Source organism: Hyperolius riggenbachi, chromosome 2 (genome assembly GCF_040937935.1).
Source record: "Hyperolius riggenbachi isolate aHypRig1 chromosome 2, aHypRig1.pri, whole genome shotgun sequence".
NCBI lineage: Eukaryota > Metazoa > Chordata > Amphibia > Anura > Hyperoliidae > Hyperolius > Hyperolius riggenbachi.
This window is the reverse complement of record NC_090647.1, coordinates 168,349,447-168,493,625: the sequence shown is the minus strand read 5'-3', so window position 1 is coordinate 168,493,625 and position 144,179 is coordinate 168,349,447. Positions and strand designations below refer to the sequence as shown.

The following is a 144,179-nucleotide window of genomic DNA, read 5'->3' as shown; positions in this document are numbered from 1 at the left end:
TTGTAGCCCTATGCCATATAAAATATGAATGTGTTTCTAATTTTACTTCAAATAAAAACTGCCCTCATGTTGAAATTTTCTTTTACTCCAGGTGTTTTTGAAGAGGAGCTGTTAGTCATACTATCTAAAAAAAACACATATATTAGTAGATAAATACTTGCTTTACTTACATAACATATGTATTGCACTGTCCACATTTTGATTTCAGTGAGCTTTATATAGTATATAAAGATAATTCTGTTTCTGTCAGTTTCCATCTTAGAATCCGTGTGTCTGAAGCCAATCCTGATATCATTTCCTCCCTTACTCAGTTTCCTCTCCTCTGCCTGATTGTGTATGTATGTCTGTATGCCCCCCTCTCAGTCTTCAGGCACTCTCACACAGCTCTGCAGCTATGTGCATCCTCACAAATCATTGTGTGACTTTGCATGTTTATCTGTACGGATCGGATTTCAGTCACTTTCTCAGCTTCTCAGCACAAGAAATATTTGCCAATCAGAGAGGAACAGAGGTGTGATAGGGGAAACCGGAAGTGAAAGAAACTTCAGCCAATCAGGCTGCATTAATAATGTATGAGGAGAACGGGGGAGAGGGAAAACAACCAGCATGCACTGCAACTTCTCTTTTGCGGCAGATGTACCAAATAAGAGCCAGGGGACCTGGTAAATGATATTCGTTGAGAAGAAAATTAAGAGGGGACATCAAACTTGGAGAAGGACTTAGGAGTACTCATCAACAACAAGTTAAATAATCGTACTCAATGCCAAGCCGCTGCAGATAAAGCTTACAAAATTTTGTGATGCATTAAAAGGGAAATAAAAACTCGAGATGCTAGCATAATATTGCCCCTGTTTAACTCTCTAGTAAGGCCACATCTGGAATATGGAATTCAGTTCTGGGCACCACATTACAAAAAAGATATTGCAGTTTTAGAGCAGGTGCAGAGACGAGCAACAAAATTGATACGTGGGATGGAAGGTCTCACTTACCAAGAAAGGTTAGATAAACTGTGTTTATTTAGTCTAGAGAAAAGACGCCTTAGAGGGGATCTAATTAACATGTATAAATACATCAGAGGGCAATATAAAAGCTTGGCGGATGAGCTTTTTGTCCCTAGGACTTCACAAAGGACTAGAGGACATGGAGCCATATGCAATTCTCTTTTTCACCTGAGTTTTCTCCTAGGAGATATTTTTTTCATCTTTGATTTTAAGTAACTTTCCAGTACTTTTCAACAAAAAAAGCACCAAAACGTTGGTGAAAAAGTACTATCAAAATTATTTTGAGCATTTTCTTGCCTTCTGGGGGCATTAAAATGCATTTTATTGACAAGTTTAAAAATATCACCTAGGTGAAAAAGTGAATTGCATATGGGCCATGATCTGCGCATGGAGGAAAAACGTTTTAGCCATTTATTTAGGAAAGGGTTCTTTACAGTAAGAGTGATTAAGATGTGGAATGCATTGCCACAGGAAGTCGTTATGGCAAACTCTATACCTGCATTTAAAGGGGGCTTAGATGCTTTCCTTGCGTTGAAAGACATCCATGGCTACAATTACTAGGTAATGCCTAATGATGTTGATCCAGGGATTTTATCTGATTGCCATCTGGAGTCTTTTGGGGCTAATTGGACCATGCCTTGTAAGGGTTTTTTCACCTTCCTCTGGATCAACAGGGATATGTGAGGGAGCAGGCTGGAGTTGTACTTTGTACTGGTTGAACTCGATGGACGTATGTCTTTTTTCAACCAATATAACTATGTAACTTTTTGATTGCCTGGTTAGCGTCCTTATTATTTGTTTACCATATAAAAATAGAGAATTGATTTTTTTATTTTATCCTTAGCAGTTATTCTTTAAGAATACCTATTGAAGCCGTTTAAGTAAATAGTTGATCATTAAAACGAACCAGAGATGAAATTAACTAAAGATTTGATACTTACCTGGAGCTTCCTCCAGCCCCATAAGCTCGTCTGAGTCCCACACCATCCTCACGCAGTCTGCCATTCAGACGCTATCAGCCCCAGTAACAGCTCAGTTGCGTCCAGTCTGGGTCTTCTGTGCACGCGCGGGAGGTTGACGCATGCGCAGAAGACCCAGACTGGACATGACTGAGCTGGTACTGGGGATGATTGTGGCTGAATGGCAGACCGCGGGAGGATGGCGTGGAACACAGATGAGCTTATGGTGCTGGAGGGAGCCCAGGGAAAGCATCAAATCTTCAGTTAATTTTATCTCTGGTACACTTTAAACAATAAATCTGTTGATGTCATGTTTCCATATAATCTTATATTATATTGTATACACATTGAGGGGTGACCGAAAAGTCCATAGCCTAACCCAACAAGAACTGAAGAATCATTCATAAATATTATTTTTTCAGCATAATCTCCATTAAAAGGAAGCTGAGGAAGGAGACATATGGAGGGAGACATATTTATTTCCATTTAAACAATACCAGTTGCCTGTAGTCTTGCTGATGTTTCTGGTCAGTAGTGTCTAAAGCAAGTGCCTGAAAAAAGCATGCGACTAGTCTTGTCAGAAACACCTGATCTGCATGCCTGTTCATGGCCTATGGCTAAAAGTTTTAGAGGCAGTGTATCAGCATGACAGCCAGGTAACATGCATTGTTTAAATGGAAATCTTTTCTTGTAAGTGCTCCTAAAATTTTAGGTAATAGCACCTAGAGGTGACTGCAAAACTCACATTGCTATTTGGCTCAATGTTTATAGATTTTAAATTTGCCTAACACATCCAAATTTGTGGAACTTGGAATGTGGTTCTTAACCCAGCATTATTTTCAAGATCTTGAATGCTAAAAAATGCCCCAAACCACTAGGTTAAAAGGAGCCTACGTTTTTGGGGGTGGGACAGTATAGTACTGGGGAAGTCATATAATGAGATAAATAGCATTGTCACCAGAATATTTATCCAGCATTTTGCTGAGTTACACACACACCTCACTATATAGTACATGTGGTCTGCAAAATAAATGATTTACTTTTAGACAGCGGTGGATGTAGACATAGTAGACTTGTGGTATAAAGACTGTTTTAATAGTTGTTTTTAATATGCTCTAATGTGCTTTAAATTACTTTACTTCCAACAGTTTATACCATTTTAGGAAACAAATAATTCATTAAAAATGCATAAATGTATGCAGTCTTCTTCATCTACAAATGACAAACAACAATAGACTTGGCATGGGGTTTTTAGGACATATAATGTAAACATCTGCAGTTAAAACTTACCTTTTATTTTACCTTTAAAAGTATGGTATAACATAGTTCTGTAGAACACAATTCATGATGCCAATATCATCATTTTCACAGAATAAACACTGATATGCACAGTGTATATGTTATGGCCAGAACCCAAAGTCTGTCCACTTTGGGTTCTGTCCAGCCAAAATGGGAAGTGGTCGTGCTACTGTGACCAATGTGAGAAATGAATGGCTCCTCCCCTGCCCCCCATGGCTCTAGCTCCTCCCCTGCTCCCTCCTATAGCCTCTGATGGTCATTCCATTATCCATACCCACCGTCTATCTGCCCTCACACAGCAGAGTTGTTTGTCACTGCAGGGAAGTACTTGGAGGAGCAGGCAGCGAGAAGAACACTGCAGACATTGCTTCCGCCAGCACCCGCTCTGCAGTGCCCACCTATAGGAATATAATAGGTGGCATGAATCCCTGCTTCTCACTGTGCTTCCCTGCAGCTATGAATAGTCACTTGTTGTAGGGGAAGTGGGTGAGGGGAAAATACAGGGTGGGCAGGGATACTGGACCACCTGCCCTTGATGGGAGGAGGGACAGGGGGAGAAGACAGAGCCGTCAGACTCCATTCATTTCTCACATTGGCCGCAGTAGCACGCATTTTGGCCGGCCAGAACCTGAAGTGGCCAGACTTCATGTTCTGGCCCTAACATATACATTAATATAATAAAAACCATAACATCAGATATTAGACCAGATTGTGTCAGTTTGGGTCACCAGATTATTCATCCACCTTTTTATGTTTGGCCATTCTATTACTACAGAAAGGCTTACACCTGAGGAAGCTAGCTGTGTCTTGCAATATATGCTGTGTTTAAACAATTGTATTTTTATTATCTCTTTGTGTTTATATGAGGGTAAACACACTTTAACTACCCAAAAGGTAGTCTTCCCTGTTCTCCAAGGCTTCCCATCTCTACTCCAAAATGGGGGTCTTTTGGGGAGACCTATACTTAACCTATTTTGGTTCCTGGACGTAATAACTATGTCCAGGAACCATGTGCGCTACCGCGCGCCCCCGCGGCCAATCGCGCGCGCGCACGCACACTCCCGGCTGCGGATTCGGTAGCCAGGGAATCAATGTATCGGGCTATGGTGCCCGATCACTGATTCCTCTCCCCGCTGAAAAAGCGACAGCTTCTCTCAGAAGCTGCGCCTTTTCTGGCCGTTCCCTCCCCGATGCGCCACTCTAAGCATGTGTTCCGCTTAGAGTGACGTCATGTAAACAAACTCATGGCCGCCATCTTGTGGCCAAAAAGTAATACTACAACTGAAAATAAAAATAAATTAAAATGAACACACATTTACATTATAAATCTATTGTTTACCCCCCACCCTCCCAAAACTACCCAAATAAAATGTTTACTATAAAAAAAAAAACATTACAATAAAAAAAAAAAAACATGTAAATATTTTCCTAAGGGTCTAAACTTTTTAAATATCAATGTAAAGATGAAATATTTCTATATTTGTTTTATTTAAAACTTGTTAATAGTGATAGATGCAAAATGGAAAAAATGCACCTTTATTTCCAAATAAAATATTGTCGCCATACATTGTGATAGGGACATAATTTTAACGGTGTAGTAACCGGGACATATGGGCATATACAATACGTGAGTTTTAATTAAGGAGGCATGTATTATTTTAAAACTATAATGGCTGAAAACTGAGAAATAATGAATTTTTCCATTTTTTTCTTATTCTTCCTGTTAAAATGCGTTTACAATAAAGTGGCTCTTAGCAAAATGTACCCCCCAAAGAAAGCCTAATTGGTGGCGGAAAAAACAAAATATAGATCAGTTCATTGTGATAAGTAGTGATAAAGTTATAGGCTAATGAATGGGAGGTGAACATTTCTCTCGTGAAAACCACGGAACCTGAATGGGTTAATGGGGGGGGGGGGCAGTAAAATAAAATATTTAAAATATTAAAATTAACACTGACATTTTACATTTGAAAAAATAAAACATTCAATTATGTTAGTGTAACGATTGTGGAATTCTCTCCGTGGTCAGCGCACAGGACGCGCGCCGACACTGCGGAAATCCTCCACAAGCGTATAATTTGAGAGAACCCAGCAAAAGGTTCAACGCACCTGTAGAGGGAAATTCCTGTCGGCAGATGGAGCTGTGGAGTGCAGAGGAACAGATCCTCTGCCCTGCCACAGAAGCCAGATAGGAACTGTACGAAGGGAAGAACGCAGTGCAAGATAGCCCTTAAAGAGAGAGAGTAAAGCGACAGAGTGTATGTGTGTCCACCAATCTAGTTGCCACCCAGCGACGATGAACACACAACCATGAAGATCAGGTGAGAAGGCAATCGCAAGAGATGGCGATTGCTATCAGTGACACAAGACAGAATAAGCACAGAGGAGGAATGTATGTGTGTGCACCAATCTAGTAGCCAACCTGCGATGGTGGACACACAACAGAGGAAACCAAGTGAGAAAGCAATCGCAAGAGAAGCGATTGTGAATGAGAATGAGCACAGGGACAGAATGTATGTGTGTGCACCAATCTAGTCGCCAACCCGCGACGGTGCACACACAACAGCAGATACGAAGTAGGAATGCAATTGCGAGAGAGGCGATTGCCAGAGGTGATACAAGGCTAAAGCAAGACAGGGCACGAGAGTAGCAAAGGCACAGCAAATCATACAATGAGAAGATAAGGAAAATAAGAAACGCTAACTAAACGCGAACACTGCACTCATTCGCAACAGCGAACGCGTTTACAGCGCGATCTCTGCACGTTAAGCGCAACAGAGACAAGCACGCCTAACTAACCCCCGCCACCCAAACACGAAACAGAGAACGCAAGCGCTTGCTTAACGGTTACCTCACCGAGCCTACAGCAAGCGTTCGTATCAGACAAGACAGACAGACGAACGGGAAACAGGATAGGAAAGATTCACTGCTCTTTCCGTCAGAGCGAGTGCGATCCAAGTAAAGCAACAGAGCTTAGCAGGATCCACTGCTCTTTCCGCCAGAGCAAGTGCGATCCAAGTTCATGGACAGGATAGGAAAGATCCACTGCTCTTACCGCCAGAGCGAGTGCGATCCGGGTTCAGGGACAGGATCACAGATCAGAAGGATCCACAGCCGCTACCGCTAGGGGCTAGTGCAATCCAAGCAAGACAGGCAGATGAGATAGCCGGTTGCAACCGCTGCTCCAGCTATACTCCAAGAAAGCAGATCAGAAGTATCCACAGCCGCTACCGCTAGAGGCTGGTGCGATCCAAGTAAGACAGATGAAACAGAAGGGGCTACCAGTAGCAACCGCTGCACTGGTTAGCACCCACAGACAGGACGATTTCCTATCGACCACCGTTGGCGACAGGACAATCACAGCAGAGAGGCAACAGACAAAACAGATATGCAGGCTAACTTCACTAGAGGAGCTGCCTAGTGCAGTCCCCAGAATCACTCTAAGATACCTATAACAATACAACAGGGAAGGCTGACACTCCAGGAGTGTATTTAACAAACCGTTATGACCAGCAAAGCCTTCTGGTCATCAGAAGGCTTTTATACTGCCAGCCCTCAAAAGGAGACAGCTGGGCAATTTGCATGTATGCAAATCCCTCAGCAAAGCAACTCTGAAAGTTGCAAGATGAAGCCAGGTCTCTTTTCCAGAGACCTGCATCTCTCGGACATAAGGAATGGTCAAACAGCTGTCTGCCTGTGCAGCCAGATGAGCAGATCATTACAGTTAGACATTATTACTTATCCTACTTGTTCTGTAATAGTGCTGTTTGTTGATAGAAAAAAAGGAACTTAGTAGTAATTTTATTTAAATTTAGTTTGGGCAGTAAGAAAATACAAATATTATATGAAATGCTAAATAAATTAAGATACACTGGACCTGATATACTTAATTGCCAGGCAGAGACAGTGCACAGCAATATTACTTGTGCTACCCATATTTAATCCAAGTTAGCAACTCAAACATGTCTTGTGTCTTGATGACATAGTTTCTAAGGAATAGAAGTTTGTTGCACCCCTGTAAAAAAAACAACAACAAAAATGCAACATCAAAAATAAATACTTCAACAATAACAATATAATGATAAATAAAATATTTTTGAGGTTCAGTGGGAAATTTGGGGGTTTTTAACAATATATCAGATCAATGTTAAACAAACAGGGCCTATTGCTGCTTGCTTGTGTACCCATCCGGTAGAAAAAAAAAAATCACAACATTTATATACATTCTGAAACGTGAACAGGATTACATTAAATAGAGGGTAACCAGTCCTTTTGGAAAGATGGGTCAGAGAAGAAGGTCCTGCCATATATCAATGGGATATCTTAGGTTCTGGATAGTGTACTTGATAAGTATAATGAGTTTTGGCAGGAGGACCACTTGTTGAAAATGGCAGCACACATAGGGCTTGATTCACAAAAGGGTGCTAACACAATTAGCACGCCTAAAAGCTTTGGACATGCAAACTAGGGTGCTAAGTAGTTTGCACATCCAATGCTGTTACTGATCACGCATTATGTTGGTAACTCAGGGCCAGAGCTACCATAGGAAAAAATGGGCAATTGCCCTAGGGCCCCTGAGCCTGTAGGGGCCCCCAAGGTGTCCCTCCCTATCTTAGCTGTTGCTCCCCAGGGACTCTGCAGAGTCTGTTAAGTTGGGAGGTGATTGGGGGGGGGGGGGTCAGCAGCCAGCTCAGGGGCCCAGGAGGGAAATTTGGCTGCAACAAAGGGCCTCTAATGATGCTTTTTGGTCGGGGGTGTCTGTTGGGGGGCCCCCAGGCTAATTTTTCTCAAGGGCCAATTGTTACTTGAACCGGCCCTGGGTGCACCCAAAACATCGCACCGGTGCATGAAACATCACACCGGTGCATGAAACATCACACCGTTTGCGTGTAAAATAGCTTTTCAGGCTATTTTGCATGCGAACAGTGCGACTTTTTGCGCTCACCATGCAGCGCTAACCTTTGCGCGCAAATGCTTGCACGCATATTAGCGCGTGAAGCGGACGTTTTCGCATCCTAAGTGCTTTTTCACTGGCGTGCTAACACTTAGCACCCTTTAGTGAATCAAGGCCATAGGCTGAATGATATCTTCTACTGCAACTGGGCAGATTGCGTTTGTAAGGTGAAGAGGGAGCAACATTTTAGGGGTTGAACAGCCTAATATCAAATTGACTATGTACCAGTGCCATGGAGATCGATAGGTATCATGCATACAGATATCATAGACACTCAGGATGGCCAATTGTGACTCAGATCATTATTTAGCAAATGTAGAGATGAGACAATGAATTGCTAAGTTGCAGCATCCAATGGGAGATAAATCCAAAAGCTAAGAAAGAAAAATATCAGTAATCACTATAATGGAGTCATATAAAAAATCTTACTCTTAATCTGAACTATAAAAATCAGAAAATCAGAAACAAAATGTAGGTGAATGTATTAAAGATGCATGTGGCAGAGAACACAACATTATGTAAGGAGAGATTTAACAATTAGGCTTGGTATGAAAAAGAATCTACCGTATATACTCGCAAGCAAGCCGACCCGCATGTAAGCCGACCCCCCCACTTTTACCCCAAAAAACAGGAAAAAATGATTGACCCTCATGTAAGCCGGGGGTAGGAAACGCTGGCCGCGTGATCCCCCCAGTATGTCCCAGTATAGCTAGTATAGTGCCCAGTATAGGTAGGTAGTGCTCAGTATAGCAAGTAAAATGCCCCAGTATAGCTAGTATAGTGCTCAGTATAGCTAGTATAGTGCTCATTATAGCTAGTATAGTGCTCATTATAGCTAGTATAGTGCTCAGTATAGCTAGTATAGTGCTCATTATAGCTAGTGAAGTGCCCCAGTTTAGCTAGTATAGTGCTCAGTATAGGTAGGTAGTGCTCAGTATAGCTAGTAAAATGCCCCAGTATAGCTAGTATAGTGCTCAGTATAGCTAGTATAGTGCTCAGTATAGTGCTCAGTATAGCTAGTATAGTGCTTAGTATAGCTAGTATAGTGCTCAGTATAGCTAGTATAGTGCTCAGTATAGTGCTCAGTATAGCTAGTATAGTGCTCAGTATAGCTAGTATAGTGCTCAGTATAGCTAGTGAAGTGCCCCAGTTTAGCTAGTATAGTGCTCAGTATAGTGCCCCATTATAGCTAGTATAGTGCCCCATTATAGCTAGTATAGTGCCCACAGTATAGCTAGTATAGTTGCCCCCAGTATAGCTAGTATAGTGCCCCATTATAGCTAGTATAGTGCCCCCAGTATAGCTAGTATAGTGCCCCATTATAGCTAGTATAGTGCCCCATTATAGCTAGCATAGTGCCCCAGTATGGGTGGGTAGGTGCTGTCCCTCCCCGCTCCCCCTGCGGCCGCCGCTGCTGCTATTACCTTAGGCTGCGCCGCTTCCTCTATCCCCGTCCTCCTCCGGTAGTAACTCATTCACAGCAGTGCGCCTCTCGCTGCTGTGATGACGAGGAAACCATAGAGAGCGGCTTCCTGTAGCGCGATGCCGTTACTATGGGAACCGCTCTCTATGGTTTCCTGCGTCATCACAGCAGCGGGGGGCGCGCTGCTGTGAATGAGTTACCGGAGGAGGACGGGGATAGAGGCAGCGGCGCCGCCTAAGGTAATAGCAGCGGTGGCCGCGGGGGGAGCGGGGAGGGACAGCACCTATCCACCCACCCACCCACACATGACTCGCAAGCAAGCCGACCCCCCAACTTTTGGCCCACTTTTGGGGGGTCAAAAATTCGGCTTGCTTGCGAGTATATACGGTGAACAGAGGAAGTAAAGAATGAGGCAAGACAAAAATGCTTTCAAAGATCAGCAAGAACAAATGTGAACAAATTTAGGAAAAGGAAAAATGAATGTTATAGGCTCAATAGTAGAAAAAACAAAAAACAAATAAGAAAACATTTGATAGCTAGAATAAATAAATGTAGCTGGATGCATGTACTGCTGTGTTCTATTGCTTGTGTGTGTTGAATTTAGCATTCAGTATGGAGGCAGTGTTGGTGGGTTTTTTGGATGTGAGAGGTCCAGAGCCTGGGTGTGAGAGGTCCAGGCCCACCTGTCCTGCACTCCCCTCCAGGTATCGCATATTGGCCTTGGGGCCCCGGCCAGTGAGAGAGGTCCGGGGCCCCTGGCCATCGTGTGAACCAATCGTGTGTTTTTAAACGTTTTCTTTTAGCTCTAGGACATGGCGGACAGGTGAGCGGTTAGGGAGGGACCCCTGTGGGAGGGATGCCTGCACGGGGCGGTCCTGCTAGCGACGCAATCTTGCGATGGCGTCCAACTGAAGCCTCCCACCTGAATGCTAATGGCTGCTAGATGTGGTATGGCAGGTAAAGGGTGTATGACAGTGCATCCTGATTGGCTGACGAGCACCTGCTGACCACTTAAATGTAGCTGGATGCATGTACTGCTGTGTTCTATTGCTTGTGTGTGTTGAATTTAGCATTCAGTATGGAGGCAGTGTTGGTGGGTTTTCTGGATGTGAGAGGTCCAGAGCCTGGGTGTGAGAGGTCCAGGCCCACCTGCACTCCCCTCCAGGTATCGCATATTGGCCTTGGGGCCCGGCCAGTGAGAGAGGTCCGGGGCCCCTGGCCATCGTGCGAACCAATCGTGTGTTTTTAAACGTTTTCTTTCAGCTCTAGGACATGGCGGACAGGTGAGCGGTTAGGGAGGGACCCCTGTGGGAGGGATGCCTGCACGGGGCGGTCCTGCTAGCGACGCAATCTTGCGATGGCGTCCAACTGAAGCCTCCCACCTGAATGCTAATGGCTGCTAGATGTGGTATGGCAGGTAAAGGGTGTATGACAGTGCATCCTGATTGGCTGACGAGCACCTGCTGACCACTTAAATGTAGCTGGATGCATGTACTGCTGTGTTCTATTGCTTGTGTGTGTTGAATTTAGCATTCAGTATGGAGGCAGTGTTGGTGGGTTTTCTGGATGTGAGAGGTCCAGAGCCTGGGTGTGAGAGGTCCAGGCCCACCTGCACTCCCCTCCAGGTATCGCATATTGGCCTTGGGGCCCCGGCCAGTGAGAGAGGTCCGGGGCCCCTGGCCATCATGCGAACCAATCGTGTGTTTTTAAACATTTTCTTTCAGCTCTAGGACATGGCGGACAGGTGAGCGGTTAGGGAGGGACCCCTGTGGGAGGGATGCCTGCACGGGGCGGTCCTGCTAGCGACGCAATCTTGCGATGGCGTCCAACTGAAGCCTCCCACCTGAATACTAATGGCTGCTAGATGTGGTATGGCAGGTAAAGGGTGTATGACAGTGCATCCTGATTGGCTGACGAGCACCTGCTGACCACTTAAATGTAGCTGGATGCATGTACTGCTGTGTTCTATTGCTTGTGTGTGTTGAACTTAGCATTCAGTATGGAGGCAGTGTTGGTGGGTTTTCTGGATGTGAGAGGTCCAGAGCCTGGGTGTGAGAGGTCCAGGCCCACCTGCACTCCCCTCCAGGTATCGCATATTGGCCTTGGGGCCCCGGCCAGTGAGAGAGGTCCGGGGCCCCTGGCCATCGTGCGACCCAATCGTGTGTTTTTAAACATTTTCTTTCAGCTCTAGGACATGGCGGACAGGTGAGCGGTTAGGGAGGGACCCCTGTGGGAGGGATGCCTGCACGGGGCGGTCCTGCTAGCGACGCAATCTTGCGATGGCGTCCAACTGAAGCCTCCCACCTGAATACTAATGGCTGCTAGATGTGGTATGGCAGGTAAAGGGTGTATGACAGTGCATCCTGATTGGCTGACGAGCACCTGCTGACCACTTAAATGTAGCTGGATGCATGTACTGCTGTGTTCTATTGCTTGTGTGTGTTGAATTTAGCATTCAGTATGGAGGCAGTGTTGGTGGGTTTTCTGGATGTGAGAGGTCCAGAGCCTGGGTGTGAGAGGTCCAGGCCCACCTGCACTGCCCTCCAGATATCGCATATTGGCCTTGGGGCCCCGGCCAGTGAGAGAGGTCCGGGGCCCCTGGCCATCGTGCGAACCAATCGTGTGTTTTCTATGAAGTTCAATCGTTAGGCCAATAGCCTTAAAGTGGTCTGGAACTCTGACATAACATTCAATAAAAACTTTTTATTACTCATACAGTTATCATACTTGCTTTTGTGCATAAGTAAGTATAGTTATAAGTGTAGTTTAGCATAGCCTGAAAGCTGGCATTGCATTTTATTCAAACTGCTTTTTATTATATACTAGCCGACCCGCGGCGTAGCATACGCCGCATAAGAGGGTAGAGGGCAGGAAGGGGGTATTGGGCACAGCGGCTGGGAGGGGTGTTGGATCCCCCTCAACTGGGTCCCCCATGTGTGCTCTACCTCTAGCTTAAGCTCAGCAGGAACTCCCCCCCTCACCTGGGTCCCCCATGTGCACTCCCCCTCCAGCTTAAGCTCAGCAGGAAACCCCCCCCCTCACCTGGCTCCCCCATGTGCGCTCCCCCCCTAGCTTAAGCTCAGCAGGAACCCCCCCCCACCTGGGTCCCCCATGATCACTCCCCCTCCAGCTTAAGCTCAGCAGGAAACACCCCCCCCCCCTCACCTGGGTCCCCCATGTGCGCTCCCCCTCCAGCTTAAGCTCAGCAGGAACCTCCCCCTCCTGCTTAAGCACAGAAGCAGCCGCCAATATTAGTCCTTTTTAAAACAGAAGGAAATCTGCAATAATTCAGCTATAAGTGAACATTTGTGATTACCCACAATGCACCGCTACTAAATATGCAAATTATTCCTTTTCACCCTTGGTAAGCCAAGCAAGCCTATAGCTTTAAGTTTTACACAATCATATCAAACCCACGTGTGATAGCCTATTTCAGACATTTGGTCCTCATCAGTGCATAGCAGGGATTGATAAGACTGTATGAGATAGGGCTTGGACCAGTACAACATAATAACCAAGCAGCTCAGGGTGACCCAAACTACTAAGAATGTATAGGAGGATAAAAGAGACCAAAAAGCCCTCCTACTATAAAAAGCAAAGCTTGGTGTAATTTTCCTTCTTAAAACAGAAGCAAATCTGCAATAATTCAGCTATAAGTGAACCTTTGCGGTTACCCACAATGCACTGCTACTAAATATGCAAATAATTCCTTTTCACTATTAGTAAGTCAAGCAAGCATCCAGAACCACTGGTGTATAGCCAGCCTATAGCTTTACATTTTACACAGCCATATCAAACCCACATGTGACAGCCTGTTTCAGACTTTTGGTCCTCATCTGTACATGGCAAGGATTGATATGGCTGTATGAGATAGGACTTGGACCAGTACAACAGAGTACCCAAGCAGCTCAGGGTGACACAAACCACTCGGAATGTAGAGGTGGATAAAAGGGACCAAAAAGTCCTTCTACTAAAAAAATCAAAGCTTGGTGTAATTTGCCTTCTTAAAACAGAAGAAAACCTGCAATAATTCAGCTATAAGCGAACATTTGTGATTACCCACAATGCACCACTACTAAATATGCAAATTATTCCTTTTCACCCTTGTTAAGTCAAGCAAGCCTATAGCTTTAAGTTGTACACAGTCATATCAAAATCACATGTGACAGCCTACTTCAGACATGTGGTCCTCATCAGTACATAGAAGGTATTAATAAGGCCGTATGAGATAGGGCTTGGACCAGTACAACAGAGTAACCAAGCAGCTCAGGCTGACCCAAACTACTAAGGATGTATAGGAGGAAAAAAGAGACCAAAAAGCCCTCCTACTATAAAAAGCAAAGCTTGGTGTAATTTTCCTTCTTAAAACAGAAGCAAATCTGCAATAATTCAGCTATAAGTGAAGATTTGTGGTTACCCATAATGCACTGCTACTGAATATGCAAATTATCCCTCTTTACCCTTGGTTTGATATGACACTACTTCTCCTTCTTGCTTGGACCAGCCCCTTCTTCTTGCTTGGACCGGCCCTGGGGGCAGGGCGCTACTTGTCTTCTTCTTGCTTGAAGGTTGAGGAACTTACTCTATTACTAGCCGACCCGCGGCGTAGCATACGCCGCATAAGAGGGTAGAGGGCAGGAAGGGGTTATTGGGCACAGCGGCGGGGAGGGGGGTTGGACCCCCCTCAACTGCGTCCCCCATGTGTGCTCTACCTCCAGCTTAAGCTCAGCAGGAACCCCCACCCACGCCCACCTGGGTCCCCCATGCGCACTCCCCCTCCTCCTTAAGCTCAGTAGGAATCCCCCCCCCGCCTCACCTGGGTCCCCCATGTGCACTCCCCCTCCTGCTTAAGCTCAGCAGGAAGCCCCCCCCCTTTACCTGGGTCCCCATGTGCGCTCCCCCTCCTGCTTAAGCACAGTAGCAGCCGCCACTATTAGTAATAGGCAGCGGGCGGGGATGACTCACCTCTTCCGTGTTCCATCATGCGTTCCACTATCGTCACTTCCTGCAATGCCGCACACTGTATTGGTGTAATTTGCCTTTTTAAAACAGAAGGAAATCTGCAATAATTCAGCTATAAGTGAACATTTGTGGTTACCCACAATGCGCTAGTGTTGTCCGGATCATGAACGATTCGGATCTTTGATCCAAATCTATTTTGTGAGTCGAATCATCCGAAACATCAAAATGAGTGATTCGGATCGCAAAGGGGGCGGGCCAGGAGTGACACGCCCCCTCTCAACAGTCAGCGGGGTCCTGGAAGCAGAGCAGAGATGGATCGCTGTGTTGAAGGGGAGGCAGCCTTGCACAGCCACAGGTAGATGAGAGAGAGAGGGGACATCGGTGCCACTGCCAGATATGTGTAGAGCACACATACTGGCTATAATGTGCTGCTCATTATAGGCTGTTCCGTAGTTGTGCACAGTGAACACATTGGAAACTTTTGGCACTGCTCAGTAACGTTACAGGCAGCATGCTGGGCTAGGACAGGGCAGGCACTGTAATTGCTGTGCAATATGATCCTCATGCACTTCTCTATACAGCTGCACTTTACTTCTGGGAATGCTTTGGGAGTTGGGAGTGTACTGATGAACATATAGGTGAAATACATCTAAAGCATATGATTGCAGCATGTGGGTATTAGGTGCAAACAAACATTTCTGCTCTCTGCTCGTCCCTCCTCCCTTCTCTGTCCACTCCCTGCCCTCTGTCCATCTTCTCCCCTTCTCTGTGTGTCCACCCCCCTCCCCTTCTTCTGTCCTGCTAGTCATTTCACCCCCGAATGCTTCCATAGTAAAATGATCCGAGATTCAGATCAAAGATCCGGATCTTTTCAATGATCCAATTCGAATCTTCCGGATTATTGAAAAGATCCAAACTCTACAATGCGCTGCTAAATATGCAAATTACCCCTTTTCCCCCTTGGTAGGCTAAGCAAGCATCCAGAGCCACTGGTGTCTAGCAAGCATATAGCTTTAAATTTTACACAGTCATATCAAACCCACATGTGACAGCCTGTTTCAGACTTTTCGTCCTCATCAGTACATGGCAGGGATTGATATGGCTGTATGAGATAGGGCTTGGACCAGTACAACAGAGTAACCAAGCAGCTCAGGGTGACCCAAACCACTCGGAATGTATAGTGGGGTAAAAAGGACCAAAAAGACCTTCTACTAAAAAATAGTGTTGTCCGGATCATGAACGATTCAGATCTTTAATCCAAATCTCTTTTGTGAGTCGAATCATCCGAATTATCAAAATGAGTGATTCAGATCGCAAAGGGGGCGTGACCAGGAGCGGCACGCCCCCCTCTCAGCGGGCAGCGGGGTCCTGGAAGCAGAGCAGAGATGGATCGCTCTGTTGGAGGGGAGCCAGCCTTGCAGGGACAGGTAAATGAGAGAGAGGGGACATGGGTGCCACTGCCAGATATGTGTAGAGCACACATACTGGCTACAATGTGCTGCTTATTTTATGCTGTCTGTTCCGTAATTGTGCACAGTGAACCAATTGGAAACTTTTGGCTCAGAAGCACAGCTCAGTAACTTGGTAGACAGCGTGCTGGGCTAAAAGGGCAGGCACTGTGATTGCAGGGCAATGTGATCCTCCTGCACTGCTCTAAACAGCTGCACTTCACTTCTGGGAATGCTTTGGGGATTTCTTTCTTTCACTGTGCGACGTTTGCATACAGATGAACATATAGTTGAAATATATGAAATATATGTAAAGCATATGATTGCAGCATGTGGGTATTGTGTGCAAACAAACATTTCTGCTCTCTGCTCGTCCCTCCTCCCTTCTCTGTCCACTCCCTGCCCGTCTAAGTTCACCATCTTCCCTTCTCTGTCCAAGGTAGGTAAAGTCCTGTCCTGCTAGTCATTTCACCCCCGAATGCTTCCCTAGTAAAATGATCCGCGATCATATCATCCGCATCATTGAAAAGATCCTAACTTCCCATCTCTACTAAAAAAAACAAAGCTTCGTGTAATTTGTCTTCCTAACACAGAAGGAAATATGCAATAATTCTGCTATAAGTGAACATTTGTGATTTTCCACAATGCACTGCTACTAAATATACAAATTATTCATTTTCACCCTTTGTAAGTCAAGCAAGCCTATAGCTTTACATTTTACACAACCATATCAAACCCACATATTACAGCCTGTTTTAGACATTTGGTCCTCATCAGTACATAGCAGGGATTGATATGGCTGTATGAGATAGGGCTTTGACCAGTACAACAGAGTAACCAAGCAGCTCAGGGTGACCCAAACTACTATGAATGTATAGGAGGATAAAAAAGACTAAAAAGCACTCCTACTAAAAAAAGCAAAGCTTGGTGTAATTTTCCTTCTTAAAACAGAAGCAAATCTGCAATAATTCAGCTATAAGTGAACATTTGTGGTTACCCACAATGCACTGCTACTGAATATGCAAATTATCCCTCTTTGCCCTTGGTTTGATATGACGCTACTTCTTCTTCTTGCTTGGACCAGCCCCTTCTTCTTGCTTGGACCGGCCCTGGGGGTGGGGCGCTACTTCTTCTTCTTGCTCGAAGGTTGAGGCACTTACTCTATTATATATGTAGATATATATAGATAGATGAACATCTTCTAATGAGCTTTTCTGAACTGTTTGTGTGTGTATGAAGCACAGAGAGCTCCTTTCCACTTGTTAGACTGTGTTTACACTCATTGTTACAAGATTGGAATGTAAACAAAGATACTGTTCTCTACAGTTTGGACGTGGACTGAAGCTGAATAGCAGGACAAAATGCTTTTGTTTAACCATTTCAGTGATGTTGTGCTGAGAAAAAAAAATGGTCTGGGATAGTAGCTTTCAAGCTGTGATGAATCTTTTAGAGCTAAGCAGAAATGCTTGCTTTCAGACCACTTTATTCACCCTGGCATTCAATTTCCCCAGGATTTCTGTGCAAAAAGTGTTTCAATTAATTTCCAATAATTTTCAACCTTTTTTTTGCAATTAATTATTTTTTTTGTAAATTGAATTCAATACAGGTTATTGTATTGAATTTAATTTAAAAAAAGTGTTTTCTGCAAGATGTTGATGACGCTGTTGTCATCAACGCCGATGACCTTGGTGTCATCAACGCCGATCAACGGGGGACATGTGATCGATGAGGAAGAAGCAAAATCTGCCAAGGGACATGAAAGAAGACACTGGGGAAGCTATCAGAGGTACGCAACGAGGGATCAGCACGCCAATGGTGAGTATAAGACCCAGATGTATAGGTAGCCAGATGTGCAGCCACGTATAATTAGCCAGATGTATTGCCAGATGTATAGGTAGCCAGATGTGCAGCCAGGTATAATTAGCCAGATGTATAGGTAGCCAGATGTGCAGCCAGGTATATAGTGAGCCAGGTGTTTAGCCAGATTTATAGGTTGCCAGATGTCCCCCCCCCATCCTAGCACGCTGTGGGTAGTGATCTGTGCTACCCACCGCGTGTAGAACAAGCATCCAGCCACCCTAGGGAATCCCTGGGCAGCCAGCGGGGCAGAGAATGTGCAGGGGTTCCCCCTTGTATGCGGAGGCTATGTGGAGGGGGATCCCCCTCTGTGCGGATGGGGGGATCCCCCTTCTATGGTGGCTATGTGGGGGGTATCCCCTTCTGTGTGGGTGGGGGGATCCCCTTCAATGATGGCTATGTGGGGGGATCCCCCTCTGTGCGGGTGGGGGGATCCCCTTCAATGATGGCTATGTGGGGGGGTCCCCCTCTGTGCGGGTGGGGGGATCCCCTTCAATGATGGCTATGTTGGGGGGATTCCCCTCTGTGCGGGTGGGGGGATCCCCCTTCAATGGTGGCTATTTGGGGGGCCTATCCCCCTCCAAACCCCCTCCCGATCCCCCCCCTCTGACATCACCAAGTCTCGTAATGTAACTGTACGGAGAACGAGACTTCGGAGATGGAGGAGGGAGTGCACTGCAGCCGTCGCTGGAGAAAGCCCTTGGGTGTGTACACCCATTTACTCAACGGGCTGAGACAGGGGAGGGGGGGATCGGGAGGGAGGGGGTTTGGAGGGGGATAGGTCACCCAAATAGCCACCATTGAAGGGGGATCCCCCCACCTGCACAGAGGGGGATCCCCCCCCCCACATAGCCATCATTGAAGGGGATCCCCCCACCCGCACAGAGGGGGATCCCCCCCTGCCCACATAGCCATCGAAGGGGATCCCCCACCCGCACAGAGGGGGATCCCCCCACCCACATAGCCATCATTGAAGGGGATCCCCCACCCGCACAGAGGGGGATCCCCCTCCACATAGCCTCCGCATACAAGGGAGAACCCCCGCACATTCTCTGCCCTGCTGGCTGCCCAGGTATTCCCTAGGATGGCTGGATGCTTGTTCTGCACGCGGTGGGTAGCACAGATCGCTACCTTCAGCGTGCAGTCAGGCATCCAACAATCCTGGGGAATCCCTCTGATGAGAAAAAAATGCAGCCGGCGGGGCAGAGAAACAGGAAATCTCCCTGTCAGCATGGACGAGCTCAGCTCGTCATTACTACTTTTTGCAAGTTTTTGCTGGACGAACTCAGCTCGTCCATACCGCCAGGGAGGCTACAAGAGAACATTTGTTCCCGACTTCAGATGGCAATCAGATAAATTATTGGATCAACTCTCCCAGGAATGACCTAATAATTATAGCCATGTATTTCTCCATACGCAGATCACATCCCCTTGTCCATTGCACAAGCCGGACAAAATGCTCACTTGCCTCTGCATATATATAATCTGTCTTCATTAAGTTTGAATTCTACTCTATAAAAGTGATCAGATTATGGAATTATGGACAAAACATTTGAGGGGTCTCTATGGGAATGAGGACCAAGAGTACCAAGTAAGATGAAAGAAGTGATACTATACTTCTGTCCTGAAACTTTGGTAAATGAGTCAAAAGAAGTTGAAGACACTGAGACAAAAAGTGCTGGGATCTTAAAAACATGTGAAATCAGTCTTTAGAAATAAAAGTACATGCCTTGCTCTTAAAGGCGGAGAAGAGCATCAGAATAAACTCATAATGAAGTTCTCTGCATTACATGATTAAGAACCACTTATGAAACAGTGCTGTTTGCACCTTAATGTAGCCGTCTAGATGCCTGGGGCCATATACAATTATTTTTTTTCTCCTGAGTTTTCTCAGGAGGAGGAGGAGATATTTTTTCATCTTCGATTTAAACAACCTTTTAGCATTTTGCAATGTAAAAAGTACCAAAAAGTAGGTGAAAAAGTACTGTCAAAATGATTTTGAGCATTTTTTTGCTTGTTGGTGGTTAACCTCCTTAGCGGTATGCCCCCCACTGGGGGGTGGGCATCAGACGTAATCTAAGGATGCCGACCACCACTGTTAGCTAGCCTAGTGCTAGCTCAAGATATTAGAACTATCCGATCGCTCAAAATTATAATGGGGAACTCCGGGCTGCAAACCCTCCGCCGTGCGTAACGCCTAGGAGGTTAAAAGGGCATTTTATTTTCAAGTTGTGAACATTTCAACTAGGAGAAATCTCAGGTGAAAAAGTGAATTGCATATGGGCCCTGGGGGCCCACTTTTTCACCTGAGTTTTCTCCTAGGAGATAATGTTTCATCTTTGATTTAAAATAACTTTTTAGCAATTTGCAATGCAAAGAGTACGAAAATGTAGATGAAAAAGTACTATCAAAATTATTTTGAATATGTTCTTGCTATCTGGAGGTTTAAAATGCATTTTATTGACAAATTTGAAAATATCACATATGAGAAAACTTAGGAGATAAAGTTTATTGCATACGGGCCCTGGAGTGTACATATTTCAACATCACAGGTGAGTTGGGCGCAGGATGAGCCAAATGGCGGCTCACCCTGCTACTGCTTAAATTCCCAGTGGTAGCACCTCTGGGGAAGATGTAACCCTGAATTACCCTTGTGCGGGTGCCCATATCAGGTGCTCAGCGTCTGGCACAGAGCGCCAAAATAACCTGCTTCATGGAGCCATCCACTGCATCCATCTTTCTTGGAGAGCTCCATCTTCTTTTTGCACAGCTCAAAGACTGACATAGGTTTTACTCGAGCAGAACCAATAGTGATACCAATCATTTTCTCTGTGAAGTTACAAAAGCAGTTCCACAGTTTCCCTGTGAATTGGAAACAATGGGTATGTGCACATAAGTGCACTAATGTATTGCCTGTGTATGACTAGAATATACTGTAATTGTTCACATCAGTGACTGGTACTGTACAGGTGAATGCAAGGATATAAAAGTATGTGGAGATAGATAAATAAGGATTTCAGTGATGCTGTCAGAAAGGATGCCTGGACACCTGTCGTCATCCCTTTTCATTTAAAATGGGAACTCCCCGGGATATTGGCTTATTGATCAATTCAGTGACTACAGGAATACATGTTTTTTCACAAGATAAAGACCTGTGAAGTGACAACTGACAGAAATGGCAAGCAATTGTTACATGGCAACATCCACAAGTACGAAACACTTCAGCATTATTTGAAATATCAAACTGCATTGTACAAAACAAGCAGCGCTTCTTCCACATCCAATACAGAGGTGGATGAACCATCTTTCACAGGGCATCTACAGTACGCATAGCACTCATTAAAACTAATAAACAGCTCACCCACTAATAACAACACTTTGCTCAACAAGTCATATGAAGTGATTACAAAGAACAGTGTTGCATAAAGCGGTTCCTGTACCTTTCTTTCTGAAATGCCAAGCCAATTGACAAAGACACTAAGGAAAGAAGAAAGCAAAATTGCAGCTAATGAAGTGTACAAGGACATCTAATGTAATGTTATGATATTTATTTTTCACAGCTTTCCATGTACTGGATAAGAAGAAGAGTTGTGAATTAAAAATAATTACAGTGAACTGCTTCCATTTGTAAGAATGCTCTTACAAGGCACACAAAACAAAGGGTGCTTTATAATGCTTTCTGCTGAAAGAAGAGGAAACTGAGTGCATCTGAACACATATTTTTTACCTTTCATCAGCTCAACTAGAAATAGGACTTCTGGTTTAATATTTTATATATCAATACAACAATCATCTCTGTCATAAAACAACAATCATATCTCTGGTATTGCAATACTGAATGCAGAAATGAGTGCTGGCACTGCTTGGAGTTTTTTTGCTATTTGGTGCATGGTTGTTGTGTGTCTAGACCGTCTTATATATGTGTTATGGTTTTTATCTGAATAGTAATCAATATTGTCGATACACAATTAACTTTTTCTCCTTAGTTTTCTCCTAGGCGTTATTTTCACAATCTGCCCGTAAAATGCTATTAACCCTCCTGGCGGTCTATTAAAAATCTCCAGGGGGCAGCGCAGCCGTTTTTTTTTTTTAAATCATGTAGCGAGCCTAGGGCTCGCTGCATGATAGCCGCTGTGCAGTGGCATCCCCTACCCTCTTCGATCGCCTCCGGCGATCAGGAAATCCCGTTCAAAGAATGGCGATGGGGTGGGATGACGTCACCGATGTCATGGATGTCGTGACGTGTAAGGGAGTCCCGATCCACCCCTCAGTGCTGCCTGGCGCTGATAGGCCAGGCAGCGCACAGGGTCTAGGGGGGGCTCTGCGGCACGGTGGATAGCGGCAAATCAGCGTGGGGCGGCGGCGATCGATGTGCTCAGGCAGCTAGCAAAGTGCTAGCTGCGTGCAGCAAAAAAAAAATTGCGCAAATCGGCCCAGCAGGGCCTGAGAAAACCTCCTGCGCGGCTCACCCCGAACTACTTTCTGGGTTACCGCCAGGAAGGTTAAACCACCAGCAAGCAAGAAACTAGTCAAAATAATTTTTACAGTACATTTAAATGTACTTGTTGGTACATTTTTATTTACAGAGTGGTGAAAAGTTATTTAAAACAGATGACAACAATATATTTCCTAAGAGAAAACTTTAAATAAGTGAGATGAACAAGTATCTCTGTGTCTTCAAGAAGGTTTAGGCAGGAATTGACGAAAAACCTCATACCCACGTGACAATATTTGCGGCGATGTTACCCGACATCGGGGGACAATGTTTAACATAAGCGATTGCGTATCTTTAAGCGATGTACATTGCGGATTGGATGGTTAACATCCCCGATGACTCAGCACAAACTACTAAGATCACTTACTTCCTGTTAGCGCCTGTCGTGTAGTCGCGTGATGTCATTGTGAGAATCGGCTCAGCTGCCTGCGCAGGCAGGCAGCCTTTTGACCATTGTTTAGGTTTGCATGCTGCAGGACTCTGGAACAGAGACCTGTCTTTCCATTGCAAGTTCTGGTCTGTTCTCTTGCTGGGGAATTTGCATACATTCGTTATGCAAATCCCCTACCTGCCTTCTTGGATGACTGGCACTATAAGAGCTTTATGTTTCCCAGAAGGCTTTGCTGGTCATTTCCCTTCCATGGTCTGTTCCTGATGGACACTGCTGGAGTGTCAGCCATTGCTATCTAGTATAGTTAATTCCTGGGGGTTGCTTTAGGCTCCCCTTCTAGCCCAGTCAGGTTGTATTATCTGTTTTGTTTGTTCTGTTGCCATTGTCCTGTCCCAACGGTGGTCAACAGGAAATGGTTCTGATCTCTGTTCTTGGAGTATAGCTGGTGCAGCGGTTGCTACCAGCTATCTCTTCTGTTCTGTCTTCTGGGATCGCGCTAGCTACTTTTTGCTAGCACTGGGGATCCTTCTGTTCTGTCTTCTGGGATTGCGCTAGCCACTTTTCGCTAGCGCTGGGGATCCTTCTGTTCTGCTACTCTGTACCTGGATCGCACTCGCTTCTCGCTAGTGCTGTGGATCCTATCTCTCGCTTGTCCCTGTTTTCGTGTGTCTGCTACGCTTGCTGGAGGCTCGGTGAGGTGGCCGTTAAGCAGGCGCTCGCGTCCTCTGTTTCATGTTTGTCTGTTAATGGTTAGGTAGGTGTGCTTGTCTCTGTTGTGCTTGTCACGTGGAGACCGTGCATAACCGCGTGCACTGTTGCGAATGAGTGCGGTGTTCGCGGTTAGCTGGCGTTTGTTATTTTCCGTATCTCCTCATTGTATTATTTGCTGTGCCTTTGCTACCCTCGTGCCCTGTTTTGCTCAGTCTTGTGTCTCTGTCGGCAATCGCCATTCTTGCGATTGCATTCCCACTTCGTTTCCGCCGTTGTGTGTTCACCGTCGCTGGGTGGCGACTAGTTTGGTGGACACACATTGGTTCTGTACCTTTGCTCTGTTTCTTGTGGGCTATCCAGCCCTGCCTGATCGTACCTTGTCCTGGATCTGTACAATTCCCGTCTGGCATCTGTGGCTGTGCAGCGACTGTGTTCGCCTGCACTCCACAGCGCCATCTGCCGGAGGGAATTGCCCTCTGCGGGTGCATAGCACCTAGCCTGGATGTCCTCAAATATACGCTTGTGGAGGAAATCCGCCGCGTCAGCGCACGTCTGGTGCGCTGACCACGAATACGATTCCACAATCGTTACAGAATGACCAGCCAAACCAAAATTCCCAGGGCAGAGGGAACCTTTGATTTGATTCAGATGTCATTGCCTGAGACAAAAGCGTATGTGGATCCTATTATAGGTAGGATCGCACACTATATAAAAGCAGTTAAAAAATCGGTGCTCGTCCCTGATCCCCACCCATATGGGGATTATCTGGATACCGGGCTATTTGAACCGCCATTTGCCTCATGGGAAATTGGGGCCTTGGTGGAGGAATTTGATTTGGATTGGAAGGGCAGGCCTTTTGCGATTTTTATATTGCAAAAAGCGCGGATGTCCTGAACGATTGTCTTTACTCTGTGTGCCTTTTAAATGATTCTGATGAATGTGACGAGTGTGTTGTGGATCTGGTGATGTATGTGTGGCAGATCATTTTGGATGAATTACACACACACCAATCAATTGATCCCGATAAAGAGGTAAAAGATTCCCGTTCTGTTCCTGCTCCAGTTCCATCTGCAGATTGTGCTCACTATGATTGTTCATCCTTTGTTAAGTGTGCATGGGAGCCCCCTTTTGAGAAATGGGAGATCGAGCTCCTGGTCTATGAATTGAAATGTGATTGGAGATCGTTTTGCAATCATTACCTTTCTAAAAACGAAGCAGTTTTGTATGCGTGCATTGAGTCTGCGTGCACTTTAATCAAGACTGGTGAATGTATCTCTGACTTTGTGACTCCGCTGTTTGACGTGTGGAGAATGATTTTGGATGAACTACATGCGCTTCAATCTGCTAAAAACACATTGTCAGCGGACGATTGTTCCAATCCTCTGGATTTAAAGAAAGTGAGTTTTGAATGCATTTCCTTTCCCAAAGCAGCTGAGTGTTTGAAGTCTGAGTGCAAGTCGTTCAGAGCAGTTGCTTGTGTGGAAGTTGAACCAGTGCGGTCTGATGTTGCCACCACACGTATGGCTGCAAAAGGTCTGTGTGGTCCTGTGTCTAAGGAAGTCAGATTTTTTTTCCCTCAGGTTCTCTAAGATCGTCCGTTTGTGAGCCTGCCATGGGGGAAATTCCTAAGTTATGCCACTTTAAGAAAATTATTGATGTGTCTAATAAAGTTTCTCCTGTTGTTGTCACAACTTCTTTTGCAAATGAATCTATGTCTTATTCTGTTCGCACCTGTGCAGGCCTGTTGCCTGATGACAGTTGCTCCAGTGTTTCTGTCCTAGATGCCTTGCAGTCTGCTCCGCAGATCGTGGAGGTTTGCGATATGGAAGCGTCAGTTTCGCAACCTAAAGCGATCTTGGATCCGCAAATTTTGCGTTCTGACTCCACGGATTTGACATTGTTAGCCGAATCTAAGAGTGAGACAGCGCTTCGATTTTGCGAATCTGATGCTGAAGCTTCTTTGCCTTGTCCAGAGAAGCTTTCTCTGAACCTGCCCTGTACCATAATTGAAGGCATGATGTCCACTTGCATTGACATTTGCGAGTCTGATTCTGAAGAAAGTATTGACTCTCCACCCAGTACTCTGGATGAGTCAATATTACCTTGTTTAAAATCTCCTGCAGTGACCCTAGAGGCTCGTCTAGGTATTGCAACCATTGTTACCTGTTTCTCTGCTATTTTGGAATTGCAGTCTGGTTTGACTGCTATGGAGGAATCTGCCTGTAGTGAGGCAAAACTCAGAAAGTCAGAGCTAGTTTTACTAGATATTCCTGTGTATCCCTGTCCTGATGATAAAATTCAGTCTCAGTTTATGGTGGAACCTTCCCTGGGACATCTGCCCTGCACACAAAATAAAGTTCAAGTTTTGCCCTGTAACATGGATAGTTCAGAATCCTTCTTAGAAAACTTGGGAAATGGTGTTCCTGAGGTCTTGTCTGATGTCCTGGAGATCTCCGAGTTCCTCCCAAAGGGTGCAGAACTTGTAGGAGATGTCTCCTGCCCCCCAGGTCCTTCTGAGGTGTTGGCCACTTCAGTAGGCATTGCTGCCTTGCTGACTACTTTTGCAGCTCTTGTGGAGCTTCATTCATGTGTAGTCAATGATGATATTACAGTTACAGAAAATTCTGAATTTGAGTCCGAGTCTTCTTTTGAAAGACCAGTACCTGTGACCTTTACTCGTGATGATTTTCTGCCCGGTACTGGTTTTGGTCTTGTCGTGTCGGACTCTGAGGTTGGCAGTTCCCCGACATGTCCTGAGGTTTCTCCTGTACTAGTGTACCCCGATGTGCTCTGTGACCCAGAAAGCCCAAGTGTGCCTCGGTTACCAGCGTACTCAGATGCTTCCTCAGTGGAGACATGTTCCGATATAGCCTGCCTGCTTGCATGCCCAGAAGTGGTCCCTGAAAGTCCTGATCTTGATGGGTGTCCTGCTAGTTTTGAGTCTGGAATGATCATAGGTTCCATAGGGGTTCTTGGTGGTTCTCCATGTGAGCCTGGTGAGCGTTCTGGCTTCTTGGGATCTCTGCGGAGCATCAAGACGTTCTGGGAGATTCCGGGAAAGGTTTTTGCTTGGTGCCCTGAATACGATCAGCAATGGCTTTGGTGTTGTAAGGGACACTTCGAACAGGTATTGCGGCAGGTTTGGTATTCTTGGACACTACTTGGAAGGTGGTGGGTATTGTCTGGAGGGTGTCGATGGCTTCTTCTCTGGTGTCCACAGTCCTGATGGGTGTTACGCTGAGACTTGTAGTGCTGATGGGCATGTTTCGGTGGCTTCTGCTTCCGATGAGGTCGGTTTCGGATGGACTGACTCTGGAATTGGGCCTTGTCGGGCTGCCCCGACCTTCATGAGTCTTCAGTTAGAGTTTTGTGATGATACCAGTTTTGAGGGATGTCTGTAATCCATCCCTAGGGGGGGGGGGTACTGCCTTTTGACCATTGTTTAGGTTTGCATGCTGCAGGACTCTGGAACAGAGACCTGTCTTTCCATTGCAAGTTCTGGTCTGTTGGACTGTGGACCGGTCTGTGGACTCAATATTATGCAGGAGAACAGAGGCGCCAAAAGGATAAAAGGAAGCTAAATGAGCTTAAAAAACACATTCTTGGTAAATAGAGGAGGTAGTGGTGAACTTACCTCCTCCAAGTAGACATACAATGACTATAGTAAAGACAGTCAATATATTTTATTTATGAACTCCAAATATGCAACGCGTTTCACAGGTTTGATCCCGCTTCATCAGGCAATAACAACGGAGCAATAGCATATGTGGTCAGTAGAAGAGCCAGGCACCTCTGTGCCTGGCTCTTCTACTGACCACATATGCTATTGCTCGGTTAGCTTCCTTTTATCCTTTTGATGCCTCTGTTCTCCTGCATAACTTTTCCATCATGTTTGTGGCCAGAAACATTCCCTATATGTTTTAAAATTTGCCTTCCCCTTGAAGTCTATGACGGTTTGCCAGATTCGCCTGTTTGCAAACTTTTGCGGAAATTTGCATTTAAAGTTCGCAAACCGAAAATTTGATGTTCGGGCCATCACTACTTTAAGATAGGCGTTGTGCAAGAATTAGGTAACAAAGTGTAAAGAAAAACCTTGTCACTAGATTGTTCCATTCCAAATACCAACAATTCGTTTCGGGGCCCCGTGGGGTCCCCTTTGTCAAAGCAACACAAACAGAATGGTTCTGTTTGTGTTGCCTTGACAAAGGGGACCCCACGGGGCCCCGAAACAAATCGTTGGTATTTGGAATGGAACATTGTCATATGGTTTGAATAAAACTTGGAAGTTTATTTCTTGAGTGTGCGGACCTTCCAGATTTGATTACTTGTCACTGGATTGGGTATTAACTAAATACAACGTAGTATTTTCCGATAGTGGCCCTTTAACTGATTCCTTGGATATAATTCAACAGTGAAATTTAACTGAAACAGTTCTTTAAAAAATGAATTGTAATTTAATTAATTTAGATATTAATGTACATGTACATCATAATAATGTACATACAGATATTGAAATTTGTAAACACAGGGATGTGTTCTTAACCAGGTCTATGCATGAAGCTTCACATACTTAAATCATGGTAAAACATCCTTGCTGTTTGAGATTGACGGCCTGCCGAATAAGCTTATGACCTTAGTAAATCAGGCTTCAAGGGGAATTGTCAAAGATTATTATGTGCTCTTCTTTTAAAACAGCAGGTAGTGAATAATCCAGATATCTGCCAGTCACCTTCATGTTCTCAGTCTGCTAATAGCTGTAGCTAGTGATACTTTGCTTTATTAACTGGCTAAATAAAGATTTGTAAAGGTGCAGCATATCATGTGCTAGCAAATGCAAGATGTCTGCATATACGTCTATCTACATCTATCTATCTACATCTATCTATCTATCTATCTATCTATCTACATCTATCTATCTATCTACATCTATCTATCTACATCCATCTATCTATCTATCTATCTATCTATCTATCTATCTATCTATCTATATACAGTGGGATGCGAAAGTTTAGGCAACCTTGTTAATAGTCATGATTTCTCTGTATAAATCATTGGTTGTTACGATAGAAATTGTCAGTTAAATAAATCCTATTGGAGACACACCGTGATGTTTGAGAAGTTAAATAAAGTTTATAGTATTTGCAGAAAGTGTGCAATAACTGTTTAAACAATATTAGGCAGGTGCATAAATCTGGGCACCAAAAAAAGAAATGAAATCAATATTTAGTAGATTCTCCTTTTGCAGAAAATACAGCCTCTATACGCTTCCTGTAGGTGTCAATAAGAGTCTAGATTCTGGTTGAAGGTATTTAAGACCATTCCTCTTTATAAAACATCTCTAGTTCATTCACGTTTGTTGGCTTCCAAGCATGGACAGCTCTCTTTAACTCACACCACAGATTTTCAAGTATATTCAGGTCTGAGAACTGAGATGGCCATTCCAGGATGTTGTACTTGTTCCTCTGCATGAATGCCTTAGTGGATTTTGAGCAGTGTTTAGGGTCATTGTCTTGTTGAAATATCCAGCCCCAACGCAGCTTAAGCTTTGTCACTGATTCCTGGACATTGGTCTCCAGAATCTGCTGATACTGAGGGGAATCCATGTGTCCATGCGGCCATCCTAGCATTTCAGCTGTGTTATAACGGGCGCAGTGGTTTACGCGAACAAATGCGAATTTTTCGTGTTTGTGCGCGTAAACCGGTGTGTGCGTTATAACGCGCGCAAAACACTAGTGCAGTCGTGCTATGCATTAGCTTGGTTTAGGGCCCTTTTCCATTTGCAAATGGGAGCTGAAGGAATGCGATGCAGCTACACATTACTAGAGATGGCCCGAACAGTTTACCAGAGATCTTGTTCACGCGAACTTAGCTGGATGGAGTTCGCAGTGAACCGCAAACACTTAGCGAGTTCGACCCACCCCCTATACTACATCATTGAGCTAAACTTTTACCCTCTACATCACAGTCAGCAGACACATGGCAGCCAATCAGGCTGCACACCCTCCTGGAGCCCCCCCCCCTTATAAAAGGCAGCAGCGTCGGCCATGTTCTCACTCTGTGTGCTGCTGTATTAGTGAGAGAAGGGAGAGACATTGGGGAGATGGGGAAAGCGATAGTTAGGAAGTCTGTTAGCTTGCTCCTTGCTGATATTTGTTGATGAAAAGCACCCCAAAACAGCTCTTTTGAGAGCTAATGTTCTTCTGATGTGTTTTTTTTTGTGTGTGTGTGCCACTTACACTGCATATACAGCCATGTCGGTCGCAGCTAGCCCTTGCTAATTGCTGTACTGTGTCAGGCCCAGCACATTCAGTGCATACCTTTCACTGCCTCTGTGTGACTGCACTTTGTATTATACAATGCCACCACTAGAGATGGCCCGAACCTCCGATTTTCGGTTCGCGAACCACGACCGCGAAGTTCCGCAAAAGTTTGGTTTGTGCGAACTTCTGCGAACAGCAATAGACTTCAATGGGGATGCGAACTTTGAAAACTAGAAACACTTATGCTGGCCAGAAAAGTGGTGGAAAATATGTTTCAAGGGGTCTAACATCTGAGTTTTTGCATGGATGAGTGGGATACACGCCAAAAGTCCTGGGGAAAAATCTGGATTTGACACAAATCAGCGTTTTAAGGGCAGAAATCACATTGAATGCTAAATTGCAGGCCTAAAGTGCTTTAAAACATCTTGCATGTGTATACATCAATCAGGGAGTGTAATTAGAGTTCTGCTTCACACTGACACACCAAACTATCTGTGTAATGCACCGCAAACAGCTGTTTGTGTAGTGACGGCCGTGCTGGACTGGTGTGCACCGTGGAGAGAGTGCAGGCCATGGCAGTTTTAAAGCCCATAGGCATGTACACGCACCAGAAAAAATTATAATAGCGGCCACTGCTAGCAACGGCCTTAACAATTCAGGAATCCACCTGGAGTCCTGGACCCTGTAGGTGGTGGCGGAGAAGGCAGTCAACCGGCCTGTGGGCAGAGATTCTGTGTGGGGAGCAACTTATTCTGGCAGTCACACGGCGTGCAGGCAGATATGCTGTGTGTGGGGACTGACTTAGTCTTCGGGCAGGCCTGAGCATACTTTGTAGACCAGGCATCCATGGTCAGATGGACCCTTGACCTAACGCTGTGTGCCAGAGATGTCACCACTTGCCTTTCAACATCACGGTACAGTTTAGGTATGGCATTTTTTGAGAAAAAAATTGCGGCTTGGTATCTTCCACTTCCGCTTGGTCTCTTCCACTGTGGTCTGTGGCTTTGCTTTTGTGTGCTGCTTTTCCTCAGGTGGTCATCCCATTGCAGTTTGTGTTTTGTAATCATGTGCCTTCGTAAGGTAGTTGTCCCCGACGCGGGTCTTGGTCTTTCCACGGCTCAATTTTCGGTGGCAGAGAGTACAGATGGCATTGCTCTCATCTGAGACAGACACACAAACACATTTCCACACCGCTGAACCCTGGGGTGATGGCACTTTGGTGATGGCTGCCTACTGAGTGTTAAGTGGGGTGCCAGAATCAGAGCAGGAGGAGGAAGATATGTCACGCTTCCGTGCGGAAGCTGAGAAAGATGAGGTGTTTTGTGTTAAATAGTCAACTACGTCCTGACAATATTGGTGGTTGATGGCACGTGCCTTCCTCTGAACACTGTACTTTGGTCAAGGGCCGCACAAACTCATGACAGTGTAACCTCGAACAGACCTGCCAGGTGGCCTGCCTCTGTCTTTTGTTTTGTCCATATTGGGGGGGAATGAAGTGAAAGGTATGCACTGACTTGACTAATACAATGTGCAGTCACACAGGTGCAGTTGACATGTATGCACTGAGTGGTATATCACACTGCGTGCACTCACATAGGTAGGTGGGTGCACTGAACACAACAGGTAGGTATATGCAGTGAAGGGTATTACAAATGTGCACCTGTCACACACACCTACCGTGAACAGGTACAGTGACTGGTGGTATTGAATATCACACTGTGTGCGCTCATGTAGGTAGGTGAGTGCACAGAAGTGAACAACAGGTAGGTATATGCAGTGATGGGTATTACAATGTGCACCTGTCACACACAGACAAGTACTGGACAGGCACAGTGACACTGCGTGCACTCACGTAGGTAGGTGGGTGCACTGAAGTGAACAACAGGTAGGTATATGCAGTGATGGGTATTACAATGTGCACCTGTCACACGCACAGGTAGTCACTGAATGTGCTGGGCCTGGCAGTGGCACACACAGTAGGAATTACCAAGGTTGTCTATGCAAAACAAATGTCTGTGGAACACACACACACACACACACACACACAAAATAGATCACAAGAACAAGATTAGCTCTCAAAAGAGCTGTTGAGGGGTGCTTTTTTAGCAATAAGAATCAGCAAGGAGCAAGCTAACAAGCCTACAAGAGCCTAACTAAGCTTTCCCTATAGCTCTCCCTTCTCTAATTACTGCAGCCACACAAGTGAGTGAAAAGCCTGATGCTGCCTGCCTTTTATAAGGGGGGGGGCTCTAGGAGGGAGTGTAGCCTGATTGGCTACAATGTGCCTGCTGACTGTGATGTAGAGGGTCAAAGTTGAACCTCATGATGCACTATGGGGGCGAATCGAACTTCTGGAAACATTTGTGGTTCTCCGCAATCGCGAACCATGGAAGTTTGCCGGGAACCGTTTGCCGGCGAACCGTCCATGCCATCTCTAACCACCACCAGTCAGTGCATATCTTTTCCCTGCACCTGTGTGACTGCACAATTGTATTATAGCAGCAGTCACTGCATGCCTTTTCCCTGCACCTGTGTGACTGCACAATTGTATTATACCACCAGCAGTCAGGTCAAAAAAGTGTTCAGTACATCACCTTTATCAAAATGAATGAGGCATGGATCCCGGAGGGCTACTGCCTGCTTGAAGACTAAGTCAGTCCCCACACACAGCATCTCTGCCTGCATGCTGTGTGACTGCCTGCCCCAAGACTAAATCAGTCCCCACACAGACTCTCTGCCTGATGGACGCTTGACTGCCTTCTCCACCACCATCAACAGGGTCCAGGACTCCAGGTGGATTCCTGAATTTTTATGGCCGCTGCTGCTAGCAGCAGCTGCTACCAAACATACAGTAATAATAATTTTTCTGGTGCGTGCACATGCCTAATTTTTCTGGCTGCACTGCGGCTGCAACAACAAAACAAATGGCATGTACATGTGTCAATTCCCCTTTGTGATTGTTACCTTGCCGCAGTGTAGGGGCTTGCGAATCACAATGAAGCAATGACCTATATGAGTGTGTTGGGGGGCACATGCAAGATATTAATGTTTTTGCTTCATTGTGGACAGACCAAATTCGATCAGCTGGACAGTCACTGTTGTTCTGTCATTGAGCTACCTCCGCCCAACCATATAGGCTTGTAGACCGCCATCACCTGCACTCTCACCATTGTGCGCACCAGTCCAGCATGGCCATCACTACACAAACAGCTGTTTGCGGTGTGTTACACAGTGAGTTTGGTCTGTCAGTGTGAAGCAGTACACTACTTACACTAACTGCTGATCCATGTATACACATGCAAGATGTTTTTAAGCACTTTAGGCCTCCAATTTAGAAATGCAATGTGATTTCTGCCTTTTAGGGATTATAACCCTGCTGTGCGTCTAATCCGTAATTTTCCCCGGGACTTTTGGCATGTATCCCACTCCGCCATGCCCCCCTCCAGGTGTTAGACCCCTTGAAACATCTTTTCCATCACTTTTGTGGCCAGAAACAGCGTTTGTAGTTTTTCAAGTTCGCCTGCCCATTGAAGTCTAATGCAGTTCAAAAAGTTTGCAGGTTCGCAAACTTTTCGGAAGTTCGAGGTTCGCAAACCAAAAATCGGAGGTTCGAGCCATCTCTATACATCTGTTCCACTTCACTAGCGCTATGTATCCAAACGCTACAACCATCTGTTGATACTTGACTCCTGGAGCACGTATACACCTTTAAATGTAAACAGCAAGAGAAAATCTCATTGGGCAGAGTGTCTATATACTGCAATTACACCTCTGTGTTTCCGCAGCCACACACTAAAAACCACATAGGTCGTGCAAATAAAGCTCTTCCATAAGGGATCAGGGGCCACGCTGCCCCCTGAGTTCCCCTCTCACCAGATGCACTCTTTATGCTTGCTTATCTCTCCACGTCGTCTACCACCAGGGCTAGCTTCACCTCATAAAAGTAAACAATAAAAAAATTCTTTAAATAATGCCCATCACATAGTCACCGTTGCCTCTAGGAGCGTTCCGGTTTCGGCTGCGTGTGATGCCTTCCTGTCCTCAGCGTGTCACCTTGGCTCCGCCCTACCGGTTTCATCATCAATGATCATCTCTATACATCACTTCCGCTCCCATTTGCATCTATTCCGCTCCCATTCGCATCACTTTCGCATCCCCGAATGGAGGAGATGGGGGCGGGTGCGGGCAGAATGCGGACGTGCGAGTATCTGCAGCATGCTGCACATTCTCTGACCGCTCCGCACTGCTCCGGAAAACAAGCACACTATGGAAACTGTTCCATTGCTGTGCTTTGGTTTCACTTCAGCCACAGTGCAATGCGGCTATGTAGCCACATTGCACTGCGTGTAGTGGAAGCGGGACCTTAGTGAATCAAACCCAATGTGTGTAAGGGGCTACAGCTTACCACATTGTTTCATAATCAGCACTATTTAGAGCAACACACATTATTGTAGTGATTGCATTTAAAGGTTGTGTTTTTTTTTTTGCTTGTGCCTTTGTGTTATTTTTGATGTATTACATCAAAACATCAGCTACATCAGGGTGTATACATATAGATTTCATTTAACCACTTCAGCCCTTAGTCGTTTTCACTTTATGCATCCGAGCAATGTTCACCTCCCATTTATTAGCCTATAACTTTATCACTACTTATCACAATGAACTGATCTACATCTTGTTTTTTCTGCCACCAATTAGGCTTTCTTTGGGTGGTACAGTTTGCTAAGAGCTACCCTACTGTAAATGCATTTTAACAGTAATAATAAGAAAAAAACTGAAAACATTCATTATTTCTCGGTTTTCGGCCATTATAGTTTTAAAATAATACATGACTCCATAATTAAAACCCACGTATTGTATTTACCCATTTGTCCCGGTTATTACACCATTTAAATTATGTCCCTATCACAATGTACGGCAACAATATTTTATTTGGAAATAAAAGTGCATTTTTTTCCGTTTTGCATCCATCTGTAACGATTTGTGTCAGCAAATAACAGAATTCTGATTATAGGTGATCTGCAGTATCACTTATAATGCAGATGTATACCTGATTATATGGTGATCTGCAGAATCACCTATAATACTGGTATATCAGAAGCTGTGGTGACAACAAATAGCAATGTGATTGGTGCAACAGTAGTACTGATAGGTTTAGCAATACCTCTGGGTACTAACAGTACAGCGCCACTCACCAGAGTCAAGGGCCCTCTGGTGAGAGTAGAGTGGTCAGACAGATTGGCAACAGACAGACAGGTGCAGTACAAAATCGGAAGGCAGAGACTGGAAGGTATAAACAGGCAGAGTCAGCAGCAAGATCAGATGGGCAAAGGTACAGAATCACTGAGCAGAAGAATAGTCAGAACGAGCCAGAGTCATGCACAAATAATAACACCGTAGTATAATGTTTAGGGCTATCAAACAAATCCTATCTTGTGTGAAATCCCCGGTTTCCTCCCGGATCAAAGCACACCAGAACTATCAAAGGGTCTGAGCGCTAACACCAAGTATTCGCAACAGCAGACAAGTTGCGAGTGATTCAGCTAGGCTTTAGAAGCAGAGGAGACCCTTCTGGCATGCCCCCTCCTGTCAGCCAATGAGGAGCGGCGAGCGTCTCCTCTGACGTCAGCTGACCGGCCGGTCAGCTGACGCTCCTCCTCCCCACATAAAGGTCCTGTCTGTGCGCGCGCGCACGCGACAAAACAACCCTATGTGCAACTGACAGACCCGTCCTCGGCGTGCTAGACGCCTGAGGCACGGATACATTGCTAGACAGGGAGCTGGAGGCAGCTGCGGTGGTAGCGATGTTCACTGTGGCTGCCTCTCCAACGTTTGTTACACCATCACTATTTACAAGATTATAATAATAAAAAAAATAGAAATATTTCATCTTCACATAAATATTTAAAAAGTTTAGACCCTTAGGTAAATATTTATGTGTTTTTTTTATTGTATTTTTTTTATTATTAAACATTTTATTTGGGTATTTTTGGGAGGGTGGGATGTAAATAGTAATTTTTTTTAATGTAAATATATGTTTTTTGTTTTTTTTTTTAATGTAGATGTAGTTTTACTTAGGTTTGAGGCAGAAAAAGCGAGGCTTCCGAGAGAAGCTGTCTCTTTTTCTGCGGGGAGAGGAATCAGTGATCGGGCACCGTGGCCTGATTCATTGATTCCTGGGCTAACGATCTGCGGCTGGGAGCGCACGTGCATGCGCTCGATCGGCCGTGGGAGTGCGCAGGAGCGCACATGGCCTTCTGGACGTAGCGCCACGTCCAGGAGGAGAAAGTGGTTAATAAGTAGACCTATAGATGCTCAAACAGAAAATACATTTACCTTAGGTCAACAAACAATACTTGTATTATCACCTATTTATACACAATAATACCTTGTATTATCACCTATTTATACACAGGGCAGCACGGTGGCGTAGTGGTTAGCTCTCTCGCCTTGCAGCACTGGGTCCCCGGTTCGAATCCCAGCCAGGGCACTATCTGCAAAGAGTTTGTATGTTCTCTCCGTGTCTGCGTGGGTTTCCTCCGGGCACTCCGGTTTCCTCCCACATTCCAAAAACATACAGATAAGTTAATTGGCTCCCTCTAAAAAAAATTGGCCCTAGACTACGGTACTTACACTACATAATATAGACATATATGGCAATGGTAGGGATTAGAATGTGAGCTCCTTTGAGGGACAGTTAGTGACAAGATATATATACACTGTACAGCGCTGCGTAATATGTCGGCGCTATATAAATACTAAATAATAATAATAATATCCCTAATGTTAAAAATAATAAAAACAAACACAATAGCTCCTCCTATCACATGTAAAAATAGCCAAATAGTCACCATAAACGTAAAACAAAAACAAAGAAAAACAAGAATTGAATACACTAATATAGTATTGTGATTACAGAAAACATCTATGTAAAATAAAATAACCATGAGTATCTAATTAGGTGGCCATTTAAATAGTCATCCACACCAATAGGAAGTATGAACCACCAAACATGAGTTATGCTCCAGTTACATCCTATAAAAATACAAAGTGCTAAGCCTCCTCCATGTTTCATAGAGAGTACCTTTCCTTTCTTTGAAAGCTTCATTTTTCCATCTGTAGAGATATTATTATTATTATTATTATTATTATTATTATTATTATTATTATTATTATTATTTATTGTATTTATAAAGCGCCAACATATTACGCAGCACTGGATAAAGCTAATGTAGTGGGCCAAAAAGCAAGGCTCATCAGTGTCTTAGATACCGATGAACCTTGATCTTGGAGTTCAGCTAGGATCACTTTGAAAGTTGTCCTTGACAACGTGCTTTACATTATCCCTATCTTTAGATCTATTCTATGGTTCATTTTCTCTTGCAGCTCCATCCAGGATGGTTAGCTACAGTCTCATGATAACATGCAACTGTTGTCTCAGGAACATCAAGATAGCACGATATAGTGTACTGTTTAAGGGCACCATCTCTGACACAGGTGACTTGGGTTAAAATCTTCACTCTTCCTGTTCAGTAAGCCAGTATATTTTCAGTAAGGAGCCATTGGGCAAGACACCCTAACACTGCAGGGTAGCCTATTGAATGCACCCTTAGTAGCAGCAGCTCTCAAAAGCTTTGAGTACAACAGGAGAAAACCACTATACAAATGTTTGGATTCTTTTTTATTATATAGTCTCATATTGTTTAGCTTTATGATGTCTATATATTTTTTTTTTCTACGCTCCTCAAACAACTTTTTGCTTTCTCTGGTCCATGTTGGGGACACAAGGATGCCAGACAGCAGAGTGGTTACTTTTCTCTATTTGAATAGGTTGAATTGCATAATTAGGAACATGTTGGAAAGTAATTCAAGAAAATGTTAGTTTGAAAAATCACTCTGATCCAATTACTTATGACAATGGTACCAGTAAACATGTCCGATTCCAGACCATTTTATATCTTTGTAGAATAAGCTTTTGTGTTTTTCTTTTGCCCCACTTGCTTTTCTTTACTTGGTGGCATAGCACCAGGTAAATATGGGACAATTTCCTTTCATTCATTTACTCTCTATTCAAAAGGCATGAGGCACTTTTTCAATGAACTGTAAGGGTAACAAACAATAAATATGTCTACATCTGTACATGGACTTGGATAATAAATCCTATCCAGACAGATTGTCATCTAAATGATCAATAATTTAGTGGGTATCTGTTTTCACCAATGAGTGCTGTCCAGTGAGCAACACGTAAATTTTGTGTTGTATTAAAGGTAAATTCATTACAAAATGTTTAGTGAGTTGTCTTTGAAGGGAAGGTCCGAGATATTTAAAAATAAAAAATCCACTTACCTGGGGCTTCTTCCAGCCCCTGGCATCCGTCCTGTGCCCTTGCCATAGCTCTGGTGGCTCCCGGTCCCCTCCGGTGGAGAAGCCGACCTTGCCAAGTCGGCTTCCGCATCGGCTTCCTCTGTGCTCCAGCGTACAAAGAGTGTAAGCTTAACCTCCTTAGCGGTAGCGTAAGCCGCCGGAGGATGCCGCTCAGGCCCTGCTGGGCCGATTTAAATAATTTTTTTTTTGCTGGACGCAGCTAGCACTTTGCTAGCTGCGCCAGCACCCCGATCGCCGCCGTGCGCCCGATTGCCGCTATCCGGTGCGGCGCGCAGCCCCCCCCAGACCCCGTGCGCTGCCTGGCCAATCAGTGCCAGGCAGCGCCGAGGGTTGGATCCGGAGTCCCAATGACGTCCCGACGTCGCTGACATCGGTGACGTCATCCCGCCCCGTCGCCATGGCGACGGGGGAAGCCCTCCAGGAAATCCCGTTCTTTGAACGTGATTTCCTGATCGGAGATCGCCGAAGGCGATCGAAGCGGGCGGGGGGATGCCGCTGAGCAGCGGCTATCATGTAGCGAGCCCTGGGCTCGCTACATGATTTAAAAATTTTTTTTTTTTTTTTTAAACTGCTGCGCTGCCCCCTGGCGGTATTTTTCATACCGCCAAGGGGGTTAAAGGAAAAAACTAATGGGGACCAATGCCCAACTTAAAGGAGTACTGTAATGCAAAAATAAAAAGAGAGTTTAACTTACCTGGGGCTTCTACCGGCCTGTCCTGTGCCCCTGCACTGGTCCCCTGTTGCGGCTCGCTTCTAGTATTTATGACTTTAATGTCTCAAACCACTGCACATGCAAGGCCCTGGTTGCTTATGTGTTAGGCTTGGTGTTATAATGTGTCATTGTGTACTATATTAAGACATCAAAAACAATTTATGTAGGTCAGGTCAAATGTGGTGTAATGCTGGGCATACACGGCTTGATTTTGCTGCTCTATTCTGTGCCCAATCGTTTTGCCTGCTCGATTCTGCAGGCGATTCTCTTATCTTCCGCTCATTTGTCTTATCTTTTTCCATTGTCCTCTATGCAGAATCAAGCGTCGAAACGATCGGGCTGGAGATCGGACATGTCGGAAACAATTTAGTCATTGAAGTGCTGCTCAATGGGGATTCAACATTAGCTCAAACAGGCATCACTCAGTAACTGACTATAGCAAAATAGATTAAAAAAATAGCCTTTACAATAGGAGCTATTTGCCTAATTAGTTATGGTAAGTAGATAATAATTAGTAAAGTGTACTTCATAAGTGTTAAGTAAAGAGTATTTTAAAGGATAATTTAAATTACAGGTCTGTGATGTGTCACTAATGTTATAACTTTTTCTTAACCCAATATAAGGTACTTTAATACTGCAATCACTGTAAAAAAAAAATCACAGCACAATGATGCATATTCTCTGCATGTCCCCATAATAACTTCAGTGCACGATTTAATGTATGAAGTGAGACAGGAACAAAAACAGAAAAGACAAAGGCTTGTGCAAAAATCCTCTTAAAGCTTAATTCCATGAATATTATGGAATGAATATATCCCCTGTAAGGGATGCTGCTGCAGGGGGTTGTATGGGTTGAGAAGCTGCAGGGGGGCCTGTGGGGGAGAAGTTTATTTTCCCTGTCCTGAGAAACTGACAACTAAGGGCACGGAGAGAAAAAGCTTTCTGCTCCCTACACATTTGTTCTAATGACTGCATCTGCTCAGCCACTGATAAGGAATCATAGAAAGTTTTGTAGACAAAGCTTTGTAGACAGACCCTATTCAGCATGCGGCAGGGTCTTGTGCACAGCACCCTGTCCCCAGCCCCTTACCCCCTTTCTAAGTGCTGTGTACTGTAGTGATGCTGGAAGAGTCAGCAGAGCCATTTACTGCTCAATTGGAGGACAGAGTGAGTGTAATAAGAAGCTGAGGCTGGGAGCACACTTCCAGACTTGTTTGTCAGTCTCTCAGGGCAGGAAAAAAAAACTTGTTTTTTTCCGGGAATGACAGAACATTTACAGCCTGTAATGACTGTGATTTGTTATAGATTAAAAGTGAAAAAAAAAACATTTTTTAAATATTTATATTAAAATGTATGTTTTAATAATTATCTCCTAAAAAAGGCATAACAATTGGATTGGATTTAAATATCAGTATTGTGTTTAGATCAGGTTGTAAATTTTCTGACAGTCAAGGAAAAAAGGTTTATTTTACCTGTCCTGAGAGACTGACAACTAAGGATGCGGAGAGAAAAAGCTTTCTGCTCTCTGCACAATTGTTCAAATGACTGCATCTGCTCACCCACCAACATTCCGAAGGAATCATACATCATTTTGTAGACAAAGGTTTTTAGACATTCCCTATTCAGTGTGCAGCAGGGGTTTGTGTACAGCACCCTGCCCCCACTCTCTCCACCCCTTCCCAAAGTGTTGTGTACTGTAGTGATGTAGTGATGCTGAAAAGAGTCTGCAGAGCTTGAGTTCTGCTCCATCAGTGGCTGTCACAGTGAGTGTAATAAGAAGCTGAGGCTGGAAGCACACTCATCTGTCAGTTTTCTGTGTGTGTTTTTCTGTATACTTTTTCTGTACACCATGTGTGTCTGTATGTGTGCAGTAAAGCCACCAGCAGGGGATGTCAAATTTAGAAATGTTTTACCGGAGTCACATACCATTGCCAAGCCATCTTGATAAGATTCTTATGGTGTGATACACAATGAGAAGATTTTTTTTAACAACCTAATTGCCAAATCCCAAACTTTTTGATCAATATCCTCCAGGTGAAGTTCCTGCAATTTCCTGAGCTGCCATTTGGGGAATAATAACACTGATCCAAACATTTGTATAGCAAATGTGGTTAAGCTTGGTATGGAAGTCTTGACTTTTTTTTTCCATCACTGCCTGCAGGCTGATACCCAAAGACATAATGATATAGTTCTTGAGTCCCAATCCTTTTCCTTAATCTGGTCTGGATACCATCAATATTCTGGTCAAACCAATCCTAATTAGTAAAAGTCAGGTTGATTTGGCCTCTGGCCTGAATAAACCTGTATATATTAAAATGTAACTCCTCTTTCCTCAAAAAAGTAAATAAATACAGCTATATATAAAAAAATATAGGTATATATGACATGGAATCATGTAAAATGACTGATGAGCGATCTTTCCACAATCTAGCTAACAGATCTGTAAGCCATTAGTTGTGAACAATGGCTGAAGATTGCAACACAGAGAGCCAAATGATCAGTGAACAATAGCATTGTTAAATGATGCAGGGTGTAGAAGATATAGTGCTGTAGACTTTATAGGCACATTGTTGAAAAATCATGCATAGCACTGTACACACTGTGGATGATGAATGGTTATCTGCCGAAAGTGTCTGTCGTGTCGATCCTTCATAATGCTCGAGCACCATTGTGGATCAATCATGTGTTGATTATTGAAGCCGTTGTTGGTGCCCTGCATTTTCTACCAATATCTGAACTAGCAGTGTTGCCCACAAAATTTAGCTAAAGTCATTTTCATATCGAAATTAAATTTTCAATTTCGAGGCTATGTTTGTTAAAATACAATGTATTTTCGCAATATGGTGAAAGGAAACAATTTTTTCTTTTTACCATGCGAAAAACACAAAAATTTGCAGAGGCCACAAAAAAATTGCTCCTTTTAACGTGAAAATAAAAATCACAAATGCATTACAAAATTATTTTTTAAATGCATTTTTGTTTGAAATGAGAATTTTACATTATTTTCATGAAAATGAATGCAAAGAGAATATTGTCATTTCCACTCATGACTAGTGTGGAGCTTATGCATTGTAAAGATGTTAGGAAGCATTGTTATTTGCTCACCTCATCCTTTGTCCTGTGTAACTGTTTCTTAGATTTACTCAGGAATGTTGACATTGGATGTGGTTGTACAACATGGACTATAAACAACCATGAGCTGCAAACAATCATTGGACATACTGAATATGGCTGGATAGTGTACTGGTTAAGGGCTCTGCCTCTGACACAGGAGACTATGGTTCACATTTAGCTCTTCCTGTTCAGTAAGCCAGTACCATTTCAGTAGGAGATCTTGGCCAAGACTCCCTAACATTGGTAATGCCTTTAGAGCATCTCCTAGTGGCTGCAGCTCTGGCGCTTTGAGTCCTCCAGGAGAAAAGCGCGATATACAGTAAATGTGCTGCGTTGTTGTTGAATATCTAGCTTGCCTCACTAATATATATATACTGCAGAGGAAAATGAAGATGCAATAAAGAAAAGCATCCACAAATAGTGGACTGTCATCGTGACTGTAAAGAAGCATAATTCAATATGTCTAGAAAAATTATAGCTGATTGCAGTGTAAAGATAATTTAAACAACATTAAATTACAAAAACAAGTATCAATGATATAGCAGTACTTTTTTTTTTCTTTTTTTATATGAATTTGGAGTTGAATTTTAAAGTAGAGGAGTAAAAGTGAGTTATAGCATGACATAGAATGATTTATTGGAAATAGAATTCATTTTTTATGTATTCATTACTAACATTTAGCCTATGAACAGTCCTTGAAGGAGAGAAAATGAACCCAGTTGGAAGCAAGTAATTTGCAAAAATCTGAATGTGCTTCAGTGAACAATGCTATTATCTGATGTGTTTTAATGTCAAATAGGAGCTAAGAAGGTGAAATGGCATACGTACTGTGCCGTTGAATTCCAAAAGGAAAAAAAAAAAAGATTTTAGCAGCGAGAGTGTTTTACTGTTAAAACAAAATTTGTGTATCGAAATTATATTCACAAATGATGAAAAAATGTGCCTACTAATTGTCAGATAATACATCTTTCTTTTGCCACTGCACAAAACAGGGTGAGACTGATGACTGGCATTTCACAGAAGTTTGTCTTCCGTTTCATCAGGCTAATATCCTGATGAAACGGAAGATGCACTTCTGAGAAACGCGTTGCTTTTAGTCACGAATAAACCCTTTTAAACGTTATTCCCTAGACCGTGATTCAGCTAATTTATTCACTGCACAGCTGTGTCCTAGTGTTGCCAAGCAACCTAGCGGCAACACCAGCGGCTCTCAGTGCAGTACCCCTTGTATGCAGCCACTCACAGCTCTCAACAATGAGGCCTTCTGAGGGATCAAGCCAGTCCACTCTTTTCCACTAGGACCCCCCCACATACACACACACACACACACACACACACACACACACACACACACACACACACACACACACACACACACACACACACTCACAGACACACTGCCCAGCATCTGTTAGCAGCTGGCTTGCAACAGGATCACTCACTTGCAACAGTGAGTGATCCTGTGAGTGTGACTGACACCGCTGCCTCTTCTGGACCTCTCACCTTGTGTGGCCCTCGCAGGAAGCTGTTTGGAACCTTTACACTAGGACTACCGCCGGAGCCTGGTCCCCGGCTGCAGAAAGCTGGACACCTTCACATGTAAGCTGCTGTTTCACAACACAGCCACACAGAACCCAGGTGAGTTTATTCCTTGAGGGGCTTCTTCTCAATTACCTATTTGTGTCTCAGAGTGCTTTCTCTTTTGATTTATACATTATTCAAATGAAGGGAAATGCATTTTTCAAAATTCAAGCGCAGAGGAAGCACTGTTGAAATGCAATGCAGCAAAGATAATGGCAAAGGCCCTTAGAAGTCCATCTTTCTGCAGGAGTAAGTAGACACACATACCAAGAGGCTTTTTTACTCATTTTGCCTGAAATATTTGATTGCCTGCCAGCAAACACTAACATGCCTGCATTCCAGTTTCTATTAAAAACATTGAGGACTCAAGCTGAAAATCATGTTTGCCTTCAATACTTGCACTGTATAGAGCCAGACTGAAAACCCTAATTAAAGACAGTAAGTTTTCTCAACAAAAGTGGACTTAGCCTTTAATGAGTTTCAGGATTAAAGCATTGCAGTTATAGTGTCTTCCAGTTTATTTTTCTTGTAATTAACCCTTTAACTAAAAAATTTGACATTCACGAAAACTGTTCAATACAGTATCTGTCAAACTTCATTAAATGAAAAATTAATTAGTAATTTAAGTTGGGAATTAAAATGAAAACTAAAACGTAGTTTTGTAAGAAAGACTGTCAGACTCAACAGAAATTGCGCCGTCTGTCTCACACTTGCATGTTCCTGCGCGTAAGAATAGCTGTGACCTCATGGTCTCAGCTGGCTGTGTCGCCCAACACCTCTTGGCTTCTGCGCATGTGAGTTGTGGAGCGCACGCAAACTTGCATGTGCATGCAAAATACAAACTTGCTGCCAAATCAACTGGGCTATACTATGAAAGGCAGCCTAGCCTGGACATTACTGCTGTCTGTTCATAGCAGCTTCTATGTCCTGAGCACTTAAGCCTTGCCTTATTGCCTCATACCTGTTGTAATCCTTTAACTGTAACCCCGCCAAGCTTCCTGTCTGCCGTCTGCCTACTGATCTTGTCTGCTGCCTGTCTTTTGGGCTTTTCCTGTGACCCCCGATCAAGCCTTTTTTATTGCCGTCTGCCACTGACCTCAGCTTGTGACCCCGACTACATCTGTCTGCCGCCAGCCTTGATCTTAGCCAGTGACCTCTACTACGCTTACCATCTTCTGCTCAAACCTATGTCTACAATCTGATTGGCTCTGCATTGCAGCTTTGTCTGTCTCCCATATCACCAGTGGGGCAATCCCAGTGGTCATGACCTGCTGGCCACAAGGCAGCAAAGCAGTTCATTGCCCACTAGGGGTAGCAGCCCATAATCTCTTGTGGGGTGCTCTGGTGAAGACCCATGGCCACTTAGTTTCTTAGACAAGGTCAACAGGTCCTGTTCCAGGAAGTCTTAACAAAGACTCAAATTACAGTGATACACACTTTTTCATAAAGTATATTTATTTTCCGTTATCTATATATTTTTATATGTGCAAGAAAGGAAAACATAATCATAGCCTTATCCTATTGCAAAGAATAGTATCATCTTTACACATAGCTGTATGAGGCTTTAAAAATTAAACTGCATGCAGCATTTTCTCTCTTTTCAAAAGTATGTTTTCTGTTTGAAGAATAAATATTGATTTTCCATCTTTATCTACTTTTGATATTTACTATTATGACTACAGGGACTTGTAGAGAATGGGCATGACATGTAAGCAGTAGGATCTGATCAATAGCTTATTTCCATTAGAGAGCTATGTTGCTCTGTCCTATATTGACTCAAAAGGCTGTGAGTATGGACTAATTGCTAATTCAGAGAATAATAGCAGAAAATACTTTTTTTCTTCTTACAGGTTACACTAAACTTGTGACTCGCCTCACATTACATTTCATAAAGTAGTAATAGCAATTACCCTGGTCACATTTTCCAGGCACAAGATAGATTGTGTTAGAGATGCACATAAAGCATAATGTATGTTGAAAAGAAATATACTTATTGCATTGCATTGTTCCTGCCCTTGGTTATCTACACCAATATATGTTAATAACGACTCCATAAAAGCCTATTATTATGACTCATGCTGTGACATCCTGTAGGGTCAGTTTGGTTGCTAACATGGCAGGTACATCAGTCTATAAGGATTTCTTTGATATTGGTTGTACATTTTTAAAGTTTGATTTAATAAGCTTGAAGCATAGTGTGTAAACATTAAGAATAGATTGCCATAATTAGTTATTGTGGTGTTAAATCTTTTATAGATATTCACTTATTATTGAAAGACCTGAAAGACTAAAGCACTTAAAACTTTGGTTCATTATGAAATAATAATAGGTAATTGCCAGTGGCAGTGGTACTATTGTTCAAAACAAATTAAAAACCTAAATCACTCTAAAATAATATCCTGCACAGACTGCTTTATGACCTGAAGATAAAGCATCGTCCCTGCTGAGACTCGGTGCTCTTAGCTTACACTGGAAATAGTGTACTTATAGATTGTCTGTTTGATACAAGACATGTAACATTGGATACGATAATCAGATTGTTTTTATATTATTATTATAACAGTCATTAATCAAAAGTGTCCTTTGCTGACATGCTTTTGTGTTTTAACTTGTATATGTTATCAGGTGGCTTTATTTCTTTGGTTATCTATACTTACACTTTATTTACTTGTTTGAACTTTTTAACTATGTTTCATTAATTTGTGCTAATACAGTAACTCAAAGGGAACTGCGCACTAAAGGTGGTCATACGTCAAGCATCTTGGCAGGCCGGACTATCCAATTCGATTATTATAATCAAATCAGCCACCAGCGGACACGAAAAAGGTATGTACAGTGCACTGGGCACTGGGGGCACATTAGAGATGGCCCAAACGGCTTGACCGCGAACGAATTCGCGCAAACTTCAGTGGTTCGCGTTCGGGGTGAACTGCAAACTTTTATGCCAGTTCAACCCGCCTCCTATACTACATCATTAGGGTCAACTTTGACCCTATACATCACAGTCAGCAGTCTTAACAAAAAATAATCAATCCTGTGTTAGCAACCAGCTCCCTAGCTATCTCAACCATTTTGTAGGTCCCATAGCCTACACGACACCTTCTGCGGCACCCAAACAACCACCATGGAACCATCGCCAGGTCCCAAAGCTTACGCGACACCTCCTGCAGCGCCAAAACCACCGCCATGGAACCACCGCCAGGTCCAAAAGCTTACGCAACACCTCCTGCGGTGCCAAAACCACCGCCATGGAACCACCGCCAGGTCCTAAAGCTAACGCGAAACCTCCTGCGCCGCTAAAACAACCGCCATGGAACCACCGCCAGGTCTGAAAGCTTACGCGACACCTCCTGCGGTGCCCCCGAAAGGGACAAAACAGGCAGAGGCAGGAGCAGACCCAGAGGCAGGCCACCCAGCAGGTCTGTTTGAGGTCATGCTGACGTGATTTTGTGCGGCCCTGGACCAAAGTATAGTGCTCAGAAGAAGGCACGTCCCATCAAATCCCAAGATTGTCAGGACAAAGACTAATCTGAATCTGCCCATTATCGCTAGATGTATGGCTACCTTACGTTTTGAAAACTTCAAACGAACCTCCTACTGAGGTAGGTTTGTTAATTTTGTAAGATTTATTTGGTTAGCAAGCATTTACTAACTATCTATACGGAGGCATCCATTTTCTATCTCCCTTTGTTGCAGAACCGCAGGTTTCCGCAGTAATGTCCTATATCCCTGGCAGCAGCAATGCATACCGGGGATGCTTGATACATGCCGGGAGATGTAGTTCCCATTTATGTGATTACATCTCCTGGCTGTGAGATTAATTACATCTCTAGACATGCATCACACATCACCAGCATGCATTGTAGTGGCCAGGCACACAAGATACAGTATCACCGCAGGAATTTAAACCTGTGGTACAGGACACAAAAAATGGAGGGTTTCATAGAGACAGGGGGGCTAAGGAGCAGCCCCTTGTAGGTAAGTATATGGCTGCTGCACCCCCACAAAGCCCATACAATTAACAAACCTTCCTTAGTGGGAGCCTGGGAGGTTTGTTTGCAACAGGTTCTGAACTTAGGAACACGCAGGTGCTCTGTATGCTTTAAGCTAGCTTCACACTACGCTGGGTTCTCAACATGGATGGCCACAGCAGATCCGGTGTCAGTCGGTCTGTCGTTTATGTCAGTCCATGATTTTATGATGTCATAGATACCTGTTGTCCAATTTCTGTGTGCTTCCTAAAAAGTCCTGCAGGACAGGATTTTGCATTCCACTACTGCAATGGAGATCCCGTACATGTTCAAAATAAATATGTTTGTACAGTGCATGAGCAGACAGCCAATTAATTTCCACCCCACAGAACACTGAGGAGGATGCCAATGGTGTTGGGGGATTCCTGTACTAATGTCACATTTTCCCCCCATGAGTGTAGCATAAGTATCTTTAGCTCTTTCTTGAGGCAACATATAAAAATATGAATTCCTTCACAGGGTAAGGGGCAGCTGGATAGCATACTGGTCTGATATAGGGTTTGAATCCTGGCTCAAACATAATATAGTAAAGAATTTTTGGGCGAGCAGATAATTCATACACACAACTTGACATTTATACTGGTTGCAATTGAGGTTCTTGACATTTAAATAAAGAGACATATATGCATCCATGTATAACATACACATCAGGGATGAGCAGAAACTACGCCAGTGCGAATTTATGCACTGTAGTTCGCATCTACGCATCGTAGTTCATAGGCGAAGTTTCAAAACTACGCTTATGAATTTACACATAGCGAAGTACTGCTGCACGTAGTTTACGCCTGCTATGCATAGTTAACATGTGTATTGCGAAGTAGACTACGAATGTGTTAATCGCGTCTATTTTTCCGCGAACGATTGTATGCTTACAAAATTACGCATCGGAAAGGGGAATGTACGCATAGAAGAGTTCCTGGTATAAGCATTAAAAGAGGAATTATGGAGAAATAGTTTGGTGAAGCGTAATTGCATAAAACTATGCATAGTTCCAGCTTAGCGAAGTTGGCTGACTACGATCATCCCTGCACATACACATCCAACCAGCCAATTGCTCCTGGTCTAAACTTCAAGTTGTCTGCATGAATTCTCTTCTTGCATGCTGACTGGTGACTGGTATGAGTGGACCAATCCCAAGGAGCAAGGTAAGTCAGGTATATATAAAATTCACATTAACTAAACTGTTTGCAGCCTTATACAGCAGACAGCAACTACAGACTGGCTTGCTGTAAGACGTAAAGTTTACTACAGAAAATGTAAAGTATTTAAGTATTGGTTTATTTATACAGTGTTATACCTATGGATATCATTTCAGTGTATAGTTGAATTTTATAGTCTATACATCACAAACGATGTTAAAGGGAAATATGAGCTGAAGATTCAGTCAGAAGCAAAATTTACTTTGAAGAAAGGCAAGTGCTATGACAAAAAGGTCATGCTCTAAACTAGAAGGAATGCTCAGAGGTACCATAACAAGGCTTTAAAGAATACGGGTCTGAAGTATTGCTTGGGGGCTCGGCTCACATTCTCACAGGAGTACATGTTTCAGTTGTGGGAAAATACACAATTGCGCTATGTATAAAATAAAGTCTGCAATAAAGTTAATTGTACAGCATGGTTTAAAAAAAAAAGTTTCTGACAGGCACAATGAAACAACAAGACTTCATGAATATATTTTGGAGAATAAAATGAATATTCATTTTTTCTTTTTTTTTTTAATAATAAACTCTAAATGGCAACGGGACTCGAGGGTCCTTTTACACTGTGTCAGTTGTGTTCTGTCACAATGGAAAACATAATCGCATCCTGATGCGACACAATTATTTTTCTATGGTACCCTCACATCGGGTGCAGTGTGGCGAGTTTTGTCGGAGTAATGCATAACAAGTTGTGCGTTTTCCTGAAAAACATGAGCATTTAAAGTGACTGTGAAGCATACTTTCAGTGTACTGTATACTTGACTGTATGCGGCACATTGTACTTGTAATGTGCAATGTTACTTTCACCACCGCTGTGTTGTGATCTTATCGGTGTGGGTGTAACACAATCACCCCTGCAACCACTGCCATCACAGGGGGGCCCAAAGGCTTTGTGGGGCCCCTCCTCCCTACCCTAACTGCAGCCCATCAGAAAAAAAAACTCTTTCCTTTCGCTCATAAAAACCGTCCCGCCACCTTCTCCTGCCATGCACAGTAGCGAGTGTCATTTTTTTCCTGCTTCAAAATGCTGCTTCAGCGTAATATTCTTTGCTACCATTTTCCGGCACCCAATCACGTGAACCTCATAGGGTTCTGGACCAAGGGGGCCCCATGCTATCAATTTTGCAGGGGGGCCCTATTAAGTCTAGTTATGACCCTTCTTTTCAGAATGCAATGTGCACAATGAGAAAGTACTCTTAATGACATTTTGAGATCTTTGGTTATGTGTAAAAATGTGCTATGAATGCTGACAGCCTGAGCTTACTAAGTGTTTGCCTGCAGTTACATCTACTGTACTGTCAGCCATATACTGTTCTGTTTTGCTCACTAGACGTTTTCCTCAAGAGGCAGGAGGTTTTTTTTTGCAGTTTGCTATTTTTCTCACATCTTGATAATCACTATTGCACTTTACTATTGAACGCAATCTGAAATCGGGTTCTAGACCTGCTGGTTGCTCACTTGGGGCTTGATTCACAAAAGCGTGTTAGCACGCCAGTGAAAAGCTGCTTATCACGTGTAAACTGCGTCTTTGTACGCTAATGCACACGTAAGAGTTTGCATCGTAAAGTTTAGCATGCGTAAAGTTTTCTGCGCACTACCTCACGTGCAAAATCAGCCGCTTTGCGTGCTAAGTAGCGTGATAAGCATACTTTGCATGCGAAGCAGCTGATTTTGCATGCAAAGTAGTGCACGTAAAACTTTACATGCGCAAAACTTTATGCGTGCTAAAATAGCACGCGAACAGTAACAGCTTTGCCGTGCAAGCTACTTAGCACCCTAGCGAGGAGAAGGCCAGCGCATACCACAAAGGCTGCATCTGAAATGACCAACAGCTCACATGTGCAGCACCTCTAATAAGCTATCTGCACACTTCGCATTCAATTTAGATGCAAATCATATGCATTACTACTATTACTTCCTATGAAAACGGGAAACTCAGGAATATGCGCTGGGAGCAGCTAACCCGGTAGTTACATACTAGCAAAATTATGAAAAAGGGGGGTTGCGCATGCCTAAAAACATGCTGCAATTGATTGGTTAATCGCTCAGGCATGCACCACCTCTATTAGGCTGAAAATGCATGCCCTGCATCCAAAACAAATGCTTAATTTATTATACTATGGAGGAACTTTGGCTTCCACTATAGTTTGCATGCAAAAGTATAATATACTGGACACTTACACCTCGGTGAAGCAGACCTCCGGGCAAGTGGCCTAACCTAAATTAAAGACAACATATGTATAACCTTGGGAGCAGCTAAGCAAAAATGTGTAACGTACATTTTAATGGACAGCGACGAGAAGGCCAGCGCATACTACAAAAGCTGCATCTGAAATGACCAATAGCTCACACGTGCAGCACCTCTAATAAGCTATCTGCACACTTTGCATTCAATTCAGATGTAAATCATATGCATAACTACTATTACTTACAATGCAAACGGGAAACTCAGGAATAAGGGTTCGGAGCAGCTAACCTGGTAGTTTTACATACTAGCAAAATTATGAAAAGGGGGGAGGGGGCTGCACATCCCTAAAAACCTGCTGCAATTGACTGGTTAAACTTCACAACTGAGGGGTTTTACCCCTTCAGCATTCAAGCAATTTTCACCTTTCAGCTCTCCTTCCATTCATTTGCCAATAACTTTATCTCTACTTATCAGAATGAAATGTGTAAAATGTGTTTTTTTTATCACTAATTAGGCTTACTATGGGTGGTACATTATGCCAAGAATTATTTTATTCTAAATGTTTTTTAATGGGAAAATAAGAAAACATTGAAAAAAAGCCTTATTTTTCAGGTTTCGGCCATTCTAATTTTTAAATAATGCATGCTACCATAATTAAAATCCATGTAATTTATTTGCCCATTTGTACTGGTTATTACAACATTTAAATGATGTCCGTATCACAATGTCTGGCGCCAATATTTTATTAGGAAATAAAGATGCAATTTTTTTCAGTTTTGCATCCATCCCTAATAAAAAGCCCATAATTTATAAAGTAACAGTATTATACCCTCTTGACATACATATTAAAAAGTTAAATCCCTAAGAAAACTATTTATGTATTAATTATAATTGTAAATTTATTTTATTTTATTTTTTTACAAAAAAAGATAAATGTTGGTAACTATTGGGGAGTGTTCGAGGTAAGGGGTTAATTTAAATGTAAAAACAGGTCTTTGCATTTAAAAAAATGCTTTTAGATGTAGTTTTACTATTTGGCCACAAGATGGCCTTGGTCTTTTTTTATGCACCGTGTAAGTGAAATATGTATGCTTACAGGAAGTGTACTGAGGATGGGAAACTTTTATTTATTAGAATGATCGTGCAGCTTCTCATAAAAGGCGCAGATCATGGCTAAGGGGACTTAGATCAATGATTAGGAATTACTTTCCCATTCATTGATCTCCTAGCAGGCAGATGGCAACATAAACGAGCGCACAAATAATCGGGAGCGCGTATAGCAGTGGTAGCAGCGGGGGTACGTATATTTACTCCCCTGGGCGGTTAAATGAAGTCTGCAGGGGAGTAGATATACTGTACTGAAACTGTGAAGTGTTAATTGCTCAGGCATGCACCACCTCTATTAGGCTGAAAATGCATGCCCTGCATCCAAAACAAATGCTACATTTAATATACTATGGAGGAACTTTGGCTTCCACTATAGTTTGCATGCAAAGTATAATATACTGGACACTTGCGCCACAGCGAGGCAGACCTCCGGGCAAGTGGCCTAACCTAAATTAAAAACAACATATGTATAACCTTGGAAGCAGCTAAGCAAAAATGTGTAACTTACATTTTAATTTTCATAATACTTAGCACCCTAGTTTGCACATGCAAAGCTTTTAGATGTTCTAACTGTGTTAGCACCCTTTAGTGAATCAAGCCCTTGGTGAGAACCATGGGTGATAACTTATTATTATTTGCATAATAATGTGGTATAAAATATGTATATGGTGAGCTGTAATGCACTGAGGATTGGATAGTTTGAATGTTTTTACCTTTGCTTATAGTGTTAATGTGTATTATCAATAAATTGTGATTAATTGATTAGATTCTGTGTGGTGCTATTTTGGGCTCTAATAGGTGCTTCTTTTTACACATAGACTTGTTCAAGAGCAATGGGCTTTTGTAGCAAATCAATTAAAATCAATAAAGGTAAACTTGATGTTAGTGCAATGGTTATTCATTGCCGGTATGCCCAGCACACATCAATGTTTGCACCAAACATACAGCAATTATTGTGTCACAATTCCCAGCACTGTTTCTATCGTGTAGGGTTCATTTTGACACTAAGCATTTTATTGAAGAGATTGAAGCAGCAAGTCTTGTGATATCTGATGTAGATGTTGATGCACTACCCACTAAGCACCTCAAGCCGCTGCTTGGGGCCCCTTCAGCGCGTAATTTGGCCCTTCGGGTTCCTCCTTCTCCCTATTAGCAGGCAAGAAATCACACATTCAGCAGCTACTGAAAAGTTCACCTGCCACCTGCTTTCCTATGCACAGAGCCACAGACACAGCCTGTCACTATATAAATTGAGAGCGGGTGGCTAAAAGGAAGTTGGAGGGAGCCGAGTAGTGTGATCAGCTGATCAGATCAGCTGTCTAGCTGCAGGCAACAGATGCAGGGAGGTCTCACCGAGCTGCTGGGGCTGAGGGACAGCAAGTCAGAAACCCCAGGGTGTATGAGAGCAGGGAAAGACCTCCATGCACAATGTCCTGAGGGAGGAAGAAGAATGTAGCAGCAGCTAATTTTAAACTTCCCTCCCTTCCAATGGCAAAATAATGTAGATACAAGTGGTCAATTGGCCAGACAGACAGAGGGCTCACAGTGCAGTTCCCGCCCCTCAACCTGCTCCTAACATCAGCTCACTGCGTGGGGATGGGGAGTAGAGAGGCTCCAAACTACAGGCAGCAGGAGAATATGATGCCTGTCATGTCACTGTGTATGTTTGTGAGTACTTTGACCATTGTCCTGAGCTGGAAGTTGTGCTTTTATTTCCCCACTGTCTGCAGCTGACTTTTCAATTTGGTTTGTCTCATTTCTCCCCTCACCTTGTTGACCCTATGGCTAGCACCTCAGTTTTGACCTACCCTAATTTAATTTATCATGATCACAACCTCACATTTGACTAGTGTAGTGCAATATGAGTAGCTACGAGCCTGCAAGTAGGTAGCTACTTGTAATCAAACTTTAAAGAGAAACTCTGACCAAAAATTGAACTTTATCCCAATCAGTAGCTGATACCCCCTTTTACATGATAAATCTATTCCTTTTCACAAACAGACTATCAGGGGGCACTGTATGACTGATATTGTGGTGAAACCCTTCCCACGAGAAACAAGAAAAGTACGTACTCTTTCCAGTTTCCTGTCTGTAAACCTTGCTGCATTGTGGGAATTAGCTGTTTACAGCTGTTTCCAGCTGCCAAAAACCATGCAGCAGCTACATCACTTGCCAACAGTAAAAATGTTCACTGGAGTTCCTCTTTAAATTAGCACTGCCCATGGTAGAGGGGAGGTTTAACTTACCCATGCTGCTGCCTTAGCCATTGCGTTCCACGTCACTCCTTTATTTGTTTATTTTTTTAAACTGGAATAAGAAAGCATGGGAGCATCATGCAGCACATTGGCTAAGGCATTGGTATGTTAAACCCCCTCCCTCTGCCACAGATATACCTTGTAAGTTGTACAAATGCTTGTTGCACAACCAATTACCTGTGTTTACCTTTGCCAACCGTGGAAAAATGTACCTTTTTGAAAACCAATAAAAACACTTAAAAAAAAAAAAAAGTTTAGGGGGCTGATTTGGTTCCGTTGGGTAATTGGCAAAAAATGTAGGGTCTAGTATATGGCAGCAACTGAGCTATTTGTGTAAAATGGGTGCCAGATTTAATCAAGGTTTTTTTTGTTTGTTTTTTTCAGCTAAAAAAGAGTTCGGGATAAAGCAGTCTCCCAGCGGCGGTCGCCGATAGGAGACTGTTAGACGGCAAAACTTCCATCTATTTACAGTGTACAGCACTGCGATCTAAGGCAGCGCTATGCTAGGGACAGTCGTGTGACACGGCTGTCCCCCAGGGGAGACAAGAACGATGCCTATGACAGCCGATCGCTGTCATAGGCTGGTGGTGAAAGGGAGAGAGGGTTAGAAAAATAACACTAAAATAGATTTATTTATTCAAAAATTAAAATAAATATTTACACAAAAAAAATAAACATCCTGGGAGTGATCCTCACCCACCAACAGAAAGCTCTGTTGGTGGGTAGAAGAGGGGGGGGGAATCACTTGTGTGCTGAGTTGTACGGCCCTGCAACAAGGCCTTAAATATGCAGTGGCCTAATTACTGAAAAATAGCCTGGTCACTAGGGGGGTGTAAGCCCACGGTCCTCAAGTAGTTAATTCAGTGATATCAGTTAAAAGTAACATAAATGTTTGACATGAAATGCAGCAAAGATTAGGCACCACCATTGTGGATTAAGGGTAGGCATCACTGGGTGGTGTCTTAGGGTTAGGCACCACCAGGGGGGTCTTAGGTTTATACACCATCAGGGGGGTATTTGAGTTAGCTGCCTCTCTATGAGAGTTGGAAGTTAGTCGTAGTGATCAGTTACATCATTTTTTCTCTGCTATATCTGCCCATTTTATTAAAAAAAATCTTGGCTATATCAGGCGCCCTTTTATTGCCGGAAAAAATCTCAGCTACATCCAGCACTCTTTGATGACCAAATTTATGTTTCTCAGCTACATCAGGTGCCCTTTTTTCCAGGTGCCTTTTTCAAATGAATGACAGTACTAGGCTGTAACTGATTGTATTATTCTAACTCACTTTATGCAAGCTTTTTTTAAAGTCTATGGCCAGTCCCCATTGCAGTTCACAATCATTATAATACACATGTTACTGGACTCATCGCTCTGAACCTAGCCTTTAAGTGAAACTGAAAACTGAGCACATTAGTTGTTTCAGGTCTTGAGTGCAGTTGGAGAAGAGAAGGGGTCCAAAAACAAGAACCATGTGGTATACCAACCAACACCAGGCATTGTGAAGAGTACATTTTGTAGTAGGAGACAGAAAAGAAAGAATATCAGGACAATTTAGAGGAAATCTGAGAATGCTCTTAGCTTTTGATGCATACTAATAAAATAAATCTGGAAAAACAGAAATGAATTGACAGCATCAAAGGCGAAAGGGAAGCCGAGAAATGTAAGTATGGACAATTGTCCTATGAATTTTCCTAGTGATAGTTATTTGCATCTTTTGTAACGACTGTCTCAGTGGAATGGTGGGTCAAAAACCAGACTCAAACCAGTCAAATAGACTGATAGTAGAAAATCAGACAGCTCTGTATGGATTTACCACAGCAGTATTTCAGAAGCAAAAGGGGAGAAGCGATAAAATATTGTTTTGTTTTTTTTAATTAAAATTTCTATAACAATGAATGCACTAAGTTTTGAACTTTGCACATAACCCATTTTAGTATTTTATGTATTTATTGTATTACCTGACTCACTTGAAATGGTGACTTCCTGCATCAATGCCAGATGCTACTTGATTTGACTTAATAGCAATCCATGTTATATTTAAACTCCTCCCTTAAACTATCATCACCTACAGTAAGTAGTCAGGGAGGAGCTAGGAGGTGGCACCAGCCAGTCTTTCCCTCAGATTTGAGGGTGAACTTACAATTTGAGACTATTGCATGGGTGCTTTCCAAAGGTGTTTTTTGCAAGGTTCTCAACAATGTTAATGAACCACGTGGGATGATACTGGTCAGAAAGTAGAACCCCCCAACCTCCAAGTTCTGTTTCCATGACCAATATCATCCTGAAAATGGGATAAAATAATAATAAAATAAAGGAGCAGGAACATAATGTATTTTTTTGTCTTATTCCCACCTAGTACATTCTATGCACACATGTGACATAAGTGCATAGTGGTCTCAAAAACAGTAGGTCTAGCCCCTAGGTTCTCAGCGTGTGGTACGTGTACCCCAGGGGGTACTTCTGATAGTTCCAGGGGGCACTCAGTCTTGATATACTTAACCAAGAATAACAAATTTAGAGATTTAGAAAATGATAAATGTTGTTTAAACAACACCAAATTAGTATTTTAGCTAATCAAAAGCAATAGTAAATACTTGGAAATTGTTTAGAACCAACTTTTATGTGCTATGATTGAATATATATTTGTCAAAGGGTACTTGTGATAACGTGTACTATGCTAAGGGGTACTTGTTGAGTACAGGGTTTTAAAAGGGGTACATACCAATAAATTGTTGAGAAACACTGGTCTAACCCTCATGTATTTAACCTTCTGCCGCCCGCGTCACGCCAGTAGGCGTGGCCGCGGCGGCAGCCCCAGGACCGCCTAACGCCAATTGGCGTAAAGTCCTGGGGCTCTGTTTTGCATGAGATCGCGCGCATGGTGCGCGCGCATCTCATGCTCGGAGGGCGGAGCTCCGCCCCGCCTTCAGTCTCCGAGCGGCTATTGCCGCTCGGGAGACTGTTAGACGGCGATCGCGCCGTCTAATTACTAGGTGCAGCGCTGCGATGAGCAGCAGCGCTGCACTGGGGACAGCCGTGTGACACGGCTGTCCCCATGGGGGACAAGAGAGCAATCGGCTCTCATAGGCAGAAGCCTATGACAGCCGATCGCCATAATTGGCTGGCTGTGGGGAGGGAGGGTGGGAATAAATTTACAGAAACAGGGTTTTTAAAAAAAACAAAAAAAAACAACAATATTTATTTTTAAAAAAATAAACATGGGGGGAGCGATCAGACCCCACCAACAGAGAGCTCTGTTGGTGGGGAGAAAAGGGGGGGGGATCACTTGTGTGCTGAGTTATGCGGCCCTGCAGCTTGGCCTTAAAGCTGCAGTGGCCATTTTAGCTAAAAATTGCCTGGTCACTAGGGGGGTTTAGCCCTGCAGTCCTCAAGTGGTTAAAAGTGCAACAGTAGCCAGTCTATCAGGAAGTTGCAACTTTGACTATGAATAAGAAAAAGGTTATGCACATTTACTGTTTCCCTATTCATCTCAAAAGGACTGTGACTGCTAAAGCAGGCTGGTATGGCTCCCAATCTGAGTCAATATCTTACCTTGTCAGTGAGTCTGAACTAAGCTGAATGATCACAATTTGCAATTATTGAAACAGTGCTTGATTAATTTGCTATCAAGGAGTAGAGAACAAAAATTATGACTATACATATTTAAAAGGAACTTTACGTACCATGTATAACTTGATGACAAAGTAGTGTTATTAGCAGTTCAAGGAGATAATGTTGTTTCTTTCACCTCTGAATTGAGCGTGGAAAGTTTAACATCTGTTATATTTCTGTAAATGCTGCACACAGGAAAGGATTGAATTTCTCCAAAGGGGACCCAACAGCAATAAACCCACATTTTTTCTTATTGATGTTGGAAGGAGTTACGTTTTCTGTTAGGCTGTTAGTGTCTGAATACTTATTACAGAAACTTGTTTTTAACTATGGTACTGCAGTAGTTATATGGGTAAAGTGAGACATTTCTGTAGCCAGGACACTATTGTCAATTAAAAAACAAAACAAACAAACAAACTTTTAACTCTGTCAATACTAGTAAAATTAAGAAAAGGCCAGAATAAATCAAGATAACAGAATCGAGTATAGTAAAATGTGATACCTACCAATACACTCAATGTGACTCATCCTGATGTTCTAGAACAGAAGCATAACCTACAAAAGACATAGCGTAACAGTTGTTTGTGCACCAGGCATTACAAGCACCCTTATGTGTAGTATACTGCTTGCACATGCCAGATGTTCAGGGAGTCAGCTACATGTCAATAAAGCCTGCATGATACATTGATATTTGATGCATATGCTAAGGGACCAAAGTTTATAGCATTACAGTCAACTTGATACATGTGCTTCATAATACACAACTGAATTGATGCTACAGGAAAAATGTTTGGTGTATCAAATTTAAGCCTGCATATATTAAAGGAGCATTAAGGAGAAAATGCAGGTCTTCGCGGATAAACTTTATATTGTGTTTCTCATCTTGCTCTTTCAAAATATCTCTTAAAATATTTTTTATCATATCTGTATCTTGTGTTTCTGTTGAATTATTCATTGGTACTTTTTATAGAATTCCCTTCTAACTTTATTTAAAGACACCACAATGAAGATAGATATGATGTTAACCCCTGATCCACTGTCTATTACAATTTGTTGTAAATTATAAAAATGCTGGCAAGTAGTTTCTTTTATGAAAAGTTGCCAGTCAAGCCTGTGTTGTTTGCTTGCTTATAGTCCCAGAAATCTGAGTAGCAGAATGCATCTGTAAAGTCCAAGGATATGCCCACAGGTATTTTTAGCACCATTTTTTAATGTGTGCCTCTAGTAAAACAATGTTTGTAATTCATTATGCATAAAAAGAATGTAAACAACATTGTAGTTTTTGGAATGTGAAACATTTGCATTCAGTTCAGAGTGAGCAGGTAGCTCTTAATGACTAAGCAGAGGACAACGTTCCAAATGCTTTGGATCAAAAAACAAATCTTCACGTGTGTGGACTGTGGCACGGGGGCTAACTCATTTTTGTTCGGCCGCTGTGATCCATGTTGCATTCCAGCTTTCTGATACTTTCACCTTCACAGATGGAAGGAGGAAGTAGAGAGCTGGAATACAACATGGAGTGAAGCAGCCAGAGGTGGTGACAAAGGTAAGTGAAACGCCCTCTATGGTATACAAATGTAAAGATTTATGTTCTGATCAGAAGCATTCAGAATGCCATTATCATTTTAAATTTCTCTTTCCTACATTTAAACATTGCATGAAGAGTTAAATGGAAAGTGCTCTGAGACTAAGCAGCACTTGGCTTACAAAGAGCTGCAGTCAGGAAAAGGCATACATTTATTAAAGGGGTCTGTCAATTTTGGTAGAAGTATTGCTAATAGTAGACTATCGTTAATGTTACTTATTTTCTGCTATCAACTTCTCTACCCTAAACCAAAGGGTATGCTTTGAACTTTGCAGACTCCCGAGCAAAACTGAGCCAGCCAGCTCCCCTGCAAAACTCTATCCCCCCAAAATCAAAACTCTGCCCGGGCCCTCTTCAAATACCTATATCCTACAACCTCCCCCCCCCCCCCACGTTGATATAGCAGAGTGTGGTAGTGGAGCAATACATTAGTGGCACCCAGAGGAGTGACAAGTCCTCCATACTGCTCCCTTCAGACGTGCTTTACAGTCTCCTCCTTGTGGCTCACCAGTGGTGCTCAGCAGAGCTCGAATATTCGAGTAGCTCGAATATTCGAGCTCTTTTTCAGCTATTCGAGCTCGGTATTCGAGCTCCGAATAGCTGGAGCTATTCGAATGGGCTATCCGAGTACACTCGAATAGCCCATTCACTATTCGAGCTATTCGAGCAAACCGGCGCTATTCGAGCTCGGTACCGAGCTCGAATAGCGTCATAGCCCAGATTGATGTCCTTAGAGCCAATCAGAGGGCTCCCAGGCCCTCTGACGGCAGCCAATCACAGAGGGGGACCCTGGCCAGCCCCTACCCTATAAATAGCGGCCGCCATGTTAGGTTTTTCCATGCTTGCCTGAGACTTGTACAGAGAGAGAGTTGCTCCTTTGTGCTTTGGCTTAGCAAGTGCTCTATTGTGGTCATTTACCTAGCGTTTTTGCTCACCTACACCTGCCATATACACCTATATTGTTGTTAGTTAGATAGACATTGTATTTTAGTTAGTAGCTTGTGTGTTACATTAGAGAACTGCAGGCAGCTGCTGCAAGCTTACAGGTTTAGGCCTCAGGGGGGCCTTGCCTCTGTGGGCAGCTGTCCTCTGTTTATTTCTCTCATCTATACCAGTATTTCTGCTGTCCTTTACTAATAGTATTGTAGTTATACTGTACTAGGAGTAGGACACTCACTGACTGTCACTGTTTATAGGCTACTAGCTAGCTCCTGCGTGTGTGCACTCACTCACTGTCTGTGTGTACACACACTCTATTTCCTTCTGATTACTGATTGATTATTGTTAGTTGTACTTACTTACTACTTACTCTTACTGTACCCGTAGGGACACTCACTGTCACTGTTCATATAGGCTACTAGCTCCTGCGTGTGCGCACTCACTGTCTGAGTGTACACACACAACACACACTCTATTTCCTTCTGATCGCTGATTGATTATTGTAATTAGTTAGTTCTACTTACTGTTATTACTTACTCTTACTGTACTAGGAGTCTAGGACACTCAGTCACTGTGTTCATAGGCTACTAGCTCCTGCGTGCGTGCACTCACTGTCTGAGTGTACACACACCCACACTCCATTTCCTTCTGATCGCTGATTGATTATTGTAATTAGTTAGTTCTACTTACTGTTATTACTTACTCTTACTGTACTAGGAGTCTAGGACACTCAGTCACTGTGTTCATAGGCTACTAGCTCCTGCGTGCGTGCACTCACTGTCTGAGTGTACACACACCCACACTCCATTTCCTTCTGATCGCTGATTGATTATTGTAATTAGTTAGTTCTACTTACTGGTGTTACTACTTACTCTTACTGTACTAGGAGTCTAGGACACTCAGTCACTGTGTTCATAGGCTACTAGCTCCTGCGTGCGTGCACTCACTGTCTGAGTGTACACACACCCACACTCCATTTCCTTCTGATCGCTGATTGATTATTGTAATTAGTTAGTTCTACTTACTGTTACTACTTACTCTTACTGTACTAGGAGTCTAGGACACTCAGTCACTGTGTTCATAGGCTACTAGCTCCTGCGTGCGTGCACTCACTGTCTGAGTGTACACACACCCACACTCCATTTCCTTCTGATCGCTGATTGATTATTGTAATTAGTTAGTTCTACTTACTGTTACTACTTACTCTTACTGTACTAGGAGTCTAGGACACTCAGTCACTGTGTTCATAGGCTACTAGCTCCTGCCTGCGTGCACTCACTGTCTGAGTGTACACACACCCACACTCCATTTCCTTCTGATCGCTGATTGATTATTGTAATTAGTTAGTTCTACTTACTGGTGTTACTACTTACTCTTACTGTACTAGGAGTCTAGGACACTCAGTCACTGTGTTCATAGGCTACTAGCTCCTGCGTGCGTGCACTCACTGTCTGAGTGTACACACACCCACACTCCATTTCCTTCTGATCGCTGATTGATTATTGTAATTAGTTAGTTCTACTTACTGTTACTACTTACTCTTACTGTACTAGGAGTCTAGGACACTCAGTCACTGTGTTCATAGGCTACTAGCTCCTGCCTGCGTGCACTCACTGTCTGAGTGTACACACACCCACACTCCATTTCCTTCTGATCGCTGATTGATTATTGTAATTAGTTAGTTCTACTTACTGTTATTACTTACTCTTACTGTACTAGGAGTCTAGGACACTCAGTCACTGTGTTCATAGGCTACTAGCTCCTGCCTGCGTGCACTCACTGTCTGAGTGTACACACACCCACACTCCATTTCCTTCTGATCGCTGATTGATTATTGTAATTAGTTAGTTCTACTTACTGTTACTACTTACTCTTACTGTACTAGGAGTCTAGGACACTCAGTCACTGTGTTCATAGGCTACTAGCTCCTGCCTGCGTGCACTCACTGTCTGAGTGTACACACACCCACACTCCATTTCCTTCTGATCGCTGATTGATTATTGTAATTAGTTAGTTCTACTTACTGTTATTACTTACTCTTACTGTACTAGGAGTGTAGGACACTCAGTCACTGTGTTCATAGGCTACTAGCTCCTGCCTGCGTGCACTCACTGTCTGAGTGTACACACACCCACACTCCATTTCCTTCTGATCGCTGATTGATTATTGTAATTAGTTAGTTCTACTTACTGGTGTTACTACTTACTCTTACTGTACTAGGAGTCTAGGACACTCAGTCACTGTGTTCATAGGCTACTAGCTCCTGCCTGCGTGCACTCACTGTCTGAGTGTACACACACCCACACTCCATTTCCTTCTGATCGCTGATTGATTATTGTAATTAGTTAGCTCTACTTACTGGTGTTACTACTTACTCTTACTGTACTAGGAGTCTAGGACACTCAGTCACTGTGTTCATAGGCTACTAGCTCCTGCCTGCGTGCACTCACTGTCTGAGTGTACACACACTAAATTTACTTGTGATTACTACTGATTATTGTAACTGCTAGTTGTACTTCCTGACTGTTACTACTTACTTACTGTACTAGGGGACACTCACTCAGTCACCTCACCAACCAACCCACTCCATTAAAGTACCCCACTTTTCACCCGCCTTTTTAAAAAACTTTTGTCTATACGCCCAAAACATTGAAGATGTCTGGAAGTGGCAGCCAGCGCGGTTTGGGCAAGGGGAAGGGCAGCAAGGGAATCAGGAGGAGAGGGAGCAGCATTGTGGCAAGCCGCGGCCGCGGCCGCGCCACCATGCACAGTTCCGCAGCAGCAGCAGCAGCGTCAGTGGCTAACATTCCTCCCATAGCCACTGGCCGTGGACGCCTTGGGCGCCGCCCAGCAGGAGCATCTGCAACTCACGCTGCAGAGACACAGCAGCAGCAGCGTGTAGCACCTGCTCCGATTTTCCTCCAGCCGGGTCGGAAACGTCCCATTGAGGAAAAGGATGCAGACACTGTGGTGCAACTCATGACGGAGGATGAGCAGCCCGCCATCAGCTCTGCATCCGAGGCCTCCACCCTCACCACCACCACCACCACCCCTGTTCGCAGCAGCCGCCCAGCAGGGTCTGGGGAGGAGGCCAGTTCACCGTCAGTCGCCGACCTGTCATTCAGCACTCTTTTGACCCCAGGCATGATGAGTCAATTGTCTGCTGTTGTTGGCGATTTTGAGGAGGAGATGCTGATGGGCACTTTGGGGGATGAGGGATTGGACAGCAAGACTGTGGCGACAGTCAAGCAGCCCATCCATGCATCAGGAGAGGAGTTTGGGGGGTCATCATCCCAGCAGGACATGTTTCAGGAGGGGGAGGATGATGGTGATGACCCGGTGACAGACAGAGACTGGGTGCCACCACCTCCAGGGGATGTCGTCCTCAGCAGCTCGGAGGAGGAGGAGGATGCGCTTGTGGGCCTTGCAAGGAGGCGCATCATTGCAAGCATTGGCAGCGTCCCACAGCCTGCTGGTGTCTCAGGCTCAGCAGCAGCAGCAGCAGCATCAGCCAGTACCACCACCAGCCGCACCCAAGCCCCCCCCCCAACCACCACAGGGAGACAGGCAGCAGCGCTTCCATGCCGTAGGGGGATGTTTCTGTCACCAATCTGGCGCTTTTTCACCATGCCCACTGTGTACAGCAAGTACGCCACTTGCAACCACTGTCAGCGGAAGTTGAGCAGAGGTGCAGACCCCTTAAAGTTCAGCACCAGCTCGCTCATCAACCACCTTGCGGCTAAACATTTCCACCAGCATGAGGAGTTTCAGAGGCTGAAGGCATCTGGTGCTGGCAGTGGCACCACACCCATCACTGCACAGCCTTCAGCAGCAGCAGCAGCAGCAACAGCAGCCACCCGCCCTCCTGCTCCTCCAGCAGCACCAGCAGGAGTGCGGAAACGCACTGCTCCTCCCCCCTCCGCAACTCCTGCCGCCGACACTGAGGCCTGTTCTGGCAGCCAGTCCTCAGTGGCCTCCTCCGCTGTGTCTGCTGATTCCCGTGTCAGCAAAAGGCCACGCCAGAGCCTTTTGAGCGAGTCCTTCCAGGGGGTGGTTAGGGCTCTGCCTCCCAGCAGCCGTCGCGTGCGGCAGCTGAACGGCTTGCTGGCACGGGCCATGTGCTCCCAACTCCTGCCGTACACGCTCGTGCAGGAGGGGAGCGACATGCGGGCGCTGCTTGCTTGCGCAGCCCCAGACTGGCAGCTCCCCAGCAGACACTTCTTCACCCGCAAGGCCATTCCTGCACTGCACCACTTTGTGATGGCCAATGTGGAGCGAGGGCTGGAGCACGCGGTTGGTGAAAGGGTCCACGTCACCATGGACTCCTGGAGCAGCCGCTTCGGGACAGGCCGCTACCTGTCCTTCACTGTCCACTGGGTCAGCTTGGTGGAAGGGGGTGAGGATGGGAGAGCAGCAGCGGGCACAGCAGCAGCAGCAGCAACACAGTGGGTGGTGCCACCCCGCAGGGTCAGGGGAACTGCAGCGGGTTCCTCCGATCCTCTGCCATCCTCCGCCACACCTGGCCAAACCCCCCGCCTCAGCAGCAGCGTGAAGGCCCGCCACTGCCAAGCGCTGCTGCACTTGGTCAGCCTTGGCAAGACCAAGCTGACGGCAGCCCACGTGTTGGCCAAACTCCAGGAGCAGGAGAGGATTTGGCTGACCCCCAGAGGCCTCAGAGTCGGAGAGGTGGTGTCCGACAATGGGGCCAATCTGGTTGCTGCCATAGACAGGGGAAACCTGACCCACATCCCCTGTCTTGCCCACGTGCTGAACCTGGTGGTGCAGAAGTTCCTGCGCACCTACCAGGGGATGGGCGAACTGCTGGAAACGGCAAGGAATGTTGTGCGTCACTTCCGGCGCTCGGCTGCAGCCTGTGCGAGCCTGGAAGACGTGCAAAAGGAGCTGGATCTGCCACGCCATCGGCTGATCATTGACGTTCCGACTCGCTGGAACTCCACCCTGGCGATGTTGGAGCGTCTGGTTGAACAGAGGCACGCTGTCAACCAGTACCTTGCCCTGGCCACTGTTTCCGCAGCTCAGAGAAGGGACAAGACCAGCAACATCCCGTCCATCGTCCCCGATGATGACTGGAGGCACATGCAGCAGGTGTGCTTTGTGCTGGCTCCCTTCCTGCAGGCCACAAACATGGTGAGCAGGGACCATGCTGTGGTCTGCGAGTGGGTGCCCCTGGTTTCTCTGCTGAACAGGGCCCTCGATGCTTTGCTGGAACAGGGAGCGGCAGCCTTGGACCAGCAGGAGCGGCAACCAGCTGCGCAGTCCACCTCTGAGGGGGAGGAGGAGGAGGACTTGGTGGAGGTCCCTGACCTGGCTGCTGATGAGGGGGATCAGCACAGCGCAGCTGAGTTGGTGCGGGGGTGGAGAGAGGATGAGGCGGCAGAGGAGGAGGATGAGGACAGCACTGACGTCGATGTGCCAGCAGACGTGGCCCGCCTCTTCCCAATGGCAGCGCACATGCTGACGTGCCTGCGCAGGGACCCCAGGGTGATCCAGATGAAGCAGAGGGAGGACATCTGGATCAGCATGATGTTGGACCCACGCCTCAAGGGGAAGTTGAGCCAGTTCCTGCCGCCTGCAGGAGGAGACCCAGCGCAACAAATAAGGAGCTTGCAGCAGGCCCTTGTTGAGCGCTTGGAGGAAGCCTTCCCCCAGCCTTCCACCCCCACTGTCCAGCAGCCAGCACAGAGGCAGCAGCAGGTGCCTGCATCCAGCAGCAGCAAGCGCCCCACAGACCTGCTGTCTCTCAGCCACGAGCTCTACAGGACTGTAGAGGCTCCGGCAGCAGTGACTAGAGAGGAGATGCATGCAGCAGCATCCTCCTCCGGTCACAGCCAGCGCCTGACCCGCATGGTGGCTGACTACATGGGGTCGTACAGCGGGCTTGACAGCGATGCCCCTGTTGATCCCATGGAGTATTGGGTCAAGCGCATGGAGATCTGGAGCGAGCTAGCGCAGTACGCCCTGGAAGTGCTGTCCTGCCCCCCTTCCAGCGTGCTGTCCGAGCGCTGCTTCAGTGCAGCTGGTGGCGTGGTCACCGAGAAACGCTCACGTCTGTCTCACAAGTCTGTGGACAGACTGACGTTTCTGAAGATGAACCAGGCGTGGGTGGAAGGCGAGTTCCTGGCCCCTGTTGTCGGCGAGAGGGGGACATGAACTGGCTGCCGGAACCATCGTTAATGTGCCTTACCACCCTTTACCACCTCCTGGCTCCTGCTCACTAAGCCAGCCTGGTTCACTTTGACTATTACGTCGCCTGCAGCCACACATTTTACACCTACAGTGGGCTGCTGTGTACTGCCCTTCTGCTGTCTGTCTGTGTTTCCCACTGCCAGGGTACACAGAATTACCTTCTTCTGCTGCCACTCTGCCACCAGCTATTACGTCAAACAATAGCTATATTGGTTGCAAAACCAAAACCAAACAAACCATTAAAAAAAAAAAGGTTTAATTTTTCTGAGGTGCCCGGGTTGAAAACTGTGTTGTTCCAGTTGTGTATTGGACACAATGTGGGCTGCACGACCGCTGTCTGGGACCTCCTGTTGTGTTTATTTACAGCCCTGGTATCACCGCTAGGTACCAGGGCTATTATGTCACGCTGCCTACCTGCTGCCACACTCACACTGCTCCTCCATACCTCCTCCTGCTGCTGCTGCTGCTGTCTGTCTGTGTTTCCCACTGCCAGGGTACACAGATGATTTACCTTCTGCTGCCACTCTGCCACCAGCTATTACGTCAAACAATAGCTGCTCGCCTACTCCTCCATTCCTCCTCCTGCTGCTGCTGTCTGTCTGTGTTTCCCACTGCCAGGGTACACAGAATTACCTTCTTCTGCTGCCACTCTGCCACCAGCTATTACGTCAAAAAATAGCTAAATTGGTTGTAAAACCAAAAACCAAAAAACCATAAAAAAAAAAAGGTTTAATTTTTCTGAGGTGCCCGGGTTGAAAACTGTGTTGTCCCAGTTGTGTATTGGACACAATGTGGGCTGCACGACCGCTGTCTGGGACCTCCTGTTGTGTTTATTTACAGCCCTGGTATCACCGCTAGGTACCAGGGCTATTATGTCACGCTGCCTACCTGCTGCCACACTCACACTACTCCTCCATTCCTCCTGCTGCTGCTGTCTGTCTGTGTTTCCCACTGCCAGGGTACACAGAATTACCTTCTGCTGCCACACTGCCACCAGCTATTACGTCAAACAATAGCTGCTCACATAATTACTCCTCCATTCCTCCTCCTGCTGCTGCTGCTGTCTGTCTGTGTTTCCCACCGCCAGGGTACACAGATTTACCTTCTGCTGCCACTCTGCCACCAGCTATTACGTCAAACAATAGCTATATATCTGTGTAATTGGTTGTAAAACCAAAAACCAAAAAACCATAAAAAAAAAGGTTTAATTTTTCTGAGGTGCCCGGGTTGAAAACTGTGTTGTCCCAGTTGTGTATTGGACACAATGTGGGCTGCACGACCGCTGTCTGGGACCTCCTGTTGTGTTTATTTACAGCCCTGGTATCACCGCTAGGTACCAGGGCTATTATGTCACGCTGCCTACCTGCTGCCACACTCACACTACTCCTCCATTCCTCCTGCTGCTGCTGTCTGTCTGTGTTTCCCACTGCCAGGGTACACAGAATTACCTTCTGCTGCCACACTGCCACCAGCTATTACGTCAAACAATAGCTGCTCACATAATTACTCCTCCATTCCTCCTCCTGCTGCTGCTGCTGTCTGTCTGTGTTTCCCACCGCCAGGGTACACAGATTTACCTTCTGCTGCCACTCTGCCACCAGCTATTACGTCAAACAATAGCTATATATCTGTGTAATTGGTTGTAAAACCAAAAACCAAAAAACCATAAAAAAAAAGGTTTAATTTTTCTGAGGTGCCCGGGTTGAAAACTGTGTTGTCCCAGTTGTGTATTGGACACAATGTGGGCTGCACCACCGCTGTCTGGGACCTCCTGTTGTGTTTATTTACAGCCCTGGTATCACCGCTAGGTACCAGGGCTATTATGTCACGCTGCCTACCTGCTGCCACACTCACACTACTCCTCCATTCCTCCTGCTGCTGCTGTCTGTCTGTGTTTCCCACTGCCAGGGTACACAGAATTACCTTCTGCTGCCACACTGCCACCAGCTATTACGTCAAACAATAGCTGCTCACATAATTACTCCTCCATTCCTCCTCCTGCTGCTGCTGCTGTCTGTCTGTGTTTCCCACCGCCAGGGTACACAGATTTACCTTCTGCTGCCACTCTGCCACCAGCTATTACGTCAAAAAATAGCTATATATCTGTGTAATTGGTTGTAAAACCAAAACTACAAAACCATTACAAAAAAAGGTTTAATTTTTCTGAGGTGCCCGGGTTGAAAACTGTGTTGTCCCAGTTGTGTATTGGACACAATGTGGGCTGCACGACCGCTGTCTGGGACCTCCTGTTGTGTTTATTTACAGCCCTGGTATCACCGCTAGGTACCAGGGCTATTATGTCACGCTGCCTGCCTCATTGACTGCATGCTGCCACACACTCATCCTCCTCCTCCTGCTGCTGAATTTACCTCCTGCTGTCTGTGTGTTTCCACTGCCAGGGAGCACATACAATGGCGCTTCCAACATGCGTGCGCCACCAGCTATTTGTTGTTACGCTCAAAAATAGCTGCATTTCTTTAAAAAAAAAAATGAAAAGAGAAATAAGTGAAGAAGAAGACGATATAGAAGAAGATGAAGAAGAAGAATATGAAGAAGAAGAAGAAGAAGATGAAGAAGAAGAAGAAGAAGAAGAAGAAGAAGAAGAAGAAGAAGAAGAAGAAGAAGAAGAAGAAGAAGAAGAAGAAGAAGAAGAAGATGAAGATGAAGAAGATGAAGAAGAAGATGAAGAAGATGAAGATGAAGAAGATGAAGAAGAAGATGAAGAAGATGAAGAAGATGAAGAAGAAGATGAAGAAGATGAAGATGAAGAAGATGAAGAAGATGATGAAGATGAAGAAGATGAAGAAGATGAAGAAGAAGATGAAGAAGAAGATGAAGAAGATGAAGATGAAGAAGATGAAGAAGATGAAGAAGAAGAAGAAGAAGAAGAAGAAGAAGAAGTATATACAGTACTGAACAAAATTCTGGACACAACTTCTCTTTTCACCTTTTTTTTTTTTAAAGGAACATCCCCACATAATCACTTGCTGTTGTTACTTGGAAAAAAATATGTTTCTTGCATCATTCACCCTCAAAACAAGTGTTGGGAAGCTATTTAAGGCCAATTCGAATTGTCAGCTCGAATAATGAGCTCGAATACCGACTCGAATAGTGAGCTCGAAGTCCGAGGTCGAATCGAATAGTAAAATTTATTCGACTCGAATATTCGACTGACCTCGAATAATTTACTATTCGAATTCGACCAAACTCGAATTTTAAAAAGGGGTATTTGAGCACCACTATGGCTCACATCCTTCTGCAGGTCAGGTGCTGCATGGAAATAGACTGTACACCATGGCTGTTAGAGTGACGAGGACATGTTGCTCACACCAGTAAAGTATTGCTCTGCTGCCACTCTCTGCATCTAACCAAGGGTTATGCCCATGGCTAAACCTCACATTAACCCTCCCCTACCACTGCGTTATGCTATGCAATAGTCATACTCCAGTGCCTCCTGCATGAACATTACATTGGTGCTATGCTGGTACTGATCATCCTTTTTATATGTTTTAGATAGCGGTAACCATCAACAAACACTTAAACATTGCAAACACTGTAGCTAACCTTTGATGTTGTTTTGGTTCTCAAGATAAATTGTTATGTATTCAGTGCTTGAAGTGGCCCAATGTAAAGCTCACACTGGTGCTCAAAGCTTCTCAGTGATGCCATTTAGAGTTGGGCTGAACCTCCGATTTTAGGTTCGCGAACCTGGTTCGCGAACTTCCGCGGAAGGTTTGGTTCGCGTTAAAGTTCGCGAACCGCAATAGACTTCAATGGGGATGCGAACTTTGAAAAAAAAAATAATTATGCTGGCCACAAAAGTGATGGAAAAGATGTTTCAAGGGGTCTAACACCTGGAGGGGGGCATGGCGGAGTGGGATACATGCCAAAAGTCCCGGGGAAAAATCTGGATTTGACGCAAAGCAGCGTTTTAAGGGCAGAAATCACATTGAATGCTAAATGACAGGCCTAAAGTGCTTTCAAACATCTTGCATGTGTATACATCAATCAGGTAGTGTAATTAAGGTACTGCTTCACACTGACACACCAAACTCACCGTGTAACGCACCGCAAACAGCTGTTTGTGTAGTGACGGCCGTGCTGGACTGGTGCGCATCATGGCGAGAGTGCAGGTTTTGGTGGCTTTACAGCCCATATGGTCGCCTGGCTGATGTAGCTGAATGACAGAACAGTGACTGTCCAGCTGACCAAATTTGGTCTGACCACAATGAGGCAACGACCTTATTATCGTGGGTGTGCCCCCCGAGACACTCATCTAGGCGCCGGTCATTGCTTCATTGTGATACGCAAGCCCCTTCACCACGGCAAGGTAATGATCACGAAGGGGAATGGGCGCATGTACATGCCTTTTCTTTTGTTGTTGCAGCTGCCTGCAGTGCAGCCAGAAAAATTAGGCAGTCATGTACACGCACCAGAAAAATTATTACAGCGGCCGCTGCTAGCAGCGGCCTAAAAAATTCAGCAATCCGCCTGGAGTCCCGGACCCTGTTGGTGGTGGCGGAAAAGGTAGTCAAGCGGCCTGCAGGCAGACATGCTGTGTGGAGGGACTGGGAGCGACTTAGTCTTCTTGGGGCAGGCCAGGCAGCCAGTCACACGGCATGCAGGCAGAGATGCTGTGTGTGCGGGGACTGACTTAGTCTTGGGGCGGGCAGCAGCCCTCCGGGATCCATGCCTCATTCATTTTGATAAAGGTGAGGTACTTAACACTTTTGTGACTTAGGCGACTTCTCTGTGACAATGCCTCCAGCTGCGCTGAAGGTCCTTTCTGACAGGACGCTTGCGGCAGGGCAGGAGAGAAGTTGGATGGCAAATTGGGACAGCTCTGGCCACAGGTCAAGCCTGCGCACCCAGTAGTTCAAGGGTTCCTCATCGCTGTTCACAGCAGTGTCTACATCCACACTTAAGGCCAGGTAGTCGGCTACCTGCCGTTCCAGGCGTTGGTGGAGGGTGGATCCGGAAGGGCTACGGCGAGGCGTTGGACTAAAGAACGTCCGCATGTCCGACATCACCATGAGATCGCTGGAGCGTCCTGTCTTTGACTGCGTGGACACGGGAGGAGGATTAGTGGCAGTGGTACCTTGCTGGCGTTGTGCCGTCACATCACCCTTAAAGGCATTGTAAAGCATAGTTGACAGCTGGTTCTGCATGTGCTGCATCCTTTCCACCTTCCGGTGAGTTGGTAACAGGTCCGCCACTTTGTGTCTGTACCGAGGGTCTAGTAGTGTGGCCACCCAGTACAGCTCATTCCCCTTGAGGTTTTTTATACGGGGGTCCCTCAACAGGCAGGACAGCATAAAAGACGACATCTGCACAAAGTCGGATCCAGTACCCTCCATCTCCTCTTGCTCTTCCTCAGTGACGTCAGGTAAGTCAACCTCCTCCCCCCAGCCGCGAACAATACCACGGGAAGGTTGAGCAGCACAAGCCCCTTGCGATGCCTGCTGAGGTTGTTCTCCTGCCGCTGTCCCCTCCTCCTCCTCCCCCAAAGAAACACCTTGCTCATCATCCTCTGAGTCTGACTCGTCTTCTGCACACAACTTCTCTTCTTCCTCCTCCTCCCCCCTCTGTGCTGCCGCAGGTGTTGAGGAAACAGCTGGGTCTGATGAAAATTGGTCCCATGCCTGTTCCTGCCGTAACGGTTCCTGGTCACGCTCATTCACAGCTTCATCCGCCACTCTACGCACAGCACGCTCCAAGAAGTAAGCGTAGGGAATTAAGTCACTGATGGTGCCCTCACTGCGGCTCACCAGGTTGGTCACCTCCTCAAACGGCCGCATGAGCCTGCATGCATTTTCCATCAGTGTCCAGTTGTCGGGCCAGAACATCCCCATCTTCCCAGACTGTTTCATTCTACTGTAGTTGTAGAGGTAGTGGGTCACGGCTTTCTTCTGTTCTAGCAGGCGGGAGAACTGTTCTAGCAGGCAGGGTCGAGTTCCAGCGAATGAGGCGTCTCACCGGCATGTTGTTTTTGCGCTGAATTTCCGCAAAGCGTGCCATGGCTGTGTAAGACCGCCTCAAATGCCCACAGAACTTCCTGGCCTGCTTCAGGACATTCGCTAAGCCAGGGTACTTTGCCACAAATCTTTGAACCACTAGATTCATGACATGTGCCATGCAGGGTATGTGTGTCAGCTTCCCCATATGCAAAGCGGCAAGCAGATTGCTGCCGTTGTCGCACACCACGTTGCCTATCTCCAGGTGGTGCGGGGTCAGCCACTCATCCACCTGTTTCTTAAGAGCAGCCAGGAGAGCTGCTCCAGTGTGACTCTCCGCTTTGAGACAAGACATGTCTAAGATGGCGTGACACCGTCTTACCTGGCATGCAGCATAGGCCCTGCGGAGCTGGGGCTGTGTAGCTGGAGAGGAGAACTGCCACTCAGCCAAGGAGGAGGAGGACAGCGAAGAGCATGTAGCAGGAGGAGAGGAGGTGGCAGGAGGCCTGCCTGCAAGCCGTGGAGGTGTCACAATTTGGTCCGCTGCGCCCTGCTTGCCATCGTTCACCACCAGGTTCACCCAATGGGCTGTGTAGGTAATGTAGCGGCTCTGCCCGTGCTTGGCAGACCAGGCATCCGTGGTCAGGTGTACCCTTGACCCAACGCTCTTCGCAAGAGATGACACCACTTGCCTCTCAACTTCACGGTGCAGTTGGGGTATGGCCTTTCTCGAAAAATAAGTGCGGCCTGGCATCTTCCACTGCGGTGTTCCGATGGCCACAAATTTACGGAAGGCCTCAGAGTCCACTAGCCGGTATGGTAACAGCTGCCGAGCTAACAGTTCCGCCACGCCAGCTGTCAGACGCCGGGCAAGGGGGTGACTGGCCGAAATTGGCTTCTTCCGCTCAAACATTTCCTTCACGGACACCTGACTGCTGCTGTGGGCAGAGGAGCAGGAACCGCTCAAGGGCAGAGGCGGAGTGGAGGAGGGTGCCTGTGAAGGTGGAAGGGAGAAAGCGGCAGAAGCAGATAATGCACCTGATGGAGGGGGAAGAGGAAAAGGAGGGTGGCTTTGCTTTTGTGTGCTGCTGCTGCTTTTGCTCAGGTGGCCATCCCATTGCTGTTTGTGCCTTTTCTCCAGGTGCCTTCGTAAGGCACTTGTCCCTACATGAGTGTTGGCCTTTCCACGGCTCAATTTTTGTTGGCAGAGCAAACAGATGGCTTTGGTCCGATCTGAGGCACACACATTAAAAAATTTCCACACCGCTGAGCCACCCTGGGATGTGGGCACTATGGGGACCTCAGCAGCTGATGCTGAAGGGCAAGTTGGCTGGCTGTACATAGGTGGCGATACATGGTGCCGGACTCTGCCACCAGCTGTTTCTGACGAAGAGCTGCCCCAGCTTCTTTCAGCAACTTCTCTCCTCCTACTACTCTCTGACTCCCCCTCTGAACTGTCCTCCTCTTCATCTCCTCTATTGGGAACATACAGAGGATCCCTATTACCGTCATCATCGTAGTCATCCTGCCCAGCTTCGCTTGCCTCAGACAAATCCAAACTTGCACCATCAGTAGGTCCTTCATCCTCCTGACACGTTACATCCATAGTGTTGCCGCGTAACTCAGACATATGAGCTGGTGAAAATTCATCTGGCTGTAACAACAATGGCTGTGCATCAGTGATTTCACCACTAAATAATTCTTGCGAAGTGTCAAATGCAGCGGAAGTGGTGCTAGTAGTAGCGCTGGTGACTGAGCAAGATGAGGTGTTCTGTGTCGCTAAATACTCAACCACGTCCTGACAATCTTGGGAGGTGATGGGACGTGCCTTCTTCCGGGCACTGTACAGTGGGCCAAGTCCACACGAAATTACATTTACACGACCTCGCGCAGACCTGCCGGGTGGCCTTCCTCTGGCTCTGGCACTACCTCTTCCTCTACCTGTTTTGTCCATATCGGGTATGCACGGAGTGGTATATCACACTGCGTGCACTCACGTAGGTAGGTGGGTTCACTTAACTGCACAGGTATGCGCACTGATGCGGTGGGTTCACTGAACAGAACAGGTATACAGTGGCGGGTTCACAGAACAGGTATGCAGTGGCAGGTTCACTGAACACAACAGGTATGCAGTGGCAGGTTCACTGAACACAACAGGTATGCAGTGGCGGGTTCACTGAACAGGTATACAGTGGCGGGTTCACTAAACAGAACAGGTATACAGTGGCGGGTTCACTAAACAGAACAGGTATACAGTGGCGGGTTCACAGAACAGGTATGCAGTGGCAGGTTCACTGAACACAACAGGTATGCAGTGGCGGGTTCACTGAACAGGTATACAGTGGCGGGTCCACTGAACAGAACAGGTATGCAGTGGCGGGTTCACTAAACAGAACAGGTATACAGTGGCGGGTTCACTAAACAGAACAGGTATACAGTGGCGGGTTCACAGAACAGGTATGCAGTGGCAGGTTCACTGAACACAACAGGTATGCAGTGGCGGGTTCACTGAACAGGTATACAGTGGCAGGTCCACTGAACAGAACAGGTATGCAGTGGCGGGTTCACTAAACAGAACAGGTATAGAGTGGCGGGTTCACAGAACAGGTATGCAGTGGCAGGTTCACTGAACACAACAGGTATGCAGTGGCGGGTTCACTGAACAGGTATACAGTGGCGGGTCCACTGAACAGAACAGGTATGCAGTGGCGGGTTCACAGAACAGGTATGCAGTGGCAGGTTCAATGAACACAACAGGTATGCAGTGGCGGGTCCACTGAACAGAACAGGTATGCAGTGGCGGGTTCACTAAACAGAACAGGTATACAGTGGCGGGTTCACAGAACAGGTATGCAGTGGCAGGTTCACTGAACACAACAGGTATGCAGTGGCGGGTTCACTGAACAGGTATACAGTGGCGGGTCCACTGAACAGAACAGGTATGCAGTGGCGGGTTCACTAAACAGAACAGGTATACAGTGGCGGGTTCACTAAACAGAACAGGTATACAGTGGCGGGTTCACAGAACAGGTATGCAGTGGCAGGTTCACTGAACACAACAGGTATGCAGTGGCGGGTTCACTGACAGGTATACAGTGGCGGGTCCACTGAACAGAACAGGTATGCAGTGGTGGGTTCACTAAACAGAACAGGTATACAGTGGCGGGTTCACTAAACAGAACAGGTATACAGTGGCGGGTTCACAGAACAGGTATGCAGTGGCAGGTTCACTGAACACAACAGGTATGCAGTGGCGGGTTCACTGAACAGGTATACAGTGGCGGGTCCACTGAACAGAACAGGTATGCAGTGGCGGGTTCACTGAACAGGTATACAGTGGCGGGTCCACTGAACAGAACAGGTATGCAGTGGCGGGTTCACTGAACAGGTATGCAGTGGTGGGTTCACAGAACAGGTATGCAGTGGTGGGTTCACAGCACAGGTATGCAGTGGTGGGTTCAATGAACAGGTATACAGTGGCGGGTCCACTGAACAGAACAGGTATGCAGTGGCAGGTTCACTGAACAGGTATGCAGTGGTGGGTTCACAGCACAGGTATGCAGTGGTGGGTTCACAGAACAGGTATGCAGTGGTGGGTTCACAGCACAGGTATGCAGTGGTGGGTTCAATGAACAGGTATACAGTGGCGGGTGCACTGAACAGAACAGGTATGCAGTGGCAGGTTCACTGAACAGGTATGCAGTGGTGGGTTCACAGCACAGGTATGCAGTGGTGGGTTCACAGAACAGGTATGCAGTGGTGGGTTCACAGCACAGGTATGCAGTGGTGGGTTCAATGAACAGGTATACAGTGGCGGGTCCACTGAACAGAACAGGTATGCAGTGGCAGGTTCACTGAACAGGTATGCAGTGGTGGGTTCACAGCACAGGTATGCAGTGGTGGGTTCACTGAACAGGTATGCAGTGGTGGGTTCACAGCACAGGTATGCAGTGGTGGGTTCACAGCACAGGTATGCAGTGGTGGGTTCACAGCACAGGTATGCAGTGGTGGGTTCACAGCACAGGTATGCAGTGGTGGGTTCACAGCACAGGTATGCAGTGGTGGGTTCACAGAACAGGTATGCAGCCAGACAGGAACAAGTTAAGCCTAACTAATCTTTCCCTGAGAGACAGTCTGCAGCAGCTCGCCCTACTCTCACTAACGCAGGCAGCACACGAGTGACCGTAATGGCCGCCGCTGCCTGCCTTATATAAGGGGGGGTGGGGCTCCAGGGGCTAGTGTAGCCTAATTGGCTACACTGGGCCTGCTGACTGTGATGTAGAGGGTCAAAGTTGACCCTCCATGTGCATTATGGGGCGAACCGAACTTCCACAAAGGTTCGCCTGCGGGACGCGAACGCGAACCACTGAAGTTCGCATGGAACCGTTCGCAGGCGAACCGTTCGGCCCAACTCTAATGCCATTGACTGTTACTTTAGGAACACTTGGGAAGAACAGACAACTTCTAAGCAAGTTGTATCCTGATCAGGATACATACCTGGGGATGGGGAATCAACTGTAAGATGGAAATACTAGCCCGCTAAGCCACAACAAGCTTCAGAATCAGAATCTTTTATTTCGCCAAGCACGACTGGGTCATACCCGGAATTGGTTTTGGCAGGTACAGGGCTAATGTGAAAAAACAAGACATACAATACAGACAATTTATAAAGAAGAATACAGCAGCAGACAGCATAACAAAAACATATCAAGTGTGAGGAGAGTCCATAGAGTTCAAAGAGTTGACAGCTGAAGGGAAGAAGCTGTTCCTGTGTCTTGTGGTCCTGGTGTAGATGGACCGGAATCTCCAGCCCGAGGGAAGTTGACTGAAGAAGCGGAACCCGGGGTGAGATCGGTCCTTGATGATCCTCAGAGCTCTGGAGTGCAGTCTGGAGTTAAAAAGTTGATCCAGGGAGGGAAGAGGTTTGCCAATTATCCTTTCCGCTGATCTTATGACCCTCTGTAGTTTGAGTCTGTCAATGGCGGAGGAGCCGGCGTACCAGACCAAGATGGAGGAGCAGAGGACAGATTCAATTGTGGCGGTGTAGAAGCTCATCAGAAGTTCATGGGCCATGCCGAACTTCTTCAGTTGGCGGAGGAAAAAATAGTCTCTGCTGAGCTTTTTTCTGGGTGGAGGTCATGAAGGTCCCTGAAGATTGTAGTTCCTAGGAGGGGCGCACGGGGACAATTTCGACTTCCATGCCATCAATGCAGATTGGAGGTGGGGTGGGAGCGTGCCTTCTAAGGTCAACAATCAGCTCTACGTTTTTTCCAGTGTTGAGGACAAGCCCATTCTCCCTACACCACTGGCAAATTCTGTCAACCTGATGACGGTACTCCTGCTCATCATTCCCCGAGATGAGACCCACTATAGTGGTATCATCAGCGAACTTGATAACCTTGACAGAGTTCGCCGTTGACCTGCAGTTGTTTGTATAGAGGGAGAACAGGAACGGTGACAGCACACATCCTTGGGGGGCCCCTATGTTGGTGGTCCTTGGTTGCGAGGTGATAGTGTCCAGCTTGACGGCCTGGGATCTGTTACTTAGGAAGTCCGTGATCCACAGGCATAGGGTGGGGTGGACTTTGAGGGCAGTAAGGTTCTCTTGAAGAATTTGGGGGCTGATGGTGTTAAATGCCGAGCTAAAGTCAAGTAGAAGGATCCTAGCATATGAGCCTGGATCCTTCTACTTGCCACCCAGACCAATTACAGTAGCTATATATGTTATTTTATACTGGTGGCCAATGCAACACTTTTTCTCTCTGGGGGTTTGTAATGCTAAACATTGTTTACAAGTACTACTTCCACACATCTACAAATATACACAAACTCACAGATAAAGCCAGAATGCAGAGCCCAGACCATGTGGGTCTCTGCACCCTGACTTAAACCAATACAGAATATGGGGGGAGCTCTGGAAGAGAGAGGTGGCAAAGCCCCCAGAGCCCTTGTCCATACCATGAACTAGGGGCCTTTCCCCACCTCTGGTGCACAGGAGGAGGTGGGGATGCAAGCTCTGGGTTCATGGTAGCATCAGGGGTCCCCATTATCATATCTTTAAAATAGATTTTCTCAAAAAATTACAAGGACTTTAGCATACATGGGGGCTTTGCTACTAAAGTTAGGAGTATTCTTCAATGCAATTTAGCAATTCATGCAGTGAAATCATATGTTTTTCAGCTCAGCAAGGTCTGAATTTAAACAGTCATATTTGGATTGAATACATGGACAACCCAAGTTCAAGCACCAACATTATTGGGGAAGAGCCATACCATGGACCTTTGGGGAGAGGGGGAGGCATTGCTGCCTCTTTCTTCCAGAGCCCCCACCCACATCATGGCTTAACTATCTCAGGGTACAATCCAGGCTCTACATCCAGGCTATACCAACCTGCATTGGTGAAAACGGGTTACAGAGGCTTGGGAGGGGAAATAGTGTTGGGCGAACAGTGTTCGCCACTGTTCGGGTTCTGCAGAACATCACCCTGTTCGGGTGATGTTCGCGTTCGGCCGAACACCTGATGGTGTTCGGCCTTTTAAGTTCGGGTTCGCCCCAAACTACTAAATGGCCGCCGAACAGGGCCGAACAGGGCCCTGTTCGGCCGAATACTGCCCCCCTATGGGGTCGCAGGCATAAGGGGGGAGCATGCCCCGATCGCCGGGGGGTCGGAAATTCCCCCCACCCCCTCCGCTAGCGCTCCCCCCTCTGCCCGCTTCCCCATACAAAAGTTTAAGGAAGTAAAACAGTACCGTACTACTGCTGAACCGCCCGCTGCCCGGCCTCCCTCAACGCGTCACTCTCCGGACTCCTCCTCCTCAGTCACTCACTTCATAGTGCCGCCCACTGCCAGCCACCCACTACCACCGGTACTGTTTTACTTCCTTAAACTTTTGTATGGGGAAGCGGGCAGAGGGGGGAGCGCTAGCGGAGGGGTGGGGGGAATTTCCGACCCCCCCCCGCGATCGGGGCATGCTCCCCCCTTATGCCTGCGACCCCATAGGGCCCCCAAAAGCGGGATGTTTGGGGAGTTCGGGGTTCGGCCCGAACATGCCGAACATCGCGGCCATGTTCGGCGAACTTTCCCGAACCCGAACAACCAGGTGTTGGCCCAACACTAAGGGGAAACCCCATGATGTCCATGTATAAAAAGTATATAGCAGCAACATGCAAAAATTTTTTTTTTTAAAAAAAGTCTTTTTGAAAATGTTTTTTACTTGTTCCCAAAGAATCAAATTTTGTATTTTCGTGTAATTACATGTAATCGCAAAAAAGATGGTTCATGACTATAGCTACATGCAACATTAACAATTCATCAGAAATTTTACATTACAATTTTGTATTGTAATTGTGAATTTTTATGCAGGATTATGATTATGTGCAATTCAAGCACAACACTACCTCTCACACAGTTTCTGTGTCCCAGAGATAAAATACATGAATTATTGACCTTTTGTGTAAATCCCCCACACTCAGATACTGTTCTCTGTCATGCAAGAGTTATATATGACTGTAATTCCTTATCAACGAGGATTAACCTGTAGTCTGTGAAATCGTAAATGGGCATTTCCGACCATCCCCAGGATTCCCTACTAGATATCAGATTATTCAACACCTACATCAAGGTCATTAGATCAAATTTTAACTCTTAGCCATTCAAAAAATCCGACTGGAAGCTTTCTATGGATTTGAGGTTCATAATAGGAGAACATCAATGAAAACATTCATAAAATGTCTTGATCTTGATTGTGGTCCTTCTTGGGGTCAAAGGACTGATGATATGTCACTATCTGTACAATATGTTACTCCTGACAGAAAAAAGGAGGCTATCTCATTACACACACACACAAACAAAAATCTTTCTAGAGACACTTCCACGTCAACACTTTGTATGAAAGATACATTTGCAGAAGTGTCAGCTCACTGACAAGCAAAGAGATGATTTTGCCCAGGGCCCACTTTCAGACAAACCCCAATGCTATCCAACTCTCAGCTGACAAGGTTATCAAAGTAGCACAAAAACTATGAACAAGTTGATGGCCCCTTTCTTCAAGTAAGAAAGTGCCTTAGCTTACTTGGTACCCTTTTAGTCACCATTCTAATTTCACACTGTGTCCACTGGTACACCAGGCAGTTTCAATTTCTTTTCCTATCAATGGGGAACAAGCATAGCCTACATCAACATATCCAGATTTCTGCAATGAGGAAAAACTTATCTGGTGCATGGACAAGAGGAATAATCAAAGTTTACAACCACAAACTCCCTTTATAATAACTACAGATGCCAATCAGAGAGGCTGAAGCCCACTGTGGGACACAGTCAGCTCTGAGTGCTTGGAAATGCTTGATGTGCACACTTCCAGCCAATTCATTAGAGATAAGGGTGGTCTATTATGACACTAAAGCTTTGACAACCTCAGTGGAACCATTTTCTTGAAGATGGATGACAAAACAGAGGTCTATTTAGAGACAGGGTAGAATGAGGATCTTCAAATAACTAGAGAAGGTTTTAAGAATATTTCAGTATGCATAATTGAACTTGCAGGATCTCAGAGTGGCATTAATTCTGGGCTATTAGAATACAACAGCAAACAATCTGTGTGTCCAAGTTGCCTATACAACAACAAATGGACCCTCAACAGGGAGATTTTCCAACTGGTCTACAACCATTTTGGAACACTAGAGATAGACCTGATGATAACTCAACAGTAGATTTATATCCAGATTCTTATGCCCCCAGGTGGAAGTATCAAATGCAATTACAGTAGACTTAACCCTCCAAATTGAGGTATGTGTTTCCCCTATACCCATGACCGGATTTCTGGCAAGGTCACATAGGCCATGGCCTAGGGCACCAGATAAACAAGGGGTGGCCTGCAGACAGTGGGCATTATTTGCAGGGCATTACTTGCAAGTGTCCAAACAAATTAAAGGGGTCAGGATAACTGAACTATTAGTACCAGCTGGCATCTGCCTGTGCAGTGCTACAGGCAGCTGCAGTCCGTTAACCAAACGTTTGTGAACAGTGTGTAACTAGCAAAAAGCCAGACCTTGTCCAATGACATAGCAGCAGCTGCAGGCAGTTACAGAAGGCCGGTTCTCACGTACTTGGTGTGGGGGATGAAAGGACCAGGAGCAGCACCAGCAAATAGTACAGAATACAGAAAGCAGCCTCTCACAGTACCCATTTCTTAATTATTGATTGGCCAGCGCTGTTACCCTGGAGACAGCAGTGGGTACAAGACTCACTTTTATGTGTTGCTGACCCCACCCAATGTCCAATTGTGAGCCACTTTTGACTATGTGTGTGTGGTGGACGGCTCCCACCACGCCCATCACCTGTAGATCGCTTGATTGACCAGTTCCCCCGTGTGACAGGATTGATTCACTTCACGTTGCCATGGAGACCTCGGCACTAACCGCAATAGTGGACACCAACGGCCCTAACCTTTTTGGGTGTGTGTGTGTGTGGAGAGAGGTGGTATGATACAGTTTCGGTTGGGGCGGCTGGTAATAGTCGGCCTTGGGCGGTAAGAAGTACAAATTCGGCCCTGCCTATACCCATGATTCACAGATTGCTGTTTAGACTGAGACAGGAAGTTGTAATAACAGTAATACCATGTTGGCTTTGTCACCTGTATTCTCCCCTTATATAAGAAATTAAGTACAAGTCTCCTTTTTAACTTCTAAAGAACCACGACTAGCTACCAAAGTGTTTAATATTTCACCCTAATCAGAGCAGGCTTAGATTAATGTCATGGTGGTTGAGTGGAAGAAGCTAAGAGCCCAGTGCCCATATGCAATTAATTTTGATTGTATGTTTTCTCCTAGGAGATAATCTTTCATCTTTTCTTTAAAATGACATTACAATTGAAAAAGTATAGAAAAAGAAAGCAAAAAAGTCATTTCAAAATTATTTTGAGTAGTAGTGGTAGTAGTAGTAGTAGTAGCAGCAGCAGCAGCAGCAGCAGCAGTAGTAGTAGTAGTAGTCATTGTTGTTATTCAATAATAAATTGCACAGTAAGCTTTAGATACATGTTGATAAGTTGATCCAGAGTGGTGTGTTGAAAGATGACAGGACCACATAACCATGAAGTAATCCTTGTTAGCTCTCTTTAACCACTTCAGGACCACAGGCTTTAACCCCTCCCTCCCCCTAAAGACCAGGCCATTTTTTGTGAAATAGGCCACTGCAACTTTAAAGGGAACCTAAACTGAGAAGGATATGGATCTTTCCTTTTAAAATAATACCAGTTGCCTGACTTTCCTGCTGATCCTGTGTATCTAATACTTTCAGCCACAGCCCCTGAACAAGCATGCAGATCAGGTGCTCTGACGGAAGTCAAACTGGATTAGCTGCATGCTTTTTTCAGGTGTGTGATTTAGCCACTAGTGCTACAAAGAGATCAGCAGGACTGCCAGGCAACTGGTATTGCTTAAAAGGAAACATCCATATCAGTCTCAGTTAAGATTCCCTTTAAGGCCAAGCTGCAGGGCCGCACAACACAGTACACAAGTGATTCCCCCCCACCTTTCCTCCCCACCAACAGAGCTCTCTGTTGGTGGGGTCTGATTGCCCCCAGTTGTTTGTTTGTTTTTTTACATATATTTATATATTTTTATTAAAATATTGTATTTTTTTATTTTCCCTCTGTCAACGCCCTCCCTCCCCCCACCAGCCAATCCCTGTGATCAGCTGTCATAGGCTACAGCCTATGACAGCTGATCACCTCTGTGGCTATGGAAGAGACAGCTGTGTCACACTTCTGTCTCCAGTACAGCACTGCTGCAGATCGCAGCTCTGTACACCCTAATTAGACGGCAGTTTTGCCATCTAACAGTCTCCGAGAGGTGAGCTTCGCTCCACCTACCAGGAAGGAGATGTGTGCAGCCTGCATGCAATCTCCTGTAAACTGCAGCCCCAGAACTTTAGGCAGTCCTGGGGCTGCTGTCGTGGTCACACCCATCGGCGTGACACGGTCGTCTAGTAGTTAAAGGATATCAGAGCCAAAAGGCTCTGGTAAGAAGTGAAGCTGTACTGGGTAGGAGACATAGTCAAATACTCATCCCTCTGTTCACCGCCGTTCTTCTCTGGTCAGTCTCATTCTCCTGGGTGACTAGGGTGATTCCATATCCGGACATACTGTGCCACGCATGCACAGTATGTCCATTCTGCTCCCTGTGGCTGTGTAGTGACATCACAGGACAGGAGTGCGCTCACTTCTGTATCCTGGCTCGAGCACTGATTGGAGATGCTGGGGGAGTGAACATGCACCTGTCCTGTGACATCACTCTGCGTGGCCGCAGGGGAGCAGAATGGACATATTGTGCATGTGCGGTGCAGTATGTCCAGGTGTGGAGTTGCCTAAGTCACCCAGGAAAATGGGACTGACCAGAGAAGAATGGCAGGGGACAGTAGGGAACGAAAGGCACGGTGAGTATTTGATTATGCCCCCCTACACAGCACAGCTTCACTTTTTACCAGAGCCTTTTCGCTCTGGTATCCTTTAAGAAAAGTATAATGCAAGTTGTGGTAGGTACACTGTAATTAAGGTAAAATAAGACATAATTGAATGGTAAACTATATAAGAAAGCAGTGGCCTAAGGAGTTGGAAAAGTCTTAAAAAAATAAAAAATAGTCATTTTTGCATTTTAAGATTAGTATAAAGTGGTTTAAAATAAAAGTGACCAAGCACATTGCATTTTTATGCTTTAGCTATTAACCCACTTACCTATTTTATTGCTATACTCTCCATAAAAAAGATAATCAAAGTTACTGATAATTAATAAAATGGAAATGTTCGCATCAAATTATGCTGCATTCAAAGATATGAGATTGTTAATGCATTAATAATTGATCCAATCAAAGACTCTTAAATGAAGCAGATAATTAAAACTGTTAAATATCTTAAATAGAAACACAGAGACTGATTAATATTAATCTGCTATTTCTTGCATGTATACTGCCTATGAAGAATATTCTTTCTACTTGTTTTTCCTGAAAGTACACCACTTGAATGTTATCTTGCAATGTAATTAATCTTTCTATTTAAGATGAGAATCATTTATGTTGAAATGAAAGTTAAATGTGTGCAAGATTGCTTATTATTATTAATAGTAACATTATAGCTAATTATTTGACCAGATTTTTTTTTAAATAAAACTTCATCTTGGCAGTATTCTGTTTTCTTTTTATGTATTTTGTCTGTAGAATATTTAATTACTTAGTAATTAAATCATTTTTTAAACCTTATATATATGACGAAAGATCTCTGAAAAGTGATATAATTAATTAAAAATGAAAAACACAAACTATCTCATCGCATAAATATGCACCCATTTTAAATTGATCCATCTAAGTTTTTATTGGTGCCACCAAAGCCTCACAACTTGGTTAGTGACTGACCACTTGTGTCTAGTCTAAGCAGTCTGAAGTGATTGAAGTATACATCCATGAGTACCTTGAAGGTCCAATTTCTGACAATTTACAAAAACAATAACAAAAATAATAAATGATCACATAAGTATATACATGATCTGCTCTTTCTGGTAGAAGACCAATGTTTGTTAATAATACAAATATGTAGCCAAATTTGTAAACATCTGACATGTCCAGATTGCATGAAGTTGTAAAATTCTTAAAAACTTTATTGTAACTTAAGGCTTAAGGGCCCGTTTCCACTTGCGTGGTTTCCGCGCCGAATCCACAGAGTTTCCCAGCAGGCAAGTTGCGCAGGGAAACTCTGCCATAGGGATCAATAGCGCCGCCACCCGAATCGCTTGCGCTAGTGAGTCGGCTGGCATCTCCATCCGGAATGGTGCGGGAGGCTGCCAATCCCATACCCGTGCATGGCACGGCTGATGGGATTCGTCTGCATCCCCGCAGACCCAGAAGTGCCGCCTCGCGTCTTGCAGACACATGCGGCTCAAATAGAAATGGGCCCAAAAAGAAGAATATGCACATACCTATGCATTGGTGATTGACTTACACCAATCACAAATAAAATTTATAGGATCCAATGTGTTGTTGATGGAGCTTATTTTTGTTTTCTGCCTGTTCTCATACAAAATATAAGGTTGTAACTGTTTGTTCTGCTTAGGTCCAGTAGCCAAATCAAAAATATGGAATGATGCAGTGTTATTACCCACCAACAGTTCATGTGTTTTGAAAACCCACACAGTTAGTTAATCCACATAGCTGGGACACTATTACCCCATCTGTTCATATGTAAAGTTACCTGCAAAACATTTACTGTTAGTAAGTTGTGAGAACAGGTTTGGAAATAGAGATGGACACACATTGCAATTTCACACTTGCAAGAGCGTTAGCAAATTTTACCATGAAAATATGTGTGCTGGGAATTTACGTTGAACCCCATTAACTTTAATGGCAGGCGAACATCAAAAACCTTCAGGGCATCTCAGCAGCCACAATTACTTTTAAAAAGGTGTACCAAGTGCACAAAAAACCTAGGCAGTTTAACAATTTAGGAATGTTTATCTTTTAAATTGGTGCTGAATTGTTGTTGTATTGGTGTCTGAGGACAATGTCATTCCACGGGACAATGCTATTTTTTTTCCAAACAGCCCATTATGCTTCTTTGGTCATGAAATAAGTTTGATATTATTATGTAATCCATCCAACTATTCTACCCTAGCACTAGCAGGTGTTGATCCCTATATTCATCTCATCCACTGCTCTTACTTTCACATATCCTTTACATTTTCCTTGACTAGATTTCTTTCCTTTATCTCCTTCCCCATATTTCCATTTTCTTAGCTTTATTTTTACTGATTAAAACTATGATTGCAAGGCTGTACTTCTGTTGAGTGTTGCTTTAGTTTTAAGACTTAAGTTTAAAGAGAATCTGTACTCTAATATTCTTACACTAAAAAGCATACCATTCTATTCCTTATTTTCTCCTGTGCCCCTCTGTGCTGTTTCTGCCACTCTCTGCTGAAATCCTGGCTTGTAATTAACAGTTTTAGGCAGTGTTTACAAACAAACTAACTAGCTTGTGGTAGGCTCACATAAACAGAGTGTGTGAGTCATACAGAGGGTGCAGGGGGGCTGCAGAGGGTGTGTATTGCTTCTATCCAATCACAAGCAGCCCTGCACATTCCACACATTCAAGCCTTAGCCCGACAGACACGACAGAGGAAAGGAGATAAGATTTATTACAGAGGCAGTGCAATTAGGAAAGGCTGCAGTAAGCCAGAGCACATTAGAACAGGCATAGGAACTTATAGGATAGAAGAACTAAGGCTGAAAAATTTGTTACAGAGTCTCTTTAATATCCCTGATATATTTTTAAGCAAGGCGGGTTATGCAATCTGACTTTTTATTTTAACCTCTGATTGAATCAAATTGTGCAGACAAAGCATTCATTGTCCAGGATATAAGAAAATGCTTACCTGCATTAAATCATGTTTTACCCAGCTTCGAATACTAGTCCAGATAAGAACTTCAAGCCTGGAATGCTATAACGTTCCTAAACATCAATGAGTGGGAAGGGATTTTGGCTAGGCATCATATAAAATTACTTTCTTGTCAGAAACCTTATAGAATCTTCTTTTCTAGATCTGAACTTTGTTCTGAATATTATTCAGCCACTTAGGTATGGTGTGAGAAATTGTAAAGAGGTGATTTTGGGTGTTGGAATTAAACATTGCTTGGTTCAGGGTTAAAGAGGAACTGTCGCGAAAATCTTAACATTTAAAATGCATACAAATAAGAAGTACATTTCTCCCAGAGTAAAATGAGCCATAAATTACTTTTCTCCTATGTTCCTGTCACTTATAAGACAGTAAGAAGTAGAAATCTGTCATTACCGACAGATTTTGGACTAGCCCAGGCATGGGCAAACTTGGCCCTCCAGCTGTTGAGGAACTACAAGTCCCACAATTCATTGCAGGAATCTGATAGCCACAGTCATGACTCAAAGGCAAATGCATTGTGGGATTTGTAGTTCCTTAACAGCTGGAGGGCAAAGTTTGCCCATGCCTGGACTAGCCCATCTTCTCATAGGGGGGTTCTCAGAGTTTTCTTTATTTTTAAAAGCACTTAGTAAATGGCAGTTGCTCAGTCCAACTGCCAAAATAGTGTAAAGCAAGCAGGGAGGCTGGCCAACATCTTTGTATAAATCTTTTTTCAGGGAATGTCTTTATAAACAATAAAGGCCATGCTGGGAATCCCCTATGGAGAGATGGACTAGCCCAAAACCTGTCGGTAGTGTCAAATTTCTACTAACTACTGTGTGTGATAGCAACATAGGAGAGAAGTAATTTATGGCTCATTTTACTCTGGAAGAAATATACTGCTTATTTGTATGTGTTTTAAATTTTAAGATATTCGTGACAGTTCCTCTTCAATACTCCCTGCTGACAACCCCCTTTCATATCAGCTGTTCTGATCGCAGTCATATTGCCATTTTTTTTCCATACTTAGGTTTACCCTCCTGTTTTTCCTGTCTTTAGTGGGGTAGCCCTGGGGGCCACTACCTGGTAGCCACTGGCATCAAATGACTTTGGTGCACATTGTGGGGTAAAAGTCCATCAATCCTTGTGGGATCCTCTGGTTAACACCAGTGTCTTCTTAAGGTGGCCACTAACACTCTAATTTCTAGCGAAAAATCGTTTGAGCGATCAGAAATTCTGATCGGATTGGTTGAAAATAATCTCAGTTGATGGGCACAATCGATTATGAACAATTATAAAAAATATAATTCGACTGGATTTTTGTCAAACCAAAATTTGGATTTTCTTCATTGGTGGTGATAGATAGAAAGCAAAGATTGGTTTGTTGATGATGTAGTGAATGATTTTTCTTTTGATCAGAATTTCTGATCGCTCAAACGATTTTTTGCTAGAAATTGGACCATTAGTGGCCACCTTTAAAATTTGTGCCTTGAGGAAGCCCACATTATTTGCTGGGGCCAGGATGAACAGACCTTATTTAACCAATCTTAAAATACTACAAAATAACTACTGGTATCATCTAGAACATGAACTCATGTCAAAACATGAGCACAGAAATTCAAGCATACTGAATGCCCTTCTTTTACTGACCACCCTGGAAACATGCCTGGAAAAGGGTCTGACTGACCCCATGTCATTTTTTTACCATGTTTTTTGTGTATCTATTAGGGATGCTCATTCGGATACCGCGGAAATGCAATTTCCGAAATTCCGATCGGAAATTGCATTTCCGCATCGGAATGCGGAAATCAGTAATGCAAGTGCCGTAGGCGGATTTCCGCCGGAAATCGCGGAAATTTCCGCCGGAAATCGCGGAAATTTCACCCGACTTTAACATCGATTTTCTCAAAAACTATAAGGTCTTTTTGAAAACTTTTTTTTGTATCTTGTTCACAAAAAGATGGTGTTTCTAGAACTTAAGGGGGATTTGCTATTAACCGCTAAAGTCGGCAGATTTTTACTGTAATGTAAAATGCAGAAAATCTGCATCTGCCTATTTTCTGCATTTTACATTACAGTAAAAGTTTGCCGACTTTAGCGGTTAATAGCAAAGCCCCCGTAAGTCCTATAAACACCAAATTTTCAGGGTTTATTAAACAGAATCTTCTGAACAAGATTCAAAAAAAAGTTTTCAAAAAGACCTTATAGTTTTTGAGAAAATCGATGGTAAAGTCGGGCGGAATTTCCGCGATTTCCGGCGGAAATTCCGCATTGGAATGCGGAAATTGGTAGCGGAAAGCGGAATCGGTAATCGGTACATGACGGAATGCGGATGTACCGCGGAATCGGAAATTGGCATTCCGACCATCCCTAGTATCTATTACTATCCCTATAATTTTAAATATCTGACTCTGGGAGTTTTACTTTTTTTTGTATCAATTTTGTTTAAAGTATTTTAAAGTCTTTGTGATTTGTTTGTTAGTTTTTATAAATGTAATGGAATTTAAATGCCTTTTATATTTATTCTTTTGGCTGAGGGCAAACGTGTTGGGTTCTCTTTATTCTTAAAGGGACTCCGAGCAGTGCAGAAACTATTGAAAAATGCATACCATTTTGAAGCGCTCTTTCTCCTCTTTCCAATGATATATAAACCGCCACCCTACACCTTTTAGTTTTCGCTATTTTCGCGATTGAAATCGCGGCCACCGTGATTTAGATCGCAAAAATATAAAAAACTAAAAGGCGTAGGGCAGTGGTTTATGTGTCGTTGGAAAAAGGAGAAAGAGAGCTTCAAAATGGTATGCATCTTTCCATAGTTGCTTGTATTACACAGGACGACTTTTCCCCAAAGTCGGCAGCTGAATGGAGCTGCCGACTTTGGGGAAAAGTTGTCCTGTGCAATACAAGTAGCTATGGAAAGATGCCTACCATTTTCAAGCTCTCTTTCTCCTCTTTCCAACAACACATAAACTGCCACCCTACGCCTTTTAGTTTTTGTTATTTTTGCGATAGAAGTCGCGTTTGCCGCGAATTAGATCGCAAAAATAGCGAAAACTAAAAGGCGTAGGGCAGCGGTTTATATATTGTTTGAAAGAAGAGAAAGAGAGCTTTAAAATGGTATGCATCTTTCCAGAGTTACTGCACTGCTCGGAGTCCTTTTAAAGAGTAATCCCGAGTAACTGTAAGACCCTCTCTTGGTATATTTAAAGGTATGTGGCATATTACGGTTTAGAAGGGGAAGGGCCTCATGCTCCCTGTCATCCTTTCCTTTTCCACCCAAGCTGCGTGTTTGGATATGTTTGGTTGGTATATTAAGTGGCCTCCACACTCCTTTCATTTGTTTTTGATGAATATGTCTAGTTACTTTAAACTTTTAAAGTTGTGACAATTGGCTGTTTAGAAACGTGAATTGTAGTTGAAAACATAGGGGTGCTATTGGGCCTTAGAATTCTGCTATTGCAACAAACTGCTTAGATATGTTTGTCCATGTGACAGTGTAATAAGTTAGTGCTAGGTTTTCTCTATAGAGACCTTTTTCACTATTTCCAGAAGAACACTCTTGAGTATTTGTGTGTACTAGTTCCCAGGAACAATATGAATAAGTACTTCGGTCTAAAACATTATACACACTTCAAAATGTTTCAAATGTCTCTCACTGCTTACTGTTTCAGTTTGACAACAGTTATTATATGCACAGACTTTGGATTGCTGTTCGGAAGAGAGTGGTTTTATGGGGAAATTCTGTTCTGGAAATTCTGTACTTTATATCATATATCCTGACACAATGGATTTCTTTTTAAATGCTATTTTGAAAGAGAATCTTCCATTTTATAAAACTGGGTGGGGGGAGGGGGGTGTATCTAAAAGCTCCATAATGTGTATTTCCTATTTTAATTACAGTGTTTGTTTCTGTTGAAAACATTTTAAGATTGTACAGGGCTAGGCTTCATTTTTTATTTTTCTGTTGTGCAATCCTTATACAGAGATTGATGTTCTTATTTTATCTCTTTCTCTGTTTATCTCAACCCGCTTCAGAATTTTACAGCACTAAAGTTTCCTTTATGTGCTATGAAGAAAGAGCCTACTGTGAAAGTTATCTTCATAAAATAATAAGTTTACTTTTGCTGCTTACATTCCTGATTTTTTAACTGTGAAACAAAGAACAATAGATTAGATATGGACAGCTTCTTCAATGATATGATGGCAAAGAAAAATGTACCTTTTGCAGACGGTACTATTGCTTATGAGAATTTATTAATGTCAGTTATAAAGCGTATTTGGAAAATGTTCAGACCCATTCATTTTGTTTGTATAATGTAGTCAGAGGTGTAATTATAGCCTCTGCAACCTCCAGAGGCTAAGGGGGGCTATTCCTGTGCATGCATGCAGAGCAGTGGAGCATCATACATTACCTGTGGCAAGATAGGCCTCCCTCACTATTTATCTCAGTGTAGCTTTGCACCATGCAACCTATTAGCTTGTAGCTCCCTATGCCTGTCACATGACATACAGACAAGGCCAGATTTATACATTTTCAGCCCCTTGCCCCAGTTTGTTAGGGCTCCCCTTTCTTGTGAAGCACTGCCCCTCCCATTACTCATGGAATATCCTCTTTCATGTTCAACATCCACATACTGCAGCCCCTTTATTTCATGTACAGCTCCTGTGGGCATTAGCTTCCCTTTTATGTGTTGCTCCCCATTTTCAGACTTTTCTTTTATTTGTAGCAACCCATATTGCACATCCAGGTGCCCCTTCAGGTTGCAACTGCCCAAGGCCTGGGCCTTTGAGGCCTTTCCAGAAATCCAAGCTGCACTGAAGAGAGGCTTGAGGGGGACCTATCTTGCCACTGGAAACAGGTAATTTATCAAGCTGCAATGTTACTGCTCTGGTAGGTATGAAGGGAAGCTACGTAATACTTTTTTTTTAAATGTACATTTTATTCAGTTTTAACACAGAATACAACAACGATCACAACAGTTCCATTCTGACTACTTAAAAAATATTAAGTAAAACATCCAATAAGGAACTGTCAAATGTCCTCCTAAATATAAAGTCTATATAAAAGTCTATTAAAAAATAAAAACAAAGATTAGGAACTTTCAAAAATGTAGCTGGAGGAAAATCAAGTTATATGACTGATTAAACTAGACAGTAGAGATGTCACGAACATCAAATTTCAGGTTCACGAACGCCAAACTCAAACTTCCGTAAAAGTTCGAGAACTGTGCGAACTGCCATAGACTTCAATGGGCAGGTGAATTTTAAAACCTACAGGGACTCTTTCTGGACACAAAAGTGATGTAAAAGTTGTTTCAAGGGGTGTAACACCTGGACTGTGGCATGCCGGAGGGAGATCCATGGCAAAAGTCCCACCAAAAATTACATAGTTGAAGCTGAGTTGTGTTTTAATCAGTAAAGGGCAGAAATCCCAGTACATTCACAAATTTGAGGAATAAAGGGCTGCTTTAAAATGTCCAGAGTGTGTACACATTGTGGTAAGTGTAAGGGTTATATCTGCTTCACACTGACAGACCAAACTCTGACAGACCAAACAATAGCAGTAGTGTGCTGTGCACACAGCTCTGGGTGGCAGTGTGGGCTGTGGAGTGTCACATACACAGAGATATGCAATAGTACTATCAGAATACTGTTGTGGTATGTGCCTGCAACTTAATGTGGCAAACAATAGCAGTAGTGTGCTGTTCACACAGCTCTGGGTGTCAGTTTGGCCTGTGGAGTGCCGCACACAAAAAAAAACAAAAAACAGGAGAATGATGCAGTAGCCCTCAAACGGGCTATTTGGGGTGCTTTCACAGCAAGTCAGTCAGCAAGGAATAAGAGCACAGGCCTAGCTAACTTTCCTTATCTGCTGCAGCAATGCTCTGTCCCTTCCTCTCACTACAGCAGCCAGAGACTAAATCCAAAATAGCCAGCACAACTGTGTTTTTTAAAAGGGGGGTGGGGGTCAGGAGGGGGTGCTAGCTGATTGGCTGCCATGTGTCTGCTGACTGTGAGGTAAGGGGTCAAATTTAGCTCAATGATGATGTATAGGGGGCAAGTCAAACATGCCATGTATTCGCCATCCAACGCGGGCACGAACCGCTGATATTTGCTGAGAACTGTCTGCCTGGGAACCATTCGGGCCATCTCTACTAGACAGGTAAATACAGAACATGACTGGTATTATCATACCATATAACTCTGCATAAAAATAAACTTGTTTAGAGTTGAATTCGGGAGATCTACTGTAGAACAACTATCAAAATAAACCTATAGCCTAACAACAATATGAGATGAACTTATTTTCCAACTACTTAATACTCTTGCTGGGAGGGGTGTGATGGTGCTGGAAGAATTTTGCTGAGAGGTTCCGCAAGTTATAGTTATAGTTAGGTTATAGTTATAGTTATGCTTCTGACTGTAGCCTTTTGACAACTTGAGTTTTCAGTTATTTTGTGCACTAAGCAGTACTAATTAACCTGTAATACCAAGGACTTGTGAGTTATGCCGAGTTTGATGTCCTGATTTTGACAAATAAAGCAAAAGTACAGTGCTTTTTATGATAAACAGCCCGTTATGTTTTGCTTTTTTGAAGGGATAAAACTGATAAAGGGCTCACAGATTTCTATAAAAAACAAGTAAATGGATGTAATCAGCTGTTTAAGCACACCTAAAGTAACGTGATTAGACAAATAGTGATGGATGAACATCCCAAACAAATGTTTGCAGATCATTTGCAAACTTTACCACAAAAATGTGTGGACCTAACGTTGGCGGCAAGCACTTAATGGCAGGTGACCTTTTCAAACCTTAAGGGCAGCTCTGCTGCCAAAATTTCTATAAAACATGGTGAACAAAGCATCAAAAAATCCAGACAGTGGCATGGCGAAACGGGATCAATGGCGAAATATCTGCCTACAAATATGTATTTTATGCAAACACTTTTTTTAATGGTTTTTAACCATTTCAGCCCGCGGGGATTTTTCACCTTATGCATCAGAGCAATTTTCATCTCCTATTCATTCGTTAATAATTTTATCCCTACTTATCACAAGTTATTGATCTATATCTTGTTTTTTCCGCCACTAATTATGCTTTCTTTGGGTGGTACATTTTGCTAAGAATTATTTTTTTATAAGTGCATTTTAACAGGAATATTAAGAAAACAGTGGAAACAATTCATTATTTCTCAGTTTTCGGCCATTATAGCTTTAAAATAATCCATGCTACTGTAATTAAAACCTATGTATTTTATTTGGCCGTTTGTCTCACGTTATTACACCATTTCAATTTTGTCTCTCTCACAACGTATGGTGCCAATATTTTATTGGGAAATAAAGGTGAATTTTTTCCATTTTGCGTCCATCACTATTTACAAGCTTATAATTTAAAAAATGTCCATAGTATACCCCCTTCACATGCATATTTAAAAAGTGCAGGCCCTTAGGTAATTATTTACGTTTTTTTTAATTGTAATTTTTTTTTCCATAAAATTTTTTATTTGGGTAATTTTGTGGTGTGGGAAATAAACAGTTAATTTTAAATGTTAAAATGTGTGTAAATTGCCATCAAAAATGTATATAGATGTAGTTTTACTATTTGGCCACAAGATGGCCACCTTGAGTTTTTTTTCACCTTGTGTTTCTCGCTTCCTGGAAGCACAAGGAGGACGGGAAAACCTTTTTTGCAGAAAGACTGCAGCCTCTGATAAGGGCTCTTTCACATCAGAGCTTGCGTTGGAGAACGCTCAAAGCATACATTTTGTTGTATGCGTTTTAATGCGTTTTGATATGCGTTGCACTGCAGTGAGTGTGCGTTTTTAATCCGTTTTCAATGCGTTACAGCACATAGAAAAGCGCAGGTAATTTTTTTTTCTTTTAGTTTTCAACTTTCTACATTGTTCCTCTGTTGCATTCTGGGACTCATTGCCTGCGTTAACAGATTAAAAACGTGCATAGTGTGCGTTTTACATTGACTAACATTGTAACACATAAAGCTAGCGTCGGCCGAAAAACTGCGCCTGGGTGCAGTGTAACGCAATGCACAAAAAGGCTGCGTTATATGTGAAAGCTAAAATGAAAGTCTATGGACTTTCATTTCACCTTGGGTAACACAAACTTTACCCTTTGCGTTGAAACGCAGAAAATCTGCCCTAATGTGAAAGAGCCCTAAGAGACCGTCGTTTTTCCTGCTGGGGACTTTGAAAGGAAACCATGTTCCCGTTCACTGATGACAGGGCTACCGGGGAACGTCATAGGGGCGCGCCCGCGATCGCGCGTCGAAGTGTGGCACCGCAGCAGAGCAGCCGCCAGGACGTGAGGATCATGTCTGGCTGGCTGAAATGGTTAAAGATGTCAATGGCTGCTGATTTTAGCAGTTAGAAGTTGCAGGGTATGTTAAGGAGTACTGCAGCAGTGCAGGGGTGACAAGTGTGTTACTGGACTGGATACTGTGAGTACCCTGCCCTGTGTGATCAGTAGATGCAGCTGGGACAGCAGTAACAGAGGGGCACAGAGGGAACAGCAGGTGCGGCTGTGTCAGGGCTTGCTATATAAGTATAAGTATAGCAAGCCACGCTGCAATCTGGCTATCCCAGCCTGCATTGGTGACATGGGGTTAAAGAGACTTGGGAGGGGGTACCCCATGTCATTTTTTTAATGTAACTTTTTATTTTCCAAATCATAGTTAAATTTGCAAAGGGATCCTAAAACAGGGATCCTTAAACATCTATATTATGGAAGTACAGCAATCCGTAGCCAAATCATTGCCTGTTCGTTGCCAGTTCATCATGCACTTCTCGATTTCCTCAAAGACTACATGGTCTTTTTTCAAGTTTCCCCCCCCCCCTTTATTACCACTGTTCCCTTTATATCATAACAGCGATTTATAAATAGATAATATCACACAGCAATGAAAATTAAATGTGACATTCACAGTGCATGCGTTGCGCTGCACGTCAACGGCCCACTGTAAAATAGTGCAGATCTAACTCTCCATTTATGCAAATAACTATGTTGACACACTCAATATTAGTTTATGGTAATGCTTGCACGTTTGAATTCTTGCATTGCATCACACTTAGAGATGGGCCGAACCTCAGACTTTCGGTTTGCGAACCCCGTTCGCGAACTTCCGCGGAAGGTAAAAAGTTTGCGAACAGCAATAGACTTCAATAGGGAGGCGAACTTGGAAAACTAGAAACACTTATGCTGGTCAGAAAAGTGATGGAAAACATGTTTCAAGGGGTCTAACACCTGGACCCCCATGTGGCGGAGTGGGATACCTGCCAAAAGTCCCGGGGAAAAATTAGTTTACTGCTTCACACTGACACACCAAACTCACTGTGTAATGCACCGCAAACAGCTGTCTGTGTTGTGACGGCCGTGGTGGGCTACTGCACAGTGCGCACCAATTGCGAAATTGGTCTCACTCAGTGATGTCGGGGTTAGGTAATGTCTGTCTGCCTTATCAACTTTCGATGGTTCTTTCTCTACCATTGTTAAAGCTTACATCTATTTTTTATTTTTTTTACATTACATTTTCTTCTTGCTGTTCAGTACTTGCAGCGAGAATCTATTATGGAGGGCAAGTCTGCCATTTGTGACCAAGGGTAATAGCGGGGGAACCCTTCCTGGTGTGATTCTGGTCTGGAGTTGTAGCCTAACAAATGGCTACCACCACACTTCCAGGCAAGGAGGGCAGCAGGCATGCCCGCCCCGAGGTACTGACCAAAAATAACAATACGGGACTCGGGATGACCTGCTGTTTTTGAAACAAATTCACTTTAAATCCTTTAACGAGAATCTGTTATGGTGGACAAAGATGACACCACTTTCCTTTCAGAAGAATCAGTTATGGAGGGCAAGTCTGCCATTGTCACCATGGGTAATGGCCGGGGAATTAAGGTTCGATTCTGGTCCGAAGTGGGAGCCTGCTGAGACCCATGCTGTACACAACAGGTAGTTAGATGCAGTCAGGTGAGTTAATTTAATACAAAGGTAGTTATTTGCAGTGAGGTGGGTTCACTGAACACAAATGGTAGTTAGATGCAGTGAAGTGAGTTCACTCAACACAAAGGTAGTTATATGCAGTGAGGTGAGTTCACTCAACACAAAGGTAGTTATATGCAGTGAGGTAGGTTCCCTGAACACAAAGGTAGTTAGAGGCAGTGAGGTGGGTTCACTGAATACAAAAGGTAGTTAGATGCAGTCAGGTGAGTTCACTCAACACAACAGGTACTAGTAGGTATGGTATATGCAGTACTGGGTAGTACAATGTGCAGCTCCCTGTCACACGCACAGGTAGTCACTGAATGTGCTGCTGCTGGCTGGGCTGCTGGCAGTGGCACACACACAGTATGAATTAGCAATGCTGTCTAAGCAACACAAGTGTCAGTTTGACACACAGGAAAAAAAATGATCACACGAACAGGATTAGCTATGAAAAGAGCTGTTGAATGAGGGGTGCTATTAAAGCAATAACATTGATCCAGGAGCAAGCTAAAAAGTCAAGAGCCTGACTAATCTGTCCCTGGGAGAAAAAGTCTGCAGCAGCTTGCCCTAGTCTGTCTATGTGCAGGCACATGAGTGAGTGTAATGTCCACCGGAGCCTGCCTTATATAAGGGGGGGGGGGGCTCCAGGGCTGAGTGTAGCCGGATTGGCTACAATGTGCCTGCTGACTGTGATGTAGAGGGTCAAAGTCGACCCTCATAGAGCATTATGGGGTAAATCGAACTTCCGAGAAAGTTCGCCTTCGGCGGAAAAGGCGAACCACCCGAAGTTCGCCTGGAACCGTTCGCCGGCGAACCGTTCGGCCCATCTCTAATCACACTATGTTATAGGGATTGCGCATGCGCACATCTGTACAAAACAGGTGTTGATTAATGTGTGTCTTGAACACACCTTTCCTTGCTATAGGGAAACATCCTTAGAATTTTCAATTAAAAGGGTTTTTGATACTTGGAGATTGATGAAAAACAGAAAACAACCACCTCCAAAAACCTGCTCACCAGTCACCAGTGCTCAGCCACATATTGACCAACAATGATCAACTATACCTCCAATTTCACTTACAAGGTGACAGTCAGTTATATTTTGAAATGTGTGACACTAACAGTGCACATTTATGATGCATTTTGATACTTTAGCCTCACTTGCATCGCAGCCTTATTACTTGCTACTTTTCATTGTGTTTTATCTGCATTGTGTAGCAATGCAACACACTTCTCCACTGTGATTCACAGTGGTTTGTTGCACAATACATGTATTATAATGAATGTGAACTACAAAGGAGACTGGAAATAGAATTGAGTATAAAGCCTGTAAGCAGCGAGCTAGCCCATTTTTGAGGCGAGGAGCTAAATGGGAGGAACCAGAGAGATCCCACACATTTCTGGGGAGAACATATAAACTCATTTTTTAACCTGGATTTGAGCCATTGGTTCTAGCAATAAAAAACAACAGTTCTAAACTCCTAGTCCCACTTTAGATAGTCTAGTTTCAAAACTTTCTTTAAACTATTTCTAAATCTTTAAAACATCAGTTTAGTATGAGTTTTCTGAAAAGAAAATGTTGTCAAGTGACTTACTTGAGAAGCAACTAAATTTGTGTGAAAGACTGCAAGGGATTAATTATGTGGTGTTTAATAGCGCTATCACACTTTTTTATATTAAATCTAAGAAACACAAGACATCACTTCCATCAATCCTTTTCCTATGGGACAGCTAAAATAAGAATTTCAAGTAACAATGAGCTTCATACTAGGAAGAAAATATTGATTTTTTTAAACAGCCTTACATTATTTTAAACTTGATTTAAATATTTAATTCCCAAGAGTAACATTCAGAAAATTAATTATACTCATTCAAATTTAACCATTCAAAGCAATAAGTGTAAGCCACACCTATTACCCGATCCAAATGTTAAAGACATAATCATATTAATCGGTAGGGGGGACCCCACGTGTTTTTTTTTTTTTTAATTTCCCACCCTTTGAACATAAAAAAAGTAAAAAAAAATAGGAAAAGATGCCAGGGATCTTTATGCAGCCATATTGGGGCTGTATGGTTAGTGATCCCTGGTTAAAGTTTTGCGACTCTGAAGGGGTCTCCAGGGGATCCATACGGACTGGGTACGAACCCCCTGGAAACCTCGTCATGAAATTCATGACACTTTCTTTTGATATATGTAAATTTACACTACCGTTAGGTTTGCTACATTAACTGTCATTTACTACATTTAAATATATACTTTTTCCCTTTGAAATTTTAAAATCGATTTTCTCAAAAACCATAAGGTCTTTTTGAAAAAAAAATTCCCCTTGTTCCCACTGTATTTCTAAGATAACCTGCAAATTTGGTGTTTCTAGCATGTAAGGGGGCTTTGCTGTTAACCGAACCTACACTCGAGTCGGATATACCATTCTACTCATGATCGATCATTAGTCAATTTGGAAGTGGGTGGAGTCATGCTTCTGATCACTCGTATTCATGATCAGGGCTATCCAAGCAACCCTGGTCACTTAACTGTCATTGAACTACCTCAGCCCAACCATAGGGGCTGGAAAATTGCATTCACCTGCACTTCCATGAATGTGCACACAAGGACAGCGGCCACTACACACCGCTACACAAAGATTGCCGCTGAGAGGACTAATATTTATGTCCTGAAGGTGCCAACTAGCATAAACAATGTTTTCCTCACCTGACTTTATCACTAAATCTCTTTGCTGTTGTTTGTAGTGTTGCTCGGATACCCCGAGGACGGATTTAAGCAAATCCGGCCACAGCAGTATGCCATGATCGTGATCTGGATTTGAAACGGAATTCTGAATTCGACTCGGATTTTAGCCGTGATTGCATGTAGAATCCATGATCACGGCCATGATCACGGTTTTGACTTTAACCTTAATAGCAAAGCCCCCATACATGCTACAATCCCCAAAATTGCATGGATTATAAAGGTGAGAAGTGGCTACAACATAAAAAAAAACAAAAATAACTTTAAGTTTTTGAGAAAACTGATTTTAAAATGTCAAATGAAAACAGGTATTCATGAATTAATACCCAGCAAAACCCGTGAACTTTAGTGGTTAATAGCAAAGCCCCCTTACATGCTAGAAACACCAAATTTGCCAGATATGTTAAGAAAACAGTGGGAACAAGAGGAAAAAAAATAATTCAAAAAGGCCTTATAGTTTTTGAGAAAATCAATTTTAACCACTTAAGCCTATCTGGACGAGTATTTTTGTCCAGATAGGCACAGCTAAAGGCAAACTGGACGAGAATTCTCATCCAGTTTTCAAACAGTGGTACCACCGGGTTGCATGGGCCGCGCCCCGTGTACCCCGGCGGTTTTCCGTGCCGGCGACTGGGGAGGAGAAAGAAAGCTTCTCTGAACCAATCGCAATGCCTGTGATGAAAGGACATGACCTCAATCAGAGGTCATGTCCATTCATAAGAATGTAACTTTTTTTTTTTTTTTACTTTGTTAACATTGTAAACCAAGGAGTGTTTATCACCATCTAGTGGCAAAAAGTGAAATTACCCTGCACAGATTTTGTATTAAAAAACAAACAAACCAGTAAATACCTACCACATAGAAATAAAAAAGATAAGTCTCTTTGGCAACTATTAATGGATTTTTCTTTTTCTAATATTTTAAATTTGCTTGGTAACTGGGGGAGGTGGGAGGGGGTTTTGGAAGTGATTTAATTATATTAGTTTTAGTAGATAAGGGCTTACAATTGATGGAACACAAAAATAAACCACAGGAAAAAATACACCTTTATTTCCAAATATTATATTGTTGCCATACATTGTACTAGGAACATAATTTAAATGTTGTGATAGCTAGGACTAATGGGCAAATACAATGGGTGAGTTGTATTTATAGTAGCATTGCTTATTTTAAAACTATAGGGGGTGGAATTGGAGAAATAGTGTATTTTTCTTTTTTTGGAGTGTGTATTTACCTTCAAAATGCATAGAAAATAAAGTAATTACTGAAAACAGTTAAAGCTCACAAAAACTTTAATTTATGGCGAAAAAAACAAGATATAGATCATTTACATGTGATGAGTAGTGATGAAGTTATTGGCAAATGAATGGGAGGAGTGCTGACAGGGGAAAATTGCTTTTGTCCTGAAGGTGAAAACACCTGTGGGCTGAAGTGATTAAAGTTTCAAAGGAAGCTTTAAAGGAAAAAAAGTATACATGTAGATGTGGTAAATACATTAACTGTCATTTATCGCATTTAAATGTATAGTTTTTTCCTTTTAAAATTTTAAAATCGATTTACTCAAAAACTATAAGGTCTTTTTGAAAAAAAAATGCCCTTGTTCCCACTGTTCTACTTAACATATCCTGTAAATTTGGTGTTTCTAGCATGCAAGTGGGCTTTGCTATTAACCACTAAAATGTGCCGATTTGCAGGTAATAATCATGGCCTGTGATCATGGCTACATACATGATCACGAGCCGGATTTGGACCACAATCACGGGTGCATTCGGGAACTGAATCTGTGATCCGGAGGTGATCACAAATTCGGAATCCAACCTCGTGATCAGGAAAAAGCTTGAAAAAAAAACAAATAAATGTATTATTGGTTGCCTTCATCAGGCAATAAGATAGGGGACAAACAGTAGCTCGTCAGTAGCATGAATAGCGCCTCTGTGAAGCGGGCTGTGCCTGCAAAACGCGTTGCATCTTTTGGGGTACCAATAATAAATTTATTTGTTTTATTCAGACAGTATTTTGAGTCTGCTTTCCGGAGGCACTTACTTGACCTGAGGAAGCGGCTTCACGCCGAGAAACGCGTTGTCACAGCGCTGTTCGCAATTAATAAATGAAAACATATTCAATTTTACTATGAGTCAATGGTTTAAATCATTAGGAGCATGTGTCATTTGATACATGCTCTGATACAATTTATACAAATTTTCTAATTGGGCGCCTCCTTTCTTCTCTACCCAACTACATTAAATAAGTTCATCAGATAGGCATTAGGCAAGACATTATGTTGTACCACAAATTAGCAAATTCCCAGCACAAACAGTTATACAACTACAGTAGAAGGCGAACAGAGGCGTCAAAAGAATAAAATATGCTAAAATTGTTAAAACGTTTGGGAGGTGGTGGTGGCCTCAACCTCCCCAAACAGACACATAAGCTGTCAATTTTTCAAAAGAAACAGATTTTTATTCACATAGTACAATAAAACATGCAATGCATTTCGCAGGTATGATCCTGCTTCCTCAGGCAATCACAGTAGGAGTATCACACAGCAAGAAATCTAGTCCATGCCTAGCGCCTCTGGGAAATATGCAATTACAGATAGATTGCTATGTATGTTCCCTAACAGACACACACACACACACACACACACACACACACACACACACACACACACACACACACACAGTAAGAATGAAGCACAGAGACAATTTAATTGATGTGATTTTAAGCAAGAGTTCATCATTTTTAAAGTAATACCATGCCTACTCCGAAGTGGCTTTATATTAATGGATAAGCCTAAGTTTCTACTAGAATCAACATTATACTGATGTTTAAAATTTTGAATAATTTACAGATTTTAACTACTGAATTTTAACTGTTCAAATTAGAGCTCCAGATTATCTCGGTCTCTGATATTTTTTTTAACTCTGCTCGGTGGTTACCTCGGGCAAACCAAGTTTAAATTAGGTCCTATGAGTGAAGCAAACTTCTTTTCAGGTTACTCGAATATATTTATAATTGTAGTGAGAAGGCAGAAAACAGTGTGATGAGATGTGAATGCAAAATCAATATACATATTTGAGCTGTAGAGTCACCCAGGGAAAAATAATATTTTCAAATGTGTGGAAAAACAAACTCCATAGTTAGGATTTAAACTTCTGATGAAGATTCAGGTTTTGTGCAATGATGTCCTTGCGTACTTTTCCTTATTTTGCTTTTATCCAGGAACACTGTAAATATTATCTTTGTTGGTCAAAAATAGTAGTTTGTAAAATCAGTGATAAACATAGAAATTGCATTTATAAGGAGATTACAGCATGGAAATTCTAGCTACTTCATCCACCAGTTGTGGGAGTGTTGGCTGTACACTAATAAGCAGGAGTGACTCTGAAGCAAATGTTGAAACATTTTGGAAGTTGCCAAATATGTCATTTAGCAACTAAACTGAAAATAAACTTATGAGTTAATTAATAGTATGAATAGAAGGAAATGAGAATAGAATGTTCTTGCAGTCTCAAATATTTATTTTCAGTTTAAGAGCTGCATCTGCAATTGTAATGTGAAGCATAAACAGCAGACGTGACAGTGTGAGGTAGAATGTAATTCCCAGCACTTATTTCTTGTAAGGAGTGTAAGTAATGACAGACAAAAGCGTTTTGCCTTCTACTTTCTTTTCAGGAGAGCCACACTGCATTTTACTGCCACTGCATACTTAAAAATCAGTTTTTTTTTTTTTTTACTTTTACAGTGCAAAAGGATAGAAACTGAGCAGACAAAAGCTCTAATTAGGCTTGGTTCTACATATACTTATGTTTAAAAAAGTTTGACATTTTTAGTCAGCATGTTAGACTTGTAGCTTGCTATACAGATACTACTTGAATTTACATGTGAAATGATCAGCTGATCATTCCACATGTTAATTCAAGTATGCATTGAATAGCAAGCTGGTTTTCTAAGACACTGACTACAAATTTCAAACTTTTCTTACCTATTAAAATGGGCAGATGTAGAACCTTTGATCATGAAATAGTGCTGTAGATCATTTTTCAGCATACTTGTCTTTTAAATTCGCAGATGAAGAAACCCATCTTCAGTAATAATTATGATGTAACACTTGAAAAGATCAATGAGTATGTTAGGTAAGGTGAAATATGAAGAAGGTGTGCATGAATATTTATACGTGTATTGTACATGTATTATGCATACATGCTGCTATCAATTGGAAATCTTTCTATCTTGTAACGGAGGCTCTTCTCCATCATCAGTGACCTATGATCATTGATGGGGAAATCCTCAATTAAATGTGCATTGTATAATAATAGAGTGAGGGTCTCACCACTCTGTCATTGCTGGCCTGCATCACATGGCATGTTACACATACAGTATCACATAATATTATATTAATATAATATAAAATTCCGGAGAACTAGTACAAGTCAATTCTTGACACTGTGAGCTGGACAAACACACACATAAAAAAGAAAATATCATACTGCTGGGCATGCTTTTAGCTTATTAATAGCACACAGCATAGAAAAAAATGGACAAATTGGCAAGCACAAACTAAATAGTAAAACAAAAACATCTGCTTTCAACCATCAAAAACTCAAATGGTATATTTGCACCTGTCTGCAGATAAATGATTTCTGTGTACCGGTATGTTACTGGTTCCTATTCTAAACCAATATAATTAATAATGTAGCACAGATACTGCAAGAGTTTGAAACAACAGAAGATTTTACCTGCAGGCAATCCTTGACCTCGCACAGTACAACAAGGCTCATAATGCGGATTGCGCTAATTGGCGTAAGTACCAGTAACTTGTTGTGTGCTGCCTGAGCATTGCAATTTTAATACAATTTAGTAAATATGCCACAAAGTGTGACATAACATACAAAAGTTACATCAAATGTGGTGGAGGTAGGCAGAATGGTAAGAGCATCATACAGGAAGATAAGGGGTTCCTCAGAGCACCAGACGTGGGACCTTTATCAGGCCAGATCTGGGTAAAGTTCATATGCATTGTGCGCCTGCCACCCTGTTAGTTCAAATATTTAAAATATATTAATTACTATAATAATTATTTTATGCTATGGAGGCGCAAACATTCTGTGTATTAAGTTTATAGCCTGTTCAGGGGTGCTGCTTTAGCCTATGCAACCAGAACAGTGAGGATCAGAAGTGGGAGAGGAGATGCAATCTATGTTAGTATTTGGTAAATAAGGTGAATTTTCTTGCCACAAACGTGAAATAGAGGTGGTTTTCATCTTTCCCTTTTAAGGGGAACTTAAGGTGAGAGGAAGCCAACATCTTCACTCTCTAATAAACAATAAGCTTTGCTGATGCTCTGCCTCTAAATCTATAGGTCGCTTGCCCTCATTGAACATGTAGAATTGATGTTTTGACTCTGGTCTGGCTGCAATGGCTGCATGCATGTTTCAGGTGTGTGACTCACAGCAACTAAAACAAAAAGATTAGCATGACAGCCTGGCAATGAGCATTGTTTAAAAGGGAATGAAGATGGCAGCCTCTATATTACTCTACCTTCAGGATCATTTTAAAGAAAACCTGAGCTGAAGCGCATCTCCAGCAAAGGGGTTTCAACCAAGTATTAGAAATTAACATTTTATTTCCAGTTATTTAATTTGCCCAATTACTTTGGAGCCCCTGACATAAAGGGATTGTATTAAATGAATACTTTAGTAGCCTCACATTTTTAAGCAATCGTTCTGTTCACCCCACAGAATTGAAGCTGAAAGTTTGCACTTCAACTGCATCTGAGTTGTTTATACACAGCTCTGAAATACTCCAGTTATGAATACGACAGGGGCTGCTTGAGATGACCTTACCTGCCTAGAAGGGAGTTTTACAAAGAAGTACAGGCAGGAAAAGTATTAAGAGATTCCTGCTTTCAAGAAGACATGTTATTGCTAATATATATATATATATTGTGGGTGCTCCACAGGCAAACAGGATCATTAGGATGCCTTGATAAAAGACTCCTTGTTGTTTAATTTACTGGCTTGAGCCTGATTCGAACCCTGGTCAAAGGTTCAAACCCTACATCTAAGGCAACAGCCTTAACCAGTGCACTATCCAGCTGACCCCCTATCACAACCTCCTTGGCGGTAACCCCGAGTTAGGGGAGGGAAACATTAGCCAGGAGTGGTAATCACGAGCTCAGCGGGTAGTTGAATACCTGGTTTTCCTTCTGTTTGGAGTCCCACGTATCTTTGGCACTGCGCAGTGGGACTCCAGCCTTCTCTCCCTGGCCACTGGGATAACCTTAACCTCCGGTCTTCTTCTGGTATCCCGATGGCCAATCAGCAGCAAAGCAGCATTACGGAAGTACACGTACGTTGTGATGTCATCGGGAGCAGTGCTGCAATTAAAGTGGACCTGAACTTTTGCACGTGACAGAAGGAAAACAAAAAATTCTGCGGTGCTCCAATCAGGGTTTAGCCTGTCTGATCCCCACATCTGGACCCCGATCTGTGGCACAAGACAGAAGGAAACAGAGAAATGCACGCTGTATGTATGTAGAGAGTTTAACCTGTCTAATCCCCCATCTGGACCCGATCTCTGGCAAAGGGCAGATGGTAACATAGAGAAATGCAGCCTGTATGGGTGTAGAGAATTTAGCCTGTCTTATTCCTCCTCATATGTCTCTAATTACAAGTTGTAATTTGATCTCTCCCCTGTGTCACATGACTGCCATTGCATAAGCATCATTTGAAAGAACAGGATATTAACAATATAGCCATTTGGTTCCCAGTACTTCTTTTGATCTGCCTTGCTCTTATTGATTTTTGCCTGGATTTTAACTACCGTATATGCTGGCGTATTAGGCGACTGGGCGTATAAGACGACCCCCCAACTTTGCCAGTTAAAATGTAGAGGTTGGGGTATCCTCGCCGTATAAGACTACCCCATAGTAGGAGTGTCAGGGTGCCGGGTATCAGGCAGAGCTGTAATTACCTTATGCTGCAGTCATCCGGTAATAAGAAAGATAGATCGCGTTCTCAGTTTAAAAAATAACTTGTTGTAACAGCTTCTTGCGAGCAGCCGCTCGCATGGGTAGCAGTGCAGCTTCCTGCGTCCCTTGACTGGTGACGTGTGCGCTCCACTGATGAGGCTCACGCCGGAAGAGATTGCCGGGATGTATTGTGGAGCGCACACGTCACAAGTCAGGTGATGCAGGAAGCTGCACTGCTACCCGTGCGAGCGGCTGCTCGCAAGAAGCTGTTACAACAAGTTATTTTTTTAAACGGAGAATGCGATCTATATTTCTTATTGCCGGATGACTGCAGCATAAGGTAATTACAGTTCTGCCTGACACACGGCACCCTGACCAGACCTGACATTCTGACACTCGGCGTATAAGACGACCCCCGACTTTTCAGATGTTTTTTTCAGGGTTAAAAAGTCGTCTTATACGCCAGTATATACGGTACACTCTACCTGTTGCCTGTACTGACCTCTGTCTGGATTTTGACTACTCTCTGCCTGCCACTTGCACCGACCTCTGCTTGGGTTTTGACTACTCTCTGCCTGCCACCTAAGACTGATAGCAAAGGGAAAAAAGTCCAAAAAGGAATCAAGGAACAATATTGTGTTCCAGTCATTTATTATACGGAGGATGTCTACAAGACCTTTATTCTGACATATTTTGGTGAGTTATGACTTAATAATTGGAGGCCTAAAATTCTTGAAAAAAATGTACTGCTTTTAGACACATAAATCCAAACAGAAATGAACCACCTGGGAGGTTAACCTGTATCTCCAGTAATGGGAAGGGAATCTTTGAACTCATACAAGAGATTAACTCCTAGTTATTGATTCCAGTAGGTAGATAATATACGGGTCAAAATCAAAACATTTAAAATACAATATTTCATTGAAGACATAAAGTTCACACAAGAAGACACACAAACCTGTATACTACACATACACAGACACACAAACCTGTATACTACAGGCTTAAATATAGAAGTGGACTAATGTAGTCTCAGCTGTTTAGGTGTTGGACACAATTCATTAAGCTTACTTCCTGTCTTTAACTATGATTCTGAACTGTTTTTTTTACTGTAATCACCATGGTGATAAATCATTTAGTTTTCACTAAGTAATTTACCTCATGCAATCCTTAACACAAGAATGATGTCCTTAAGTTAAGTGGTTATTCCTAAAGTTAATGATTGAATCCTTAAAATAATGATTGAATCCTAAACTTAAAGTCAGGGTGTTAATTGACACAAAGGAATGCAAGTGATAACATTAAATGGAGTGTTACTAGAGACTGCAATAAAAAGTGGAGGATTCTGAGCTGTTTGCTTCACTTTTTAGTATTAAATGCAGAAGGGGACTCGGTATGTATAGGGATATATACACACAGCAGATGCACAAACAGGGAGACATCAAGGGTATGTATACACACCCTTACACAGACACAGCCAGACACAGACATGCACAGACACAGACACACAGACACACAGACACAGACACTCTTTCCCCTTCCCTGGCTTTCATACACCAGATTCTCCTGGCGGCAAGTGCCTGATTGGTAGAGATGTCGCGAACCTCCGATTTTCGGTTCGCGAACCGGGTACGCGAACTTCCGCGGAAGGTTCGGTTCGCGGAAAAGTTCGCGAACCGCAATAGACTTCAATGGGGAGGCGAACTTTGAAAAATAGAAAAAATTATGCTGGCCACAAAAGTGATGGAAAAGATGTTTCAAGGGGTCTAACACCTGGACGGGGGCATGGCGGAGTGGGATACATGCCAAAAGTCCCGGGGAAAAATCTGGATGTGACGCAAAGCAGCGTTTTAAGGTCAGAAATCACATTGAATGCTAAATTGCAGGCCTAACGTGCTTTAAAACTTCTTGCATGTGTATACATCAATCAGGGAGTGTAATTAGAGTACTGCTTCACACTGACACACCAAACTCACTGTGTAGTAACGCACCGCAAACAGCTCTTTGTGTAGTGACGGCCATGCTGGACTACTGCGCAACATGGCGAGATTGCTCTTCCTCGCTCAATGATGTCAGGTAATGTGACTTCCTTCTCAACTTTCCATGGCATTGTTAAAAAGCTTACGTTTTGTTTTTAAATTACATTTTCTTCTTGCTGTGTACTTGTTCAGTACCGCTACAATGAGAATCCTGTGGAGGCGGGCAAGTCTGCCATTGTGACCCAGGGTAATGGCCAGGGAATGAGGGGTTTGAATCCGGTGTGGAGCCTGAGCAACGGCTACCACTACACATCCAAGGAGGGCAGCGGGCAGGCATGCACGCCCGCCCGCCCCGAGGTAGTGACCAAAAATAACAATACAAGAGGCGGACTTTTGAGGCCCTGCTGTGTATTTGAAATGAATGTACTTTAACACTAGATTTACCAGGGCTGCGCAAATTTGCGTTAATTCACTGGAGCTCACACCTAGTAGCACCCCTGCTGAGTTTTTAAACATGCTATCAACTCCATTGTTCTCTTTCTTTTGTTCTGAAAACAAGCACATTTCCATTTGTTTACTTGAACTAAATCACCTTGGGTCTAAGTTACTATTTGCCCACCTCCCATCCCCCACAACCAGAGAATTCTGTCCTTTGAAACCTCTAAAAGCTCTTCCCAATGTAATGCTATGGTTTTTTTTTACAAAACCTCATTGCTCCAGTGTGCACAGACACTCACTGCTGCCTGGTAAATGTTTGTTGCTGCCTAATAACTGATCACTGCTGCCTGGTATCTGCTTGCTGATGCCTGGCAACTGCTCGCTGCTGCCTGGTAACTGATCACTGCAGCCTGGTAAATGCTTATTCCTGCCTGGTAACTGCTCACTGCTGCCTGGTAACTGCTCACTGCTGCCTGGTAATTGCTTGTTGCTGCCTAATAACTGATCACTGCTGCCTGGTAAATACTCGTTGCTGCCTGGTAAATGCTCGTTGCTGCCTGGTAAATGCTCGTTGCTGCCTGGTAAATGCTCACTGCTGCCTGGTAACTGCTCACTGCTGCCTGGTAACTGCTCACTGCTGCCTGGTAAATGCTTGTTGCTGCCTAATAACTGATCACTGCTGCCTGGTAAATGCTTGTTGCTGCCTAATAACTGATCACTGCTGCCTGGTAAATGCTTGTTGCTGCCTGGTAACTGCTCACTGCTGCCTGGTAACTGCTTGTTGCTGCCTAATAACTGATCACTGCTGCCTGGTAAATGCTTGTTGCTGCCTGGTAACTGCTCACTGCTGCCTGGTAACTGCTCACTGCTGCCTGGTAACTGCTCACTGCTGCCTGGTAACTGCTCACTGCTGCCTGGTAACTGCTCGCTGCTGCCTGGTAACTGCTCGCTGCTGCCTGGTAACTGCTCGCTGCTGCCTGGTAACTGCTCGCTGCTGTCTGGTAACAGCTCAGACACAGTGCACAGACACATAGGATAACATTAGCAGCAGATTTAAAAACTCAAAACGCTCAGAAAAACTCCTCTGGTGTGCACCAGGCCTATGAGTACAAGGTAATGCATAGTCAGTCACTGGATGGGAGTCTGCTAAGGTTTGTCATTGCCATAATACATATGATATTTATATAAACCCACGACGGACAATTTCTTTACTTCACTGTCACTGTCGCACAGACTGCTGCAGCGCAAAACAATGCTGTTGGGCACGGTGAATAAAGTCCGGTGTGAACTTCCTCCGCTTGCAAAAGACACTGCACAGCGAGAGGTATTATTATTATTTATTGTATTTATAAAGCGCCAACATATTACGCAGTGCTGGACACTAATTTAGGTTACAGACATGCCCCCAGTATAGGTTAGTTAGGTAGGTGCCTCCAATATAGGTAGCCAGTGTAGTTGTCACCTGTATAGGCTAGCTAGGTAGGTAGGTAGGTAGGTGCCCCCAATACAGGTTAGATAAGTTAATATTCCCACTATAGGTTAGATAGGTAGCTGCCCCCCCAGTATAGGTTAGATAGGTAGGCGCCCCCCAGTATAGGTTAGATAGGTAGGTGCCCCCCAGTATAGGTTAGATTAGGTAGCTGCCCCCCAGGTTAGATAGGTAGGTGCCCCCCAGGATAGGTTAGATATGTAGGTGCCCCCCAGGTTAGGTAGGTGCCCCCCATGATGGAGGGGGGAGCCGCAGCCGCGGGGAGGGCAGCACAACCTCACCCTCCCTTCCTCTCCCCAGCCGCCCTCCGTGCTCCCCCCTCAGACTGCAAAGCAATGGGCAGGGAAGCGCTATACAAAACTACTCACCTCCCTGGTTCCAATCGCTACTCACTCGCCGCCAGTCTCCTCTCTGCATAGACGCTGATACACACGCTGCTTCCTGTGTGTGTATCAGCGTCTACTCTGTGCAGAGAGGAGACTGGCGGCGAGAGAGCAGCGATTGGAACCAGGGAGGTGAGTCGTTTTGTATAGCGCTTCCCTGCCCATTGCTTTGCAGTCCGAGGGGGGAACACAGAGGGCGGCCTGGGAGAGGAAGGGAGGGAGAGGTCGGGCTGCCCTCCTCGCGGCTGCAGCTCCCCCCTCCATCACAGCGCCCCCCCTCCCAACAGCGCTCAGGGCGCCTGCACAGCCCTAGAAACTGCCATGGTAAAATTATACACACATTCACATACCTTCATGTGGTTATAGTCTGTTATCGTGTTATCGTGTTATCACTAGAACACACACAGTCTTGTTTTTTTTAGGTGCATAAATTGTCAAGGAGACACTGCCACGTCTAAGCACTGAAGTGGAGAATACCTCTCGCTGTGCAGTGTCGTTTGCAAGCTGAGGAAGTTCACGCCGGACTTTATTCACCGTGACCAATAGCGTTGTTTTGCGCTGCAGCAGTCTGTGCGACAGTGACAGTGAAGTAAAGAAATTGTCAGTCGTGACATTTCTCCCATAATCCAAAAATGGCTCCATCAGATTCATGTCCACGTTCTCTGCCAGCCTCTCTCCCTCCGACAGGACAGCATCACACCTTTTGGCCACCTCTACAGCATTCATATGTTGTGAAAAGCCAGCCTAATTGCATTACAGTATCTGCCATACTGCCATCAATGCCATGGCAATGGAATGCCTCAGTCTGTCATCATTTGTCATGTCAATGGAACACTGCCAAAAGTGCCAATTGCCCTCTGATTGCATTTTGCTGCATGAATCGGCAACAGAGTTCTGTGTCTGCGTGGGTTTCCTCCGGGCACTCTGGTTTCCTCCCACATCCCAAAAACATACAGATAAGTTAATTGGCTTCCCCATAAAATTGGCCCTAGATGACGATACATACAGTACATGATACATACATAGACATACTGTATGATTATGACAGGGACTAGATTTTGAGCCACTCTGAGGGACAGTTAGTGACGAGACAATATACTCTGTACAGTGCTACGTAATATGATACGGCAGGCATGTCTGAAGGTTTCCATCCAAGTCTCACACAGCTACTTTGTGTAAACAAATGTGCAAGGCCTTAGGTAATGGGTGGTTTGCACAACAATAGATTGAAGATAATCAACCCTGAAGACCTGTGAACATCTCAGCAGGAGTGAATAACACCTCTAGCCTTGCAACAGAAAATAGAAAACTCGGTAATTCTAGTGTTAAATCCTTGAACGAGAACCAGTTATGGCGGGCAAAGATGACACCACATTCCTTTCACGAGAATCATATAGAGGCAGGCAAGTCTGCCATTTGTGACCCCGGGTAATGGCCGGGGAATGAGGGATGGAATCCAGTGTGGAGCCTGAGAAACGGCTACCACTACACATCCAAGGAGGGCAGCAGGCAGGCATGCACGCCCGCCCCGAGGGAGTGACCAAAAATAACAATACAGGAGGCGGACTTTCGAGGCCCTGCTGTGTATTTGAAATGAATTAACTTTAAATCCTTTAACGGGAATCCGTTATGGAGGGCAAGTCTGCCATTGTCACCGCGGGGAATGAAGGTTGGATTCCGGCCCGAAGTGGGAGCCTGCTGAGACCCATGCTGTAGCTGCCCTGACCGTGCTTTGCAGACCAGGCATCTGTGGTCAGATGGACCCTTGAGCCAGCGGAAGACAAACCAAGTCGAAAGCATTTGCCAAGAATGTTTTACGGAGGGCAATTTTTGTTGGCATTTTTGTAAATTGTTTGAAAATGTAGATGGTTGTATTTTTAAATAGTTTGAAAGTTTAGATGGTTGTATTTTTAAATTGTTTGAAAGTTTAGATGGTTGTATTTTTAAATTGTTTAAGTGTAGCCATTCTTCCTCCCCCCAGCCACGAACAATACCATGGGAACGTGGAGCAGCAGAAGCCCCCTGTGACGGCTGCCGCGGTTGTTCTCCGCGGCTTGTCTTTTGAGGGGTGCTGCTTTTCCTCAGGTGTTCTTGCCATAGCTGTTTGTGCCTTCTCTCCAGGTGCCTTCGTAAAGCACTTGTCCCTACGTGACAGTTGGCCTTTCCACGGCTCAATTTTTGCTGGCAGAGACACTAGATGGCTTTGCTCCGATCTGAGACACACACGTTAAAAAATTTCCAAACCGCTGAGCCCCCCTGGGGTGATGGCGCTACGGTGGCATCAGCAGCTGACGTTGAAGGGCATGTTGGCTGTCTGGCCATAGCTGGTGATACATGGCGCCGGACACTGCCCCCAGCTGTTTCTGAGGACGAGCTCCCTCTGCTTCTATCATGGAGTCGTCTCCTCCTAGTCCTCTCTGACTCCTCCTCTGAACTGTCCCCCTGGTCATCTCCTCTACCAGGAACATATGTGGTATCCGTATAATCGTCATCATAATCCTCCTGGCCAGCTGCACTTTCCTCAGACACCTCCTCAACTGCACCAACTTCAGGTGTTTCATCAGCCCCCTCCACACACGTTACGTCCATACTATCGCCACCTAACTCAGACGTATGAGGTGGTGTACCTGCGCCTTCTTGTTGTTGTTGCAGTAGTGGCTGGGAATCAGTGATTTCACCACCACCACCAAATAACTCCTGCGAAGTGTCAAATGCAGCGGATGTGGTGCTTGTTGTAGCGCTGGTGGCTGTGGGAGATGAGGTGTTCTGTGTTAAATACTCAATCACCTCCTCACGATTTTGGGAAGTGATAGCACGTGCCTTCTTCTGAGCACTGTATTTTGGGGCAGGTCCGCATGAAATCACAGCAACACCACCTCGCACAGCCACAGACCTGCCGGTGCCTGGTGGCCTTCATCTGGGTCTGCCTCTACCTCTTCCTCTACCTGGTTTGTCCATTTTGTCCATCTCGGGGGTATGCTAGCTATATGCAGTGAGGTGGGTTCTCACTCAACACAACAGGTAGTTAGATGCAGTGAGCTGGGTTCACTCAACAGTAAAGGTACTTAAGATGCAGTGAGGTGGGTTCTCACTCAACACAACAGGTAGTTAGATGCAGTGAGGTGGCCAGGTGGGTTCACACTCAACACAACAGGTAGTTAGATGCAGTGAGCTGGGTTCACTCAACACAAGGCTAGGTATATGCAGTGATGAGGTGGGTTAAATAAACACAACAGGTACTGGGTAGTTAGATGCAGTGAGCTGGGTTCACTCAACAGTAAAGGTACTTAAGATGCAGTGAGGTGGGTTCTCACTCAACACAACAGGTAGTTAGATGCAGTGAGGTGGCCAGGTGGGTTCACACTCAACACAACAGGTAGTTAGATGCAGTGAGCTGGGTTCACTCAACAGTAAAGGTACTTAAGATGCAGTGAGGTGGGTTCTCACTCAACACAACAGGTAGTTAGATGCAGTGAGGTGGCCAGGTGGGTTCACACTCAACACAACAGGTAGTTAGATGCAGTGAGCTGGGTTCACTCAACAGTAAAGGTACTTAAGATGCAGTGAGGTGGGTTCTCACTCAACACAACAGGTAGTTAGATGCAGTGAGGTGGCCAGGTGGGTTCACACTCAACACAACAGGTAGTTAGATGCAGTGAGCTGGGTTCACTCAACACCACGCTAGGTATATGCAGTGATGATGTGGGTTAAGTAAACACAACAGGTACTGGGTAGTTAGATGCAGTGAGCTGGGTTCACTGAACAGTATACAGTAAAGGTACTTAAGATGCAGTGAGGTGGGTTCTCACTCAACACAACAGGTAGTTAGACTTAGATGCAGTGAGCTGGGTTCACTCAACACAACGCTAGGTATATGCAGTGATGAGGTGGGTTAAGTAAACACAACAGGTACTGGGTAGTTAGATGCAGTGAGCTGGGTTCACTCAACAGTAAAGGTACTTAAGATGCAGTGAGGTGGGTTCACTCAACACAAGGCTAGGTATATGCAGTGATGAGGTGGGTTAAGTAAACACAACAGGTACTGGGTAGTTAGATGCAGTGAGCTGGGTTCACTCAACAGTAAAGGTACTTAAGATGCAGTGAGGTGGGTTCTCACTCAACACAACAGGTAGTTAGATGCAGTGAGGTGGCCAGGTGGGTTCACACTCAACACAACAGGTAGTTAGATGCAGAGAGCTGGGTTCACTCAACAGTAAAGGTACTTAAGATGCAGTGAGGTGGGTTCTCACACAACAAAACAGGTAGTTAGATGCAGTGAGGTGGCCAGGTGGGTTCACACTCAACACAACAGGTAGTTAGATGCAGTGAGCTGGGTTCACTCAACACCACGCTAGGTATATGCAGTGATGATGTGGGTTAAGTAAACACAACAGGTACTGGGTAGCATAGCCGGCCTTTGATATGAGCGACTGGAGCGGTCGCTCAGGGCGCCAGCTTCCAAGGGGGCGCCTATAGCTGGTTGCCTATACTGAGGGCACCTACACCTGATTTCCTATACTGTGGCACCTATAGCTGGCTGCCATTACTGAGGGCACCAACACCTGGCTACCTATACTGGGGGCACCTATGCCTGGCTACCTATGGGGGGATGGAGACCTTCAACTGACTTCCTATACTAGGGGCGCCTATGCTTGGCAACCTATATTGAGGGCACCTACACATGAGATCCAATACTGGGGGCACCTATACCTGGCTACCTACCTATACTGAGTCTGAGGGCGTTTTTTTTTTTTTTTTTTTTGGGGGGGGGGGCACTGCGGCTATAACACGTGGTGCAAATTGTCAGTGCTGTGCTATCATTCTAAATGGAGGGGGGGGGCAGCTAACTGTCCCACTGTTTTTATTAATATTCCTGAAAGGTTCTAGCATTCATTTTTAAGTGTATTCAGGATAATGGACTCTTTCCATCCATTCGTGGTTATTAATAGTATTTTTTCTATTATACATACGTGACGTGTCACAGAGATCTGAGCATTTGGCGTGATGTGTCACAACGTCAAAAAGGTTGAGAACCACTGTTCTAGGAGATATCTCAGGAGGAAAGGGGAATTGCATATGGGCCTGTGTGTGTGTATACGTGCGTGCGTGTGTGTATATGCACGTGGGAAGAGGATGAAAGCGGGGGCACAAAAATCAGGTTTCGCTCAGGGCGCTGTGAAACCTAAGGCCGGCCCTGCTGGGTAGTTAGATGCAGTGAGCTGGGTTCACTGAACAGTATACAGTAAAGGTACTTAAGATGCAGTGAGGTGGGTTCTCACTCAACACAACAGGTAGTTAGACTTAGATGCAGTGAGCTGGGTTCACTCAACACAACGCTAGGTATATGCAGTGATGAGTTGGGTTAAGTAAACACAACAGGTACTGGGTAGTTAGATGCAGTGAGCTGGGTTCACTCAACACAAAGCTAGGTATATGCAGTGATGAGGTGGGTTAAGTAAACACAACAGGTACTGGGGTATATGCAGTACTGGGTAGTACAATGTGCAGCTCCCTGTCACACACACAGGCAGTCAGTCACTGAATGTGCTGGGCTGCTGGCAGTGGCACACACACTATCAATTAGCAAGGCTGTGCATGCAACAAAAGTGTCAGAAAAAAAATGTACAGGTTGAGCTCTGAAAAGAGCTGTTGCTGGGTGCTTTAAAAGCAATATTAATCAGTCAGGAACAAGCAAAGCAGCCTAGAACCTAACTAATCTGTCCCTAAGAGAAAAAGTCTGCAGCAGCTGTCCCTTTCCTCTCTCTAGCAGGCACACGAGTGACTGTAATGGCCGCCGGAGGCTGCCTTATATAAGGGGGGGTGGGGCTCCAGGGCTTACTGTAGCCTGAATGGCTACAATGTGCCTGCTGACTGTGATGCAGAGGGTCAAAGTTGACCCTCATAGTGCATTATGGGGCGAATCGAACTTCCGGAAAAGTTCGCCTGGCGCAGGCGAACGCGAACCCCCAATGTTCGCCTGGAACCGTTCGCCGGCGAACCGTTCGGTACACCTCTACTGATTGGTCGGCAGAATGCCTTACAGAAATGTAAAAAAAAGGTGGATAAGAGAGGTAATAGTTAGATGGGCTGTAAGAGGGCCTATTTATGTTATTATTTTGCAGTTCGTGTCATATATTGGCACAGTGACTGACTCCACCAGATGGGTGGTTACAATCCACATGTTTGTGTGGTTGTGATTTCAGGAATGCTGATACATTATTGTTCGCTTGCATTGAACACAAGTTCTCTATTAAGTCTGTTTGGTGCAGGGATGGTGCTGTCTGTGGGCGTATGTTTGCCCTGAAGTGATGATTTGCATATGTATATATGATAATGGGCTGTGGTTGCACTCTTCCATGAGGTCCAGTCTTGTTGTACAAAAGATGTTGAGAGCTGTAAAGTTTTTGCAATCTGCTTGTGTCAGTTTGAAAAGGACCAAATGTCTGAAATGCTGTGTCACATTAGACCCGACACTCGCTTTGATATTGTAACTTTTAATGAAAACTTAATAAAGTGGTTTTAAAAAGATGGTGTGGATCCCTAAGGGTTATTGATACATGGGGCTTGATTCACAAAGCCGTGATAACTCTTATAATGGTCGCGCTAGTGCTATAACGTGCATAACTTTTTCAAGCGCAAACACAAATTTGTTTGTGAATTTGCGGCCGTTTTTGCGCAAAAAATGCATGCTTTCACACGCAAACTTATCACTACACGTTAATAAGGCAAACATCTTTAGTGAATTAACATTTAAGATACCAATTGATGTGTGGTGATAAGTTTTCACTTGCCTTATTAACACTAGCAGGACCTTAGTGAATTATGGCCATAGATTTGTAATACACTCAATGTTAGTGAGTGTAACGGTTGGGTGTAGCAACTCAGATGTCTGATTATATGGTAATCTGCAGAATCACCAATAATGCAGACACTATACCTGATTATGTGGTGATCTGCAGAATCACCAATAATACCAGTGTGGCTGAAAGGGTGCTAGAGAGTAGTGCTTGGTGCAAGCATAACTTTATTAGTTTTGCAAGATCTTACCAGAGGGGCTGGTAAGGTACTACTTATACACAGACTGTAACTAAATAATTTAGCGAGACCTCACCAGAGGGGCTGGTGAGGTACTATCAGTACACTGACTGTATAATAGTGTACAAGCCCCAGCAAGCTGGAGATACTGATACTGAAGAGATAGAATCTCCCGAGGAGTGGGTGATTCAGACTGTGCTGCAGCCTAGTGATCAACTGAGGAGCAGGTGATTAAGACGGTGCTGCAGCCTAGAGGATACCTGAGGAGCAGGTGATACAAACAATACTGTAACTAATGATCACCTGAGGAGCAAGTGTTTAAGACTGTACTGCAGGCTAGTGAACACCTGAGGAGCAGGAGTTACCAACAGTACTGCAACTAATGATCACCTGAGGAGCAGGTGATTATAAACTAGAAATCCCTCACCAGAGGCTAGGCCCACTGGTGAGGACAGAGTGGTCAGACAGGCTAAGTTCGGCAACAGAGAGGTAAGTATCGGTACAGAATCGTGAGGCAAAGGATAACGGATAAACAGGCAGAGGTTCAGCAACAAGTCAGATAGCAGAAGTACAGAATCAGTGAGCAGAAGCGAGGTCAGAGTTTAGCCAGAATCATACACAGATAATCAATAACAATAAGCAATCTCCTAGTCTAGGTGTGAAGTCCTTGGTTTCAACACCTGGGATCTAGTCTAAGGTCTGAGCGCTAACACAAAAGTATTCACGACAGCAGACAGTTACTGAATGAAGCCCGGAGGCTTAAGAAGCAGAGGAGCCTTCACTGGCTCACCCTCTACAATCAACCAATCCTGGGCGCCGTGAGACTCCTCTGACGTCAGCCGACCAGCAGGTCAGCTGACGAGCCTCCTCCCAGCATAAAGGTCCCGTCTATGCACGCGCCCGCGTGAGACGGTGACCCTTTGATACACAGAACGTTCCGTCCTTGGCGTCCTAGATGCCGGGAGGACAGGCAGAGGCACGGAGGCAGCTGCGGTGGCGGTGCTGTTCGCCGCAGCTGCCCCATTGCTCGTTACAGTGAGCATCATCATCTTCTTTCTTTGTGCCAGGACACACTTCCACAAGTCTGTAGTAAGGGTCCCTAGTGGATCACCAGTATCTCTTCAAGTACTTCACCTAGTTACACTTTTACTTTATACAGTACAGTACTTTGTATTAAATCTCCTACTCTCTCTCTCTCTCTCTCTCTCTCTCTCTCTCTCTTTCTCTATCTCTGAGTGTTTTCAAATACAAGCCTATATATATAAATATATACACACACAAACACAAACACACACACACATACACACATGTGCGTGCACGCACACACATGCAAACACACACACACGCACATACACACACGCGCGTGCACGCACACACATGCACACACACGCACACACACACACAACTATCTTTTAGGAAAAAGAAACACTATCTGTGGGATATATGCCATCATTCCAATCAATTAAATAATTTTCCATCATAAGTCTGGACGTGGTCTTATTCTCTTAAATAAGTAATGACAAGTACAATTGTTATGCATAATGGGTATGCACAGTGAACAAAAATCAATGACCACAGAGTCAGCATCTCTTTCTTTGCAGTGACTATTAGCATACCTGAAGCTGCCATCCCATCAGCAGCCACTATTATTAATGCAGATCATGTTTATATTGTATTTGCAGGACAAGACAGTATTTCCTGTTTATTCTGTGTTCAGTCAATTTACTTTTGTTTGACAGATTTATACTAATACTATCAGTAAAAGAAATTCCTGCTCAATCTATGCTGGTCACTAGACTGTGAAGCATGGTCCATAGTTTTTGGTTCTGATTAATTACAGATGTATGTGTCTGGAGAACCAGGGAGAGTACAAGTGATCCCACAAATGCACACTATTTTTTTAAAGGACCACTGTAACCAGATGGATATGAAGTCTGCCATATTGATTTCCTTTTAAGCAATACCAGTTGCCTGGCTACCCTGCTGATCCTCTTCCCCTAATACTTTTAGCCATTGCTCCTGAACAAGCATGCATCATATCAGGTGTTTCTGACATTATTGTCAGATCTGACAAGATTATCTGCATGCTTGTTTCTGGTGTTATTCTGACTCTTCCGCAGCCAAATACTTCAGCAGGGCTGCCAGGCAACTGGTATTGTTTAAAATAAATAAATATGGCAGCCTCCATAACCCCCTCATTACAGTTGTCCTTTAATTTAGCAACACCCTAGTGAATTGTTATCCACTTTCCCACTGCCACTGGAAGACCATTAATCAGCACACATTGCCCCTCATTCCTGCTCCTTATCAACAGACAGCCCAGTCTCTAATCTGTTGACAAGGGATCAAGCCAAAGGAATTAATCCCTTTAGCCACCAACCATTTTGTGTGTGTGTACGTACACACCTTTATACCTTAAAGTGATATTATACTCCCAAAACTAAATTTCAGTAACTACTCTTATGTACATAAAATAACATTTGAAAGCATTTCCAAGCATTCACTGTGTGTAAAAATGTTTCCTTTTACTGCATAGAGCAGTATAAGATAGCTCATCTCTGGCTCACTGGCAAATATAATCTTTGCAGGTTAAAGCTCTCTTCCTAGTCTCTTCTGTCTGTCCCCTTGTTTTTAGTCAAATTAACTTTTTACATGTTGATCTTCATAAACTAACTTGCAGCTTAACGTCTTGCCATCTGCGTCATGTCGATGGGCGCAGCCACGGCGGCAGCACCAGGACCAACTAACGCCGATCGGCGTCAGGTCCTTGGGGCGGGTATTGCAGGAGATAACGCACGTTGGTGCACGCACATCTCCACATGAATGACAGAGCTCTGCTCCGCCTTCATTTTCTCAGTGGCTATCGCCGCTAGAAGACCATTACACAATGAAGCCGCCGTCTAATTACTGTGTACAGTGCTGCAATATAAGGTAGCTTTGTACTGGGAAAGCCGTGTGACACGGCTGTCCCCTCCAGAGGCAGGAGGCTGAAGCCTATGACAGATGATCACGCTGATTGGCTGGCAGAAGAGGGAGAGAGGGGGAATTATAAAAATAATTAAAAAAGTAATTATATATATAAAGTATTAGCAAAATAAACAAATAAATATTTATAAATAAAAAACACCTGGGGTGCGATCAGTCCCCACCAACCAAGAGCTCTGAAAAAAAGGGGCGGGGGATCCTTTGTGTGCTGAGCTGTGCGGCTCTGCAGTGAAGCCTTAAAGCTTCAGTGGCACAATTTCAGAAAAATGGGGGGTTTAGCACTGCTGTCCTCAAGTGGTTAAAACATTGGAGAACATTAATAACCATCTCAGAATGTACTATTTCAAATAAATAAAGATATTGAATTTAATGTGTTACAAATAAAGAAAACTGTTCATGTTATTTAAATCAAATTATTTTATGAAAAATATTTCTATCAGGCACATTATTCTGTGCAAAAGAAGTAATTCACAAACACTTCACTGCTTAAAAAATCATTTTAGCAACAAGAACATTCATTTTTATACTGAATGCTCTATTTGATCTGAATCAGAATTGTCAATTCATTTTCTGACATATAAGAATCCTTTGTATATGTATTTACTGCACAGTATTAATATATTTTAAAGCGCAGAACATTTCTGCTAGCTGTGTAAATGTACTTTACTGTGGGCTAATGACAATGTGAAGATGGCAAAGTGACTACCAGGGCAAAGCAAGTAGTTTGGGCATGATTTGTGACCCAGAAAAATTGGTGCTGCTGTAGGCAACCATATTAAATTATAGAATTGCTGGCTACAGTGCTACTTTGTAGTGGAACTCTGTAGTGATGGAGCCAGAACCCAAAGTGGTGGTGAATTTCTGCTATACTCAGTAGCAATGAGCACAGCAGTAAAGACAAGGGTGGAGTCTGGCGGGGTTGGTGACGATAGTAGTAGCGGGAAAACTGGGTGCTGCCTTGATGATGTCATCAAGCCAGATCCAACACATGCAGACACAAGATGCCCAGCAATAGAACCTGCAAGGAGAAAAAGACAGCCACTGCAGGAGGGGTGAGATATACTTACCCAGCGATGCTTTCTGCTGCCAAAATGATTCCCATTGCCCATTTACCTAGGAGGGGGTAAACATCAGGGAATCCCACTGTGATTAAATCCATAACTTGAGCAAGGGCAATATGGCACACAAATAGTGGGATTTCAACAACACCCCCCCCCCCCCAAAAAAAAATAATAATAATAGTGCATGGATCTTGTGGACAGATATAGCTGAGCTGGCAAAGACCCACATCGGTGGAATCTACATGTCCTGGGTTATTTAACCACCTAAAGGAATACTATCGATTTACATATTTTTTTCAATTGACACGGGAATTGTTTGGGAAGTGCTGCTAAGTACTGGTGTATACATTTTAGTAGCAACTTCTTTGTTTACTGTTATCAAAATACTTTCAAACTTTACTGACGCCAAAACTGACGGCAGACTGAGCCATGAGGGGAGGGGAAATTCCCCTCACACTTGATCAGTTAACTCTATGTGTAGCTCTGTGTGTGACAGAGAAGAGAGCTCCCAACAGCTGAAGTTCCTGTATCCTGTGCTTCTGACTGAAGTGTCTGAAGAGAGCAGAAGAAATGTCACTAATTGTCACAGCTTTTCATACTGTTATTTGCTTTCAGAGTTTGATATGTTTGATATTTGCTTTCTGTAGTCTGATATGCAACTCTGGCTGTGCATTGAAGCAGACACCCCTTCTGCAATTGATTTGTCCCAATTAGGGATGGTCAGAAATGCCAATTTCCGATTCCGCAGTAAATCCGCATTCCGCCATTGCCAATTACCGATTCCGCTTTCCGGTACCAATTTCCGCATTCCAATGCGGAATTTTCACCGGAAATTGTGGAAATTCCGCAAGACTTTACCATCTATTTTCTCAAAAACTATAAGGTCTTTTTGAAAACTTTTTTTGCATCTTGTTCAGAAGATTCTGTTTAATAAACCCTGAAAATTTGGTGTTTCTAGGACTTATGGGGGCTTTGTTATTAACCACTAAAGTTGGCACATTTTTACTGTAATATAAATGCAGAAAATAGGCAGATGCAGATTTTCTGCATTTTACTTTACAGTAAAAATCCGCTGACTTTTCAGTGGTTAATTTTCAGGGTTTATTAAACTAAATCTTGTGAACAAGATGCAAAAAAGTTTTCAAAAAGACCTTATAGTTTTTGAGAAAATCGATGTTAAAATCGGGCAGAATTTCCACGATTTCCGGCAGAAATTTCCGCGATTTCCGGCGGAAATCCGCCTAACACACTTGCATTACCGATTTCCGCATTCCGATGCGGAAATGCAAATTCCGATCGGAAATTCGGAAATTGCTTTAAATGAATGAGCATCCCTAGGACTCCCAATATAGCTAAATCCTACCCTCAATAAATTACAGCTTTTGCCTCTGATATTTAACATGAAAAGTAGGAAAATGTTTACACAGCTACTTAGACATTATTTGTACATTGTCATTTTAGAACACTTGGGTATTGATATTAAGTTGGAATCCTATACAATAATCCCCCTGTGTCTCTGCGTCCCTGTCCCTGTGTGTGTGTGTGTGTGTGTGTGTGTGTGTGTGTGTGTGTGTGTATGTGTGTGTGTATGTGTGTGTGTGTGTGTGTGTGTGTGTGTGTGTGTGTGTGTGTGTGCCCGTGCGCTTGCGCTACTGCACATGTGCCGCACGGACAGCCTGGGACAGGAGCAGGATGGGCCAGGGGGGCGGCCAGGTGGGAGGGCATGTGTGTGCGCATGCACGCTGACAGGTGGCAGCGGTGACAGACCTAGAGCCCATTTTTAAACGGGCTTAGGTCTACTAGTGAGAAATAAGAGATTAAACAGGTTCAGTCAGGAGAGGCTATATTAGGTTTTGTTGTTTTGTACACACACTTTTATTTTTTTATCAATATTTTTGAGCCAGGGGTGTAATGTCAGTGACCCAGGCCCCCCAGAAGAATGATGATAGCACTACTCCCCCGTGCATCATTGAAGGACCACCCCACATCATTGTCCCCCTTCACTCTGCAGAGTAAGCACAGGGAGTACTGTTATATTTACCTAGCCAGCGACCCTGCTGTATTGGGTCTTTTCTTCCTCCGGGCATTTTCACACTCTATGCAGACATCATCCTTTGACTCCCGATGTATGTCATGTCATCAGGAGCCACAGGAGGGCAACATAGAGCCCACAGATGACTGAAGTAAGAAGATACCCAATGCAGCATGAAAGTTAACTAGGTAAATATAACAGTGCTCCCTGTGCTTACATTGCAGAACTGGAGGGAGAGGAGTAACTGGCAAAGCAGGTTATGTTGGCACTGACACTGTGCTGAATTTGGGTGCTGTCTGAATTACGTCCACAAAGGAAGAAATAAGTATATCAGTAGGGGGCTATATTTTTTATGTTCCCCATGATTACCTAGAACAGGGAGAGCCCAAATGAAGCAAGGCAATTTCAATTTGTACTTGAAACGGGCCTCTATGGCTCTCGCATAATTCCCCCCCTCCCGTAGTAGCGGGGGTCACAGGGACAATTGTTATCCCACTGGCTAAGTCACTGTGCTGGCTCAAATGCATGTGCATCATTCTTTCCTCCCTCAGACATTAATCTTAGTTTTTGTTTAAATATGCAGATGGGCCACAACATTAGCAATGGACTAGCTGCGAATTTATAAGGAAACATCTCCACACACTGTTTGCTCATTCTCGCCGATGGCGCTGAGCGCACAACCACATAGTGGCAACCCCTAATTTCAGTAAAATAGGCTAATAATGTTGTTTAATACTCATATGATGCAGTGTATTTAGCCTTACATTTCTTATGTTCTTGGTTGAAATGAATCACAAGATGCAAGATTTAATTTAAGTGAATTAATGCAAGGGTTGGTTTTGAATACTTAACAATCAAATTATCTGCTTTGCAGTATTAAATGTTAAAGTGCTTACACTGTTGAGGCTCGGCTGTTGTCAAGAAAATAACCTTTAATTGAAAATCTTTTTTTCTCTAATCCACTTTAAGTTTTAAGATATCTTTTGCTATTGACCAGAGTGCCGTTATATTTGATTTCAAACAGCTTCTTAGTTCAAGACTTCATTCTAAAAAGGATTAACATATTGTAATGGTTTGTCTCTCATTTGTGTGTGTGTATGTGAATGTGTAATCGGACCTTTATGTTCTGTTTTATGCTGCTGTACAATTAAGTATGTAAAACTCTTATGGTATCTTTAGTTCCCATATGCAGGAGGCAATGGATATGCCAAATTTAATCAACTGGATAGCCTTGGCAATATGATGTAACGGGGATGAGCTGTATGAGAGAGTTTTGATTGCATAACTGTTCAAGGTAAATGTAAAAATTAATTCAAAAGATGCAGCACACAAGCTCCATATGAGATAATGTTTAATCTATCAGACTAGCCACTTTTGCTAAGAACATAAACTGAACAAAGTTTAAGGAATGAGACTAGATTCTGATATAACAGCATGACTCTAGAGCATTAAATAATGTAAAACAAGAAATAAGACTAAATATCAAACCATGACTATATCTGGGCCCTGTCATATCCCCGTTAACCACATGTCTTCCAATTAAAATGATCATCTTTAGTGTGTGGTAGGGGACAAGTACACGTATAGCAAATCTTCCTTCTCTCTCCATATATTGGGTACACAGACATACACTGGTGATAAAAGCAACATTCTAACGCAATTCATATAATCATGTGCTTACCTTATGTGGTAAGTGAAATATGTTACAACTGAGCTCTTATTTCATATTTAGACGACACATATGTTGTACAGTATGTATTGGTACATGTGCCATTGATAGTTCTGACAGCCCTAAAGAACCGGGTCACTGCTACAGCCCTAGGGGACTCTCTTTTACTCTGACTCTCACTCTTTTTTCTTTCTCTCTTCCTTTCTCTCTGAAAACATAAGGAAACTTGCAATTATTCAGCTATAAGTGAACATTTGTAGTTACCCACAATGCACCTCTACTGAATATGCAAATTATCTCTTTATGACCCTGTAGCATGGCTAGCATCCAGAACCTCTCTCTCTCTCTCTCTCTCTCTCTCTCTCTCTCTCTGAAGAGGTTAATGCAGGTGGCATACAGAGAGTAGTCAAAATCCTGGCAGATGTCGGTGCAAGCGGGAGGCAGAGAGTAGTCAAAATCCAGGTCGAGATCGGTGCAGGCAGCAGTATATACACCTATATGTGAATATAGGTGGCTGGAGGCTGGAGTCCCTCTGTGCAGCAGCGATCGCGCGCGGGACTCCTAAACAATAAATAACAATGTACAGGTAGTCCCCGACTTACGAACACCTAACTTACGAACAACCCGCCAATACGAACGCTACCGTTCCCTTTGCTCTGCCACAAAGATGTCATCTTTGGATTCAGTCACATCTTCTACCAAGTCGTGGACTCCCTGTAAGAATGAGCAAAGTGTACGGAGAGGAGGAGGAGGAGGAAGAGGAGAAGGTCAGAGGGGGATGTGACATAAGTCTGCTCCTGCACGCATTGGCTGGGCTGGTTACAATCCATTTGTTCAGAAGCTCCTGCTGCTGAGTATCTGTTTTCCAATGTTGTAAATTCCTATATCCGCACGCAGTTTGACGGACTGAACTCTCCTGTAAGTTTCTTCAGTTTCACATGCCCACAGCCCCCCCCCCCCCCCCTCAGTCTACACAATACTGAGTTAGCAGTGGTAGGCTATCTAGGGACAGGCAGAGACACAGGCTGGGACTCTCAGTACAACTGCAAAGGGACTACATGTCCCAGCTTATCCTGGCCAAATATTTAATATTACTATTATTATAAATATTATTTAGTATTTATAAAGCGCTGACATCTTCCGCAGCACTGTACAGAGTATATTGTCTTGTCACTTCATTGTTCCTCAGACGGCCTCACAACCATAGTAATTTGTCTATGTATGTATAAAGTACTGTATGCATAGTACTTTAGGGCCAATTTAGGGGGAAGCCCATGAAAATGTATATGTTCCGACTTATGAATGGGTTCAGGTTAAGAACGAACCTATAGTCCCTATCTCGTTCGTTAACCGAGGACTACCTGTAATTCACTACCCTGACCTGAGCTCGGGCTTACCGCTTGCAGCTCAGTTTTCCTACCCCAAGCTCAGGTCTGGGTAACCGCCAGGGAGATTAAATAAAGTTTTTAATAATATTATACACGTGTGCAAATGTAACTGAATACATTTATGGAGAAATTACCTTAGGTGCCCATCAATGATACAATTTTGATTGCACAATCTTGCCAAATCGATGTAATAGAAGGAGAAACTACGTGAATATATTTTGAATAGTTACATTAGGTAGTTCCCTCATACAACATAAAAGTGGTAAGATTGTACAATCAAGATTGTATCAGTGGTGGGCAACTATAAGGAGCATGTATACAATCAATTTGTGTCGCTAAAAGATTAGTAAAACATTAGTAATTAGATCATTATTAGTATGGCAGGTTTGGTAACAACTGCTGCACAGACACATTTAAATACAGGCGGGGCCCCGAGCCCTGCCACCTCTCAGGACAACACAAAGGGGGCAGGCGAACCCCGGAACTTCCACCACCAGGGAGCTACTGATTGCCAAACACAAGAAGAACAAATGTTATATAGTCTGCAGACTGCCAGTAAGCCAATAAAAAGTGCAAATAACTTGCACCTAGTCTGCAATACCAAATCAAGCAGGAGCTGTTAAATTCAGCCATAGACTAAAGCAGCCCATACACTCAGCCGATTTTCTGGCCGACCGATCGATCGATCGATCGATCAATCGATTGCAAATCGGTTGGCCAATCGACCGATCGACGGCCGATTTCGATCGATTTCGATGGATTTCCATCGAACTTGCAGGGTGGAAAATTTAGGTTGATCTGATGAGATTGCTTATCAGTTTGCATTGGCCTTAATGGAAATCTGTTGGCAAAAAAATGCCATCAGATCGAATTTCAATAGATTTCAAACTGAAATCTATTGGAATTCTATCCTGGTAAAAAAATGTTCTAAAAACGCATCAGATAGATCATCAGATGCATTTCTTATCTATCTGCTGCCAATCTGACGAGTGTATGGGCACCTTAAGGTGGCAGAGCTCTGGGCCCCACCTGTCATGTGCACCAGTGTTTGTATGTTTTTAAACTTCTTTTTTGCAGCTTCTTATGCAGTTTAGATAGGGAGGGGGTGTTAAGAGGAAAATTCCTGCAGGAGGTGCCGCCTGCTGGTCACGTAGTCTATGACTATGTGTGACTAAACCCCTTCTCCTGTATATATCTGAATTGCTCAGATCCTGCTTGATTTCAAGTGCAAGTTATTTGCACTTTTTATTGGCCGACTGGCAGTCTGCAGACTTTATAAATGGCAGAGTGCTGTTTGGTAGTGAGCATTTGTTCCTCTTGTGTTTGGCACAGACACATTTCTCAGCTATGGCCCCGTTTATGGAGTGTGTAGAATATACGATGTGCAGAAAAAGAAAGCCATCGCACTGCACTTTGAATAAGAGAAAAGGCTATTTGTGGGTCCCTTATCCACCATGAATTGCTATGCTAAGCATTGTTGATGGGCATTGGTACACAGAATCTTGGCTGATATGAGTGGTGAAATTCTGCCTGTTTGGATTCCAGGCAAAAATATGCAATTTTGATCTCGACTATGTAAAGCTGGAAATCCAGAAATTCTGTTTTTTCACACAATTGCTCAAATTGCTAAATCCGTGATCATGAACCGGATTTGGACCACAATCATGGGTGCATTCGGAACTGAATTTGTGATTGAGAGGCGATCATAAATTTAGAATCCGACCTCGTGATCAGGAAAAACAGGAAAAACAAGTCGTGACCATGGGTTACTCATGATCACGAGGCCATGGAGAGCAACACTGCCTGACACGAACATGCTCGATCTTGCAGGCAAGACTGTGGAGAATGTGAACTGTACAGGCATATTACACAGGTAAATCCAGGTGGTGTACTGTGTAAAAATTGTTTAAATATTGAAAAACCTGGTAAAATTGTATGATTCTTCTATTTCTACCTTTGTTACTATTACTATGTTCTCTATATGCACCATGGGGCTGTCGTTTAAAGTAATGTCGTGTAACACAATGACAATAAAGTGCATTAATCTTGAATCATGCATCCTTTTTCTATATAGAGAGGAGAAGGATGATGGCACTGCGCATGATGAAGCAGATTCCAGCTGGCAAGGTAAAAAGGGGAAAAATGTACACAAATTATTCAACATAGACACATGATCATTTTGTATGATTTTTGGAGTGGGTGAGTGACTACAAGTGGAGAGTGGAGGCTGTGCTGGAAATATTTCAGAAGATTTTTGATCTATTGGCACCAAACATATTTGTCACCATTTGAAATTTAACCTGTGTGAGCTACACAGACTTTGACAGTTTTGTGGTGTTTGACACATCATATTGTACTATATATTACTTGGTTATTTAGCATTTAACCCTTAAGCATCCAGTTTATTTAGAGGCTTATAAGTGCTCCAGACCAATTTACTTTAGCACAGTATTTTGTATGTATTTTTGTTACAGTTCCTTGCCTTTAATTAGTACTCTTGTAAAGTGTACTTATGGCCACTTGTCACTAGGGGCAGTGTGAGACAATAACAGAGAATTTCTACTTTTGGTTTCTATATTTTGTTTGCTAGTAGAGAGAGTGATCAAAGCATTCCAAAAAAGTTACAGCACAAGGAATTCTACAGACTGAGGTCAAGAGCAGAATACTTATCTCAAACAAGATAGCTCCAATGAAGCTGCTAATTGGTTAAGAGTAATCATTCATCACTTACATCTCAGTAACAACTGATCGCTCTGCAGGCACCATGATCTGTGCTGGGGGCTGCAGAGCCCACCCAGCACAGATCACAAAAAACAGTGCTGGTCCTTAAGGGGGGTAAAGGCTGGGTCATCAAGTGGTTAAGCTACTTTAAATATATATGATTTGAAAAAAAAATGTATTCTTAGGGAGAGAAGGGATGAGCATTGAATACCATAAGCTGAGAAAAATGGTTATGCAACCAGTATTATTTGCATCTCCGTCTCCAAGAATGTCTATGGCTGTAGACACACCACTAATGTCAGGCTTACAGAGAATGATGTTGCTGCATAAATATAATGGGCTCTATTCTCAAAGAGCCAAATTTTCCGCAAAATGTTACCGCTATATTCCCGCCAGCGGTAAACTCCGCATTTTTTCCACATTCACTAATATTTTCCGCATGTTTTCCGCATGCGGGAAAAAAGATGCGGAAACAGGCATTATTCATGCGGGAATCATGCGGTAAAAAGGTCGCATGAAAAAGTGTTTAAAAAAAAAAGTTAAAGTCCACCAAGCACAGCCCTTAAGCCTCCACACTTCATTAAAGTCAATGGGATGCGGAATATATCACCTACTACTTGTAGGTGATAAAAATTCGGTAATTAACGAAGAAATGATGCGCCTGAACATCTTTGAGAATTGATCTTTTATTGCGGAAAATACCGACTTTTGCGGAAATTTTACCGCATGAATCCCGCACTTTTATCACACTTTTTCCGCATGCGGAAAAAACATGCGGAACATTTTGAGAATCCCAACTTGCCGGTATTTTGGGTGCAAACTTCCCGCATGTACTTTACCGCATGCGGGAAGTCTTTGAGAATAGAGTCCAATGTCTCAAAGGGCTCAATTTAGAAGAATCTGTAGGAAGCATATACTGTATAGCTGACACATAGGTTCGATTACAATTTGGTTTTAAGGTATTTTAGGAACATTTTTAACTTACAACAGCATTTGTTTTTACATTGCCTGAAGCCAAGATTTAAAATTTCAAAAAGAACATTTTGAAAACACAATGTATTTTTTATCAAACCTTCGAAACTCATAGCTATATCACATTTCAACAAACAGCTCATTCCAAAACCTAGATCTGATCCGATTTTGCATGTAGAATTGTGTACAGAGATATCTGAACATTTTTATGGTACTATTAAACCAAGCATTGTGCTAAAGGCCGATTAAGATGATCATTTAACACCTGTATGAGTGATTTTTGATTGCAATAGCCATAATCACAGAGTCGTATGATCAGCAAAGTACTTATGCAGATTATAATGTATGGTCTATAGCAGTGAATGTGATCAGTATGTGAAGTATTATGCACATTATGATTTCACTGACAAATTTCCATGCAGCATGATAAAAACATGCAGTATATTCCTTCTTTATATCATTTATATTACATGCTCCTATCCTATGCCTCTTGAGATCTGCTTTATGTTTTCGCCTTTTCCCTATTATTTAAAAGACTATATAACCCGCCGAGTCCTACATATATACCATATGTGAGTAATGTGTTAATTTAGAAGATTTATTTTTAAAGCTATTTTTAAAAGAACATTGGTTGAGATATTTGTTTCCCAGTGAGCAGAATTCCATTGTAGATTTACAGCTCATTGCATTTTCATTTTAGTATTGCATCTGGGAATTCCATTGTGGTATATAGTGTTTGCCCATGGGCATAGCAGCAATGAATCTGTCAGTTGATAAGATACAGAAACCAATGGCAAGTACTGAAATTACATTCAATATTGCCTTTTAGAGTTTTGTGGGTTGAAAAAATTGGCTAAGATAAGGAGAACATGTTGGATAAAGCTTGCTATCAAAAATAATCACTGCACTACCCCTAAATGCATGAATAAATACATCACTTAAAGTGACCATACACTGGTCAATTTTTTCCATGAATGTATGGCCAATTCATTGATCGAATCTGCTAGAAAATGATGCTGCAAATTATGCCCAATTGGTCAATTTTTGCCTGGAATCAGTAGATCATGCCAGACACAAGATCTTGCTTGATGGGCAGTGAGTTGGGAGTGCAGTGGAAGTGACATTCTAATTCAATTTTGGGCCACACACAGTGTTGGCAACGGAGATTACACACATTTGTCTGCCTGTGCACTTCCTGTGTCTTCTCTCCACAGTCGGGTGCTCCTCCCTGCTCTCCATGGTGCACTTGTGTCATGTGACAAAAGCTAGAGTCTTAATACTAGAGGCCTCTAGTGGTCACGAAAGGTACATTCCATAGTTTCTGTAGTCTTCAGCTAAACTATTTGTCACATGGCACAGCAACCCTGGAGAAAGGAGACAAGGAAGAGCATCTGCAGCTAAATAGGGAAGACATGTCTCTGCAGACAGATGTGTATAAGCTCTACTGATTACACTCTGCATGGTCCAGGAGGAGGAAATAGAAGGGAGATCTGGAGAGTGATGGCAGGCAGTGCTGTGCTCCACACATTTTCAATGACACAGATGTCATGTTGAATTCTATTGAAAATTTGTTTAAAGTGTGTGGAGGGATTCAATCAGATAGATCCATCTCCTATTAGATCATGATCTGAGAGGATTTTTTTCTGTTGGCCATATTGACCAGCGTAAAATTAAATCAATGAATCAATTAGATGCCCATGGCCCTGATTTACTGAAGAAACTCCAGAAATTCCCAAAGATCACAAGTTTGGCTATTCAAAATCATCTAGCAAATAGCAATGCTGAACTACATATTTTAAAAAAAATCTGCTAATACATGGGAAATGATTGCAATACACAGTGGCAGAGTAGACATTTTAGAGGTCACAACCATGACCAGACCTGTGCTCCTGGAGGGATTTGTGTAGGTCTTTGAAATCCAAAGGTGGCTATGTAGTGTGTAGGAAGATGATCTCACTTGGCTGGACACGTTCTTTTTCCATCTTAGCATGGCTTCTTGAACCACATTTATGTTGACATGACCCACCAGCGTGTGACATCATTCTTTACTTGCTAAAAAAGCAGCATGAATCAGTCAATGCATTTGTAAGAACTGCCATAAGTTTACTTCGGAAACTAGTATACAGGAGGCTTATTGATCCATTTGTGTCCTTGACAGAGATCTCATGTGCTTTAAAACATTGGATCTACACTGATTAAAATTTTCATATGAGCATGTTACTTTTCAGTGACCTACTAAATTTGATGGTGTAATTCACCTGTTCTGGACACAAGCGCCACAGTGCACCACATCTGACCCAACCATACAGAAGGCCTAGAACCTCCCTCCGTGATATTTTGTTCATGCTGATGAGCTACTGAATACTGCTATCTGTGGCGACTTATATTGCTACCAATTACTACTATCTGGGAGTCTCACATGGATAACTAACACCATTGAGTTATCTAACATAGTAACTTTACATTACTATCTTGAGGGCACACATTGCCACATAATCTCAGGCACATGCCTATATGGGACCAATATAAGAAAAACGTGTGCTTTCTGGGGTCACCAAGCTCTAATGTGTCCAATATGGGGTCCAATGGGCTAGACCATTCCAATATGGAGTCCAATGGGCTAGACCATATAATGCTTCACTTGGGTCAACCCATGTTGTTATCAAATACTGGTAGGCATAATCTCATTAAACCTATATGGTATAAACATGGGTCAAATGATATGGGTTTCAAATGAGCCGTATCTGGGCACATGCAAATGTGGATTGTATGATATGGGTTTCAAATGAACAAAAACTGAGTGAGTGTATCCTAGGGGGTAAATGTGGATTTAAATAGACATAATCTAGGCACATCTATACATCTATATGGGATAAATGTGGGCTGAATGATATGCCTCTCAAATAGGGTAAGTGTAGGTTGAGTGATATGAATTGCAAATGGACAGAATCTGCGTATAGCCTAATGCGGTACAGTATATGTCGGCTAAATGATATGGGTTTAAAATGGGTAGAATCTGGGCGCATTTATATGGAGTAAATGCAGGCTGAATGCCCTATGTTAAAATGGGCATAATCTAACTACATCCTTATGGGGTAAATGTGAGCTTGTTAATATGGCTTTCAAATTGCTAGAACATGGGTACTAATGGATTAAATGTGGCTGAATGACAAGGATCCCAAGCTTGGCTATTCACAATGATCTAGCAATGTTGAACTAGATCAAAATGATCTAGCAATGCTGGACAAAGAATCTATGTACATCCATATGAGGTAAATGTGTCTGAATGAATATGCTGCCTCACTCATGTCATATGATGCAGTTTCTTGCTGCTATGTAGGCGTACCACGTGTCACAACCTGATATTCCTAGAGTAACACAGCTGCCATTCAGCTGAATTAAATTGCAGCCAAAAAGCTCTTGATGGCCAAAAGATGGGAAACTGAACTGCCTAACAAGTGCACAGCTTAGCCTCACATGTGATAGCTTTTGAGTTTTTAGCTTGTTCAGGTTAGAACATTTTTAAGAACTATCACCAGACTGCTATGCAGAGATAGTAAAAACAACCCAGAGGTGAGATGTGTTTCTTTTACAGCTCTGGTTATGGCCTTTTTTTTCTATTATCTGCTGGACACCAGCTTCTCAACCAGCCGTGCTAATATATTACTATGCCAGCAGAAAGCAAACTATCACTCTCTGCACATTTTCTTCTTTTTAGGTCAGTCGTATTGCTAATCCCTGCCAGTACTTGCCTTCACTCTGTATGACTCTTTTACCTTTTGATTTCCAAGTTTTTTTAGTATTTACCTTCCTCCTGTCCTTCTCTCAAAGTCACACAATATGCTTCAGTCCTGCCCTTCTTCTATGTCACATATTTGCAGTCTTCACATTGCTATACCTGCATCACTCAGGCACAGTTCACTAGACTCATGGAACATGAACCTTCAACAAATTTGCTCTTTTCCAGGTGCTGTGTGCCAAAACTTAAAAAAACAAAGGCCTTGACAGAAGAAACAAAAGGATGTATCAGGTGTTTGCAATGCGAAGAATTTGAAAGGCAGGAGAAATAAAAGAATGGATATTTTACCCATGGTGCTGGAATATGGAATTTTTATGGTTTTTTTTTGTTTTTGTTTTTTTGCATGAGGTTGTTTTGTAAATTTGGTATCAATGTTACCCGTTCTGATTGTGAGAATAGTTCAGGAAAATGCTTTATTTTTCATTTAGAAATTGAACAAAACTTTTTACATTTCATAATGTATTTTTTAATTAATATATGAAATATAATAAAGCCAACATTTTTACACACTGTAAGAAAAGGTAGTAGTAAGAAGGGTGAGTTTGTGAGGAGAGGGAAATCCAATAAGATCTCCTTTATTATCAGTGAAATCTTTCCTATTATTATTAATTATTTATATAGTGCCAACATCTTCTGCAGCCTGTATAGAGTATATTGTCTTGTCACTTAACTGTCCCTCAATACGGATCACAATCTAATCCCTACTATAGTCATACGGCATGTCTATGTGTGTATTGTGTAGTGTATTTATTATAGTGTAGAAGCAATTTGGGTGTAGCCATTTTTTATCTGTATGTTTTTGGTGTGCGGGAGGAAACCTGAGTGTCTGGAGGAAACCCACACATACACAGGGACAACATTCAAACTCCGTGCAGATAGTGCCCTGGCTGAAAGCTAAACTCAAGGGATTTCACTGGTTTGTAATAATTAACCATTTCTTAGTAAAACATTATCTCCACTCTGTGAACGTTAAAACAATGGTTGTGCCTTTTCTGGTATGTAAGAATATGCCACCACCCCAGGAGTGAGTACAGGAGTGCATTCATGACAGGTTAGTGGTATATACATTTTTCCCTGGGATTGTTTTAAATCCTATGTTTGTAGAAGAAAAAAATGGTCAAAATATACTGTTTTCACACTTTACTGTTTTAAAATAAAAAGTGCTCCTGTAGATAAAAAGCACAAATGAAATTTGGCTATTTATCCAGTCTATCACTAAACTTACAGGCATACCTATTGGTACTCCGAGGGTGAGTTGGGAGCAGGGCGAGCTGAATGACGGCTTTCCCTGCTGCTGCTAAACTGCCCCGGGGCTGTTAAATACTATTCTTCACCCGAGTCATCACAGCTTGGGGGGAAGTGGAATTTGGGGTCCAGTGATGGCCAGATCCCTGAATTACCCTTACGTGCTCCGCACAGCATATTGTTGCTGCAATGGGGTGCCAAAACCACCTGCTTTGAACGTAAAGTGTGTTGCTGATACAATATATGACGATATTTGATTTTGAAATAAAAAAAATATATATACTTTTCTGCATTGCATACTTTTTTGTCTGAGCACTGCAATGGTAACAACATTTTAAAAGATAAAAGCGAGACTAAAGATTAATTAATTACTTTATTATGCAGGGGAAGAGGTCTCAAAAGTGGTTGGGGTTATATGAAATGGCTACATTATATCTTCCTTGTTATAGGTGTATGTGTTATTCCTGTCGCATTCCCTATATTATGTTTCTATTATGTGTCCACAGGTCTCTTTTTAGTGCCCCATTTAAAGTTTCCTCTCACTTACAGCATCCCCTGTAATAAAATCCCTAATGCTCCCTTACAGTGCTCCCTGTACTGTGTATTCCTTATAGCAGCAGTGTACTGTGCCCCCTTATTTTCACCAGTGGTCTAGTGGATTCCTTTCACATGTATAGTTTTCTCTTGTGGTCTAGTGATCCCCCTCCATTTATAGCTTTCCCTGGGGTTTAAAGGTAGCCCCCTTTCTTACAGCATGCCTTGGTGATCTAGTAAATACCTACTTTCATTTATATGATAATGGCCTCAATTCACTAAGATCATGCTGGAGATAATAAGGCAAGAGAAAACTTACCTCCACACAGTGAGAGAGTAATCTTATCTCTTCATTCCTTAAGTTACCTCCTCTGTAGTTATTTTACCTCCTCTGTAGTTAATCTACCCTCTCTGTAGTTAATTTACCTCCTCTGTAGTTATTTTCACACGCCTGTCTTTAACTCTGGAGTTATTTTAAGGATTAGAGAATTAACTTAAAGACAGAAGACTAAAGAGAAAAGATACCCCTATACACAGCACCACTGCAGACCATATGTATCAATCAAAAAAATATATTTTTATTACAAGCTTTGCAAACACATATCAATGATACACAAAAATTTAAAAACATCTAAAAACAGCATAATATTGTATTTCCAGCCATATTCAACATAATGGGCCTGCTAGATATAATAATCTATTATGTTCAGTCTCAGTGGATGTATAACCTGTAACCACTGGAGGCTCAGAGAATGAGCCCCCTCGTGGATGAACCCGGGTTCAGTAAGAATTATAAAGTGCAAAAAATTTTGAACCATGAAAGTGCATATAGTGCTCCACAAACAAACAATCATTCAACATATGCAATAACTGTGCAACCTATCAGACTAAAAGTGCAGTTTAAATACTGTCAGAGTCACTAATGACCAAGTGGAAGCAGCCTATTAGGATCTGCAAAGAAGTGAATAAGTAAAAGATACTTGGCCGGGTATGATAAGAAAGGCAGGCAGACTGGCATGTAAAGACGGAAGTATCCCCTCAGGACATAGCCCACATGCTCCGCGGTCGTCACTCCGCTTTGAAAGGTGAGGTAGATAGCCGTGCTGTATAGCCGCCATTGCAGCTTTAAATAAGAAAGAGAAGGGTGAACCACTCCCTACATCATCTCCAGCTGCCGGAAATGATGTAAGCCAGGAGGAAGAGGAAGAACCAGTGTGGAGAGCAAACCTCAGAGCAATGAAAAAGCCATATAAGGAGATGTCTCAGAGAAATGTGGGCTGCAAATCCACGCCACCCAGTGGTCGAAATCAGAAATGCAGATAATATACATCTATATCAGGTTACTGCAATAAGATATAGGAGATATAAAGGATGTAGATAATCAGAACCACACCACCCGGTGGCAAAAAGTGGAATTGCAGACTAACACATCTTATGCACTCTAGTGTAGAAGCTGCAATCCATATGTATGGATGATCTATGACTTAACCACTTCCCGACCGCCCACTACACAGGGGCGGCGGGGAAGTGGAGCCCTGCAGGACGGCCTCACCCACAGAGGCGGCAGTCCATTTAAGGGCATGGGCGGAGCGATCGCGTCATCCGTGACGCGATCCTCCGCCGGCGCCTGTCACCGCTCGCTCGCCGCAACATCCCGCCGGCTATACGGAAGCGCCGGCGGGATGTTAACCCCGCGATCGCCGCATACAAAGTGTATAATACACTTTGTAATGTTTACAAAGTGTATTATACAGGCTGCCTCCTGCCCTGGTGGTCCCAGTGTCCGAGGGACCACCAGGGCAGGCTGCAGCCACCCTAGTCTGCACCCAAGCACACTGATTTCTCCCCCCCCTGCCCCAGATCGCCCACAGCACCCATCAGACCCCCCCCCTGCCCACCCCCCAGACCCCTGTTTGCACCCAATCACCCCCCTAATCACCCATCAATCACTCCCTGTCACTATCTGTCAACGCTATTTTTTTTTTATCCCCCCCCCTGCTCCCTGCCCCCTCCTGATCACCCCCCACCCCTCAGATTCTCCCCAGACCCCCCCCCAGACCACCCCCCCCCCTGTTTACTGTATGCATCTATCCCCCTGATCACCTGTCAATCACCTGTCAATCACCTGTCAATCACCCGTCAATCACCCGTCAATCACCCATCAATCACCCCCTGTCACTGCCACCCATCAATCAGCCCCTAACCTGCCCCTTGCGGGCAATCTGATCACCCCCCCACACCAATAGATCGCCCACAGATCCGACATCAGATCACCTCCCAAATCCATTGTTTACATCTATTCTCTCCTCTAAACACCCACTAATTACCCATCAATCACCCATCAATCACCCCCTATCACCACTTGTCACTTTTACCTATCAGATCAGACCCTAATCTGCCCCTTGTGGGCACCCAATCACCCGCCCACACGCTCAGATTGCCCTCTGACCCCCCCTTATCAATTCACCAGTGCATTAATTACATCTGTTCTTCCCTGTAATAACCCACTGATCACCTGTCAATCACCTGCCAATCACCTATCACCCATCAATCACCCCCTGTCACCCCCTGTCACTGCCACCCATCAATCAGCCCCTAACCTGCCCCTTGCGGGCAATCTGATCACCCACCCACACCATTAGATCGCCCGCAAACCCGCCGTCAGATTACCTCCCAAATGTATCGTTTACATCTGTTATCTTCTCTAAACACCCACTAATTACCCATCAATCACCCCCTATCACCACCTGTCACTGTTACCTATCAGATCAGACCCTAATCTGCCCCTTGCGGGCACCCAATCACCCGCCCACATGCTCAGATTGCCCTCAGACACCCCCCCCCCTTATCAATTCGCCAGTGCATTAATTACATCTGTCCTTCCCTGTAATAACCCACTGATCACCTGTCAATCACCTGCCAATCACCTATCACCCATCAATCACCCCCTGTCACTGCCACCCAACAATCAGCCCCTAACCTGCCCCTTGCGGGCAATCTGATCACCCACCCACACCAATAGATCGCCCGCAGATCCGACATCAGATCACCACCCAAGCGCAGTGTTTCCATCTATTCTCTCCTCTAAACACCCACTAATTACCCATCAATCACCCATCAATCACTCCCTATCACCACCTGTCACTGTTACCTATCAGATCAGACCCTAATCTGCCCCTTGCGGGCACCCAATCGACCGCCTACACGCTCAGATTGCCCTCAGACCCCCCCTTATCAATTCGCCAGTGCAATATTTACATCTGTTCTCCCCTGTAATAACCCACTGATTACCTGTCAATCACCTATCAATCACCCATCAATCACCCCCTGTCACTGCCACCCATCAATCACCCGCTGTCACTGCCACCCATCAATCAGCCCCTAACCTGCCCCTTGCAGGCAAACTGATCACCCACCCACACCAATAGATCGCCCGCAGATCCGACATCAGATCACCACCCAAGCGCAGTGTTTCCATCTATTCTCTACCCTAAACACCCACTAATTACCCATCAATCACCCCCTGTCACTGCTACCTATCAGATTAGACCCCTATCTGCCCCTAGGGCACTCAATCACCCGCCCACACCCTCAGAATGCCCTCAGACCCCAGCCCTGATCACCTCGCCAGTGCATTGCTTGCATCCATTCCCCCCTCTAATCACACCTTGAGACACCCATCAATCACCTCCTGTCACCCCCTAGCACACCTACCCATCAGATCAGGCCCCAATTTGCCCCGTGTGGGCTCCTGATCACTCGGCCAAACCCTCAGACCCCCTTCCGATCACCTCCCCAGTGCATGGATTGCATCTATTTTCCCCTCTAACCACCCCCTGAGACACCCATCAATCACCTCCTGTCACCCCCCTAGCACTCCTATCCATCAGATCAGGCCCAATACAACCTGTCATCTAAAAGGCCACCCTGCTTATGACCGGTTCCACAAAATTCGCCCCCTCATAGACCACCTGTCATCAAAATTTGCAGATGCTTATACCCCTGAACAGTCATTTTGAGACATTTGGTTTCCAGACTACTCACGGTTTTGGGCCTGTAAAATGCCAGGGCGGTATAGGAACCCCACAAGTGACCCCATTTTAGAAAAAAAAGACACCCCAAGGTATTATGTTAGGTGTATGACGAGTTCATAGAAGATTTAATTTTTTGTCAAAAGTTAGCGGAAATTAATTTTTATTGGTTTTTTTTCACAAAGTGTCATTTTTCACTAACTTGTGACAAAAAATAAAATCTTCTATGAACTCGCCATACACCTAACGGAATACCTTGGGGTGTCTTCTTTCTAAAATGGGGTCACTTGTGGGGTTCCTATACTGCCCTGGCATTTTAGGGGCCCTAAACCGCGAGGAGTAGTCTAGAAAACAAATGCTTCAAAATGACCTGTGAATAGGACGTTGGGCCCCTTAGCGCACCTAGGCTGCAAAAAAGTGTCACACATGTGGTACCGCCGTACTCAGGAAAAGTAGTATAATGTGTTTTGGGGTGTATTTTTACATATACCCATGCTGGGTGGGAGAAATTTCTATGTAAATGGACAATTGTGTGTAAAAAAATCAAACAATTGTCATTTACAGAGATATTTCTCCCACTTAGCATGGGTATGTGTAAAAATACACCCCAAAACGCATTATACTACTTCTCCTGAGTACAGCGGTACCACATGTGTGGCACTTTTTTACACCCTAAGTACGCTAAGGGGCCCAAAGTCCAATGAGTACCTTTAGGATTTCACAGGTCATTTTGCGACATTTGGTTTCAAGACTACTCCTCACGGTTTAGGGCCCCTAAAATGCCAGGGCAGTATAGGAACCCCACAAATGACCCCATTCTAGAAAGAAGACACCCAAAGGTATTCCGTACGGAGTATGGTGAGTTCATAGAAGATTTTATTTTTTGTCACAAGTTAGCGGAAAATGACACTTTGTGAAAAAAAACTATTAAAATCAATTTCCGCTAACTTGTGACAAAAAAATAAAAACTTCTATGAACTCACCATACTCCTAACGGAATACCTTGGGGTGTCTTCTTTCTAAAATGGGGTCATTAGTGGGGTTCCTATACTGCCCTGGCATTTTAGGGGCCCTAAACCGTGAGGAGTAGTCTTGAAACAAAAATGACCTGTGAAATCCTAAAGGTACTCATTGGACTTTGGGCCCCTTAGTGCAGTTAGGGTGCAAAAAAGTGCCACACATGTGGTATCGCCGTACTCGGGAGAAGTAGTACAATGTGTTTTGGGGTGTATTTTTACACATACCCATGCTGGGTGGGAGAAATACCTCTGTAAATGACAATCTTTTGATTTTTTTACACACAATTGTCCATTTACAGAGGTATTTCTCCCACCCAGCATGGGTATGTGTAAAAATACACCCCAAAACACATTGTACTACTTCTCCCGAGTATGGCGATACCACATGTGTGGCACTTTTTTGCACCCTAACTGCGCTAAAGGGCCCAAAGTCCAATGAGTACCTTTAGGATTTCACAGGTCATTTTGAGAAATTTCGTTTCAAGACTACTCCTCACGGTTTAGGGCCCCTAAAATGCCAGGGCAGTATAGGAACCCCACAAATGACCCCATTTTAGAAAGAAGACACCCCAAGGTATTCCGTTAGGAGTATGGTGAGTTCATAGAAGATTTTATTTTTTGTCAAAAGTTAGCGGAAATTGATTTTAATTGTGTTTTTTCACAAAGTGTCATTTTCCGCTAACTTGTGACAAAAAATAATATCTTCTATGAACTCACTATGCCTTTCAGTGAATACTTTGGGATGTCTTCTTTCCAAAATGGGGTCATTTGGGGGGTATTTATACTATCCTGGAATTCTAGCCCCTCATGAAACATGACAGGGGGTCAGAAAAGTCAGAGATGCTTGAAAATGGGAAAATTCACTTTTGGCACCATAGTTTGTAAACGCTATAACTTTTACCCAAACCAATAAATATACACTGAATGGGTTTTTTTTTATCAAAAACATGTTTGTCCACATTTTTCGCGCTGCATGTATACAGAAATTTTACTTTATTTGAAAAATGTCAGCACAGAAAGTTAAAAAAATCATTTTTTTGCCAAAATTCATGTCTTTTTTGCTGAATATAATAAAAAGTAAAAATCGCAGGAGCAATCAAATAGCATCAAAAGAAAGCTTTATTAGTGACAAGAAAAGGAGCCAAAATTCATTTAGGTGGTAGGTTGTATGAGCGAGCAATAAACCGTGAAAGCTGCAGTGGTCTGAATGGAAAAAAAGTGGCCGGTCCTTAAGGGGTAGAAAGCCCTAGGTCCTCAAGTGGTTAACCAAGTGGCAAAATGTATAATTACAAACCTCACACATCTCTGCAGAGAAATACAGGAATATCACAATAACAAGATATCAGAATACACACATGAAGTAATGCATTAGGAAATCGCAATCTCCTCAAAAGTTCTAATTACTGAATGCAAAGTCCATAGGCGGCAACAGAAATTCCAACCTTCTTACAATACGCATAGAACCAGTGTGGCCATGATGGGCAATCTTGCGTTAGGCCAAAAAATATGCAGTTTTGCAAAGTATCTCTGCGAGTCCAACAGCGTCCAAGTACAAAGGTCCACATACAATGTCCACATATGCAGGCCATTACAGCCTGGACAAATCTTGAAAAAAATAGAAAGATAAAAATATTTATCAACAAACATCAGAACCTCTACAGCTCCATATACAAGATTATGCAAGACCATGGAAGTTACAGAAAAGGACCCAATTTCAACAGACATTATATTATATTATCCCACAAAGCCCGACCAATTTATTTCCTCATTTAGGCCCCATGGGTTTATACTCTTCAACTGAAAGATCCACCTGGCTTCTCTTTTCAAAAGTAAGTTCACTAAGTTACCGCCTCTAATGCCAGTTCTAATATGCTCCAAGCCACACACCACCATATCTCTATAGGAACCTCTGTGAAATTGCAGACAATGTGCTGCCACAGAGGTGAGGGGTTTACCTTCCCTTTGATCTCTTTCTGCCAGTCTGATATTGGAGAAGTGTTGCTGTATCCTGATTTTAAGCATGTTTTTTGTCTCACCGACATAAATCATACCGCATGAGCATAGGAGGGCATATATAACACCCTTAGTCTTGCAATTGATGTAATCCTTGATTTTAAATGTCTCCAATAGCTGTGTGTCCATGATCTCATTACGTGGTCTCATGTGTATGCATATATTACATTCTCCACATGGATGGCTACCTTGTAGTCTACCTCTGCCAGTCCTGGTACTTCCCCTGGTAAAGTGGCTGGAGCAAAGTTTGTCTTTCAGATTGGGGCATCTTTTAGCTGTGATCGAGGGCTTTGGGCTAATAAAGCGTGCAATCACTTGATCTGTGCATAAGATTGGCCATGTTTTATTCAAGAGGCCATAAATATCTTTCCATTGATTATTATAGACTGTGCTGGGTCTTACCAATTGGGGATTCTGTTTATATCTGGTATGTAGTAAAGAGGATCTCTCAGTGGATTTTGCCCTCTGGTAAGCCTTTGAAATGCATTTCCGTGGGTAACCCCTTTCCTTGAATCGGTTGGTTAAATCTCCAGCCTGCATAGAAAAATCATTTTTGGTTAGATGTATGTTCATGTCATTTCTATTCAATTTATCAATGAATTCCTCACATAGATGTTTGGGCTCCCC

At 43.8% G+C, this 144,179-nt stretch overlaps 1 long non-coding RNA gene across 1 annotated transcript; it reads left to right on the top strand.

The window, feature by feature from the left end:
- The first annotated feature begins 43,399 nt into the window (after positions 1–43,399).
- Positions 43,400–134,978, top strand: LOC137544158 (uncharacterized). The gene is made up of 4 exons (XR_011025744.1): positions 43,400–43,609; positions 55,757–55,993; positions 129,293–129,345; positions 134,879–134,978. It is a non-coding gene; the product is annotated as an uncharacterized lncRNA (long non-coding RNA).
- Positions 134,979–144,179: the final 9,201 nt, after the last annotated feature.